Source organism: Dama dama, chromosome 3, assembly GCF_033118175.1.
Source record: "Dama dama isolate Ldn47 chromosome 3, ASM3311817v1, whole genome shotgun sequence".
NCBI classification, from domain to species: Eukaryota; Metazoa; Chordata; class Mammalia; order Artiodactyla; family Cervidae; genus Dama; species Dama dama.
In genome coordinates this window covers 31795376-31939554 of record NC_083683.1, presented here as the reverse complement: position 1 = coordinate 31939554, position 144179 = coordinate 31795376, and the positions used below count along the sequence as shown (strand labels likewise).

At 37.3% G+C, this 144179-nt stretch overlaps 1 protein-coding gene across 3 annotated transcripts; it reads left to right on the top strand.

The window, feature by feature from the left end:
* Positions 1-60007: 60007 nt before the first annotated feature.
* Positions 60008-111417, top strand: SLC6A15 (solute carrier family 6 member 15). 3 transcript variants are annotated; one of them, XM_061125372.1, is made up of 12 exons: positions 60008-60260; positions 79891-80385; positions 84719-84876; positions 85240-85366; positions 86625-86806; positions 94194-94304; positions 97970-98211; positions 98315-98507; positions 99381-99573; positions 102383-102542; positions 108565-108727; positions 110019-111417. In XM_061125372.1, exons 2-12 carry the CDS (start codon positions 80097-80099, stop codon positions 110388-110390), a joined length of 2190 nt encoding a protein of 729 aa, XP_060981355.1. In that variant the 5' UTR covers positions 60008-60260; positions 79891-80096; the 3' UTR covers positions 110391-111417. The 3 variants fall into 3 exon arrangements, with proteins under 3 accessions (XP_060981355.1, XP_060981375.1, XP_060981366.1); XM_061125383.1 differs by lacking the exon at positions 60008-60260 and adding an exon at positions 60545-60687; XM_061125392.1 differs by lacking the exons at positions 94194-94304; positions 97970-98211; positions 98315-98507; ... (2 more) ...; positions 108565-108727; positions 110019-111417 and having other exon boundaries at positions 86625-87177.
* The last annotated feature ends 32762 nt before the right edge of the window (positions 111418-144179 follow it).

Below are 144179 nucleotides of genomic sequence, written 5' to 3'. Positions count from 1 at the left end.
CGAGTTCCGCTCTTCCCTGTGCCCACATGTTCTACTGGGAGGAGGAAGCCCATTGTCTCTGCAGCATGCGATGTTACCTCCTCAGAACCCAAGGGGAAGATGCGTTTGAGAGCAGCCACACAGAGGCTCATTCTTCAGATAGTGCAGCCAGAGCTTAGACTGAATGCAGAGGCTGTCAGGCACTAAATGTTTGTTTTTTTTTTTGAATCAAAGTTTAAGAAATTAAAATGTTTTAAAAAGAAATTAAAATTAAGAGCAACTACACAATTATTTATAACATCTTAATCCTAAACAAACATGATACCTTTTGGAAAAAAAGTACTAGACTTTCAAAAGCTTAACCGTATTTTGTTTTGTTCTATCAAGTATGAGAGCCTCAGGGTCTGGACTAATGCTAGAATCTCTGTTCATCAAGTCACATACTTTTGAAAATCACCACAGACTTTTTTTTTCTAAGTAGAAAAAAATATGGCTTGCATTTTCCTCAACAGAACAAAAAAAATCACAATTTATCTACTTATTCTTAACTGTCCATATTCTTTTGTACCTTATTATTTGTTTTAGTTTTTGCTATGTTTAACTTTGGGGTGTTGTCTTATTAAAGGAAAGAGAGCAAGAGGTCATAAACAACACATCCTTTGTAGCTTCTTATCAATACTGAAAAGACATTGAGTATTATTTCCTACGTCCTCTTCCTGAAGCCCACAGTAACATTTTGCTGTCCCTACCCAGGGAACTTCCCACCCTGCACCCCCAAATGGAGCTCTGGGGTTGGTGGTTTATTCTCTAAATCATGTCTGACTCTTGTAACGGATGGACTGCAACATGCCAGGCCTCCCTGTCCATCACCAATTACGGAATTTACACTCACGTCCATTGAATCGGTGATGCCATTCAACCATCTCATCCTCTGTCATCCCCTTCTCCTCCTGCCCTCAATCCCTCCCAGCATCAGGGTCTTTTCCAACGAGTCAGCTCTTTGCATGAGGTGGCCAAAGTATTGGAGTTCCAGCTTCAACATCAGTCCTTCCAATGAACACCCAGGACTAATCTCCTTTAGGATGGACTTTAGTTGGATCTCCTTGCAGTCCAAGGGACTCTCAAGAGTCTTCTCCAACACCACAGTTTAAAAGCATCAATTCTTCAGTGCTCAGCTTTCTTTATAGTCCAACTCTCACATCCATACATGACCACTGGAAAAACCATAGCCTTAACTAGACAAACTTTTGTTGGCAAAGTAATGTCTCTGCTTTTTAATATGCTATCTAGGTTGGTCATAACTTTCCTTCCAAGGAGTAAGTGTCTTTAATTTCATGGCTGCAGTTACCATCTGCAGTAATTTGGGAGCCCCAAAAAACAAAATCAGCCACTGTTTCCCCATCTGTTTGCCATGAAGTGATGGGGCAGATGCCATGATCTCAGTTTTCTGAACATTGAGCTTTAAGCCAACTTTTCCACTCTCCTCTTTCACTTTCATCAAGAGGTTCTTTAGTTCTTCTTCGCTTTCTGCCATAAGAGTGGTATCATCTGCATATCTGAGGTTTTTGATATTTCTCCCAGCAATCTTGATTCCAGCTTGTGCTTCTTCCAGCCCAGCGTTTCTCATGATGGACTCTGCATATAAGTCAAATAAGCAGGGTGACAATATACAGCCTTGATGTACTCCTTTCCCGATTTGGAACCAGTTTGTTGTTCCAGTGTCCAGTTCTAACTGTTGCTTCCTGACCTGCATACGGGTTTCTCAAGAGGCAGGTCAGGTGGTCTGGTATTCCCATCTCTTTCAGAATTTTCCACAGTTTATTGTGATCCACACAGTCAAAGGCTTTGGCATAGTCAATAAGGCAGAAATATATGTTTTTCTGGAACTCTCTTGCTTTTTTGATAATTCAGCAGATGTTGGCAATTTGATCTCTGGTTCCTCTGTCTTTTCTAAATCCAGTTCATGGTTCATGTACTGTTGAAGTCTGGCTTGGAGAATTTTGAGCATTACTTTCTAGCATGTGAGATGAGTGCAACTGTGCAGTAGTTTGAGCATTCTTTGGCATTGCCTTTCTTAAGGATTGGAATGAAAACTGACCTTTTCCAGTCCTGTGGCCACTACTGAGTTTTCCAAATTTGCTGGCATATTGAGTGCAGCACTTTCACAGCATCAGCTTTTAGGATTTGAAATAGCTCAACTGGAACTCCATCACCTCCACTAGCTTTGTTTGCAGTGATGCTTTCTAAGGCCCACTTGACTTCGCATTCCAGGATGTCTGGCTCTAGGTGAGTGATCATACCATCGTTATCATCTGGGTCATGAAAATCTTTTTTGAATAGTTTGTCTGTGTATTGTTGCCACGTCTCTTTAATATCTTCTGCTTCTGTTAGGTCCATACCATTTCTGTCCTTTATTGAGCCTATCTTTGCATGAAATCTTCCCTTGGTATCTCTAATTTTCTTTGAGATAGAATTCTCTGAAGAGATCTCTAGTTTTTCCCATTCTATTGTTTTCCTCTATTTCTTTGCATTGATCGCTGAGGAAGGCTTTCTTATCTCTCCTTGCATTCTTTGGAACTCTGCATTCAAATGGGAATATCTTTCCTTTTCTCCTTTGCTTTTCACTTCTCTTTTTCACAGCTATTTGTAAGGCTCCTCAGACAGCCATTTTGCCTTTTTGCATTTCTTTTTCTTGGGGATGGTCTTGATCCCTGTCTCCTGTACAAAGTCACAAACCTCAGTCTATAGTTCATGAGGCACTCTGTCTATCAGATATCCACTTCTATATAAGTCTTAACTGGACTCACTCATGTCTACCCAGCTAAGATTAGATTTCTTCATCTCTCTTGCAGCTAAGGTGATGATATAACTAGTTTCTGGTCAATGAAAATGAGTGGAAGTGACATTTCCAACAACTAGGCAGTTCTTAGAAAGCTGAAAAGTTCATGCCTTCACAATCTCTCGTTTCCCCTTTCCAGGGATGGAATGTAGATGAAGGGGTGAACTACCTTTTGCTCTGTGTATGTGTGTGCATGCTAAGTCGCGTCAGTCCTGTCCAACTCTTGGCGACCCTATGGACTGTAGCCCAGTGGGTTCCTCTGTCCCCAGGATTCTCCAGGCAAGAATATTGGACTGGGTTGCCACGCCCTCCTCCAGGGGCTCTTCCTGGCCCAGGGATCAAACCTGCATCTCTTATGTCTCCTGCATTGGCAGGCAGGCTCTTTACCCCCAGTGCCACCTAGGAAGCCCTTTTCTCTGCAGATAAGGGCGCTGTTCCAGCAGCGGGAGAGCAACAAGATGGAAAACATCTGTGTCTCTGACACAGTGGAGATGGCACAGCAGCTCTGGAACAGAAACAGACTACCAATTCAAAGAGAAGTAAAGAACTTTTTAAAGATACTCTGGTTTTTAGTCCCTTGTTACAGAGTTTAGTCTTTATTCTAACCATCACCCATAACTTACCCCCAAATTTGAATTAAAATTCTAATTTCATGCATACTCTGTGTGTGTGCATGTTTATCAGCATATGTGCATGTGTATTTATAATTCCTAGAATTATTATTTTAAAAGTTCAAGCTAAGAGGAAGATAAATATAGCTCTAAAGTTTAGTATAGAAATATAATTTTATATGTGAGTTTTCAACTTTGTACAGATTTTAAAATCAGTTCCTAGGACTTTAGGAATGTATTCCACATTTACAAATGTGTCTTTAACAGTGCTTCCTAATTTGAAAATTTTGCTAATAATCGTGTAGTGTGAGTTAATACTTGTTCTTAAGGGAAACATAAATGTCTAGATTGAATAATGACTGTGTGAGAATAAGGTTCAAAAAGTTCTGGGTATTTTACCATTCTATATCCTGAATATTCTTCAACTGTAATTACATACATTATCTCCTTTAGCCTTCACAACAAATTTTATTTTAGCAAAAACTAAAATAAATAATAAGAGGCAAAGGAATATGGACAGATAAGAATATAGTAGATAACTTGTGATTTTTTTGTTCTGTTGAGGAAAATGCAAGCCATTTTTTTTCTACTTAGGAAAAAAAAAAATCTGTGGTGCTTTTCAAAAGCATGTGACTTTTGATTAATAGAGTTTCTAGTGTTAATCCAGACCCTGAGGCTCTGATACTTGATACCTAATACCTCTAATACTTGGTACCCTGTAAACAGATGAGAAAATTGAGGCAGAGGGCCATGAAATAACTTGCAAAACAACCTGAATTTAGGAAATAAAATGATCTGGGATTTAAACAACCAATCTTGCTACAGAGTAAGCTTTGCTTCTTCTACCATCTGAAGGTTGCATCCAACAAGCCATTTGTCATGGAACTTTTCGCCAAATAAGATTTGAGGAACACGAGAGTGAACCATCAAATGTATGAAATATCCTCTTCTTATAAACAAAGCAAATTATGAAAGGCTAAATCTAAATTTTATATGCTTATATATAAATGTATACCTACATTTTATATTCTTATAATGCCATAGCAACACTGTACTGGTAAATGTTAGTGCCACTTCCTGGGGACAGGTAGAGGTGAACACAGTTTTGTTCTGAAAAACCTGTTCAAATCTAGGAAAGTCTGCAAGTTGGAGAAGTTTGTATCAGGAGACATAATCAGGACCCTCTGATTATGTATATTAAATATTTGAGTTGGATAGATATTTAAGTAGATATATATTTAAATTAGTATTACAATGATTTAATCAAGATAGTAATAAAATGTGCAAAGAATTAGGAATTGGACACTTTATCTTTGGATCTCAAATAAGTCACTTAATAGGTGTAAGAAGGGACAAAAATAAAGACCTTTTCCTCTCTCTGCTTCTAAAAACTTGATTTAATAATACCTACCCTTTAGGATCATTATCAATATTAAATGAGATAAAATTATGTAAAAGTGATATAGATAGAGTATAGTTACACAGGTAGTTTTAGAAATTTCACTAGGGGATTATAAATGGAGAGGGAGCTTTAGGGAAATTTGGGAGATCACTATAAGTTAATGATTACTCAGGAAAACTATCAGAACTTCAAGAAATGAAGCAGGCTTGCCTAACAATAAAACCATAAATAAAAGCACTAGATTTGCTCCAAGCCATTAAGTGAAAAAAATGAGGCTTGCATCCTGGTGGTGATCACAATGTAATGATCCTTTGGTCATGCACTTCTACATGTATCAAGGATAGGAATATAAGGAAAAGTCACCTTTTCAAAGTAGAAAGTAATCCGTCAGTCATGTCCAACTCTGTGATTCCATGGACTGTAGCCTACTGGGCTCTCTATCCATGGGATTTTCCAGGCAAGAATACTGGAGTGGGTAGCCATTCCGTTCTTCAGGGGATCTTTCTGACCCAGGGATGGAACACTTCTTTATCTTCTGAGACATCAGGGAAGCCTTTCCAAAGTAGAAGATCCACATAAAATGGAAACCTGAGATGACTAATTAACATATTTGAGTAAATGTTCCCACCCTTCTACTGATTTGAAAAGCTCTGTGACAGTCCTGGTTTGCCCATATAGGGTCAAGCACTCTTTCACCTAATGTGAAGGAGAAGCTCATGATGTGAGCCTGATGTCTACTCAGAAAAAGAGGAAGAAGGTGGTGTTCTCTCCCTATGCACTTTTCCTTTGATTATGAAAATATAGCCCAATTAGTTCTCAGGGCAGAGCCTTCTTGCTTGCCCACTTGTGTTCTTCACAAGCATTCCTGTATTAATAATACTTCCTCTATTAATAAATCTACTTGTAATTGTTGTTCAGTTACCCAGTTGTGTCTGACTCGTTGCGAACCCATGGAATGCAACACGCCAGGCCTCCCTGTCCTTCACCATCTCCAGAAGTTTGCCCCAGTTCATGTCCATTGCATTGTCAATGCCATCCAGCCATCTCATCCTCTGGCGTCCCCTTCTCCTTCTACCCTCAATCTTTCCCAGCATCAGGGACTTTTCCAATGAGTCAGCTGTTTGCATCAGATGACCGAAATACTGGAGCTTCAGCTTCAGCCTCAGTTCTTCCGATGAGTATTCAGGGTAGATTTCCCTTAAGAGTGACTGGTTTGAACTCCTTGCTGTTCAAGGGACCTTCAGGAGTCTTCTCCAGCACCACAGTTCAAAGGCATCAATTCTTTGGTGTTCTGCTTTCTTCATACCCCAGCTCTCACAACAGTATGTGACCTCTGGGAAGACCAGAGCCTTGACTATATGGCCCTTTGTCGGCAGAGTGATGTCTCTGCTTTTCAACACACTGTCTCAGTTTCTCACAGCTTTCCTGCCAAGAAGCAATCATCTTCTGATTTCATGGGTGCAGTCACCATCCACATTGATTTTAGAGCCCAGGAAGAGGAAATCCGTTCCTACTTCCACCTTTTCCCCTTCTATTTTCCTTGAAGTAATGGGGCTGGATGCCATGATCTTAGGTTTTTTTTAATATTTAGTTTCAAGCTGGCTCTTTCATCCTCCCCCTTATCGTCATCAAGAGGCTCTTTAGTTCCTCTTCGACATCTTGCCTATCACTTTACCTCTCACTAAATTCCTTCTGTGAGGAGACATCAAGAACCTGAACTTTATTAAATCTTTAGACAAGTTGTGCAATTTCAATTGAAGACTGTGGGTTCAAGTTCCATGTGAGGTGCGGTTTCAAAAGCACCTCGTACTGTGTGAGATCCATAATAATACTTAAGAAATCTTTACCCTCGCAACCTCCTGCATTATCTTTTTGGTTGATTACATATACATATATTCTTAATTCTAAATTCTTAATTCCTACAGCTTCTAATGAATCTTACCTATTTCTTTTTACTGTGGTAAATTTGAATATTATCTGGTCAGTGTAAAATTCATGTATTTCTTCTTTTCTGTGATAGTAAACATAAAATAGTAAAAGTGAAGATATTTTTCCTTTTGAGATTTGTTCTCTTCATAATAGACTATCAAATGCATCATGATTTACATGGAACAATGATATGACCCAGAAGCATATTTGTCTACATGGTACAGTTCTAACACTGGTTCTTACGTTGTCACATCTGCATTTTTTTCTTTCTGATTGAAGATACATGGATAGCCAGAGTCCTTAATGTGTTTTTTTTTTTTTCTGCGTGTCTGCTCAGTCATGTCCCCCCATGGGCTGTAGCCCACCAGACTCATTTGTTCATGGAATTTTTCAGGCAAGAACACTGGAGTGGGTTGCCATTCCCTGCTCCAGGGGATCTTCCTGACCCAGGGATCAAACCTGCGTCTTCTTCGTATCCTGCATGGGCAGGTGACTCTTTACCCCTGTGCTACCCGGGAAGCCCAGAGCTCCTAATACAGTGAGTAAACTGGGTTTGCTTCTAATAGCAATCACAGAATTTTCACTCTCCTAGTTTTATTGTTTCCCAAACTCAAATAAAAACATTATACATAAAAATATATATATATATATATATATATATATATATATATATATGGTTTATAGCAGACATGATTACGTCATGTTGTTTCATACAAGCCCAATGGTTAAGAATGCACCTTCGCATGCAGGGGATACGGATGCGCTTCCTGGGCAGGGAAGGTCCCACACGCTATGGAGCAACTAAGCTCGCGCGCCGCGGCTCCCGAGCCCAGCGGGCTACAGCCCGTGCTCCGCAACTATGAAGAGCTCCTGCTCACCGCGGCTAGAGAAAGCCACGCACAACAACAACCCCAGCACAGCCGAAAATAAATAAATACAAATGTAAAGAAAAGAATCTCTGAAAATGCATTATTTAAGCTGTCTTTAAATGAACTCGGTGATACCTAACTCAATTCTCAATCTTGTTCTTAACTGTGATGGTGACAGAGGAAGGTGTTTGTGATTCTAGAATTACCCCATTTCACATAACAAGGCAGAGCAGGATTTAGCCATAAACTATAAAATGACAGAGACAAAGGAACAGAATGATCATATCTGTTCTACACGTGCGTTTTAAAATTCAGTTTCACAACAACCTCTGGAAAACACACTCCTCTGTGATACCACATACCCCTCCGTGTTAGTCTCACTCGAGTTTTCTCTGTTAGTTTTCTTTGCTTCTTTCTATTCTTCCCTTAACAATCTGCAGGATCATTACAATACACTTGAAAACTCCAGTTGCCTGGATCAATATTTCTGTCTGTTTCATTTTGCTTAAATCCTTCTACACACTGTTGCAGGCCAGCAGAGTCACATACGCACGGTCACATGTTTTTCTGTTGCTAAGGGCAACACTACAGATGGCAAAAACTGGTTATTGTGCATCACATGTTACAGACACAGACGCATGATGGTTTGAAACAGCTTAAACCATTCAAGGGCAGTTTGCCTCTAATAAGTGCTAGGATTTTATATTCCATGTGATCACACGACCTTTAAATACTATGTGGAATCCAGTTAACTAAAATGACTTTCTCTCTGTTATTGTGACAGCAATTAATTGCATTTGTGACTCGGTTAAACTTCATTTCAAAGACAATAAGAAACATATAGAATATGTAATATACAAGATCATGTGTAAAAAGTTTATATTGTCAAGTTTCTATTACATTTGAATTTCTAATGTCCGTATCTCTGCTAAGTCCATTGTATTGTGTATGTTGTCTTAGATTTGAGGATCCCATATTCTTCTAAAAATACTTACTACTGGAGATCCATATGTGTGTGTGTGTGTGTGTGTGTGTGTGTGTGTGTGTGTGTGTGTATAAGCAGAGGACATTTATTATATAAATATATACATATATAAAATCACATAAACATTATTAAATTATAAACTTTTTTTTGACAAAGTGAAAAACTATTCCTGCATGGATCAGAGTTTCTCAGTGCTTGGCTTTATCTAGATTTTATTCTTTCTGAACAGTGGTCAATCATTTTGGTGAACAAAATTGAACAGGTTTTCTTGGAAAAATTTGAATGTGATTTTCATGCAATGAAAGTTGAATCTCAAGTTAAGTCTCTATGGATAAAGACAATTGCAAAGCAGAAGCAATTATTCAGCTAATTCAAAAGAGAAAATGAAGCACATCACCTAATCTAACTCACAGAGACATTACTTGGTTTCACATCACTACTGCAGATATGAATTCTTAATATTACTAAAGAACAGAATCATCTGAAACCTCTGATTACCTGGGAACACAAAATTATTTTGGCTAGGGTACCATTTATCTCTATCTGTATCATGTCTGTGTTCTCCATTTTTTTGTGTGTGTGTGAAGTCAAAAGAAGATGGATTTAAATCAGAAATCCAGGTTTGAATTTCTCCTCTCCCACTGACTGCAACTCTAAAATGATATTGGAGTTTGTTTAACTGCTCTGACTCTCAGTTTCCTCGTATGCTGACAACATAAAACAATAACAGAGGGGTTTGGAACATTTACATGTAAATATAATTTTAAATTATACATTTTTATATAAATATGTTATTGTTAGGTGCTAGTTTATTGTTTTAGGACTTCACCAGACATAGTATCCATTTTAAAAAAATCAGATCAGAGCAAAACAGAAAAAAAAACAAAGAAAAAGCCACAACTTAACAACATTTGAGTTTTGAAATGAAAATGTTGCCTAACAGCATAATTTGAAATTTTATCTAAAAGATAAATATTCACATTTGTTTTTACACATAGTTGAAGAATCTATCTCATAATGTAACAAATAATGGTATATAAAATAAAGACAATAAATTTTTCAATTATTGATTTATGGGGAATAATAATATCATTCAGAACTCAGAGCCCATACTTTTATTTTAGCTTGCCTACTCATATATCATTTTCCATAAGAGTCCTTAATTAAAATTTGGAAAATTGAACTATTTAATAACATTCATTTTGCTAATCAGTATATGCTTGTTTTAGCTAATTGAATTGCAAATAATGGGAATGAATTATATATTTAAATATTTGATTCAGTTATTCAGAGAATCATAATTTTGAGAGATAATCATCTCAGGAGATCATCCACCCCTGTCATATACTGCAAATATTATCAGTCACATTTATAAATGAGATTGGTTGAATAAGATTGTGAAATGACTTGGAAGAAATAGGATTATAATTCATAATTCTGCAATTTTCATATTTTTTCAATGGAACATGAACATACTTTATAGAAAAATTTCTCTTGAAAATAATTTAGATGATTCTATTTTGCTTCTCTTATATAGCCCCTTTGTAAATGCTCTAACTTTCTCTCAGACGAGATGAGACACAGATTTTAGTTGGGGATGTTAATTTTAGATACCTGATCCCTGTGCAGCCACCTAAACTTAGTGTAAAGTTCAGAAGTTCAAAGATCTTACAACACTATTCTTTGGGAAGCGCTCTTTAGAGTCTTACTTCTAGCAGGGATCCTGTCTCTTTTGCCTTCCCTGTCTGATCTCAGGTTACTTTAGACATGAGTCTTGGCCCCTTAAATAGTTTGCACAAGCAGTCCACTAGGTCTGCAGATTTTATGGGCTGCAGGACATTCAACTGGAGACTTGTGAGAAATAGTTATCGTTGGAACAGGTGACAATCTTCCAAGCTGCTCCATCAAACCCCACTCTCTTTCCTCTCTTTCTAGCTTGCTCTACCTCTTATCCCTAAAGTTACCTCCTAAAACGTGTGATTCCTTTTCAACCGCAGAAAGCGAATTTGGTTCCCTTTGGCCCTAAACTCAAATTTGCATTTCAAATCTCACCAAGGAACTCAGTGCCCCATGCAGGTGTACAACTACATTGTTTCAAAAGAATTTGCACTGTATCCATATATTAATAATATAAAATAAAGACTTTTGCTGATGCCTGGATGAACGATGAGCTACAATCTGAGACACAGAAGACCCTGGGAGAAGCGCATCTCCAGAGACACTGAATAATCCGTCTGGGGTTAACTGATGCTGATGGCTCCCCTCATGGTCTGAGAAAAGGAGGCTAGCCCCTGGCGTTTCTGCTCTAGATGAAGCTTACGCTCCACATCTCGGGATTCCTCTCACTAGTCACATTTCCACCTGATTCCCAAAGGGAGATGTTACTCTCCAGTCTGGGTTGTTCAGTGTTATCCATCAACACTCCTCAGCTGTTGCCTATTCTTAATTATGGCAGTGAGATGGTTCTTGATCTCCCCTGTGTCCTAACTGGGCTTAGCTGCCACTAAATAATTAAGATTTAACTAATCTTTGTTTTTAAATTTGATTTCTTTAAACTGAGGTACAACTGACATATATTTGTTTAGGTATACATCATAATGTTTCCCTGGTGGCTCAGACGGTAAAGAATCTGCCCAAACTGCAGGAGACTTGGGTTCCATCCCTGCATTGGGAAGATTCCCTGGAGAAGGGAATGATAACCCACTTCAGTATTCTTGCCTGGAGAATTCCATGGACAGAGGAGTCTGACTGGCTATAGTCCATGGGGTCACTAAGAGTCAGACACAACTGAATGACTAACACTTTCATAGCATAATGATTGAATAGTCATAAACACTGAAATGATCACCATAATCAGTCTAGTTATCATCCATTACCATACAAAGTCATCAGTTCTTTTTCTCGTCAAGAGAACTTTTAAGATTTATTCTCTTAGCAAGTTTCAAACATGCAATACAATATTATTATTTCTTTGACCTTATCACCCACTGCTTAATGGATTTGAGTGAACTGATCTACCAGACTGAATTGATCCTGAAAAGAATCATCTGATAGGATAATACTGTAAAAAAGAAAAAGCTACTAATACTTATTATTATGTAGAAGAAAAAGGCAATTTTTAAAATGGATTCAATCTCTCATTTGAATTGCATTCAAGAAAATTTAATTTTTTTGTATTAATAGATTTCCTCGTGTCAGTGAAGAGTAAAACAGCCATATGATAATTTGAGAAATAAGAACATCCTCAATTTAATAATTTGATTATTAATCAATCTTCAGTGATGATGTTTTATCCCCCTCTTCTGTTTTCTCTCAGTACCAAATTTTGTTTTGACCATCTATCCCTCAATTTCTTTTCAAAAGGTCAGTATTGTAACTATTCAACTGCACATTTACCTCAACTTGTGTATATTTAATGTCTGCTATTTTCCAGACCTATTCTTTGCTATTGGAATCACAGAGAAGTATACAGCAGACTTTTCACTTGAAACAGATAAAATATGCTTAGGGAAATAAAATTTAACCACAAGAACAATTTGGGGGACTTCCCTTGTGGTCCAGTAGTTAAGACTCTGAGCTCCCCATGTGGGAGGAGGATATGGGTTCAATCCCTGGTTGGGGAAATAAGATCTCACATGCTTCAGCCAAAAAAAAAAAAAAAAAATCCTAAAATACAAACAAACAAACGAAAAGGAACAGTATGGAGAACAACAAATAAGTACTGTACGCATAAGATCAATCAGACTTTCTTTTTTTTTTTTTTTCCAGGCCACCAAACATTGAGTCTCTTGTTTTTGCAAGGCATTGTGCTTGATGCTTGGGATACAGTGCTGGAACATACAGACATGGTACTCGCCCTTGTGAAAAGGAACACATATTAAACAAATAACTGCAAGAATTAGGCAGTGATTAAAATTATCATAAGTGCTGGAAAGTGCCATATGCTGTGAGCCTCAGCAATAAAGCAACCTAGTTTGGAGAAGTTGAGAAAGTTACATATAAGTTGGTAGTTAACAGAGAAGACGGTAAGTAAATGTGAGGAAGAAGAACATGGGAAAGCGCTAAGAAGATTAGGGGGCTTCCCTGGTAGTGCAGATGGTAAAGCATCTGCCTGCAATGCGGGAGACCTGGGTTTGATCACTGGGTTGGGAAGATCCCCTAGAGAGGGGAATGGCAACCCACTCCAGTATTCTTGCCTGGAGAATCCCATAGACAGAGGAGCCTGGTAGGCTACAGTCCATGGGGTTGCAGAGTCGGACACAGCTGAGCAAGTTCACTCACTAAAAGATTAGGGCATTGGAGGAAGTTAGTGATCCCGGGTGAGGGTGCAGGAGGAGCAGGAGATGATAATGAAGCGTGGCCAGATTCCACAGGACACTGTAGGCCACAAGCGTTTTGGATTCTAGCCTATGTGCAGTAAAATGTACTGACAGAGCTCTCCCCAGGGGAGTAAGTACTGTGGTCAGATTTGCCTTTGAAATGCCATTTTGATAGGTAGTGAAGGAGGAAATTCATACTCTGTAGTACAGAAATAAGATATGGTCAAGAATAGTGGCAGTGTCAGCAGGGATAAGTAAGGGAATTTAAATAGAAGTAAGAGTCCATGGTTATGGACAGCATAAGTGAGGTAAAGAGGAGGAAAGTATGAGGAAAGGCCCCCAGATTTCTGGCAGGAGCACAATGGAAGAGTAAACTAGAAAAGGAAAGATTCCTGTGAATAGGTTTATATAGGATATGATTCAGGAGAGAGAGGGTTCAGGTGGAGAGCTATTAGGGAAGAGCAACAGTGAACCTGTCCTTGTTGTTGGACACATTATTGGTGATACTTATGTATAGGCTGAGTATTCAGAGAAACTAGAATTCTTGAATGTTAAAGTCTTGATCCTGTAGGAAATGGAGAGCAATTCACCATCTGGATAAACAAATGACATACTAGCTATATATATATATATATATATATATATTTTTTTTTTTTTTTTTTTAAATAAAGCACGTAGTATTTAGAATTTTGAGACAGTGAAGACAAACATACAGATTGTAAAACTATTGTGAAATGAATAGGCCAAAGGCAAAGTGTCTAATAAGAAATGGACTAAATAGTATGGTAAAATAACTATACTTCCATATAAAAAGAGAGGAAAAGAAAGAAAATGGACTAACAACATGAATCAGTAATGACAAGGAGAAGTATCAATAGCCAGTAAATATTAAAAAATGATTATCAGTATTCAAATGGCTGAGAATTAAAATAAGCGTTGAGAAAATGTAAGGTGGGTAAATTCACAGAAGAATATAGAGAAAGAAGAGAGGACTGAAGACTGAACTTAAGGCCCTACTGGTCCAAAATTGGCTTTGAGCATTTTCTATAATAGAGATAATAGGATTTGTATTTAAAGTCAGTAACTAGAAAGCTAATGTTTTTTAACAGCTGCATATACACTCACTAGATGAGATTATAAATTAACTTGCTTAAAGCTATTTACTTGAGTTATTTCTGGGCATTGTGCCTTTAGTAAGGAGACATGCCAGATATAATTTATATTATGTAGGTATTAAGGACAAATCTTGTGATGTTGTTGGCCTCTGTTTCAAAAAAATTTTTTTTATTTTTTAAAAAAATTTCCTAAATTATGCTTCTTAATGACTACTTGGTCAACTGGGTTTTACTTTGGATTAATTAATTTCAAAACCTAGTATCTTATGACTCTACACGCAGACTATTAAATTGGAGATAATTTGCTAACTTTTGGTTCAGTAGGGGAGGTTCCATAAAACCTATTCTAGAACTTGTCTTCTAGGAATTTATAATTCTTTTTTGAAAATATTTCAAATAAAAATACATAATCAATGTTTGGAATTTTAAAGGAAAAGTATTTTGCTTAAAATTATAGTTACCAATGTAAATGACATATTATTTGTTAGCATAAAACTTATAAATAGCTTACCTTCCTCCATTAGACTATAAGAGTGGGAACAGACTATTGTGCCTGATTTTACCAAAGACTAACAATGAGTTGCTTATTAAGCAATAATTGAGTGTATGAATGCATATTTTATCATTTCTGTTATCTCAGAAAGAGGTCCATAACAAATATATGTGATACTAATTTTTTTTAATTTACAGTATGTAAACCATGATAATAACAGATCATAGTTCCATCTCAAACTAGGCTGCTTTCCCTAAAACTTTATTTTGAAAATTATCAAACTTACAGAAAAGTATTGTATAGTAAATAAACATGTACCCACCACCCAGATTAACTTTTTACTGTTCTTGCTTGATAACATAATTATCTAACCATCCAACTATCCATCTCTTCAGCATCTTATTTTTTGATGGTTTTTCAAACAAATTGCAGGCATCAGTATGTTTCCCAAATATTTAAGCATGCATGGTTCAGATGGTAAAGAATCTGCCTGCAATGCAGGAGACCTGGGTTCGATCCCTGGATTGGGAAGATCCCCTGGAGGAAGGCATGGCAATCCACTCCAATATTCTTGTTTGGAAAATCCCTATGGACAGAGGAGCCTGGCGGGCTAGAGTCCGTGGAGTTGCAAAGAGTTGGACATGACCAAGCAACTAAGCACATCACAGCATTAAATAAAGTTTTACAGAGTAATTTTTTTGAGGTAAAATTTATATAAAATGAAGTTAAATGTACAGTTCAGTAAACTCATGTACCATTCACAGTACATACTCCTGTGTAATCCCAAGTTCCTCTCAAAATACAGAAGATGACCACAACCTCAGAAAGGGTTCACATTTTCCTCAGGCAATCCTTGCTCCCACCATCCCAGAAACAATCATTATTCCTTCATTGCCCATAGATTAGTTTTTCTTCTTCCAGAACTTCATACAGATCATATAGTATGGAATTTGTGTATGATTTCTTTCACTTGGCAGTACGTGTTTGAGAGTCCTTCATGTTGCTCATGCATTTTTTACTGCTGAGTAGTATTCCACTCATAAATAAGCCCCAGTTTACTTATTTATTGTACTATTGGTGAGCATTTAGGCTGCTTCTAGTTCTGTGCTATTACAAAGAAGTTGTTGTAAACATTCTTATATACTTTTCTGTGTGTGCACATATGTTTTCATTTCTCTTGAGTAAATTCAGGGCCACAGGGTAGGTATAAACTTAGTTTTATAAATATTACCAGAGCTTTTTGAACGTGATTGTACCACTCTCCACTCCCACCAATAAATGTATGAGGGCTGAGTTCAGTCTATATTCTCACCAGTACTTGATTTTGTCAGCCTTTTTAAAAAAATAAATGTTAGACATTCTGATAGTTGTAATATATTAAAAATGACTCCTGTATTCCTAAATTATTCTTTTACAGGTCACAGAAAGTGTTTCATTCTAGTTAAAATAAAATTCCAAGACACAAATAATCCTATGAAACCAATGATTCTTTTTCCTTTTCTTTTATGTCCCCTTCTGCAGGATACCACAGTCTTAGAGGTTTTTTGCACTAAAAATAACAAAGGGACAAGGAGATAAAGAATTTTAAGTAAGACTGCCCCCCCTCAGCCTCTAGACTCCATCAGAATTCAAGAGGGAGCTCAGAAGAACATGTGCTCCCTGTGGGACCACCCCTTGCTGATCTCAGCGAACTTTTTAGCCAACCCAATATTATGCATACTTCTTTCACAACAAGGAGGTAAAGCCATCTTGTCTATTCTCCTCCTCTCATCTCACATCCCCCTGTGATTGTAAGGGCATTGGGACAACTCTAAAATATAACACATATTTTGAACTTTTGTTTTGGATCTTGCCACTAGTATACAACCTCTATGACAGCTGAGAATTTTTTTTTTTTTTAGTTTTTGTTCACTGCTGTATCCTCAGTGCCTAAAGTATCTAGCACATAGTGTATGTTTAATAAGTAAGTATTTGTTGGATGAATAAATAGCCCTTGACAAAGAAGTCTCATGTCCTAAAATGGGAAAAATTCTTACACACTGATGAGAAAAGCAAACATACAGATTACTTAAGGATTTGCTATGGCTCATACTAGTTACTGGGCTTTCCTGTGACTCAGAGGACAAAGAATCTGCCTGCAATGTGGGAGAGCCACGTTTGATCCTGTGTCGGAAAGATCCTCTGGAGAAGGGCATGGCAACCCACTCCAGTATTCTTGCCTGGAGAATCCCATGGACAGAGAAGCTTGGTGGCTACAGTCCATAGGGTTGCAAAGAGTTGGACACAACTAAGCAACTAATACCTTTTCACATACATACTAGCTACTCAGTGGAAGTGTTAAACCGTTGATCAGGTGTCCTGGCTAATTGAACCTTGGGTCAAAGTTGGCTTATCCTTAGTATCCACCCTCCTCCAGCATCCTTGACTGGAGAATCCGATGGATAGAGGGTCCTGGCAGGCTACAGTCCACGGGGTTGCAAAGAGTCGGACACAGCTGAGTGACTGAGCACACACCTTCTGTAGATAAATTCTCTTATGTTTTTGATATTCTAGTTTTTAACTGACATTTCCAAGAATAATGAGAATGTTAACAGGATGTTAAAACAAGATTCTTCTTGTCTGGGCTTCTGGGCCCCTCTTTTCAGTGTCCTATACTATTAAACTAATTAATCATCACAATGAACTTACAAAGCAGGCAGCGTTAATACCAGTTGGGAAAGAACATTTTATAGAAGAGGAAACCAAGCTAGTAAATTTAAGTAAGTTGGAACTTCAAGGTGAAGAATCCAGCTTCAGAGTCTGGGCAGGGAGAGGCTCTGATGAGTCTCTCAGAAAATATGAACTCTGTCTCCTGAGGTTAGGAAGTATATTAGATTTGTTCTAACCTCTCAGCTGTGGATCTAAATGGAAGAGATGGGCTGAAGGGCTGCTGCTCAGGCAAGGTTTGACTTTCGCCCTCAGAGCAAAGGATGTCTCAGTGTTTCTTGAGGGCCACGTGTGGATCACATGTAAAAGAGAGCTAACATGCAGATAATATTAGGTCTTGGCCAGAGGCATAATTTTAGAAGAGCAAAAGCACGTCAGCATTAAGTGATAGATAGCACTATATTCTTCGGGCTTGCAAGATTAAGCAAGAAGCTACAAAAGAGAGAAGCAATTGCTCAGACTGAGGGAACTACATATGAAGAAGGAAGCCTCTGAAGAATGCAAACACACAGCTAAATAGGACATGGTCAGTTCTAGATACCCAGTACGTGCATAAAGAATGAATCTGGAAACCAAGAATACCAGCCAAGGAAGACCTGGCTTGCTCCTCTCACTCTCTATTTCAACCCTGAGCTATCACAGCTATAATTAAAAGGAGAGCTGAGAGAGATTGGCTATAACCTCAAATGAAACCAACAGCTTTTACTACTACATAGAAACAGATGTTATAAACATTGAATCGATGCTCTTTTGTGATTTAAATAGGCCGAGGCAATTTTAATGACCTACAGATAAGATGTAAAATTACCAGATTGCCCATGTTTTCACCTAGAGGCAAGAAAGTTCTCCCCCCAGAGGCAAACACAAAAGCCACTTTCTGATTCTTTTTCACGACACCCACTTGTTCGACCTTATAGGAAGGACTAGGAACATCCAGGGATTACCAAGGTTACGATCCAGTTCTTTAATCCTCATTATGTGTTGGAGATCTAGTTATTCATGTTGTTATCAAACAAGGCCATATACAAAGCCAGTGGCCAGATGAGAGAGCCGAGACAGCCTTATCCCACTTGCTTGGAAACTCTGTCCCAGAATTACACTGCCAAGGCTGTGTGGCTGCATTCTGCGCAGATCTGAATCCTACAAATTTGAACTCTTGTGATAGGAAATATCAAGTCTCACTTTCTGATACAAATCCCACAAATAAAAAGGACTCTTAAGTTATGAATCACATAATTTCAGAGTATTATTTCTAAACTGAGTTTATATCATTGCCACATGATGGGGCTACAAAGATCTACTATCATCAGAAAAAAATAATCTAAAATTTTCTGGGTTTTCAATTAAGCAGGCTATGAGGAGCAAGATTTCTTATGTATAAATTTACTACCCTGAGTATTTTAAGTTATGTTGTCTAAAATGGGAAAATGGAGGTGAGTGCTGAGAAGCAAGAGGCAGTTTTCAACCCATTTTGTGACAACTTAAGAGCTCTCTGTCTACAGAATCACGGTGTGTCGGTTGTGTCTGACTCTCTTGTGACCCTATGGAGCTATAACACATCGGGCTCCTCCATCCCTGGGATTCTCCAGGCAGGAATTCTCCAGGGTTGCCATGCCCTCCTCCAGTGGATCTTCCCGACCCAGGTATTGAACACACATCTTTTACACCTCCTGCATTGGCAGGTGGGTTCTTTATCCCTAGAACCACTTGGGAAGTGCTACAGAACCAGAGTCCAAATTTTTAAAGGCCTCTCTTGGGACTCAGGAGATATGCATAAATTCTACAGCTAGTTCTGCTTCTTAACAAGTAAGTGGATCAGGTTCATTACTTGCTTCTCTGTAACTACGGACATGAATAAATGGGATTCATTCATTCTATTCCATTCATTTATTCACTCATTCACTAGTGAACATTTTTGAGTGTCTACAGTGAGTCAGTGCAATAAGAATGCAAACATGAATTTATCCTGATTACTGGTAAAACAGGACTCATAACACCTTATAGGGAATAGAAATGTGTGTAATAATATCTAGAATCTCCTTTATGCTAAACCTTTGTAATTTTGATTCCTCATGATGTCCCAATACAAACTGAAATTCAAGATGAAAAAGACAAGCTGCATATTGATTTCATTTTTGTCATAACCTTGAAGTTATTTAGAGATCAGCACCCTTTCAAAATTGACTGCTTGCTTTGATAGTGGGATAGCATCCCTGTATAGTTTTGTAATATTCAATGGAATGCTCCCTAAGTGACAATACAATCACTGTGCAGAGGCAGTTTTCACTTGCAATGCTCTGCTGACTTGTAGAACGGCCTCTCCATAGGTTTTAATACCCCCACATGGGTGTTAAAAAATTGAACGATGAGTTGGAATACTTTAATGATGACAAAATTCTATTTCACTTTTGTAAGCCAGAAAATCAGTTTTCATTCTTTCTATGGAATCTAAAAGAAATGATATTTTGGGGGGGAGTTGATGAGAGGAGAGAAGAAGCTTAAAGAGAAATTTTCGTCATGTTCAGATGTCACAGTGGGGTCTGAAGACAACCTGCTCCAAAATTCTTGAAGAGCTTGTTTTAAAAAAAAGCAAATTCAAAGCTTTACCCAGACTGAGAGAATGAGAGTTTTTGAGGCAGGTCTGGGGACTCCTTAGCATGCTTTCTATTGTAGTTCTTATTTACCCCAACCTTTGTGGATCACATGTTCTAATCTTGCTCCCTTATTTTGGAGATGATAAACTTAAGGCACTGAGAGGTTAAGTGATCTGTTCTTTCTAAAAACCAAAGGAGAAAAGCAAGAATGGTATTTCTGAATAGATTTCGAAGTGGAAGAGGGACTTTCAGCAGTCCAGCAGAAGACTTTGTCTACCAGCGCAGGTTCCATCCCAGGTCAGGAACCTAAGACCCCACATGCCTTGTGGCCAAAACAAAGCAAGACACAAAACAAGAGCAATGTTGTAACAAATCCAGTAAAGATTTTACAAAATGGTCCACACACACACACACACACACACACACAAACATTTAAAATGGAAAAGAAAAAGAAAAAGGTATGAGGAAGATAGGGACATTTTTCATAGCCCATTTTTTCCCCCCTGTGGATCTAGGATGACTATGTTCATTTCTTTCCATCCTTTTTGAAAAATTCCTTCAGTTGTTCACAATTCATTTGGAATTTTTAATGCTGCTAACCTAAATTCAGCCTCAAACCATTTGACAAGTAAGACAAATAAAGTCACAATAACTCTATTTTCTCAGCATGTGTCATCTTAAGCTGAATCACAATCAAAGCAGAAACAGAAGAGGGAAAAACTTTGGTACAAACAACTGAATATATTTAAAATCTCCTTTCTCGTGGATATCTGGTATGCACTTATTAAACAGTATGCACTTAGTAAACTAAAACAGTATGCACTTATAAACTAAAACATAGTTTAGTTCATAATTACCCATCTTAAAATAGCTATTATATTTTTTTGGAATTAACCATAAAAAATGAGCAAAATATCTTAGTCTCTAAAACCTTAATCTATAAAATTATCATCTTTAACAAACACACTACGTCCTGTTTTAATCCATCCTCTCCTTATTTTTGATAAATAAGAAAGCAACATGCACGTCACATAATAGGTACACAGCTGATGTTTAATAATTGTGTAAGCCATAAGCTATGCTTTGTTAAAGGAGATATTGAATCATCACTGAATTAGTATAAATAAAAATATTTTTAATATTACTAGTGCAAAAAAGATCTTCATGACCCAGGTAATCATGATGGTGTGATCACTCATCTAGAGCCAGACATACTGGAATGTGAAGTCAAGTGGGCCTTAGGAAGCATCACTATGAACAAAGCTAGTGGAGGTGACGGAATTCCAGTTGAGCTATTTCAGATCCTAAAGGATGATGCTGTGAAAGTGCTGCACTCAATATGCCAATAAATTTGGAAAACATCGCAGTGGCCACAGGACTGGGAAAGGTCCGTTTTCATTCCAATCTCAAAGACAGGCAATGCCAAAGAAGGCTCAAACTACCACACAATTGCACTCATCTCACATGCTAGTAAAGTAATGCTTAAAATTCTCCAAGTCAGGCTTCAGCAATACGTGAACCGCGAACTTCCAGATGTTCAAGCTGGTTTTAGAAAAGGCAGAGGAACCAGAGATCAAATTGCCAATATCCACTGGATCATCGAAAAGGCAAGAGAGTTCCAGAAAAACATCTATTTCTGCTTTATTGACTATGTCAAAGCCTTCGACTGTGTGGGTCACAATAAACTGTGGAAACTTCTGAAAGAGATGGGAATACCAGACCACCTGACCTGCCTCTTGAGAAACCTATATGCAGGTCAGGAAGCAACAGTTAGAACTGCACATGGAACAACAGACTGGTTCCAATAGGAAAAAGAGTACGTCAAGGCTGTATATTGTCACCCTGCTTATTTAACTTATACGCAAAGTATATCATGAGAAATGCTGGGCTGGAAGAAGCACAAGCTGGAATCAAGATTGCCAGGAGAATTATTAATAACCTCAGATATGCAGATGACACCACCCTTATGGCAGAAAGTGAAAAAGAACTAAGGAGCCTCTTGATGAAAGTGTAAGAGGAGAGTGAAAAAGTTGGCTTAAAGCTCAACATTCAGAAAACTAAGATCATGGCATCTGGTCCCATCATGGCAAACAGATAGGGAAACAGTGGAAACAGTGGAAGACTTCATTTTTTTGGGCTCCAAAATCACTGCAGATGGTGATTGCTGCCATGAAATTAAAAGACACTTATTCCTTGGAAGGAAAGTTATGACCAACCTAGATAGCATGTTAAAAAGCAGAGACATTACTTTGCCAACAAAGGTCCATCTAGTCAAGGCTATGGTTTTTCCAGTGGTCATGTATGGATGTGAGAGTTGGACTATAAACAAAGCTGAGCGCCAAAAAATTGATGCTTTTGAACTGTGGTATTGGAGAAGACTCTTGAGAGTCCCTTGGACTGCAAGGAGATCCAGCCAGTCCATCCTAAAGGAGATCAGTCCTGGGTGTTCATTGGAAGGACCGATGCCGAAGCTGAAACTCCAGTACTTTGGCCACCTCATGCAAAGAGTTGACTCATTGGAAAAGACCCTGATGCTGGGAGGAGGAGAAGGGACAACAGAGGATGAGATAGTTGGGTGGCATCACTGACTCAATGGACATGGGTTTGGGTAAACCCTGGGAGTTGGTGATGGACAGGGAGGCCTGGCGTGCTGCGATTCATGGGGTCACAAAGAGTTGGACACGACTGAGTGACTGAGCTGAACTGAACTGAATATACTTTTATTCCTGTTGCTGTTTAGTCACTAAGTTTTGGCCAACTCTTTGTAGCCCCATGGATTGTAACCCTTCAGACTCCTCTGTTCATGGAATTCTCCAGGAAAGAATGCTGGAGTGGGTTGCCATCTTTTTCTCCAGGGGATCTTTCAGACCAAGGGATTGAACCTCTGTCTCCTGTGTTGGCAGGCAGATTCTTTACCACTGAGCCTTGAGGAAAGTCCCTTACATTCCTACTGCTAATTTATGAGATGCTAAGAATATTTTGCTGAAGCTGAAACTCTAATACTTTGGCCACCTCATGCGAAGAGTTGACCCATTGGAAAAGACCCTGAATCTGGGAGGGATTGGGGGCAGGAGGAGAAGGGGATGACAGAGGATGAGATGGCTGGATGGCATCACCGACTCGATGAACTTGAGTAAACCCTGGGAGTTGGTGATGGACAGGGAGGCCTGGTGTGCTGCGATTCGTGGGGTCACAAAGAGTAGGACATGACTGAGCGACTGAACTGAACCGAACTGAAGAATATTTTGCAGCTATGTATTTATGTTTTACTATTTTAGATTAAGATAAGTTTCTTTCCAGGGAATAGAATTTTAAAAGTCTTATCCTTTGGGAAACAATGTCTTGAGAATGTCATGCCAGTTATTTATGACACTTCCTTGAGGAAGAAAGAAGAAAACAGAAACACGTTTTAAAATTCACTTAGGGCAACTGTGAAGCAATGTAGATGTTAGTATTATCATCCTATCCGGATTAGGGTTTCATGCAAACACTGCTGGTAGAAATTAATTTTTATTTGATGTTGAATTCTTGATGAAGGTTTAACTTGTTAAGAGTTGTAAGCTTATAAATGTGTGTATATGGTGAAATTTTATTCAATTAAGCCTCATAATGCTCTAGGTATTTTATTGCCCTGAAAAGGAGATCTCTTGAACATGTTGTTTCCTGTACCCACAGACTAATCCTCAAAGTGTACATTCATAACAGAATATTAGTCTATAATTTTGAAGTAAATCCTGTGGCATTTATTAGTTAAACATGTCTTATTTCCAGTACAACACAGATTTTTTTTGTTGACATTTTTTGGAGTATAAAATGGAATTAAGGCCTTTTGATGCCCTTTTTCTTAATTTAAAAATATGTAGAAATGTGACATTAAATAACATTACCAATGGAAATTAAACCAGACATGCACTGTTGATGCATATGTACTTTCAAGGAGCCAGTGCAATGATACTCAAGGAGCCAGCCCAGTATACTCAATATTACGTATTCATGTAAACATTTCATATCTAAAGACAAACTTACTTGGGGATCTTTTATTCATCTTCCTTGAAATAAAAATGTACCACTCCCATTAAATAATAGAGCAGTAGGTAATCCTATTATGCTACCCATTTATTTAACCATGAAATTTAATGATAGACTACTCAGAATACTGAACCATAAAACTTAACTAAAAACAGGAAGATAACTGCAGAAAGAATTACTATGTTATAATCCTTATGGGAATGGATATTCTATCGTTCTGAGGAATACTTCCCCTACCATCTATTGCAAAACCAAAACCTACTGATGATATTCTAAAGAACTATTATTACTAACATTTGTTGAAAGGCTGCTATACTTTTAGCACTGTGCTAGTATTTTAAAACATTTTTGTTTGTCTTATTCAACATCACAGCAGCCCTACAAACTAGCTATGTCATAGATACAAAACTTGAGCTATAAGTAGTAAAAATCAGTAACTTATTGAAAAGGGCATGTTTGCTATGAGGCGCATCTAAAATTTGCCCGAAATCAAATTTCATATTGTATATTAAGGCATATATGTGGAATCTAGAAAAATGTTGATCTTTTTTCTAGATGCAAAAACAGATGACCTTCTTTGTAAAGAAGAGAAATAGAACACTCACAAAAAATAATAGAGCTGACTGTGGTGTTCATATTTAATCTAGCAAAAGTTAATTTATTCAATAAGCATTTACAGAATGAGTTTTGCTTGGTAGGCATTATGTTAGATGTAAGAAACTTTAGAGCAAAAAGAAAGAGGAACGATCCCTAGAAAATGGGAAAATCTTGCCATATGAAACAGTATGCGTGGACCTGGAAGACATTATAAGTAAGTGAAATAAGCCAGACGCAGAAGGCTAAATCTGGCGTGACTCCACTTATGGTATGTATCTAGAATAGTTAGATTCACAGAAGCAAAATGTAACATGGTGGTTGCCAGGGGCTGGGGAGAGGGGGAAGCTGGGAATTGTTCAAATTCTCATGTCTACAAGATGAGTGACATTTTTATACATAGCTAACGATACTGTCTTGTGTACTCGTCTTTGTTAAAAATGTAAATCTCATGTTGCATTCTTACCATGATTGAAAGAAAAAAAAAACTGAAATGAGGTACTATCATTGCCCTTTCAAGGCTTACAGTTCAGTTTTGTATCAGTACTAAAACTAGACTCAATACATAACACCTTTCTTTTTTTAGGCCACCCTGCACAGCTTGCAGGACACGACTGAGTACACACACACAGAACTTACTTTCCATAAACTTTTCTTATAGAGTAAAACTGGACATGGATTTCTGATCATTGCCATTACATATATATACATATATATATATATATATATATATATATATACACACACACACACACATACATACACACACACACACACATATATATGTAAAGAACAAGCTAAATTAAGTAGACATTTTTAAACTTTTAGTAGTCCCTAACTGAGAGGAGAAAGCTTCCAGAAACTGCCCCTAACTACTAGAAATGACATGGTGGAAGTTGGAACTATCAAACTAGATCAGGAACACAATAGAAGACTTCCTTTCACAGTTGGTTTTTCTTTGGCTTTTAGGTTGTAACAGTCTAGGAGAGATTGCTAGCATTCATCAGACACCCAAGCGTTCCCTTATACTTCAGAGACCTCATATGTCTAACTGGGTAAAGGTGGTGATTTATCACCAATTTACTGGAAGAAGAAGAGAAGTGATGAGTCACTCTGGTTTAAGGCAGCCAAAGATGAGTAGATCTCTTCATTCTCTTTTCTCCTCTTGGAGCTGGAAACAATTTGAAGAAGGTAGAGTTGTAAGATGGAATCAATCTGGGTTCTTCAGTCATTAGTTAGAACAGAGTTCTTTTTTAAAATTTTTATTTCATATTGGAGTAGAGTTGATCAACAATGTGTGTTTCAGTGTACAGCAAAGTGATTCAGTTTATACATATACACGATCCACTCCTTTCCAAACTCTTTCCCCATATTGAGCAGAGTTCCTTGTGCTCTACAGAAGGTCCTTCTTGGTTATTTATTTTAAATATAGCAGTGTGAACATATCATGTAGATGCATCACCTGAGTCCCACTGGATGTGATGTGAATGAGAAATATACTTTTTATGGTAAGCCTGGAAAACTGGAGGGCTGTCTGTTGCAGAAACTGGCATTATTATTCTGTTAATATATATGGCTATTATTTACGTTAGTCCAAATCTCAGGATTGATTTCCAGGTGGCACTAGTGGTAAGGAATCTGAGTGCCAATGCAGGTAGACATAAAAGATGCAGGTTTGATTCCTGGGTTGAGAAGACTCCCTGGAAGGGGGCATGGCACCCCACTCCAGTGTTCTTGCCTGGAGGATCCCATGGACAGAGGAGCCTGGCAGGCTGCAGTCCATAGGGCTGCACAGAGTCGGACCAACTGAAGCGACTTAGCAAAGCACACCCTGGGGAAAGCTTTTATTAGTTTCTTATTATAACTGCCTTCCTAGCCTGTATGTTATTTCAGCTTATGATTTCCTTATGTCGTTTGTGTTAACTAGTAGGTAGACTCTGACTATCTATTGTAGATGATGGATATAGAATGGCTCTCTTCCTTCACAATTTTTTTTCTGCTTATCTTCATTAAGATTGGAAGAAATGGAGCTCTGATGACATCAAGTGAGGTTTTATTTTACTCTTTAGCATTTGAGTTCAGCATCCTGTCATTTAGAATTCCTGATTTATGTACGTTCTCTGACAAATAACATTTCCCTTTTATATCAGTTCCTTCTTCTCCCAAAATATCAGGAGACAAGAAATGACTTCTCTGCCAATGCAATCTTCAATAATATATAGTCTATCACATTTAATGCCATAATCTTTAATATATTCTTTGTAACTGACCCCAGCAGTTATATAAAGTTCTTTCATCTTGACCCCGTTATGACCACAGGACAGGCTCCAACCACTTAAGAGTAAGGGGATAGCATCTGTGTTAATATAAAATTTCCATTGGAGGCAAAGTCAATAAAAAGAATAGAAACCAGGCCTTCAAATGGGTGGAACATAGTATTTCTGGAATGATGCACGAAGGACAATAGAAATCCATTTCTCTATAAGAGCTGTGAGAAAAGTACTGATTGTTCAAAATCACCTTGTCAGAATTTGGGAAATTATCCAAAGAATTGCAAGACTTCAATAAAAAAATGGCAGAATATCAATTAAAGATAGTATGTTTTGATACACCACATTAACAAATTGAAGAATAAAAACAATTTGATCATCTCAATAAGGCAGAATGTTTTTGCCAAAATTCAACATCCATTATACTTGACTTAAAAAAAATAGATAGTAATTTTTATAACTTGCCCTCTTCTACTCCAATAATAGAATAATGCTAATTTCTACTGTAGTGAATATCATTTTTATCTTGCCAAAATTTCCAGTTTAAACCTGAAAAAACTGCTTTACTCATGTCTAAACTGAGAATGTAAAGTGGGATTAATATCTGTTAAAATAATATTGTGCAAATTCTGTTAAGTAAAATGAATAATTGCAAAGTTTTCATTTTACTATCCTAATTTAATTTAGGTAATTTAATTAATTAGGCTAATATATAGAGAAACTTTATTTTTCAATTTTAATAGAGACAAAAAATATGAAATGCTTATTTTAAGGGTAGAGCTTATAATAGTAGAAAAATACTTTTGGCCACAGCCCAACATTAAGTTGTTAAAACAACAAAGTAAAAGACATTGAACAGAAAAAACCTTGAATCTCAAATCTTAATGCTAGCCTCCATTTTGTCTTACTGTTATTAAACTAACATTTTTAATTATCTGTCAGCAGTTTTTCTGGCTATAAAATGTAAGCGGTTCCAAAGGTGGCAATATTAAAAAAAAATTACACTGTTTTGAAGAAGTTTTGTTTTAAAAAATAAATTTAATTTCTCAGAATCATTCAAACTAGTTGAAATTGAAATTTTGTCACATTAAGGTGAAATAGTCCTTTTAACAAGTAAGAACACTTTTCCTGTGTGTTTTTATGTGCATGTATAAGTTTTAAATTTATTTATACATTATCCTTCTGTCCCTAAAAAAATATTATTTATTTTTTGGGAACAGAATGCCTTTTTATTTGATTTTGTACTCACAAATTTTGTTTGATAATTACGAGCTATATGGAAAATAATCAGCAGCAGAGTTTTTTAATAAGGTTCTAAAACCATTATTATCAAGATGCATATCATATAACATAGCAGTGGAATCAGACAGTATTTATTAATTGTATCATACAGTTACAAACAAATTTACATATTTCCTGTGAAAAGCAACTTATTTTTCTTCTACTTTTTATCTAAGTTATTATGTTCAAATAAAGTCAGGGAAATTTATAATTTATGCTCTCGACATATTTCAAGGATTTAAAACCACCTTCTATAAAGTGTATTGTTTTAAAAACATATATATTTCTAGAATTGCTTTATTATCTGAATTATTAAAAGGACAGAAAAATGTTGGGTTTTTTTGTAAAAATAATTTTCACTTCCATAAAACAAATGTAAACATATCACATTCTGACCCTCTGGTCCTAGAGGATAGGGAGTCTTCCTCTTTATTCTCAATATCCATTATAGTATATAGTTGTTTCCAAAATGCGTAATGTAGGAGGAAAGGGAGAGAGAAAGGAAGAGAATGGAGAAAGGAAAGGAAAAAGAAGAGAGAGAAAGAAGGAAAGGAGGGAAGGAAGAGAGAAATGTAGGAAGGAAGGAAAAAGGTGGCTTAAAACTCAACATTCAAAAAACTAAGTGCCATCCGGTCCCATCACTTCATAGAAAATAGACAGGGAAAAAATGTAAACAGTGACAGACTTTTTTTTCTTGGGCTCCAAAATCACTGCAGATGGTGGCTATAGCCATGAAATTAAAAGACGCTTGCTCCTTGTAAGGAAAACTATGACCAACCTAGACAGCATATTAAAAAGCAGAGATATTACTTTGCCAACAAAGGTCTGTATAGTCAAAATTATGGTTTTCCAGTGGTCATGTACAGATGTGAAATGGACCACAAAGAAGGCCGAGCACCGAAGAATTGATGCTTTTGAACTCTGGTGTTGGATAAGACTTTTGAGGGCCCCTTGGACAGCAAGGAGATCACACTAGTCAATCCTAAAGGAAATCAGTCTTGAATATTCATTGGAAGGATTGATGCTGAAGCTGAAGCTTCAGTACTCTGAGCACTTGATGCGAAGAGCTGACTCACTGGAAAAAGACCCTGATGCTGGGAAAGATTGAGGGCAGGAGGAGAAGGGGACGACAGAGGATGAGATGGTTGGATGGCATCACCGACTCAATGGACATGAATTTGAACAAACTTTAGGAGCTAATGAAGGACAGTGAACCCTGGTGTGATGCAGTGCATGGGATTGCAAAGAGTCAGACATGACTGAGCAACAGAGCAACAAGAGGCCTGAAATGTAATTCTCGTTCATCTATAGCTATTGATATTCCATTTTTGCTCAAGATCAGGTTCAGATTTGACTAAATTCTATATATTGTCTGATTTCCAGTGGCTGTAACTGCTTTGCGCACATCTTGTCTAAAGTTGCCCCTGTGTAGGTAGACTTCAACCTGAAGCAGGCTTTCTTAGTTATTAAAGACAGCAATTTCAGGTTTACAACGTCTATGAAGAAAGAGAGAGTAAAGGGTAGAGGGGAGGGAGGAGAAGAGAGAGAGAGATGTACTCAGCACTCCCTCAGACTCTGTATCAAACCTTAAAAACAGAGTCATCTAGTTAAAGGAATGAAGTATCTTTGTTGTTGTTGACCTGATCTTGCACTCAAACTCTGTGGTATCAGAAACACATAAGATAAGAAACGGTCATTTTTCTCAAAGAAATTTATATTTTCTAGAATAAAAGAGCCAGATACTTACTATATATCATATTCCTAAAAACAATTCAGTGTAGGGCAAAAGAAGGCAATGAATAAATATGAGCTTAATAGATGAATAAATAAAGGAATGGATTTCTATTACTATAAATAATTGCTTCATAATATCAAAATAGATGAATAAATTAAGGAGAGGATTTCTATTACTATAAATAAATGTTTCATAATATCAAGCATATATTAAGCTGAAAAGGACATATCTTAGAATTATGCCAACCATGCCATAAGAATGTTTGAACATTTCAAACCATTTAGAAATTTTGTCTCATACAAATGCCAAATAATAGGATATGAATATTAAGCTATTTTTACTCACCTATGGCTTTCTTAATCCTTTGTAAAATTTGGTTGAACTTTTTGAACTTATACTAATTTGCCTGGAAGCATGACTTGTATTTTAAAATAAATGTGTATCAGATTATTTAGGTTGGGTTTATGCCTTAATTAGAAAAAATTAAAGATATTTCTAAACTGAAAAAAAGTATCAGCACAATCTGACAAACAAAATATCACTCCATTGTAAGTCTATGTTATGTATATTGCAGTAATATTTTTCACTTCCTCATGTGGTCAATAATTTCAAATGTAACATACAATATAAATTGTATAAACATGGAAAGTTACTGTATGGATAGATTATTTTATTTGGTTTTAAGGTGTGCTCATTTGATCAGTTTGCATTTTTGATTATACAAAGTATTCTATAAACCCTGACATTCTTAGCAATGGATTTTGAGACATAATTTAAGAGTGGCATGATTTTCAAAATTAAAATTAAAACTGCCTTTGTCAATTTTTTGATGTTGTATCAGGAAGGATATCATACTTTCACTATGTTTATAAATGCTTTCCATATTTCCAGCATCGGTGTATAGATAACACATTTGACTGCTTTAGTACAATACCGGATTAAGGCACCAACAGTAGGTCATGTAAATATGTTTGGAGATCTTCCCTACAAATAACCATGGCAAAAGGCAATAGGGTAGTATTGTTAATAAATCTATCTTTTAATTCATACCAGACTTGACAACAAATTTATAACAATGTTTCTCCGCATCCCTTATCCCTGGGTAGTTATTAATCACCTAATTTGTTTTCATCAAATATCATTCACAAAGTCAGTGGCTCAACTGGTGAAGAAGCCTTCTGCCAATGTAGGAGACACAAGAGACTTGGGTTTGATTCCTAGAGAATCAAGGAGACACAAGAGACTTGGGTTTGATTCCTGGACTTGGGTTTGATTCTAGAGAAGGGAATGACTACCCACTCTGCTATTCTTGCTTGGAAAATTCCATGGACAGAGGAGACTGGTGAGCTTCAGTCCACCGGGTCACAAAGAGTCAGACATGACTGAGCTCACATGCACGCATGCATACGTTTCTAATGGACAATGCGTATTCCAACCAGAGTGACTCTGATGTATTTGCAGCAATGGATATGGAGACCTGCATTGGTATATAAGAAGACGTGTATTTTCTAATACTGACTTAAAAGCTGATAACAAGGTTGGGTTTTATATCACTCTTTTACTGTTGTGTTTTCCAGATAAATAATATCTCCATGTTGTACCATCTATAAACATCTGTGTATAAAACTGTCCAGTGTCCAGATTTAGGCAGTAACAGTGTTGAGGATGGGATCATAAAATCACTCTAGCTTGGGGTTTAGAACATGAGGTTAGGAACACGGAGCATGCAAGAAGTCCTCCTGGAATTGAGTGATAAAGGATGACAATTGAAGATGCAAATGAAGGAAGCTTTAGAGGTCATGATATTAAGACAGCACAGAATCACAGGATCCAGATGGTACTTAGTACTATTATGTTGATTAGTGAAACTGGCTTTTTAACACAGTCCTCTGTTTTCATTTCCAACCACATGTTCACTGTCACAAAACATTGCTTTCAATTCCAAGAACATAGGTGACTACTTTTATGGTAAAAGATGTCCTAATATTTGCTATTCCTTTATCATAGAACCATGTGTGTCCTTTGGTGAATTAAAAGTATATTAAAAGTGATAATTTCTACCAACTTTATAAATAAGTTTCCAAACTAAACTAGTGTAGAATAAATCACCTCCAAGTTTATTCTAGAGCTGACTCCTCTCTCTTTATGATTTGGTGCTGGTGACACTGCTATTCAACCATAGATTTTGTATGTTACTAGTATCCTAATCTTATTTATTTGTATTTAAAAAAATTAGCCTGTGACTTAGGAACATTAGGAATTCTTTTTCCAAAATTTAAAATATGTGGACATTAAGGACATAATTCTTCCTTAAAATTTATTCTCCCCATTCCCACACAGACAAATCATTGCAATGACTAGAGAAGCTTTCTGGCATAGAAATAATTATTCTAATTTAATTATTATTTTTATTTTTTTGCCAGGATGACCTAATTAGAATAAAAATATTTCTCAATGACAGGTAAATTACCCAAATATTAATAAATAATTCAAATAATATCCATCAATCAATATGGGACTATTTCGCAAACGTTAGATACACAAACCTGGACCAATATGTTATTTCAGTGAGGCAGAAATGTGATACAGTAAGATACGCCAATAGACAGGGAACGCTAGTATGAATTTTCATTGCAATATTACTGAATTCCTTACATTTCCCTCTCCATCTGAAATAATTGGTATCTGACCTGAAATGGCATTTAAAGTATCCATATCACTTTATAATAAATAGAAATGTTTCCCTTTTAAAAAAACAGGTTTTCTTTGTCAGATTGAGTCTCCACCATTTGAAAAATGCATATGGTTCATATAGTTATCTAGTAATTACTCTATTGGGAAAAAAGATACATAGTTCCCCGACCTGGAGGTGTGAATGAAAGTTAGATAAATGTTGATAGTTTTAAAAAGTGGTTCCAAGTGAAAATATAATAAAAGAGTCAGCTGTCTATAACATATTTCAAGGTCAAGGTTGTGAGCTTAAAAAATAAGTTAGCTATACTGAGATCATATTCTTTGAGGTGTGCTTCCTGTTTTGAAGAGTAATCTTAATGTATTAATGTAGTTTTAACATAAATCTCATATAACATCATGGACTAGTTTGGGCTAGGAAAATCTGACCAATTAGTTCTTATTGAGAGGCAAATGGTAGATTCCTAAAAAACATTTCCATTTGGCACAAACCAAAAAAAAAAAAAAGTACTTTTAAAATGGCCAAATTAAACCCATTTTAATTAATTAATATTTATTGAACAACTACTATCACCAATACTGTGAGAGATAAAATGGAAATATAAATGAATGTTATGTTTCATTTCAAAGTGCTCCAGTAGAGACAGAATGAAATCAGCAAACATTTAACATGTAATACCAAAGGAAATACAAAAAGAACTTTTTAAAGTTTTATTTTGTATTGAGGAAACATTTTCTTGAAATATTATGTAAGTTTCACATGTACAATATTCTATTTCTACTTCTTTATACACTAGAGTGCCTGCCACCAAAAAAGTAACAAATGAAAACTTAAACGCAATTCTGAGGGTACAATTAGGAGTGAGTAATGGGCCTCAGGGAAGGCTTCCCAGAACGTGGATATAAGAAAGTTTTAAAGGACGTGTAGAGTTTAACAGAGGGAAATGTGATGGTATTCGAGGCATGGAAAACAGCGCAAAAAAAAATTCCAAAGCATAAAAAAAATCATAGTTTGATTTTGAGGACGATATAAGAGGCTCCACATTGTTGAATCAAACAGTAGTGTAGTGCAAGGAAAAATGAGAAGGCTCATTTTAGAAAAGCAAAATGTGGAGGCAGAACATGAGAGGTAAAGGCTGGGCTTGAGTTATGAAAGGCTCTGTCGTCAGCGGCAGGGGGAGAGGGTACTGGAGGGCTTTAAGCACAGAGAAACATAATTAGTTGTATATTCCAGAAATGCCATGTTGGTATCACCATGGGGATTTCATTTATAAATGCACATGCACATGCATGCTTAAGTCGCTCAGTCATAACCAACTCCGTGACCCCATGCACATTCTTGTGTAATTTTAAAGCAAAAAAAGATATTACACAATCAAAATCAAAGAATGCTCAAAATAGGGAACTGATTAAATTAGTTTTACTGAATATAAGGCTTCCCTGGTAGCTCAGTTGGGAAAGAATCTGCCTGCAATGCAGGAGACCCAGGTTTGATCCCTGGGTCAGGAAGATCCCCTGGAGAAGGAAATGGTAAACCACTCCAGTATCCTTGCCTGGAAAATCTCATGGACAGAGGAGCCTGGTAGGCTGCAGTTCATGAATTGCAGAGTGGGGCATGACTGAGAGACTCACTTCAGTTCAGTTCAGTCGCTCAGTCGTGTCCGACTCTTTGTGACCCCATGAACCGCAGCCCACCAGGCCTCCCTGTCCATTACCAACTCCCGGAGTTTACCCAAACTCATGTCCATTGAGTCGGTGATGCCATCGATGCTTGGTTGGACTGAGAGACTAACACAAGTGAATATTGGCTACTTAGTTTCAGAAAGAAGAAATTTTCATTCTATTTATTCTATGGAAGTTTTGCATATGCTTGCGTGTTCAGGGAAATTCATACATTGCATCCTATTTTTAAAAAAAAAAATCTTTCCATCTCTCACTAGCTGATAATTGCATTCCACTTTTTAAGCAAAGACCAGGTCTTACCTTTGAACCCAGTTATACGATACACTGTCTGGGGCATGGAGTTAGTAACTGTTGAACAAATGAATGAATGAATGAATGAATAAATCAAGTTCAAGTCAGTTGCCAGTATGTAGCAATCGAATCCAACACCCTCCTGTGTTCTTCGCTGCTGCTGCTGCTGCTCCCAAGTCGCTTCAGTCATGTCCGACTCTGTGCGACCCCATAGACGGCAGCCCACCAGGCTCCCCCGTCCCTGGGATTCTCCAGGCAAGAACACTGGAGTGGGTTGCCATTTCCTTCTCCAATGCATGAAAGTGAAAAGTGAAAGTGAAGTCACTCAGTCGTGTCCGACTCTTAGCGACCCCATGGACTGCAGCCTACCAAGCTCCTCCGTCCATGGGATTTTCCAGGCAAGAGTACTGGAGTGAGGTGCCATTGCCTTCTCCGATGTTCTTCGTTAGGAAATATTTATTCCATATCAAAACTGAGTTCTGCTGTTTCATCTACTCTATATCACTTATCACTACCTTGTAGTGACAGGTAGGCAAAGAACCAGAGTTTGTGAATTTTAAAACAGTTGTATGAAAACCAAGGAGATTAGATATAAAATTATTTACCACATTAGCATTCCACTATATTCTTTCTTTCTGTAGAAGATAAGTAGAGCTTTACTTAACATAAAGATGAATTTCACATAATTCTGTGTATACCTTTAAGCACACATCTATATATTTTGGCAGGGAAAAGAGTGTCAGCACCAGCGAAAGGGGCATGGGAATAAAGCAAGTGTGCAGAGGTCTGATTTCATCAAAGGGGAGAACCTATTTAATCTTTTTTGTCCCCCTAAACCTACATATGGTATCCCCTTTCTGAAAGTGGCCCAAAGCTCAGACTTTGATCTGCTTGTTGAAATATCTGACTAATAATTTAGCATGACAAGGGATATATCCCTTTGAATGGCAAGTGTCCCAAATAATTAGATTTTAACTTTGAACTACATTTGATCAATAACAGTAAAGAGAAGATTCTTGATAATTTTTCTATTATTATTATTTTTTGCTTATTCTACTTGCATCGGTGACGGTGCTTCAGTCTTTCCAGAAAAAGCTCATGATTGGCAATAAGATAATAAAAAATAAAAATCTAAATACAATATAACTAGCTTTCATTTTAATAGAAATGCACATTTAGGAAAAATAAGACCCTAGCACTTGCTATTTGTTCCCATGATCATTTATTTACATCACACACTTTTATTAAGTGCCCACTTTGAGTTCTGTCCTACTTTTCATGCTTGAGGTATACCAGGGGGCAATGCAAAGGACCTTTAGGTTCATGGGCACAAAAAGAAAAAAAAGATAAACATACGAAATAATGAAATAATTACGGTTTATTAGAATGCAATAACAATAACTAGAACAGAGTAAAGAGACTTGAGAGTGCCGGGGCTGAAGAGTAAGGTGAAATTTAAAAGAGATTGGTCAAGGACACTTGAGCAGAGGTGGTGAGAAGGTCATCTGACTTGCAGATATTTGAAGTTAAGAGTGTTCCAGACAGAGGGAACAGCTGCTGCAAAGTCCCTGTTAATGGTGGAGCATACCTAAGGTATTTGAGTCAAGTAGGAAGCCAACATGGCAGAATCTGAATGAGCAAAGGGCATAGACAAGGGAGAATTGTACATAAGCCTGTGCAGAGTGCTAAGGGGTGGACAGCAGATTCTGGAAGACTTTGTAGGCTATTACATGGAATTTGACTCTACCACTTATGAAATGGGGAGCCATCTCAGTTTTTTAAAGCATAGGAGGGACAGGATCTGACTTCCATTCTCAAAGTATTATTTCAACTGCTATTAGAAATGAAACATAGAGTAACAAGACTAGAATTAGGTCCACCAGTTAGGAGGCAATGGGAATAATACAGGTGAGAGATAGATGGTGGTTTATTAATACACCAGGGAGGTAAAAGGAGAGAAAATATGAGTTGTTAGTTTCTGTTAACAAAGCTTTAATTTGGTTTAATTTGTTCTTATAAGAACTCAGCTAGAGATGACAGTCAAAATAATCACATTATGCTAAAACATTTACTCAAAACATTACTGAAAAGAACATTACTGCTCTTTTCAGGCATATTTGCATTATCTTGCACATGGATGGTGAACTGCTTGAGTACAGAGAGCAAATTTCATATATTACTCTCCCTTAACTGTATAAAGTACTCAGTAAACATTCTTTGATTAGTTTTCTAAATGAAGATTTGCAGAAGCTTTCTACAGTTATCATGTTCATTAAGTCTTCTGTGATTAAAACTTATGAGATCTAACATGTTTTATGACAATAAATGCTCATGATTATTTTAATCAAACAGCATGATGACAAATATTAATTCACTTAAATGTTTTCATCAATTATTATTGTAGTAAACAAACAGCATTCTTTACATTCTTGATGCAAATATGCATTAAAAAGATACTAGTGGTGAAAAAGAAATTTGAAAAAAAGAATAAAAGACTGAAATATTAGTTTAAGCTTAAATGTGGCCCATGAAAGAGATGAATTTAAGTTAATGAGATATTTTTAGGAATAGTGAACAGTATGCTTTGATACAGTTTTGTTTTTCATAAAGACTTGAAAATTAGTACAATAAATATAGTTACCTTTGTCTTTACAGTTTTTAAAATTTATCAATCTTTAGTAGAAAATAATGTCTGACCTTCTATAATTTAAGCTATAATGAAATAAACCAATTATACAGCTTCTAAATCTGAAAACAAATTGAAAAAGATGTGCCCTGTTTTTACTTTCTGTTGAGGGTAATATACACTTCAACATTGATCTGGGGGAATACATATTGTCCTAAACTAAAAACAAAATATTCAATACAAACCATGATTTGTATTTAGAAAGTGAAAATTCATTTAATTGTGTTAAGCCTGATTTTTCTCTTTTGTTCAGTTCAGTTCAGTTGCTCAGTCATGTTCAACTCTTTGCGACCCCATGGACAGCAGCACGCCAGGCTTCCCTGTCCATCACCAACTCCTGGAGCTTACTCAAACTCATGTCCTTCGAGTCCATGATGCCATCCAACCATCTCATCCTCTGTCATGCCTGTCTCCTCCTGCATTCACTCTTTCTGAGCATCAGGATCTTTTCAAATGAGTCTGTTCCCTACATCAGGTGGTCAAAGTATTGGAGTTTCAGCTTCAACATCAGTCCTTCCAATGAATATTTAGGACTGATTTCTGTTAGGATGGACTGGTTGAATCTCCTTGCAGTCCAAGGGACTCTCAAGAGTCTTCTCCAACACCACAGTTCAAAAGCATCAATTCTTCAGCACTCAGCTTTCTTTATAGGCCAACTCTCACATCCATACATGACTACTGGAAAAACCATAGCTTTGACTAGATGGACCTCTGTTGGTAAAGTAATGTCTCTGCTTTTTAATATGCTGTCTAGGTTGTTCATAGCTTTTCTTCCAAGGAGCAAGCATCTAATTTCATGGCTGCAGTCACCACCTCCAGTGATTTGAAGCACCCCAAAAATAAAGTCTGTCACTGATTCCACTGTTTCCCCATCTGTTTGCCATGAAGTGACAGGACCAGATGCCATGATCTTAGTTTTCTGAATGTTGAGCTTTAAGCCAACTTTTTCACTCTCCTCTTTCATCAAGAGTCTCTTTAGTTCTTCACTTTCTGCCGCAAGGGTGGTATCATCTGCATATCTGAGGATATTGATATTTCTCCCGGCAATCTTGATTCCAGCTTGTGCTTCATCCAGCCTGGTTTTTCACATGCTGTACTCTGCATATAAGTTAAATCAGCAGGGTGACAATATACAGCCTTGACGTGCTCCTTTCCGGATTTGGAACCAGTTTGTTGTTCCATGTCCAGTTCTAACTGTTGCTTCCTGACCTGCATACGGATTTCTCAAGAGCAGATCAGGTGGTCTGGTATTCCCATTTCTGTAAGAATTTCCCACAGTTTGTTGTGATCCACACAGTTAAAGGCTTTGGCGTAGTCAACAAAGCAGTAGATGTTTTTTTCTGGAATTCTCTTGCATTTTCGATGGCCCAACATATATTGGCAATTTGATATCTGATTCCTCTGCCTTTTCTAAATCCAGCTTGAACATCTGGAAATTCATGGTTCACATACTGTTGAAGCCAGGCTTGGAGAATTTTGAACATTACTTTACTAGCATGTGAGATGATCTTTTATTATTTTATTTTTATCTAAAAATCTTTTATTATTTTGATCTAAAAGTTCATAATATTAGTGAAGGTACATAATTCAAGAAATCAAAAGGGGTAAGGAGTTATGGAGAACGTAATTTAACATATCTAATTGATATAAAAGAAAGAATCTTGCTTGCATTATTAAGATAACCATACTTTGACTATACAAAACTCAGATTATAAACACTTTTACATTAATATTTAAATTTCAATGTAATTTAAACCAGAGTTTTTCTAGTTCAATAAATAATCACAACATTAGCAACTATACATGATAAATTGGAGACATTTAGGACATAGGACAAAATAATTAGTAAGTTTTGTAGAACCTCATGTAACGTAAGTAGTCCTGTTTAAAAGTACATTTGAAGCATATGTTCTTCCGAACTCTGAGTTTGTTGGATAATTTTATAATATTTTCCTTAAAAAAAAATTACCTTTAGTATCTTCCACCAAACTGATAATAAGGTGCAATCATAAAAATATTTTAGCAGCATACTTGTGGGTTTTCTTATTTGTTTTTGGCCTACAAAAATTTTCAAGCAAAAATTAAAAAAAAAAATTGGGTTGGCCAAAATGTTTGTTCGGAGTTTTCTGTACGTTGGAATGGAAAAATTCGAGCAAATTTTTTTGCGAACCCAATAAATAATAATAAAAAATTAAAAAAACTGAGAAGTTTTGTAGATCAAGGTATTTTAATCTTTGGCTATTTCATTATGTAGTGGAAAATAATTCACGTGGAACCACATGGAGATTTCTCAAAATTCTGGACAATCTCAGAAATTAATAATATGAAGATATAGAAATAAATTCTGAAATACCCATTGATTTCAGTTTATTATGAAAACTGTTTAATGCAAATGTACATCTGAGAGCAAGCCAGCTCATTAAGCTTATATGATGCTGTACCCTTAATATTTTTATTTGAGAATAGGTCAGTTTAATTCCAGGATGTCCACCTTTGTCAGGCAACATTTCCTTATAACTTTTCATCTTCACTAAGAATGAAGATCATCCATAAAAGAAATCCTCAGAAATTTGGGTCTGTACTTCTCTTTAAATTGCATAGAACATCTTTCATGCCCACAGATATTTTTACATCTAAGACAGCCTGCAGTTCTGCTTGCCAACATGAAACTTGTTTCACAAATTTTTCAGCAGCTGGTATGATAATGAGCCAGTTTTTATGCTAATTAGTGATCGTTCTAATCAATTTTTAACTACAAAATTAAAATTTAAAATTTTTTGAGTAAATTATTTTTAAACAGAGAAAAGCTTTATCAAATTTATTTATTTAGCTCATGTCCCATTATATTAAAAAAGTATGTTTAAGAACTATTTCTATGAAGCAGAGAAAAGTTTCTGCTGGAAGTGTAGTGTTTAATTATGTGCTATATTGAAAGGTACATTTTATTTTTTAAACTAATATTATTACAAAATGATAAATTTTCATTAATATAGTGAGGTTGCCACATTTTTGTATTACCACTTTAAATGCAATATATTTAATCATTTCTTTAGAAAGACAAAGAAGTACCACAAAATAAACTTGCTACTTTTGATGCTGAAGCTAATTATTCCTTCTAATTGACTGAGCCAACCTTTTGCAAACCACAAAGTAACCAACTTAAATGTATCCAGTTATTTACAGCATACAAGTTACTTTATTTTTGTTCCATGAATGACTGTTCTTTTGAAAGTAAAGGATAGTTCTTATTATTGACGAGCTTATTGGTCTATAGCTGTATTCATATTGTAAGGACCTACTTTCTGAATTTTATGCCCTGGAATATAGTAACATATCCTTTAAGGTGAAGATAAAATGGATTCAACATTGGCATAAGGTTTAAAACAGGGAATAAAGTATATTGTTATATTTACTTTTTATCTGATCAGCATACATTTTTCTGTAAAATATGGACTATACAGTTCATGGACTTCTCTAGGCCAGAATACTGGAGTGGGTAGCCTTTCCCTTCTCCGGCAGATCTTCCCGACCCAGGAACTGAACTGGGGTCTCCTGCATTGCAGGTCGATTCTTTACCAGCTGAGCTATCAGGGAAGCCTGTAAAATATCAGTATCATACAACTGGCTGTACCTTTGTATTCAGTCATTTCTAAAGCAATCAGAGATAAATTTTGAATTTAAAAATGGATAGATAAAGCAAAATTTACCTATGATTTAATATCACAGACATTTCAAACATGCATTTAGTATACTGTAAAACACCAATATTCTAAGTATATAGGAACTTTTTATCCTAATAAATTTAAATAATTAAATAAATTATCAATATTCAAAGATGAACAGAATTTAATATTTTTGATAGATTTTATTTAAACCTGCACTTTGACACTGTAGACTTGGATATGGACTTGCTGCAGAGCAGATATGTTAGAACTGAAAAATAAAAATGTAATTATTTTATTACTGACATTATCATTTGTTTTTCCTTCTGTTCCCAGATTCAAAGTCAACTTATTGTCCAAATGCTTTCTCCTCAGTCCTCTGAAATCTAGAATTTAGAATGGTGCCTAGCACAAGTTAGAATCTCAATATATATTTATTGCTTAAGTAAATGATAATGAGAATGGTTTCTTATACTAACAATACATCTTTATGTTTCACTGACTTTTAATTTCATTTATGCTGTTCAGTGGTATAGAAATGTATATACATTTTTTTTCCGTTTTCTTGAGACACTAATGAGCATAGTTGCAAAGATTCTCAACAAAATACTAGCAAAATGAATCCTACCATACATTTAAAAAAACCATACATCATAATTAAGACTGACTTATCCCTGAGGAGCAATGATGTTTCAAAATACACAAATCAAAAAAATGGGATACACTACATTGACAGAATGAAGAATAAAAATCATGATTATCTTAATAGATGCTCAAAAAGCATTTGACAAAATTCCACATCTATTCATGATAAAATTCTCAATAAATCAGGTATATGAGAAATATACCACAACATAATAGAGGCCATACATGACAAACCAACAGCTAACATGTGCTTGCTCGGTCACTTCAGCCAAGTCTGGCTGCCCTCTGAACTGCAGCCCCCAGGTCCCTCTGTCCAGGGGATTCTCCAGGCAAGAAAGCGAGGGGGTTGCCATGCTCTCCTCCAGGGGATCTTCCTGACTTAGGGATCGAACCCACATCTCCTGCATCTCCAGCACTGCAGGCAGATTGTTTACTGCTGAGCCATCAGGGAAGCCCCAGCTAACAGCATATTCAATGGTAAAAAGAAGAAATATTTTTCTCTAAGATTAGAAACAAAGCAATGATGCCTTTGTTTACCACTCCTATTCAACAAGGTACAGGAAGTCCAGATCAAAACAGTCAGGCAAGAAAAAGAAATAACAAACATCCAAATAAGAAAGGAAGAAGCTCAATTATCTCTGTTTGTAGATGACATGATCTCATATAGAAAACCCTAAAGATTCCAGTAAAGATACTGGAAAAAACACATAGAAATTCATAAGTCAATTTAGTAAAACTGTAGGATGCAAAATCAGTTGCATTTATACATACTATCAATAAACTTTCCAGAAAAGAAATTAAAAAAAAATCCCATTTACAAGAGCATCGAAAAGAATAAAATACTTAAGAATAAATGCCATCAAGGAAGTGAAGAAGAAGAAGAAAAAAAAAGGAAGTGAAGATCCACACACTGAAAACTATGAGACAGTGATGAAACAAACTGAAGAAGGCATAAACAAATGAACAGGTATTCTAAGTTCATGGCTTGGAATTCATCTTGTTAAAATGTCCATAGTATACAACGCATTCTTTATAATAAAATGTAATGTTGTCTCTTTTGCAAAAGAACTTAGCAACTTAGGAGAACTGATGCAGAATCCTTGCTTAAAAGCTACCCATCTCCTGAAACATGTTTTGGAGAAAAAAAAAGTCAATGCTCAGCAAGTCTATAGGTCCCAGCCCAGGCACAGTGATGTTTACTTTCTATAGCAAGACTTAACATAAACGGAATGACGAATAAATTGCCTTCATTATTGATGAGTCAGAGGCTGGGTGAGTGTGTGCCTGCAAATAAAAGATACTTAAAACATACCACTGGGCAAGACTGGAATTGTCAAAGACTGAAAAGTTGAGACACCTGGGAACAACTAGGTATGGATATATATAAGGCAGGTATGGAACTGAAAAAAGAGAAGTCTAGTTACAGAAAGTATTTTAGATTGCTTAAATGCTTGGACTGTATTAGATTACTGTTCATGATATTTAGTCCTTTCCCCAATCTTAAGCAGAAATAAATGTCCCTGCTTCATTATATGGGGCTTGGCCAAGTGTCTTGCTTTGATACAATGTGGGCAGTTGTGATAGTGTTGCGGTTCTAATTCTGTACTTAAGAGACACCAAGTTTCTATCGGCCCTTTTGCCATGAAAAGAACATGCCTCAGAAGATAATGGTCCCAGGTAGGTTAAGAGACATGTAGAACAGACCTGAATGAAGCTTAGAACTGATAGAACCAGGCCAGTTTAGATAAGTGATGAGGATGGTAATTGTTCTAAGCCATTGGGCTTGGGAATGATTTGGGTTTACAGCATTGTGACAATAACTGGCTTCTTCAGTGCTCCTCACTTTATTTTTAAATTAGCACTATATTTTAAAATTAGCACTATCTTCCAGTCCAATCTCCTCAGGACCTAACATTTACTTCTGCCTTGCTATAATTTCAAATTGTGACTTTTATCATACTTTTCATAATCAGGAATTGACAGAGCTGTGCAGACAGGTGGAGAGGGACCATTAAATGGTGGTCCCTAGTGTTATCAAATATAAAGAGAATCTAAATGATAAAAAAAAAGCCACAGAATTTAACATGAGAATCTACTTAGATGGATTGGAAATATAATGCTCAAGTTTAATAAAAAAAAGTATATGCAAATAACTAAGAGGTTACAATGTGACAATTAGACTCAGGGTAAGGTTGTATGAAGATGATGGAAGAGAAAGATTGCTGGTAGAGTGGTTCTAAGACTACAGATTCTCTTCTGACTCACTCTGAATTCTCATGTTTTACATACAACCTTAAATGCTTCATTGGCATAACATTAAAGTAACTTATATCATTAAATATGATTGTACACTGCTTTTCTGTGAAAGATATGCTATTATCTCTCTCTCTCCCTTTAAATTAGTTTGGCTTAAATAAAAAAAAAAGCACCAATATTTATACATTATTAAATTTAAAAAGCCCTGAAATCAGTGTTAAAATCATTAATTTTCATTAGTATCAAAGGAAATATAAACTTCTTGGCTATACTTCCTACAACAAACAAAGCTATGGTAAGAAATTATTTGACAGAATTTATAAAAATAATTGGAATATGGTATACCAACTTAGAATTAAAATAGTCCTATGCTTATTACAGAGCAGTTTAAGTAAGTTTTTTTTCCTACTTAAAAGTCAAGAACACTTAAATTCTGTTACATTTAGAATGCTATACTTGGTATTATGAATATAACAGAAGTTCTGTGTTCCCTAAAAGGTGTGGCTTTCAGCTTTGTAGCACTAACTTGATTGTCTTTTAACTTCTCTATTGTGGTTAAAAGCAACAGAAATTTTCCAATCATTCAGGCTTTGACTGCTGTTAAGCTCTTACTCTCTTTCAGGAAGCTAAGTTCAGTTAACTAAGAAGTCCGTTGGAATTGTCTTTTCAGTGTTTTTGGAAGATGTTCTTCCCTTTCCTGACATTGTGCTGTCTAAAACCTTTAGCACATCTTCTTAGATCACGGCAAAGACCACTGAAGTGCCTGTGCATGCTTAGTATCAGCAAACGTTTATTGTGGAGAATGAATCAGTGAATGAATGAATGATTACTCCCCCCCCCCCCAAAAAAAAACTCCTATGAGTTTCCATCTTTTATGGCATTAATTCATAAATCCTTATTATTATGATCAAGCAGATCTCTAGGACATGACTTAATTACCTTTCCAAGTTCATCTCTTAATATATCAAACACATACATCAATTCCTTCTCATGAGTAAAATTCACTTCACAGGTGTTTGGTTTGCTCTCTTAATCAGAAATATCTTCCCTCCATTTCCTATTTGGAAAAATCCTATTTTTCCAGCAAGGCCCATTTCAACACTTCAGCATAGTAGATAAGAACACAGACTTTGATGTCAGATCACTTTAGAAATTTTTATTCAGTTTCCTATAAAACTAAGCATATGCCTACTCTGTGGCACAGGAATTCTATTCCTAAAACTTTACCCAAGAGAAACGGAAAGAAATGTCAATAAAAATCAGTGTGAAAAATGATTATAGCAAATGTATTCATAATAGTCAAAACTAGAAACAGTCCAAGTATTCATCAATAGGAGTATGGATAATCATTATACAATATTCATATAATAGAAAGAATACTATTCAGTAATAAAAAGAAATAAACTACTCCAATAACATGGATTAATTTTAAGAGTATTATTCTGAGTGAAAAAAGATTTAGTAAAAAAAGTACTAAGGTATGATTTGGGCTTCCCAGGTGACTTAGTTGTAAAGAATCTGCATGCCAGTGCAGGAGACTGAGGAGATAGGGGTTTGATTCCTGACTCTGGAAGATCCCCTGCAGGTGGAAATGGCAACCCACTCCAGTATTCTTGCCTGGACAATCCCACGGACAGAGAAGCCTGCAGGCCCCCGTCATGGGGTCACAAAGAATTGGACACAACTGAGCACACATGCACAATATGGTTTAATTTATATAAAGTTTTAGAGAAGTAAAAATTGATGTATGTTGGAAAAAATAAGAACAACTATTGCTTGGAGGGGTGATGTAGATATTACCTGAGAAGATGCAATTTTCTGGAGTGATGTTTTCTGCAGTGTTTTATGTCTTAGCAAGTGGTTGTGTTACAACTCATCAAATGATATATCTAATTCTTGATAATTTTCCTTTATGTAAGTTTTATCCAAAAAGAACAAAAAAGAACTATAAATGTATATTGAATCCCAATGAATTACATCTATGCTGAAGTGCTTAGGGGAAAAATGTACTGATGTATACAATTTATCTTGAAATGCTTCAATAAAATAAGACAGATTTATGGACAAGTAGAATGGTGGAAATATCTGTGATAAAACAACTACAGTAAAATGTTAATGGTTGAATCTAAATGGTGAGTATATAAACATTTACTAGAAGTTTCCTCAGACTTTTTGTATATTTGCAAGTTTTCATAGCAAGTACTAGAAAAAGTTTAACTACTATTTTTAGCAATCATCTTATTCTAATTAATTATTACTCTCCTATTTGCAGGATGGTAGTTTTCCAAGTCCCTATTCCATGTGCCTTCAGTATTTGGCTTTTTCCTGTAAGAAAGAACTGTTTCTTCTTTCATAGTATTGCTTTATTTATTATGAGTATGGATTTATGTGTTCTTATTCTATTTACTGTTACATTACATGACTGTCATTATTAATTTTCAAGTTTGAAATTCCTCATATTTCAACAAGTTCATAGTCTTTTAAGATTGTTATTTCCTTTTGCTAGGTCCCTATCTCTTTTTGATCACTTATGACACAAGATACTTCCAAACTCATCTTGTATTTTCTTTGTCTCAGGCTTAGATTTAGCCATTTCAGAAACACTGATTCTTTTCAGTGCAGAATGATATTTAGAAGCTGAGACCTTATTTCTAGACGTGTCCATTGCTACACGTGTCTTTGCTTCTAGGCCCTTTCAGTAGAATTTCATGAATTTAACATATTTAAATTACATATTTAAAGATGAGTTAATTCTGATACTACCAATTTCACGGCAACATTAGGGTGCTCTCTTTGCACTTTTTGGTCTTCTTTGACTTCCAGCACTGCAAATTTGTATCACGTTCCTCCACCAGTGAAGACTCTGCCTCTAAAAAACATTAATATATTACACATAGCTCACACCTGCCACATACTATACATGTATAGCATCTTCAAGGAAGGATTCCTGGGTAGACAATGATGTTGTCAACGAGAAATTGGCACTTGCCTGTCAACTATAAATTGGTGCTTGCCTGTCAACTACTAATTGGTGCTTGCCTGTCAACTGCTAAGTGGCACTTGCCAAGAGCATCTGCCGGGGCCTGAACAACAACAAGGGCATCTGCCACCTGCTTCTGCTGCTGCAGCTGCTGGCCTTCAACACTCCCTGAAGGGAATTCGGGGTGGACAGTGAGGCGCTCTGTGCCCCAGGGAAACTGGTAGAATAGGTCTTTAGATAGTTAGGTATTTTCAGAAACTGATTTCAAGATCCTAATCCTTGTGTCTCCTCATATCTAGAAAAGCACTAAATCCCTTCCTGGTGACATCAGCTCCTAGGGACTGGCAAAAAAAACTTTTGTAAAATGAGTGCTTGATGGCATTGAACTCTCCATTCACCAAAGTCTTATATATTGACCTTGCATAACTGACTCTTTGGAGCAGTCTCTCAGAGCTACCTGAGGGGCTGTCTCCCAGGCTGCAGTCCTCATTTTACCCCATATAAAACTTCACTCGCAACTCTCACGTTGCGCATCTTTTCGGTCAACAATGTGAACACAGGTAACTATTCCTTTTTGAATCCCACTGCAATTATCAAAGGGAATCTCAAAGAGGGAGTTTCTGAATATGACTTGAGAACTAAAGAAAGACACTTTTAAAAAACTCAAGAATTTTAACTGGGTATAATGAAAGAAGATACAAATGATACTCTTTTTCTCCTTAAAAATGTTGCATCACTTCACAATAATAAAGCTACATCTTTTAGAACTTCCTAAATACACTCTCATTTGCAGAGCAAGGAGTGAAGTCCTCAATGAACAGGGATAGAGCTTATCACTTTCTTTTTTTTAACACTTTGAAACAGTATAAATGTGAAAACAGCTGGACTGGAAGTCACACAGAAAATAGCAACTTCAGAAAGTGGAAGAGCAACTGGGGAAAATCTCCAACACTGAGGAACAACACTGAGAAAGAGGCTGAAGACAGCATTATTTTGTAATTAGTGAGATCCTTTTCTTATTCAAAAAAGGGAGGAAGGTTAATACAGCATTAATTTTAAAATGAGAAATAGAAAAACAAAACAGATCAATAAGTACAGGAGAATATAACATAAGTATTAAAGGCAAAGTTAGCCAATTAAGGAAAAAAAAAGAACCTATCAATGAAAAACAAAACAAAACATCACCACCAACAAAAAGCTAACATATACCTACATATATAGATATATATACCTATATATGTATAGAGGTAACACCACCAACAAAGCTAACACCACCAACATATACAGCATAGGTTTGGTTGGGATCAGATGGTGGATGAACAGTAGAACATTAGTAGAGATTGGAAAATGGTAACTGACAGTCTACAGTGGTGAAAAATTTGACAAAACTGTCACATGCCATCATTTAATAAAGAAATAATATGATGAACCTGGGTTCCAGGAGAGGGTTTCTAAAAATATGTTATTGGTATGAGTTTGTTGGTTTAGCTGCATTTTATAAGGTGTCTGGCAAAGAAGAGCTGAGTTAGGAGAGAACTGGCTCATTTTCAAGAAGAGACCAAAAAAAAAAAAAAAAGCTCAGGAATTTCAGAACCTGCAGGGCTGAGAGATATAGCACAATAGCACTTTCCCTTCTCTAATTGGTAAATGAAATAGCAAAACAAAAAAGTGTTTTGAGCAACTTCAGTGAACAAAATGAGAAAATGATCACCATACCTTTTGTTTTAAACTAGTGCGTGTTTAGTTGCTCAGTCGTGTCCGATTCTTTGTGACCCTTTGGACTGTAGCCTGCCAGGCTGCTCTGTCCATGGGATTTTTTTAGGTAAGAATACTGGAGAGGGTTGCCATTTTCCTCCTCCAGGGGATCTTCCCAACCCAGGGATTGAACCCATGTCTCCTGTGTCTCCCACACTACAGGTGGATTCTTTACATGCTGAGCCAACTCAGATATAATTAATTTGCCTTTCACCCATCAGATCCACTAAGTTGGACAAAATATCTCTGGAAGAAGAGACCAAAGGCTTAATCCAACAGGTATCTGATAAACTCAAAGTACCTATGATTAAATCTAAAGAGAAAGGGTATGTCTTGAAAAGAACTGTGTGTTTGACTATTAATACACAGACTGGCTTAGAAGCAAATAATTTTTAAACTCTTCTGAGAACTATACTTCTAGAAGTACCACAAGTCTGATTAGGTTGACAGACTTTTTTAGGCACCAAAATTTCCATTTCTTATGTGACCAAGGATGATACTGAAAAAGGAAACATTAATTAAAGAGTGGGGCACTCAGAAGCCATGGAGAAACAACGACAAGGACATTACTTTTAAGGAGGAGGACCATGATCGCTAACTAACATTTCCTCAGTGAGCCCAGGAACACTTTACAAAGTTATCCCAGTGAGACTTCAGAATTTCTCTGGACTACTGACTACTCTGAATGGCAGTGTTTATCATAGTCGTCTTGTTCCTGTTCCACCATTATATGTTGGGCTTGTGTTGAGTCACACGGGGAAGCCTGATTACCACTTCCCCTCCTCCACATCTCCAGAGCAAGAAGAGCCACACCTGATTTGTTTCGGACAATGAAAAGTAAGTGATGTGACACACACCACATCTAAACAGAAGTTCTGTTTGCAATTGCATTGGCCTCTTGTCTTCCCTTTTGCTAAGAGAATAGGTGTATTCCATATAAGGTTTGCTTCTTCGGGCAAGGTCCTAAAATGAAAAGACACGTGGAGCAAATCTGAACAGAGTCAAGTAGACTGGAGCAAATTGCAATTGCTGAAGTATAATATGAGTGAGAAATAAACACGAGTTGTGTCATTACTGAATGAGTAACTGTGCAGCAGACTCTTTATTACAAACATAGCTAGAAAACAGATTTTAAAATACTCCATAAATACTGCTTTAGTATGCACAACTCTCGTTTAAAATTTAGTTAAAATAAAGAAGTCTCTATTTTTTTCCCCCAAAGTAAATAAAGATGAAGAAGAAAACCTACAAAGGAAGATTATTTTAGAAGCTCTAGGAAATAATGTGAAAGAATTACCTCTGAAAGATAATTGGGCCCAGATGGCTTTACAAGCTGATTCATTTCAACCTTTCAAAGAAGAGATACATTCAAGGAGATATATTCATACTAGTCAACAATTTAGCAAAACATAAAATCTTCCCAATTCATTTTGTAAAATCAGCATAGCCATAATAATAACACCTAACAAAAATATCACACATAGAGAAAGAAACTCATAAAAAATTCAATTTGGATAAGAATGCTATATGCTGGATTGGCTGTTTTCAACATGATACCACTATTACTTCCACAAAAGGGTGAGGACTGCATTTCTAAGAATCACCTTCCTTGTACTGATAGATTCTTATGGTTTGCCAATCATACAGAGTAAGGTGAAGTCACCACACTCAGTTCACACAGTCAATGCAGTGGCTTCTTGAAATTCTCTGTGAATTTGGGAATCTGCATGTGCTATACTGCTTGAGACGCAAATTGTTAGTAGCTTGCAACTAAAGCTGTACTTACAGAGTAAATCATAATCTTGAGGCAATTTACAAACTAAAATATAACCACAGTTGTTGAAATCCAAAAGCAAGAAAGAGACACACGTAAGAAATATGTCAATAATGTGGGAAAAGAAAAATCACAAAAAAGCAGCAGCAAAAAAATTACATTGCCAACAATATCAAAAGTTGACTCTTTGAAAGGGCTAGCAGACAAATGTTTAGAAAAATTGATTAGAAAAAAGAAAAGCTTGAAATAAACAATAATAAGGAGAAGTATATATATCTACAAGTATAATCTAGAATTTAAAATTCAAAAATACTAACAAACTTATCACAAAACACGAAAATTAAAAAAAAAAGAAAGAACAACTTAAAAGAAATGAGTCACCAAAATGTACTCAGTAAGAAATAGGTAACTTAGGAGAGTGATGAAAATGAGATGGCAATATAAGTCATTCCTGACCTCATTCACCCTAAGAACAGCTAACATCTATTCAAGAATAAGACACCAATGAGACAATCCTAGAACAAGAGGCTGAGGCAGAAGTAAGCAATTATAGACAATTACTCACAGAAAATTAAATATTTTAATATCACCATTATTTAAGTCAAAGATGAAAGAAAATGTAGGCGAGTGAAATCATCCAGGGAGACCATGAAAAGAAAAAAAAGATATAAGGACCAAGGACAGAGCCCTAACTATTAACATTTATAAAGAAAAAAGAATAAAGAAAATGGGTAAGGGGTTGCTAAAAAGAAGACTGTAAGCATTTGCTTTTATAAAAGAGAACCACTGATTTCAGCATAGGTCACCTAAGTACTTAAGTGTCATCTTGCTAAGTCGTTTCAGCCGTGTCCAACTCTTTGCAACCCTATGGACTGTAGCCCACCAGACTCCTCTGTGCATTGGATTCTCCAGGCAAGAATACTGGAGTGGGTTGCCATGCCTTTCTCCAGGGGATCTTCCCAACCCAGGGATCGAACCCATGTCTCTTGTCTCTTGCATTGGTAGGTTCTTTCCCACTAGTGTCACCTGGGAAGCCCTAACTGTCATCATAATTTAATAGAATTCCAGCACTCACCTAGTCTTCCTGAGTTGTTCTGGCTATGTTTCAATGAGAAAAGCAGTCATTTGTCATATTTTATAAAACAACAACACTAATAAAAATAAACAAAACTATATATTTGCATGTCATAAGTATATATAGACATGTGTATAGACAGAGAGAAAGAGAGGAAGAGATGGGAGAGAAGGAAAGGAAGTTTTGTAAGAACACATATCAAATAGTTAACAATATTTACTACTAGCTTGTAGAATTGACAGAAAGGAAAAGAAACTAACACAGGGGCTTTAACTTTTTAACTTCTTACCATTTATGTGTTCATATTTTGACACTTATTCAATGAGCAGGTATCATTATTGTATTAAAATAATAATATAGAATTTAGATGATGAGGTTTGAATAAATCTGTAGTGAGATTTTGAAATGAATCAAAGAAAAAGCAGAAAAGACATGACATGCAAAATGAAAACTATAAAACATTTTGTTTTTAGATAATTACATAGTTGTAAACCCAAATTAAGGCCTGGGCACAGTACCTGACATATATGTCAACTGAAGAAAAATGGACAACCTAAATTGTCAGTTATGTTTTTCCAGGAACTTCACAGAGCACTATAGCCTGGGAGACAACCTTTCAGATATTCTGAAGAACTGTTTCAAAAGGATAAAAAGCCACCATATTTAGGAATTTTTGCTAAAAAAAATCTTATAGTCAAACATCTAATCACAAAAAGACAGATTTCTCAAGTTACTGATTTTTAGTGCTTTTCCATGTATGGGAAAGGGAGCTTCCTGGTGGTTCAGAGGGTAAAGAATCTCCCTGCAATGCAGGAGACCTGGATTTGATCCCTGGGTCAGGAAGATTCCCTGGAAAACGGAATGGTCTTTCCAGTAGTCATGTACATGGGCCATAAAGAAGGTTGAGTGCCAAAGAATCGATGATTTTGAATTGTGATGCAGGAGAAGACTCTTGAGAGTCCCTTAGGACAACAAGGAGATCAAACGAGTCAATCCTAAAGGATAAATCAATCTTGAATATTCATTGGAAGAACTGATGCTGAAGCTGAAGCTCCAATACTTTGGCCACCTGATGTGACAAGCTGACTCATTGGAAAAGACCCTAACACTGGGAAAGATTGAGGGCAGGAGGAGAAGGGGACAACAGAGGATGAGATGGTTGGACAGCATCACCAACTCAATGGACATGAGTTTGAGAAAACTCTGAGAGATAGTGAAGGATGGGAAAGCCTTGTGTGCTGCAGTCCATGGAGCTGCAAGAAGTCAAGCAGGACCTATCAACTGAAAAACAACAATGTATAGGAAGACACAAGAGTCCGGGGTCATTGGAATTATTCCTTAGATATGGATCTTAACTATACAGAGCCACTATCCAGCACAGAATGTTTCCTGATTTTCCTCCATCCTGCATTGCCCAGACGTTCCAGAAAAACATCTATTTCTGCTTTATTGACTATGCCAAAGCCTTTGACTGTGTGGATAACAATAAACTGTGAAAAATTCTGAAAGAGATGGGACTACCAGACCACCTGACCTGCCTCTTGAGAGATCTGTATGCAGGTCAGGAAGCAACAGTTAGAACTGGACATGGAACAACAGACTGGTTCCAAATAGGAAAAGGAGTATGTCAAGGCTGTATATTGTCACCCTGTTTATTTAACTTATATGCAGAGTACATCATGAGAAACTCTGGGCTGGAAGAAGCACAAGATGGAATCAAGATTGCTGGGAGAAATATCAATAACCGGAGACATGCAGATGACACCACCCTTATGGCAGAAAGTGAATAGGAACTAAAGAGCCTCTTGATGAAAGTGAAAGAGGAGACTGAAAAAGTTGGCTTAAAGCTCAACATTCAGAAAACTAGGATCATGGCATCTGGTCCCATCACTTCACGGAAAATAGATGGGGAACAGTGGAAACAGTGTCAGACTTTATTTTTTTTGGGCTCCAAAATCACTGCAGATGGTGATTGCAGCCATGAAATTAAAAGACACTTACTCTTTGGAAGGAAAGTTATGACCAACCTAGATAGCATATTAAGAAGCAAAGATATTACTTGGCCAACAAAGGTCCATCTAGTCAAGGCTATGGTTTTTCCAGTGGTCATGTATGGATGTGAGAGTTGGACTGCTGAGCGCCAAAAAATTGATGCTTTTGAACTGTGGTGTTGGAGAAAACTCTTGAGTCCCTTGGACTGTAAGGAGATCCAACCAGTCCACCCTAAAGGAGATTAGTCCTGGGTGTTCATTGGAAGGACTGATGCTGAAGAAGCTGAAACTCCAATACTTTGGCCACCTCATGCGAAGAGTTGACTCATTGGAAAAGATCCTGATGCTGGGGAAGATTGAGGGCAGGAGGAGAAGGGGACGACAGAGGATGAGATGACTGGATGGCATCACCGACTCGATGGGCATGGATTTGAATAAACTCTGGGAGTTGGTGATGGACAGGGAGGCCTGGTGTGCTGGGATTCATGGTGTCGCAAAGAGTCAGACATGACTGAGCAGCTCAACTGAACTGAACTGAACTGAACTGAACTGAGGTGGCATAGTAGTAGAGAATCCATCTGCCAAGCAGGAGATGTGGGTTTGATTCCTGGGTTGGGAAGATCCCCTGAAGAAGAAAATGGCAACCCACTTCAATATTCTTGCCTGGAGAATCCCTTGGATTCTTAGGAGCCTGGTGGGTTAGAGTCCACGGGGTCGCAAAGAATCAGACACGATTTATTGCTTGAGCAGGCACACATTCTTTGTTTACTAAAATGGCAGGTGACATTGTCTCTCTCTCTCTCTCTCTCTCTCTCTATATATATATATATATATATATATATATATGTATAGTATTTTAGAAGTATAATATTATGTAAAAGAAATTCATGATTAAAAAGTAACTCAAGGGACTTCCCTGGCAGTCTAGTGGTTAAGGCTCCATACTTCCACTGATGTGGGATAAATACCTGGTGGGGGAACTAAGATTCACATTCCATAGAGTACGGAAAAAAAAATTTTTTAAGTGATAACGTTTGTTGGTATTTTCAGGTGTCCAAGTCATTATGGCTTTATCTACAAAATGTAGAAATGTTGGCAATTTGATCCTTGTTTACTGTTTTGAATGTTTCACTACCTCAAGCTATTGTTTAAAAAATTTGATTTGATTGCTTTGACATTTATGAATTCAGTTAATCCCTCCTCTACTCACAGAGATCAGATCACCTGGTTAACTGCCTTGCTCTTTATCTCTCAGTCCTTCATTAGTCATGAATACTTTGGATCAACAGCATTTTCAACAGACATTTTTGGATTGTGCAGACTTTATTTTATAAACATTTTGAGACTATAGACTATATATCAAATAACATTTGGCATGGAGGGTAAAGAATACAATTTTTAATAGAATGAAAAGTAGAATTTCCACAAAATGCTAAAGAACCTAGAAGTGTAGAAAAATGTCTTCCTCCCCAATAACAGGAGATGGATTAATATAATCTCATGATGTGAATTAATTTCAATATTTTCCCTTGAATTGTTGTTTCCTCTTATAAAGTGAAAATCTCTAATTTCTCAGACTATCCTTGGGAATGAATGGATGAATCTTGTGAGAACTGCATCCTTTGCACTGTCTTGTGGGACACCATTTACATCCTTAGTTAAGCCATTAAAAGGTTTATTGGTTTGAGTTGCTATTAAGATGCTACTCTTCAAAAAAAAAAGATTCTACTCTTCAATGGCCAGACGGTGCCTGGATCTTTGAATTATAAAGAATTCTAAATTATGAAAAATTTAAATAAACAATTAATTAAACAATTGTTCCTATGTTCACTGGCATTGTGTCATGCCAAACAGCAGAATTTTGAAAATGAATATACTTTCATGATGTGAAATGATTTCAATATTTTCCTTTAGTATTGAGCTTTTAAAACTTCTAAAAATAATCTTTGTTTTTCTGAACTCTTGGGAGTTTTTGCATAATATTGTCATTTTGAGAGATTTGGTTTTAAAAATAGTATGGTAGAAAGTTATGGCAAGTCAAGATTCCTCTCCCCACATATACTCCACACATGCTTAACAGAATACGCAGACCTTTCTCTTTCAGATCTTTTATTACTTTTTAAAGTGAGAAGTATCATATTAATTGCTTAAAAGTAGGTGTCAAATTCAGAAGGTGATTTGGATACAGGCAGGTATTTATTTACTCTATCTAGCAGATGCCTCCAGACTATGTGAATTTAGACAACTTAAGTCTCAGGTTTTTCTTCTGCAGTGTATCTACATCATAAGGCTGGTGTAAGTGTTTAAAAAAATAGGCATATTAATTATTCCACACATTCCAAAGGCACATACTCAACATCAAATCAATACTTACTAATATATAAGAATACCGCACGATGGGCTTCGGTGGTGGCTCAGTGGTAAAGAATCCGCCTGCCAATGCGGTGGTACGAGTTTGATCCCCAATCTGGGAAGATCCCACATGCCTGGGAGCAAGTTAGCCTGTGCACCACAATCCCTGAGTCGGTGCTCTAGAGCCTGGGAACCAAAACTCCTGGGCCCACGTGCTGCATCTGCAGAAGCCTGCGTTCCCTAGAGCCTGTGCTCCATAGCAAGAGAATCCACGGCCATGAGAAGCCCAGGCTCCACGGCTAGAGAGGAGCCCCTGCTTGCTGCAACTAGAGAAAAGCCATGGCAGCAACAAGGACCCAGGACAGCCAGCAACAAAGAAATAAATAAAATCATTAAAAGCACACAGTGTGGCCATAAAAATGGGTCTCCCTTTACCTGTAGGTTGAAATCTTCTTCCATGTTCTGCTCGTCCCCTTTGGCATGCTGCCTCTTCCTCGCACACCCATCCCATGGGGTAGTCATATTCCTACTGTATGACCAGAGAAACCACTCAGTAACCGTTAGTTAAAAGATATTAGCAATCGAACAGCAAATATTTGAAGGATTTTGTTGTTAAAAGTTTTTTAATGATACAGTTCACCTCCATGACTGGAGTTCCCAGGACCTCCTTCTGGAATCTTTACACTCCTGCTGCACTTGTTCTTTCTAAGGTGCCTAACCCTGTCATAATTCTACACTTTCTTTCTCTTAAAATATGTACATTCACTAAAGGCTTACATAAATGAATGGAAAAAATAAAAAAAGCCACCTCAGTTCAGTTCAGTCGCTCAGTCGTGTCCCACTCTTTGCCACCCCATGACTGCAGAATGCCAGGCCTCCCTGTCCATCACCAACTCCCAGAGTTTACCCAAACTCATGTCCATTAGTCAGTGATGCTATCCAGCCATCTCTGTTGCCTCTTCTCCTCCTGCCTTCAATCTTTCCCAGCATCAGGGTCTTTTCAAATCAGTCAGCTCTTCACAGTATTGGAGTTTCAGCTTCAACATCAGTCCTTCCAATGAATATTCAGGACTGATTCCCTTTAGGATGGACTGGTTGGATCTCCTTGCAGTCCAAGGGACTCTCAAGAGTCCTCTCTAACACCACAGTTCAAAAGCATCAATTCTTCAGTGCTCAGCTTTGTTTATAGTCCCATTCTCACATCCATACATGACCACTGGAAAAACCATAGCCTTGACTAGATGGACCTTTGTTGGTAAAGTAATATCTCTGCTTTTTAATACGCTGCCTAGGTTGGTCATAGTTTTTCTTCCAAGGAGTAAGCGTCTTTTAATTTCATGGCTGCAATCACCATCTGCAGTGATTTTGGAGCCCCCAAAAATAAAGTCAGCCACTGTTTCCACTGTTTCCCCATCTATTTCCCATGAAGTCATGGGACCAGTTGCCATGATCTTAGTTTTCTTAATGTTGAGCTTTAAGCCAACTTTTTCACTCTCCTCTTTCACTTTCATCAAGAGGCTCTTTAGTTCCTATTCACTTTCTGCCATAAGGGTGGTGTCATCTGCATATCTGAGGTTATTGATATTTCTCCTGGCAATCTTAATTCCGGCTTGTGCTTCCTCCAGCCCAGCATTTCTCATGATGTACTCTGCATATAAGTTAAATAAGCAGGGTGACAATATACAGCCTTGATGTTCTCCTTTTCCTTTTGGAACCATTCTGCTGTTCCATGTCCAGTTCTAACTCTGCTTCCTGACCTGCATACAGATTTCTCAGGAGGCAGGTCAGGTGGTCTGGTATTCCTATCTCTTTCAGAATGTTCCACAGTTTATTGTGATCCACACAGTCAAAGGACTTAGCCTAGTCAATAAAGCAGAAATAGATATCTTTCTGGAACTCATGATCCAGCAGATATTGGTAATTTGATCTCTGGTCCTTCTGCCTTTTCTAAAACCAGCTTGAACATCTGGAAGTTCACGGTTCATGTGCTATTAACTCTGGCTTGGAGAATTTTGAGCATTACTTTATTAGCATGTGAGATGAGTGCAATTGTGCGGTAGTTTGAGCATTCTTTGGCATTGCCTTTCTTTGGGATTGGAATGAAAATTGACCTTTTCCGGTCCTGTGGCCACTGCTGAGTTTTCCAAATTTGCTGGCATATTGAGTGCAGCAATTTCACAGCGTCATCTTTTAGGATTTGAAATAGCTCAACTGGAATTCCATCACCTCCACTAGCTTTGTTCATAGTGATGCTTCCTAAAGCCCACTTGACTTCACATTCCAGGTTGTCTGGCCCTAGGTGAGTGTTCATACCATTGTGATTATCTGGGTTATGATGATCTTTTTCGTACAGTTCTTCTGTGTATTCTTGTCACCTCTTCTTAATATCTTCTGCTTCTGTTTGGTCCATACCATTTCTGTCCTTTATTGAGCTCACCTTTGCAAGAAATGTTCCTTTGGTATCTCTAATTTTCTTGAAGAATTCTCCCATCTTTCCCATTCTATTGTTCGGGGGAAAAAAAGCCAGGCAGATCTGGGTTTAAATATCTATTCTGCCATTGAACTGTGTGACTTTTTCTAATACATTTTTTCCTTTGGGCATCACGTGTGTCTAATCAATAAATGAGGAAAATCACCTTATTAATTGAGAAGATTATATAAGCTATTTTAAAGCCCCCCAGTGCTTAGTGGGAAACTCAATAGCAACTTTCTCTTCTTTCTCATTGACTTCAAGACATAAATTAGTATCAATCATTTTTGAGGAGATTATTTCACAAATAATTTGTGACTTGTAACTGTACATGCATTTGTGATAGGTGTCACACATCAGTGTAAACGTGTGCAGAGGGGAATACTGGTAGGATAAAAAAGTCTTCCTGGTACTACTATAAACTATCCCTGGAAGCATACAGAAAGCTTTGTTTCCTGTAGATATGCCTGATCCTGATTATGGAGAACATAGCTCTACTTAACTTTTTAAAATTCTTCTCAGTTATTATTGGTATTATTTGTACTACAGTTCAATTTATATATATATATATGATATATATCAACATAAATATTTGCCTGTCACCAACATGTGAAGTAAAAGCAAATTTTGCAAAATGTTTTGTAAGACTTATTGTAACTCTTTTTAGCTTTTCCTTTGAGGCATCTATCAGAGTGTTCCTTTATCCATGTCAGAGGAAGGGCATCCAGAAAATAAAATCTAATTTAATTTTTTCTTAAAAAAAAATAAAGGTAGGTTTGGAAGAGACTGAGAAACAGCTGTCTTGGCTGCACTAAAAGCTGAGGATTAGTAGCAATGTTCTGACTTGAAATTTAGGTCTTGTGATTTCTTTCCAGATATTTAATTGCCTGAGAAACCTGTCTGCAATGGACTTATTATTTAATTCAATCTTAATTGGATATAAACCGTCAAAATCTGAGGGATTGTTGGAAGGCCTAAAAGTGCACAAAGTTTCCTTTTCCTTTTTTTTATGGTAATATCAATCACCTACAAGAGGGAAATGTCCTTCGCCAAGACACTAAACCTTTGCAGCATATTTTACGTTCATTTTGCATTTCTTTCAAACTTTATAAAGTTTTAGGGACATAAAATGTAATCTCTAGGGTATATGCCCTGCCTCGGGGAAGATTCAGCCATTTTTAAAAGCAGGCTAGGCTTTTGTGCTCAGTGATGTATATTTTAGGAATTCTCCACGTGGATTAGTATGTCTTCTTTGCTACGAGAGATGATTCAGGCTTCATCTCATAATAAGACCCCTTGGAGACAAATAGGATGCTAAGGAACCTACATACGGTGAACACCGGCTCTCTTGAAGAGCCGTAATTTGGCCAGAATCCCTGAGCGCTCTCAAGCCACCGTCTGATGGAGAAGGAAATGCCCCGAGTGTTTTCCTGTGCGAAAGATGTAAATGACCGGCTTGGAGAGAAAGCTAGGGAAAAGGGTTCTTTGGGTCACTGACTGCCTCTAGTCCGGTCGCCGTCGTTCGGAGAACACTCAAAGGGTAGGACCATTTCTATTGTTATCCGGGCTGAGACAAAGGCGGGGTAGGAGGGAGGGGGGCGGGCGTGGTGCCCACCCTCTCGGTTGCGTGGGTTGGGCAAGGAGGGGAGGGATGGCAGGGCGGGATTTGTTTTGTTTTGCTTCACAGCCGGCTTTCCCCGAGTCCATCCCGCCCCCGCCGGGAGCGCAGCGAGGACGCGGCGAGGCAGCCGCAGCGGCCTCTGCGTCGGGAGGCTGCGCGGCGGGGAGGTGCGGCGCCCGGCCGGGCGACCTGGCTCGTGTCCCCTGGCGCCCGCAGCCTCGCCCTCCCCCGCAGCCTGTCGGCGGCCGCAGCTCGGGCGGGCCGGGCACGTGGGCGCCTCCGTCACACCCACACACACACACACACACACACACACCCGCGCGCACGCACCCGCGCGCCTGCATCCCGTGCTCTCTCCCTGGCCGACACACAGGCGCTCACGAGTCGCTCCTGGCCCCGGCCCGCAGGCAGCGACCCCCCCTCCACCCAGACTCCGGCCCGCCCTCGGCCAGCAGCGCCTGCTCTCCAGACGGCTCCTCGCGCCCGCGGGTCGCAGCCACCTGGCCCGACTCTGGCCACTGCTGCTACTGTCGGCACTTGGAAACAGCCCAGAGGCGCCCGGCCAAGGCACCCTGAGGGTGAGGACACGCTCCTAGCGCTGAGGGCAAGGTTTAGGTAGGGTGGGGCTCACCACTTGGCACCCTGGAGCCCGGGACCCGGGAAGGGAGCGGAATTGATGCCTGGATGCCGGGAAGGACTCGGGATGTGTCCGGGGGGGGTGCGGGGAGGCAGGGCGGCTCCAAAGCCCCGGGAGGGCGAAGCTGGGCTCTGCGTCCTGCACCTGTGCAGAGTCAGCGTGGGGAGCGGGGGCTAGGAGCGACGCGTAACCGGGAAGCACATGGGTCGAAACGTGCCGCCATCCTTCCTTCCTTCTTGTGACCGCAGCATCCCCGAAGGACTAGTTGTTTCCAAGTCAAAGTAGAGCTGGCCGCAGGGTGGGGTCCGAGTGGGCCAGTCAGAAAGTTGCGAGGGTCGGGCCGGAACAGGGCGCTTCCAAGGTTCTAGGTGAGTCGGATGCCGATCCTCGGGCGGGTGGGCGGTGGGGCGGGGAGAGGAACCAACCTCATTCTCATTCGCTTCTGGGGGCTTTTGCAACTGCTGAAGGCGACTACCTAAGGCGGGGTGGTTTCACGTGACCCCGGTTCCCTTTTCCCCGAGGTATCCTGCGTTAAATGGTCCCACAGTGGGGCCTTTCTCCCGCACCAGGCACGCGGCTCCCCCAAGAAAAGCACAGCTTGTGGGTTTCTGCGCCTCCAGGAATTGGAGAGGGTGTTGGTGAGGGTGTCGGTGCTGGGATTTAAAGGCGAGGATGGGAGAGATTGGAAACCCAGACCACGAACTCGGCGGGTTTGTGCGTGTCCTGGGCAAGAGGTCCGTTTTGACTTTCCGTCGGAACGCGCCTTGTAACTATAAATGGATCAAAAACGTCCGACCTGTCCTGGGGACAGGTGTGACCCACCCGCTCTCAGAGGCCCCAGCGGCGGGAATCCTTTGCCGTTGAGCCGAGGAGCGGCGTGCGTGGCGCGTTCACAGCGAGCGGGGAAGCCGGGCTCGCGCTCTCCGGCGCCCAGCCCTCCCGGTTCCCTTCTCCCACCTCGGGGAGAAACAGTGGAGTAGGACGGGGCGGGGTCCGCACTCGGCGCGGTGACGTCAGCAGTGTTTGGGTGCTTATGCAAATGAGGCTGCGACCGTTCTCCGCGGACCCGCCGTTTCCCCTCCAGGTCTTAAAGGTACACCCACGCTGCGCCGTTTGTTTGGTTCACTGCCCAGCAACACGAGAGGACCAGAGGGGCTGCGTTCTGTGCTACGTTTGGGCTGTTTGTCTCCCAGTTTTTAAAGCAGTATTATTATGCCTGTCATTGCCTGGTTGTCGTCCCGGAACACAGGGAACAATGTGTTTGCTTTAAGAAATATCATTTTCTGACGAATAACCCAATGGTTAGTCTCAGTTCTGCAAGAACCACACTCCGGCTTAAGTCTTCAACGCCTAGTATTGGGTTGGACTTGTAGTAGGTGTTTAATAAATACTTGTTGATGGACTCGAGGGTTGTGGATTTCTCTTATTAAATTTGGAATATTCAACCATCAAAATATTCTATTTTTTTTTTTTTTTTTTTTTGCGTCTTACCTGATCAATGATCCATCTATACTGGTTAGCATAAAATATATTATCAGTATACTACTGAATTCTTTGACTTTGCCAACAAGTGAAAAGAACAGTGTTCTTTTTTTTTCCCCCCAGAAAGACAGGACTTAAGTGTTTTAAAAGGAAGACAACCTCATCGTTTGTTGGCAACCTTTCTTTTTCTGATTGCACTTATATACTTGATTAGAGAATTACTTTGGTGACTCAACTGGTAAAGAATCTGTCTACAATGCAGGAGACCCGAGTTCAATCCCTGGGTTGGAAGAGCCCTTGGAGAAGGGAGTGAAAACACACTCCAGTATTCTTGCCTGGAGGATTCCATGGACAGAGGAGCCAGGCGGCTACAGTCGATGGCGTGGCAAACAGTATAACACGACTGAGCGACTTTCACTTTATATTTCAATATATGTAACTCGATACTGTATTTTAATGGTATTAAGAAAGGTATTTATGTTTTTAGGAAATAAGTGCTATGTCATCCAGTAAATAAAGTAAATCAGAAATACTGTCAGTCTAGTTCAAGTTGCTATAACAAATTACCATAAACTGGATGGCTTATAGATAAAAGAAATTTATTTATCACAGTTCCAGAGGCTGGTTCAAGATCAAGGTGTATCAGATTCCATGTCTGGTGGGAGCCTGCTTCCTGGTACCTGCTTTTGCTGCTGCTAAGTCACTTCAGTCGTGTCCGACTCTGTGCCACCCCATAGACGGCAGCCCACCAGGCTCCCCCGTCCCTGGGATTCTCCAGGCAAGAACACTGGAGTGGGTTGCCATTTCCTTCTCCAATGCTTGAAAGTGAAAAGGGAAAGTGAAGTCGCTCAGTCGTGTCCTACTCTCTGCGACCCCACGGACTGCAGCCTACCAGGCTCCTCCATCCATGGGATTTTCCAGGCAAGAGGACTGGAGTGGGGTGCCATTGCCTGCTCCTGGTGCCTAGAGGATGCTTTCTAACTGTATTCTCACATGGTGGAAGGGGCTAGTTAGTTCTCTAGAGGCTGATATTCACCCCTAAAGGCTTCACCTCTTAATACCATCACACTGGGGTTAGAATTTCAACATATATGGGATGGGGGGAGGATACAAACATTCAAACCATAGCAAACAGTAAAGAATTTTTAAATTGGATGATAGCTATTTCTGATACCCGTAATCAGGTGAGATGCCTTAGTTGTTATTGAAATTTTAAATCAAGTTAAAATAATTATTAAAACGTAAACTTCACAAGCATTAGTTTACCCAGTGATCACAGTTTAAATTTTACTGTGAACATGTTAGAAAATAGGTTTCCCCTGTCATAACATAAGACTTTTGTTTGAGACGACATAAATTTGCATTCCTTTGAACTCTGGGGTTATCATACAGGGTAATTAAAAAATCATTGACTTAGAATGATAGACCTGAGACTTGGTGATGAAAAGCACCACAAACTTTCACTTCTTAATTTACTTCTCAACTTCTTTTGAAGAGTTCATTAACCCCTTTATTACTGCATACATATGCATGATGGACTGTGTTAATATATTCCTATGCAAAGTCGATTTTAAAATAGTTTCTGAGCAGATGGCATTATTAACAAAATCTATGAGCATAGTCTCATGTGTGCAAACATTCGAGGTTACATAGCAGGAATGCTTAAGATTTATTTCCAGTTTTGCCTGTAACTTAAAACAAGTCCTAACTACTCTTGTGGGTATATTGAGTAAATGATTTTTAATAAACAAATTTATCTGCTTATATGTTAACTTTGACCAATAATAATTGTCTCATATTTCTTGATGAACAGCAAGCCCTAGAGACTGTGGTACATGGTAGTTTTAAATGCACAGTACCACTTGATATACTGGGCTTTCCAAGTGGCTCAGTGGTAAAGAATCCACCTGTCATTACAGGAGACACAGGAGACGGAGGTTCAATCCCTGGGTTGGGAAGATCCCCTGGAGGAGGGCATGACAACCCACTTCAGTATTCTTGCCTGGAAAATCCCGTGGATAGAGGAGCCTGTCAGTCTAAAGTCCATGGGGTAACAAAGAATTGGACACAACTTAGCGACTGAGCACCCACACGAGCATACTACTTGATATAGGATAGAACTGTTCTCAGTTTTGAAGGTCAGTTTATTTACTTGTGGATAATGTGCTAATATATCCTTTCACATAAGATTAATTGATGGCCATCTTTGTATAGAATGTTTAACTTGGAAGCTTTTTCACCTATCAGATTGGCAAAGATCAAAAAGATTACTCACTCTACTGAAGAAGACAGGGAACCAGGCACTATGATACTTTGCTTATGGTAGTGCAAATTGAGACAGCTTCTATAAAGGGTAGATTGTCAGTTTTTACTAAAATGGTAAAAGCACATACCTTTTGATCAAGCAGTTCCACTTCTGGGAATTTATTCTACAGATATGTAAGTATTAGATACATAAAGTGAGTTTCTTGACCATTTGAAGCCAACTTTCAGAAGTAACCTGTATATGACATTCTCATCCCATGATCTGTCATATAATCATTAAAACACACACACAATAAGCTAGTGTATTGAGAGCAAAAATTTTAAAAGATCTTTAAAGTGAAAAATCAAGATGCAGAATAATACATACAGTATACAGTAATAGTGATGTAAAAAGAAAAACATGGGTAGATGGAACAAAAACACATAGTAGCTTGAATATTTATATTAACTTGATTATATACCAAATATCTGTGGAGGAATTTGGTGACATAGGAAGATAGGGGTGGGGCTAGATGTGCTGGGAAAAAAGAGTGGGAAGACGTTTTTCATTCTATGCCAGCCATTTTACTGTGTTCAGTCAGTTCAGTTCAGTTCAGTCGCTCAGTCTGTTCAATTCTTTTAAACCCCATGGACTGCAGCACACCAGGCTTCCCTGTCCATCACCAACTCCTGGGGATTGCTCAAACTCATGTCCATTGAGTCGGTGATGCCATCCAGCCACTCATCCTCTGTCGTCCCCTTCTCCTGCCAAGTTCCATCATTCCCAGCATCAGGGTCTTTTCCAATGAGTCGGCTCTTCACATCAGGTGGTCAAAGTATTCGAGTTTCAGCTTCAACATCTGTCCTTCCAAAGAATATTCAGGACTGATCTCCTTTAAGATGGACTGGTTGGACCTCCTTGTAGTCCAAGGGACTCTCAAGAGTCTTCTCCAACACCACAGTTCAAAAGCATCAGTTCTTCGGTGCTCAGCTTTCTTTATAGTCCAACTCTCACATTCATACATGACTACTGGAAAAACCATGGCTTTGACTAGATGGGCCTTTGTTGGCAATATAATGTCTCTTCTTTTTAATATGCTGTCTAGGTTGGTCATAACTTTTCTTCCAAGAAGCAAGCGTCTTTTAATTTCATGGCTGCAAACACCATCTGTGGTCATTTTCGAGCTGCCCCCAAAATAAAGTCTCTCACTGTTTCCATTGTTTCCTCTTCTATTTGCCATGAAGTGATGGGACCAGATGCCATGATCTTAGCTTTCTGAATGTTGAGCTTTAAGCCAACTTTTTCAGTCTCCTTTTTCACTTTCATCAAGAGGCTCCTTAGTTCCTATTCACTTTCTGCCATAAGGGTGGTGTCATCTGCATATTGAGATTATTGATATTTCTCCCAGCAATCTTGATTCCAGCTTGCGCTTCATCTAGCCCAGCATTTCTTATGATAAATTCTGCATATAAGTTAAATAAGCAGGGTGACAATATACAGCCTTGATGTATTCCTTTCCCAAATTTGAACCAGTCTGTTGTTCCATGTCCAGTTCTAACTGTTGCTTCCTGACCTGCATACAGATTTCTCAGGAGGCAGGTCAGGTGGTCTGTTATTCCCATCTCTTTAAGGATTTTTCATTTTGTTGTGATCCACACAGTCAGGCTTTGACATAGTCAATAGGATTATACATTGGAAGTGACAAATAGATTCAAGGGATTAGATCTGATAGATAGAGTGCCTGTAGAAGTATGGACAGAGGTTTGTGACATTGTATAGGAGGCAGTGATCAAGACCATCCTCAAGAGAAAGAAATGCAAAAGGCAAAATGGTTTACTGTGCTACTTATTCTAAATATAGATTTTAAAATATTCTTAAGTGAAGCCAGTAGCAAATAAAAGATACTCTTGGGAAAAGAATATCTAGGCATCAGATGCTATCAAATGAGTAAGGTATAAAAGTCAATGGGAAAAAAAAAAGTCAATGGGTATTTTGACTCTGATTTTTGTAGTTTCTAAATTTAAAGAAGTTTCCTATATTCAGTATCCCTAGTAATAAAATTGTATTAGGACAGCGCATGGGATTTAATGGATTCACTAAAATTAACCAGTTATATCAGCATAAAAATGCATATTTTAGTGAATTGACAGATATTTTTAAGGAAAAAGTTGAGATGGTTATAGATTCAAATGTAGTTGTTAAGAAATACTTATATGATAATATATGATTTTAAGAAATAATACGGAGAGTTCTTGTGTGCCCTTTACACAGTTTTATGCAAGTGTAACATTTTGCAAAGCTATACTACAACATCATAATTAGAATATTGACATTGATAAAGCAGCGTGCAGAATAGTTCCATCACTGTAAGGATCCCTGTGTGGCCCTTTCATAAGCACAAGCACTTCTTTGCTGTCCCCAACCTCTCCTTAAATTGTGGTAATCACTAATCTATTATTCATGTTTGTTGTCTTGTCTTTTCAAGAATGTTGTGTAAGTAGAATCATATAGTATGCAACCTTTTGGGATTGGCTTCTTCCACTCATCATAATTGTCTGTAGATTCATCTAAGCTGTTGTGCGTGTTGGTAGTTTGTTTGTTTTTTTCTTTTTCTGAGTAGTATTCCATGGTATGGATTTACCAGAGTTTCTTTAATCATTCACTCTTTGAATGACGTCTGAGTTGTTGCAGTTTAGGGCTGTTATGAATAAAGCTGCTGTAGACAGTTGTTTATAGATTTTATGGAACCTAACTTTTCCTTTCTGCAGGATAAGTGCCCAGGAGGGCATTGGGTTATATGGTAGTTGCATACATTGTTTCCTGGAGAGCTGCAGCATATTACATTCTCACTCCCCAGGTAGGAATGATCCATTTGCTCTGTATCCTTGTCAGAATTTGGTTATCACTCTATTTTAGCCATCCCGATCTGTGCAGTGACATTGCATTGTGGTTTTAGTTACCATTTCCTAATGGTAACTGATGATGGCAAACCACATTTCACATGCTCATTTGCCATCCATACATCATATTCAGTGAAATGTTCCTTCATGTCCCGTGTCCGTTTTCTGAATAATTTTTAATTGATGTGTTTTATGAGTTCTTATAGATCCTAAATACTGGTTTTTCTTTTCCCCTTGGGGTCATGATTTGCAAATATTTTAGCTTTGCAAAATAAGTCTTTAGCTTATTTTTTCATCCAATTAATGGTTTCTTTAACTGAGCAGATTAAAAAATTTTGAAGTCCATTTTACTAAAATTTTTGCTTTGATGGAGTCTGCTTTTGGTGTCATGTCTGAGAACTCTTTGCTTAGCTCTATACTTCAAACATTTTCTCTGATGATATTTTTTTAAAAGTTTTATAGTTTGATGTTTTACATTTAAGTCCATGATTCCCTTTGAGCTAGTTTTTGTATTAGGGTAACTAAAATGTGTCTTTCAAGGCTAATATTTAAATTGTGTTTAAAAGAAAATCACTGCATGGGTTTAAAAACCTAAACCACACCCTTTTTACACAGGTGTAACCCTGTTGTGAATAGTCCCTTGGAAAATATTTTAAATTTAGTTAAGTATTTTTACTTTCAGTTAAATTCAATGACTATTCAGTTTGTCTCCCCCATTTGGCAGTTATCAATTGCTACATATGCTACATAGCTAACTATCCTTATTTTTTTTTTTTAAGTAGGTTTGATACTATATTTTATCAAAGCTTTCACCTTCTGGATTGTAGTGACTTGAAACAATAATGATTTATCTTTTCTCATTATTCTCTGTGTTGGTTGGGCTCAGCTAGCTGCTTCATCTGTTCTAGTTGATATTAACTAGCAATTTAACTTTGACTAGAATGTCAAAATCTTTGTTCTTGTGCCTGTGGGTTTAGCTCAGATGGCTGATACAATCGGTTGACTGATTGAATTTATCTTTCTCTCTCTCTCCATGTGGGATTTCTAACAGGGCAGATGGACTTTTTAGTATTGAGCCTGGCTTCCAAGAAGTCAAAGCAGAAATTGCCAGATTTCTTTAGGCCTAGCTTTGTAACTTGTATAGGGTCACTTCCGCATTCTAATGGTCAAAGTTTAAGCCCAGCCCAGAATTAAAAGAAGGAAATAGACTCCATCTTTTAACAAAATGAGTAACAGGGATAATACTGCATTGGGAGGAATTGTTAATGTTTGTTTTTGTTTTCTACTATAGGAAATAGCTAAGATCATACTTGACATTCTAGGATGATGACAATAAAATATGTTAAATGCTTTCACATTCATTTTTTCCATAAAGCACAAAAATACAAATATATAAATAAATGTAGTACAATAATATATGCCTATTGTTTATGTTCAATTGCTAAGTCATGTCCGACTCTTTGCAACCCCTCTTTACAGCATGCCAATTTCCCCTGTCCTTCACTATTTCCCAGAGTTTGTTCAGATTCATGTCCATTGAGTCAGTGATGCTATTTAACAATCTCATCCTCTCCTGCCCCTTTCTCCCATTGCCTTTAATCTTTCCCAGCATCAGGGTCTTCCAGTGAGTCAGCTCTTTGCATCAGGTGGTCAAAGTATTGGAGCTTCAGCTTCAGCATCAGTCCTTCCAGTGAATATGCAGGGTTGATTTCCTTTAGGATGGACTGTATGAATGTAGTCCAGTCATGTCCAACTTTTCACAACCCCATGGACTGTAGCCCGCCAGGCTCTGCTGTCCCTGGGATTCTCCAGGCAAGAATACTGGAGTGGGTTGCCATTTCCTTCTCCAGTTAGGGTTGACTGGTATATGCCTATAATAGGCTACTGCTGCTGCTGCTGCTGCTGCTAAGTCACTTCAGTCGTGTCCGACTCTGTGCGACCCCGTAGACGGCAGCCCACCAGGCTCCCCCGTCCCTGGGATTCTCCAGGCAAGAACACTGGAGTGGGTTGCCATTTCCTTCTCCAATGCATGAAAGTGAAAAGTGAAAATGAAGTCGCTCAGTCGTGTCTGACTCTTCATGACCCCATGGACTGCAGCCTACCAGGCTCCTCTGTCCATGGGATTTTCCAGGCAAGAGTACTGGAGTGGGTTGCCATTTCCTTCTCCAATAATAGGCTGCTAATAACTCCTAAAAGTGTGTCTACCTCTTAATTCCTGGCACTTGTGAATGTTACCATAACTGGAAAAAGAGTCATTGCAGAAATTATCTTCAGATCAAAAGATTATCCCCAAATCTCTAGATGGGCCCTGCCTGCCTTGCCATTACAAATGTCCTTATATGAAAGAAGCAGAAGGAGATTAGACACAAAAAGAAGAGGAGGAGACACTGTGAACATGAAGGTATAGATTGGAGTGGTGTGGCGGTGAGTGAAGTACCACGGGCAGCCCCAGAAGTTAGAAGAGGCCAGGCAGAGATTTCCCCCCAGAGCCTCCTGAGGGAGCACAGACCTGCCCACACTTGATTTTGGTTCACTCGAGCTGATTTTGAATCTCTGGCTTCCAGAGCTTTGAAAAATTAGATTTCTGTTGTTTCAAGCCACGAAATTTTGAATATGTTACAGAAGCCTCAGGAAATGAATACAGTGTCTAAATCTGAGGTGTCCTGAATATATTAATAAAAGTTTACATGTTCAAAAGACTTTTGTATGTTTTTAAAATGTTTAAAAGACTTTTTGAAAGAGTTAAGTAAGATATACGATCTGTGCTTGGTTCACGGAAGTCAACAGAAATACATTTCAGTTTCTAGAAATTACTTTACAATTAACTCTGAAATAATTGTAGGCTCACAGGAATGTGTGAAGGGAAGTCCTGTGTATCCTTCTCCTGGCCTCCCCACTTGATAATCTTATATAAAAGTAGAATAGAATATCAAAACAGCATATTGATACTGTATTATTCACAAAGCTTTTCCAGACTACACAATAATTTTTTTTCTATATGTGTGTGTATGTATGTGTAGTTCTTTGCAATTTTATCACATGTATATCCTCATGTAACCCTTATCACAATGAACACACTAAATGGTACCATCTTACAAGATTCCCTTGTGCTACTCATTTATAGCACACCCACCTGTCCTTCCGTACCTAGGAACCACTGTGGTTCATCTCTGTCATTATCTAATTTTACAAATACTTTGTAAATTGAATCATGAAATATGCGTCATTTTCAGATTGGCTCCCCGCACCATTTTACCCACTCCAGGACTCTTGCCTGGAGAATTCCATGGACAGAGGAGCCTGGCAGGCTATAGTCCATGGGGTTGCAAAGAGTTGGACATGACTAAGAGAATAATACTTTCACCACCCCCCTCATTGAGCATCATTTGCTGGAAGTTCATCCAGGGTTTTGCATGTATCAATAGTTCCTTCCTTTTTATGGCTGATATTTCATGATGTGATGTACTCTGGTTTGTTTAACCACTCACCCATTGAAGGAAACTGGGGTAGTTTTCAGTTTGGGGCCACTATGAGTAAAGATTTTTATGAACATTTATGTACAAGTTTCTGCTTGAAAATAAATTTTTATTTTCTGAGATATACGCCTAAGAATACAAAATGGTAGTCACCCTGGTAATGCTATTATTAGTGCTAAAAGAAACTGGCAAAAAAAAAAAAAAAAGAAACTGGCAACTATTTTTTAGAGTAGCTATACTATTTTACATTTCTATTAGCAACATATGATTGATCTAGTTTCTTTACATCCTCACCAATTGTTGGTGTCATTATGTATTTATTTATTTATGCCATTCTGATAGATATGTTATAGCTTTTTGGGTAAAACATATATTAACAAGTTTAAGTTGTTACTTTGTATTTCACTTGTAAAAATATTCTCCTCCTTTTGATTGGTTCTGTGATTTTTTTGGTCATCTTTTTGTTTAATGCATATCTCAGATGCAAGTGCCTTCCTCCTACTTTAGGATTTTGCGTATTTTCACTGGAAATATTAATTAGTGTCTACTATAATTTCAAAAGATTTTGTAACAACAGTAGTTAAAAAGTCTTAAAAGGTGAAGCAAGAATTGTGTTGATTGTATAGTGAATTATATCTATTTTGAGTTAATTCTACAGTGAAATTTTTAGCAAGACTAATAAAGACAAAGGCAGAGAAAATACCTATTACCGACAACAGGGATGCAAATGATATGACTACAAAGCCTATAGACATTAAATAGTTCTAGGGAATATTTTGAATCACTCTGCCGCCAATAAATTTGACAATTTAGATAATATAGATTCTTTGAAAAACACAACTAACTGAAATTAAAAGAGTGAAAAAAGAAAAGAAAACCTAAGTAGCTGTATATCAATAAAATACATTGAATTTTTCATTTAAAATATTGCAAAAAAGAAAACTCCAGGCCTAGATGGTTTTATTGGTGAGTGCTACAAACATTTTAGGAAGAAGTAAAACTAATCCTACATATATTCTCTCAGAAAATAAAAACTTTATTTCAAAACTCTTATTTAGGGGTCCACAAAAACCAGAGAAGGAAAATATATTGCATAAGAAAAAAAATTTTTACAGATCCACTTTCCCATGAATATAGTTGAAAAACATCCTTACCAAAATATTAGCAATTTAATTCAATAATATATTAAAAAGGGTAATAAATATAGACCAAGTGTGGTTTATCCCATAATGAAAGATATTAAATCAATCAGTATAATACTTTACATGAAGAAATTAAGAAGTTGTGTGATTATCTTAATAAAAGCAGGAAATTATATAATGAAAGTCAACAGTTATGCATGATTCAAAAAAAAAATTCACTGAATTATGAATAAAAGAAACTTCTAAACAGGTAAAAGGATCCAATGGAGAAAAAAATCCATCACTAACAGAGTACCTAACAGTAAAATATTGAGTACTTCCCCCTAACATCAGGGCATAGATAAAGAAGTCTGGTCTTAACACTTCTGTTCAAAATTGTGGTAGATGTCCTAGCCAGAAAATAAGTCAAGACAAAGCAATTAAGATAAGCAATGAGAGAAAAACTCTCTTTATTTACCAATGATGTATATAAAAATCCTAAATGATCTTTAAAAAATAACAACTTGATTAGCATTATTGCAGGAAAGAAAGGGCTTCCCCGGTGACTCAGCAGCAAAGAATTTGCCTGCAGTGCAGGAGCTTCAGGAAATGTGGGTTCTCTCCCTGGGTGGGAAGATCCCCTGGAGGAGGAAATGGCAACCCACTCCAGTATTCTTGCCTAGACAATCCCATGGACAGAGGAGCCTGGTGGGCTACAGTCCATAGGGTTGCAGAGTCAGACACGACTGAAGTGACTTGGCAGCAGCAGCAGCGGGATAGAAACCTTGTATTAAAAAATCTTATTTTTTTTCTGGATAGAAATTAAATCAGATACAAATAAATGCCATGATATACTACGTTCATAAATCTGAAAACTCAATTTTCTGAGATGTCACCGTTCCCCAAATGGATCTACAGACTCAGTCAATGTAAACCCATTCAAAATTCCAGCAGACTGTTTTTGGGGTAGAAATTGACAAGCTGATTTCAGAATTTGTATGGATGGGCAATGAAACAATCTTAAAAAAGGGAAAACATATTAAAAATGGTTAGGGTTGAGAACCACAAATATTTATTATGTTGATTTTAAAAGGTTTTGAATCTTGTTTTGAGTGTTTAAAATAGATTTTTTTTCCTGAAAAGTTACACATGAAGATATTAAACAATACAGAAACAGGAGAATGAGAAAAATGTAAAGATAAGTCCAAATTAAATACTGTAACATTTCAAACATTTTAATGTATAAGTCTTTACATAGAATAGATAAATGGTAATAACATGCCCGTTACATTTATAATGGGTGTATTATTTTAATAGGTATATTATTTACATTTATAATACGTTTATAATAGGTGATTTATAACAGTGTCTAATGAGGTTTTTTTGTTTGCAAGCTGCAGAAACTGATGCTGGCTAAGAAAGGAAAAAAGAAACATTAACAGGGTCACAGGGGCTCAAAGAAACAATGGGGTGCTTGGCAATAAGAAGGGGAAGAGCAAGAATGAAAATTGTTCTGAAAACCAGGAAGCAGGTCCATGACTACTGTAGAAGTTACAGCCTGGGCATAATGCCTTTGGAGTTAAGTGAGATGCCAACGTTTTGATCTCTTTGTTCCTGTCCTTGAGATTCAAAATCCAGGGAAGGGAAATCTAAGTGGATAAATGCAGATTATTTTCCAAGTAATAGCAGTACTTCTGTCTTCCCTATACTCACACCTACTTTAGCGAATTCACTTTATTGCTCCTTTCATCAAAACTCGGAGTTTATTTACTCTCAAGTCATCCAGACTTAGCTGTGTAACTTGCTTTGGGCAGTGAGACATTAGCAATTATGACTCAAATGGGCTTTACTAGTGTTTGTGTGTTGAGCTTACCCCTTTTGGCTAGAGTTGGGACTCTGAGCTTGTCATGGGAACAGGTTGAAGCTCCACACACTGGAGAGACTGTGTGTAGGAGGACCAAAGTGCTCTGAACTATAGGCTGTGCTTAATGGCTCAGTCATGTCTGACCCTTTGTGAGCCCATGGACTGTAGCCCGCCAGGCTCCTCTGTCTATGGGGATTCTCCAGGCAAGAATGCTGGAGTGGGTTGCCATGCCCTTCTCCAGGGGATCTTGCCAACCTAGGGATCAAACCCAGGTCTCACATTGCAGGCGGAGTCTTTACCATCTGAGTCACCAGGGAAGCTGGACTTCTAGGCTACCTCTTGCCTCCTGCCAGAATGTGATTTCGACCCTCTTAGACCATCCTCCTCCACTTGAGTTGAGAGGTGACTACAGTGCGGAAGTGACCCAAGTCAAGTGAAGCAAAGCAACTGATCATCTAAGCCTAGAGTAAATTGCTAACCCACAAAATCATGAGCAAATACAGTTTTTGTTTGTTAAGCTATTAAATTTTGAGGTAATTTACTATGCTAAGATCATGGCATCTGGTTCCATCACTTCATGGGAAATAGATGGGGAAACAGTGGAAACAGTGTCAGACTTTATTTTTTTGGGCTCCAAAATCACTGCGGATGGTGACTGCAGCCATGAAATTAAAAGACACTTACTCCTTGGAAGGAAAGTTATGACCAACCTAGATAGCATATTAAAAAGCAGAGACGTTATTTTGCCAACAAAGGTCTGTCTGGTCAAGGCTATGGGGTTTTTCCAATGGTCATGTATGAATGTGAGAGTTGGACTGTGAAGAAAGCTGAGCACTGAAAAATTGATGCTTTTGAACTGTGGTGTTGGAGAAGACTCTTGAGAGTCCCTTGGACTGCAAGGAGATCCAACCAGTCCATCCTAAAGGAGATCAGTCCTGGGTGTTCATTGGAAGGACAGATGCTGGAGCTGAAACTCCAATCCTTTGGCCACCTCATGCGAAGAGTTGACTCATTGGAAAAGACCCTGATGCTGGGAGGGATTGGGGGCAGGAGGAGAAGGGGACGACAGAGGATGAGATGGCTGGATGGCATCACCGACTCGATGGGCATGAGTTTGAGTAAACTCCGGGAGTTGGTGATGGACAGAGAGGCCTGGCGTGCTGCGATTCATGGGGTCGCAAAGAGTCAGACACGACTGAGCAACTGAACTGAACTGTACTGAACTATGCAGAGAGAGAAGAATGTTTTTTTTTCTTTTTAAAGTGGTGTAAAAATACCCGAAACATGTTGCATTTGCTTTGAACTCACATTAGCCTTAATAGAATAAACTTGTAATATAATACAAATATAAGAGGGACTATTATCATAGTAATAAAAGAAAACATATACTGAGTACTCTCAATGTGTTGGCGTTTATCCAAGCTCTTTATTATTAGCTAACTCAGCATTTCAGCCAAGGTCATAAAACCATTAGTGATAGAGTTTGGATTTAAACTCAGTCTATTTCTATAGATGTTAATGTTTGGCACCAATACATGTCTTCATACCAGTAAAAATTAATTCCTGCAAGATCCCATTAAAAGTAGTAAATAAGAAGGATTATATGAAACATGAAGAGGTGCAGTCATTATCCAGTTTTGGACCATGAGTTTCATATTTACATTTTCTTTTTTTCTGGCCATGCCACACAGCATATGGGATCTTAGTTCCCCAACCAGGGATGGAACCGGTGTCCCCTGCATTGGAAGTGCAGAATCTTAACCACTGGACTACCAGTGAAGTCCCTCATATTTAGACAGTATCCTAACTTGCTTTCTGCCATGAAAGATGAAGACGTTTCCATACCTTTCTTTCTCTCTCCCATTTAAATTCCTGATTTTGTTAGATTATTTTTGGATATTAATTTTTATTATATTTATATTTTTCTCCCTACATATTCTCCCTACATATGTACATATATATATTTTTCTCCAAACATAATTCCTATGTTTGAGCCTTATTTCCCTGTTTAAATTAATGTTTACTCCTATTATTTAACATGGGTCTCTGTCCTAATTGGCTAAGTTTCACGATCGTGTAGCCTGTTCCTCTCCCTCCCCGTAGGGCTCATCAGATCTCTCATGGATTGGACGATGTGCCTGTGACATTTATAATTAAAAGATAAAATACTTGAGTATGAAAACTGGAGATCAAGTACTTTCTTCTCTTCACTTTTATAGAAGTGACTGAATATCCTGAGAAGTCTTTTATTTCTCCTTTCTACTTCTGCTTGAAATCCCTAGGAGTTTTTATCTCAGTACTATCTCAGTGTTGACACTTCTGCATTACTTTTTGAAATTGTTATTATCTAAACGTCTGTTATTTCATCTTTATTTTGTGTTTCATTAATTTTGTTTCCTGATATACTACATTTATGTTTTGCTTTTGTTTCCTTCTCAACTATTACCCCTGTACCCTCAACTACATCACCCTGTTTCTCTGTAAAACTCATTCATTCTTAGCAACTAATTTCATAATTACTTAGTAAACAATCTTACCTTTGAATAGGGTAGGATAGGGTAGAATAAGATTTCTATCTTGTCATACTATGTGATAAAAAGCTTAGTGTCATGAAAATGGAGCATATATGGTGTGACTTGGAGCACTCTGCACCTTCAATTCAGATTTAATCTCTGGAAGACGGGTTGTCAGGCTTCCCAGGTGGCGCTAGTGGTAAAGAGCCAATGCAGGAGATGCCAGGGACTTGGGTTCCATCCTTGGGTTGGGAAGATCCCCTGGAGGAGGATATGGGAACCCACTCCACTAATATTGCCTGGAAATTTCCATGGACAGAGGAGCCTGGTGGGCTACAGTCCATGGGGCTGCAAAGAATCGGACATGACTGAGCGTACACAGTGGTTGGTTGTTAAATTTTTTCTATAGTGAATATTTCAAGCTTTGCAATGCATTCAAAGTGATTCAGCTCTTGTAGCAAAACATTAGCCATAGGAGATATGTACATTTGTGGGCATGACTCTGTGCCAATACAATTCTCTTTACGAAATCAGACAGTGGGCTGTATTGGACCCACAGGCAGTATTTCTGACCCAACTCTTGACTATCTGTTGCTCCATTGTAGACAGGAGGCTTTTCCCAGGTAATGATGACAGCTAATGCACTTCCTTGGTACAGACAAAGAACAGTCATGACAGCTTGCTGCCCAGTTGACTCTGACAGGAGTGGATGATGCTAACTTGGTAGAGACTGTGCAGTTACTTGATTCTGATTATCCTACTGCTCATGTGACCTGTAGAACACCAGTACTTTATCACTCACTGCTTCATGTCCTTCCTGGGTATTCCTGTTTTGAAGCAACAGTAATACACTTTTGGATATAGTCAATTATATTTTCAAATCTTCATCTGTGCCATACTTTTATGGACTAAGTTCTTCAGGCAAGCTTTTGGCATCCATAAACATTTTCTCTTTCAAAAAAGTTGGGTCTTAAAATTTTGAAATTTATTTGACTTACAAATTGTTGTCTCATATACTAAGTTTTTATAACTCCACTCAGAAACTCTTTCTATTTTTTGGCTATATGCAGTCTCTATATAAGAAAGGAATGCCTCTGACTCAGTAAATATAGGACCTTGGGACAAAAGGCAAAAGGCAAAAAAAAAAACCACAAAACAAAACCAAAAAACGAAACCAAATGTGTAATAATGCAAAATACTTGTAGTTATTATACAATGTAATTCGCCATACTTTCAGTTCATATAGTTGACAGAGTTAAACACTGAGAATGTGAGATTGGTAAGATAAAGTCATTCTCCAAGGAGAGATTATGGCCTATTGAAGAAGAGATATTTTTTCCCCCCAGACAACTCACTTGTTATTGTGGAAGTTTCAGTGTTAACTGCAGCCCCACCCTATGTTATCCTATAGTGATCCCCATCCCATATTATCCTGCAGCAATCCCTAAGAGGAGGAGGTGGGTAAGAAACAGTGAGAAAAGAGAGTATAAATTATTTTACTTGTGACATTTTTAATGTACTATCACTTTTGTTTTTGCTTATAATAGAAAAGGAACTGTAAATGCATGCAAATAGATATATAATATTCCTTTTTAACTTTTACATTTTATAAAATTTGCCTAAGATTATTGCATTATAAATCTGTATATGTAATTAAGTATATTTTAGGAATTTAAAATATAAAATTGCATTTAAATTTTGTTTCTGTTAGACATTGATTTTTTTCATAGAAAATAAGAACTTTGGATTGTTGTATAGGAATTTTCAAGTTAAACTTTGCCAAAAGATATACTATGTAAGCTGGTATGATTATCTGTTGGATATGTAAAAAACATGCAACAGTGTCTAAATATGTTATTTTTCTTTTTTTTTTCCTGCAAAGATGAGAAATATATAGAAGAAATACAATTCTGAGATAGCTAATTTGGGGGAGACTCATGAATAACACTGTTTTTTAATTTTTTCTTTATGAAGAAGAGTTTTAGTGTAATAGTACTTTAAACTTCAATACATTCCTTTCTATTTTATGGAAAAAAGCAAAAGGAGTAATAGATAAATATTTATTGAGGAAACTAAGTTGAGTCATATAACTGCGAGAAGTTATACAACTAAGTAAAAAGGCTAGGACACAACTCCAAACTTGTCAAATTAAAACAAATGCCTTATCCTTGTATCAGTAAAGTTATTATGCCAACAGTTTATCATTAGATGATCCAAAGAATGTAGACCTTAGATGATTTATGTCTCACAAATCTCACTTTCTTATATGTCAGGTCGTTTTCTCCCTGCAAAAATTATTTGGAAACAGCTTTTTTCAGCTTTTCAATGATTGTATGTTTTCATTTATTGAACTAATTCTTACTGAGCTTTAGGGGTAGATAATGCAAATTAAACAGATATACTCCCTAACTTCATGAAACTATTTCCTTATTCAAACCTTGTTGGCCTCTTTAAAATAGTTACCTTTAGAAGTTTTTCACTTATTCTAGAGATGTTTCTATTCTTGAGAATATTTTGGGAATGCTTCTTCTTCAAGAATTTTCTTCACAGCCTTTCTTTTAACCTTCACCAAATCCTAAATTAGTGTTTTTCCTTGGGGTACACATTTTAATTTTGTAATCAATGAAACACCATCCAAATCTTAAAATGACAAATAGATGATCAAGTTAAAGAATTTTTTTTCCCATTGGTTACCCAGTACTGTTTTTATTAAGGTTATAAGATAAAGTATGACAGAGGGTTTCTCTGACTTTTTAAATGTAAACCTAACAGCAGTTCCGTTAAAGAATTCCATTCTTTTTCTAGCAGTGAATGGCAGAATTCTTTTGGATATCATTTTTCAAGCTTCCTGATCTAGTTTTGAGGAGAAACTCTCATACATTTAGTTACTTTTGAAAACAGATAATTTCACACTGGTCAGAATGGCTACCATCAAAAAGTCTATAAAAAAGTTCTGGGGAGGGTGTGGAAAAATGGGAACCTTTATACACTGTTGGTGGGAATGTAAATTGGTATAGCCATTATGGAAAACATTCCTTTAAAAAACTAAAAAAGAGAACTACCATATGATCCAGCAATTCCGCTTGTAGGTATATATTTGGAAAAATGGAAAACTACTTCAAAAGGATGCATAAACCCCACTGTTCAATGCAGTACTGTCTGCAATAGCTAAGACATGGAGGCAGTCCAAGTGCCCATCAGCAGGCAGTTGGTTTATGAGGATGTGGTGTATACACGCACACACACTGGAATATTACTCAGCCATAAAAAGAATGAAATATTGCCATTTGTAGCAAGATGGATGGACCTAGAGAATTTTATGCTTAGTGAAGTAAGACAAAGACAAATACCAAATGACGTCACTTATATGTGGAATCTGAAAAATAACACAAATGAATCCAAAACAGAAACAGGCTCACAAACATAGAAAACAAATGTATTCGCTACCAAAGGGTGTAAGAGAGGAAAGGAGAAATTTCCCTTCCTGCAATATATCCCTTAACGACTTTTCCCTTAATAGCAAATGAATGAGTAGATGAATATGCTAACAGAAGAAATTCTATATAAGACAAATTTACAGGGATGGCATGCAATTGTTTATGTAATTATATAAGTGATAAAATTAGAATGTACTTTAGTCAGAGAGGGAAGAAGGAAGAATTAGGAAAAGGTTTCAAAATTCTACTTACAAATGAACTGAGTATACATTATGCAATGGGGTATATCTGAGGCTGAAGTAGATTTTTGCAAGAAGGAAGAAGTTAGCAAAAAGAAAACGTGTGTGAAGCTCTTGTGTACTTTACAATTCTTATACTTCTGTGAATATTAAGCTCTGAAAGGTCAAGGACAAGCATATATTTTATGCTATGCAGAAAGAACTTGTGTCGCAAAAATTAAGAAGACGAGTCTTTGGTATTTTAAATATTTTTCCTCATTAAATATTATTGTTTTTCAACTTAAAATTTTACAGATACCTACAGAATATTGAACAAACAGATCCAGAATCCATAAGACTTTATCACCTTGAATCAAGGATTTCTTTGGTATCCTCCTCCATCTTTTATTCATATCAACTAACACATTTTTAAAAAGAATTAAGAAGTTTGCCAAAAGGAAAGTAAACAAACAAACAAAAAAAAACCCCCAAAAAACTACTACTACTACCCACACTTTCCAATGCCGAAGAATAGCAAGGTGGTAAAAAGAGAATTAGATGATGAGGTTATTGAGTCTGTCAAAGACCTTCTTTCTAATGAAGACTCAGCTGATGATGCTTTTAAGAAGAGTGAACTAATTGTTGATGTCCAAGAAGAGAAAGACACAGATGTTGAAGAAAGATCTGAAGTCAAAGATGAAAGACCAGCTTGGAACAGCAAGCTACAATACATCCTGGCCCAGGTTGGATTTTCTGTAGGATTAGGGAACGTGTGGCGGTTCCCATATCTCTGTCAGAAGAACGGGGGCGGTAAGTTTCTGTTTTCTGCCCTTTTTGTTTTTCTTTTTTTGAGTGATACACTGCTGAGTAAATTGCAGTTGATTATGTCAAATAGCAATCATTGTTGCTGCAGTCTCAGTATTTTAGAAACTATGAATTCCATTGTAAAACCAGGGAGACGCCTTTGTTGAAAGTCTGAGTTGAGCTCTGTTTTCAGATTAGGTTTCCATAGGAGCCGATGACTTGCTATGAACACACAAGGATTGCTTAAGGACGTAGTCTCAAATTCTTTCTGTGGATCCTGTTAACATCTCTAAATTACTGCCTTTTCTAACCAATGTTCCATTCCTTGTTCCTGTCAGTTATTCACTTTGGAGAAAATCCTCAAGTTTCTGATAAAAAAATATATTGGTGAACAAGAGAGAGAATGTTCTATCCACAGTGTATTAACTCTGAATTTTGAGTTGTTTCATTCTTCAGTGAAACAAAGTTACATATAATTTAGAATGATTATAGTCTTCAGTTGCCAACCAGAACTTTGTAGATCCCAGTAAAAGTAATTTAACCTATATAATTAATATAATACCAGATAGTCTTCATCCTTGGATATCAGCACTGTTAAGATGCTGTAAAGAAATTAGCATTTTTTATTTCAAACAGATTATCCCCATCAGCATATTTAGCTATTTGTATTTGTGCATATAATTGCAAGGGTTATTTAGTGGAAATTGTCTTAAAATCAAGAAAATAAAAACATATACAAAAGAATAGATAGTTCCTATAGGATACAGGCTCAATAGTACACCCGATTAAACTGAACATTACCTAACATTAGGGTTATTAAATTAAAATAACTTTAATATTTGCTTTACTTTCTTTACCTTTAGTATCTTTATTATATACATATATGGAAGCTGTTAAAACAAGTGTGTTTAAATACTAAATGTTCTGTATGTGGCATTTCAGCACATAAAGGAAAGAATTACTCTTTTGGTATTTGATTCCAATTTGTGATAGGTTTGGTGACAGGACAAAAACATGGTCTTATTTTATTTTGATTTAATTACCAACCTGTAAATCAGTTGAAGTAATAAAACCATTCACATGTGAAATGGTTTCTTTTAGTCACTAAGATAAAAAGCTAAGGTGTCAGATGACAAAATACATTTAATGTCTTGCTTAGTTAATTCAACCAGGGGAAGACCAACAGGTTTGGGGGAAAGTAGCATGTGTGATCGACTGAGCGACTACACTTTCACTTTTCACTTTCACGCATTGGAGAAAGAAATGGCAACCCACTCCAGTGTTCTTGCCTGGAGAATCCCAGGGACGGGGGAGCCTGGAGGGCTGACGTCTATGGTGTCACACAGAGTCGGACACGACTGAAGTGACTTAGCAGCAGCAGCTTGTGTGATGGGCTTTCCAGGTGGTACTAGTGGTAAAGAACCTGCCTGCCAATGCAGGAGACATAAGAGATGTGAGTTCAATCCCTGGCTTGGGAAGATCCCTGGAGAAGGAAATGGTAACCTACTCTAGTATTTTTGCTTGGAGAATCCCATGGACAGGAGTCTGGCCGGTGATAGTCCATGGGATTGCTAAGAGTAGGACATGACTGAAGTGACTTAGCCTAGCACACACCGCCTGTGTGATAAATCTGCCTGAGAGGTAAGAATCAATACATGGAGTTGGTGGTCCACTACCCATCACTCCACAGAACCTGCAAGCTCCTTAGCTAGTCTTTAACATCACAGATGAATTATTTATCAAATCAGCCACAAGCAGCTAAGTACTACCCTGCTTTATATTTCACAACAAATTATCCCATTTGCAAGATGGGCAGAAGATGAATTCTGATTTTCAGACCTTTTGCCTTATGCATTTTATTGACTGTACTATTAAGGAAGAGGTTATCTTGGCTGAAAACTCAGGTTGCTTGCTGCTTAATATAATATTAGTCTTGGTGGAAAACTCTAAAGGAGTTGGTTATCAGTTAGCAAAAATGGCTCTTGCTCCTTACTTTTATATGTAAAGAAAATCAAGATGCCTTTCCAAGAACTGTCCCCTGTCTTCTAATTACACGTGCTAGAGAGTGATATTATGAAACACGAATGGACTTCATCATTTTGAGATGGCTGTTGGAGTTCAAAAGGGTATTTGACTAGTTAACCAGTCTCAACTTGGGTAAATCTTATTCATCATTTGAGGTACTTTATGAATAATAGAATAAAAAGTAATAGACCAATATAAGTTGATCTGTCTGAAGATATTACTTAAAGCATGATGATTAAGCTCGAGAGTGAAAGGGAAAATGTTATTTGCTCAGTCATGTCTGACTCTTTGCTGCCCAATGGACTGTAGCCTGCCAGGCTCCTCTGTCCATGGGATTTCCCAGGCAAGAATACTGGAGTGGGTAGCCATTCCCTTCTCCAGAGGATCTTCCCGACCCAGGGATCGGACCCAGGTCTCCCACATTGCAGGCAGATTCTTTACCATCTGAGTGACCAGGGTAGCCCTGATTAAGTTTAGTAAGTGTTATAGTGTAGAAACTACCAGCTCAGGTTTTGAAGCCAATTTGACTAGGAAGCCTGGCTCTTTCCCTCACTATACAGGTGACCTTTCACAAGTTAACTTAGTATTTCTGGCTTCATTTCCACCATTGTTAAATGAGGATAATAATTGTGCTTACCACACTGGATTCTTGTAAGGAATAAATGAGTGACTACATACAACATGGATAGAAGTATGCCCGGCAAATAGTAAATGCTCAGTTGTGTTTTAACTAGGACTATTTGTATTTCCGGGACTGTAGAGTGTTTGAGTCAGAAGAAATGGCTAGGTATCTAATCCCATGTCATGTCCACATAACTGAGAAAATGTTCCCAGTGAGTCCTGTCTTTGTTCATTCTCTTTTTTTTCTCCTAGTCGATCACACACACATAAACCTATTCACACCCCAGTATTTCATGCAGGTGTGAAAGTGTGTTTTCAGTACTTCAGGAAACATTCTCAGGTCATTAGTGCCTGAATGCTACTAGTCATCTTAGCGTTTCAATTTTGATAATTCTGTTTTATAATCTCATGCATCGATGTTTTATATTACATACTCCTCTGTAGAATCAACTCATGTCTCAAAGTCTGAAAATCAGCTGTAAGAGAGTAGAGATTTTCTACCAACCACCATATTAAAGGAAATTCTTATACATGGAAATTATTTAAGATGTGTATAGACACTGAGATAAATGACTTGAAAAAAAATCATTAATATTTACTTCTTCAGCAGAAAAGGTACCAGAACAATTTGAACAGCTTCCAAAATCTATTCAATACCATTAAACATTTTCTTTTTAATGAGAGAAATATAATGAATGGCCTCCCCTTTAAAAAGGGCATTAGTCCCCACTTGGTAGTATCTGGTTGGAAAAAACTCCAGATATGAAATTTGAATGTACCAAGTCCATTTTAAAGGTTATCTAATGAATAATTTGAATATGTACTGTCACTTAGAAATGAGTACAGGTTTCATATTTGACTTTATCAATCATAGAGTCTAATATTAACATTGTCAATCGATTTAGTACATTTTTAAGTCACTGGGCATATATCTTAAGTTGAGATTTAGCTGTAAAATAATATGTATATATATTTAAGTATGAAAACTTTATTATGAAAAATAGCACATATATTTTATAATAGATATTAATTATCTTTTTAAAAAAAATTAGTGTTACCTACCCCTTAACAAAATTTTGGAAAAGAAAAAATTACTTATTTCCCGAAGTGAACTTTTTCTATAACATATATATGGGAAAAAAATGCCATTTTTCTGTGGTAGACGTTCTTTTTCTTTTTTCTTCTCTTTCAGTCTAAGCAGGCATTTCTCCTTCCCTGTTGTTACTTAGGGAAAAAGTTAGTTTAATATCATAACATTCATTTTGATTTATCAGATTTGAAATGTGTGATTTAGATGAGTTTGAGTAAAATTTAATAAATGACTTCATTAACATTTTGTGAATAAGACTTCCAGGAGCTTTTAAAACCTATTTGAGAAAATATTTTAAGGAATCAATTATTTTTACAAAAAGTAAAGTTGTTTTACCTTTTCAATAAAATGAAACTAAAGCTATTCATTGATATCCTTACTTTTTTTCATAATTATTTTTTATCAGAAACTCTTGGTAGCAGTCAAATTCAGGTTTCAAATACCAGAAAGCTTAAAGTAATGAAATTGGATTTTCTTTAAAGTCTTTTATGATTATACTTATGGAAGTTTAAATGTCATCTTTCATGCGATAATCAGAATTAGTGTATTCTCTACTGTGGCTGTTGAAAATATAATCTATTTTATTTGTTCTTCTCTCTATAGGTGCCTATCTTTTGCCATATTTAATACTACTTCTGGTAATAGGTATTCCCCTTTTTTTCCTGGAACTTTCCGTGGGTCAGAGAATTCGGCGAGGAAGCATTGGTGTGTGGAATTATATAAGCCCTCAACTGGGAGGGATTGGATTTGCAAGTTGTGTTGTAAGTTTCCTGGTATGGTGTATGCCATATAATTTTTTACAGGGTTTGTAATTATATAACCTGAAGTTAAATGCAACCTTGGAGTGTGTATTTCTACTCAACTCTTTAATCATGTGTTAAAAAAACCACTACTGGAGCTTGCACTAATACCCAAAATATGCTGTAACGTGCATGTGGTACAATCTTGTTAATGGATTTTCTCAAGGCCTATGAGAGACATCATGTTAGAAAAGCTAATGTGTTTCAAGTGAAAATAAAAAAAGTTTCTTTTTTAAGTATTAAGTGGGCTTTGATGCATTTAATCTCATTGTTTCAAAGGTAGGGGCAGGAGAATTTTAATGTAATCACTATTTTATTTTGCAGGTATGCTTTTTTGTGGCTCTCTACTACAATGTCATCATTGGCTGGAGTCTGTTTTATTTTTCTCAATCTTTTCAGCAGCCTCTGCCTTGGGATCAGTGTCCTTTGGTGAAAAATGCTTCACACACTTGTAAGATATCTACAATGTAGAGTTTTTGTATCTAAAGATCATAAAGTTGGTAAAGCCGGGAGCTTTCAAGATATTTTTTCTAAAATCTTTCGAAGTTATTATAACAAACTTTCCTTGACATACTCAGGAAGATAGATGTTTGGCATCATTTATCTAGCTCTTTATTTTATTGTGTTATTTTATAAGTTCTTTTATTGTGCCCCAAGATGTTAGGATAAAAAATTATCAGCCTTCGGTTACAAACTTAGACAATATTTTATTTTGTTCGTCTTTATTGATGTCTTACATTTGCATTAAAATAAAAAAAGAGGAGAAAAAGAATAGATTAAAGAAATTGTTTTTATGTCTTGGGTTCTGTTGCTCTATGTTTTTCTTAACTTTTAATTTTATATCCTAGAATATAAAGAATAATTCTGTAGCACTGTCTGGTAAATATCAAATGTAACATACATATGTAGTCTAAAATGTCCTAGTAGCCATATTTACAAAAAGTAAAAAGGGACAGGTGAAATACTTTATTTAATCCAATATATCCAATATATTAACATTCTAACATAGAATTAACATAAAATGGGAATGTAATAATTTACGTTGTTTTTCTCATACTAAGTCTCCAAAATCCCCTTTGTATTTTATGTTTATAGCACAAGTCTCTTGAGACTAGCTCCATTTCTAAGGGCACATATGCCAAGCAGCTAGCATTTTTGTTGGCTCTGGCCCCTGGAAGTCAGTCAGACAATTTTTGGGGGCAAAGGGGCTATAAAACTGATATGTTTTAATCAGCTTGATAAAAGCTTGTGCTTTGATGCTCAGTCTTGTCTGACTCTTTGTGACACTTTGGACTCTATAGCCTGCCAGGCTCCTCTGTCCATAGGATCTTCCAGGCAAGAATACTGGGGTGGGTTGCCATTTCCTCCTCCAGGGGATCTAACCCAGGGATGGAACCCCAATCTCCTGTGTCTCCTGCATTGAAGGCAGATTCTTTACCTGCTGAACCATCAGGAAAGCCCCTGATAAAAACCTCACACATTCCTATTTTAGAAGTGTGTAACAAGATAATCATCAAAGAGGATTCGTGTTTGTTGATTTTTTTTTCATATTTTTGCACGGGAGATTTCATTGTGGATTTAAATGCTTCTGTAGAATAGCAGTACTTTTCTAGGAAATGTTAAGAATTGATTTACAGGCTTACTGGGGGAAAAAATAGCCTCGTTACTCTTTCTAGTCTGAAATGATTGTGTTACCTTTCTTTCTACAGTTGTAGAGCCAGAATGTGAAAAAAGTTCAGCCACTACCTATTATTGGTACAGAGAAGCACTGAATATTTCCAGTTCCATTTCTGAAAGCGGTGGCTTAAACTGGAAGATGACCATCTGCCTGCTGGCTGCCTGGGTTGTGGTGTGCTTGGCCATGATCAAAGGCATTCAGTCTTCTGGAAAAGTTAGTATGTCAGAGCCCCTCCTGCTTCTGCTAAACATCTAATCTCCATTCCTGGGAACTATTCCCACCCCCGGCCCCTCTCAACCCCATGTAAATAAATCTGTCTGAGCAAGCTGCAAGTAACACTTCAATCTAGGCAGTTAATTAAAGACTGGTAAAAAGTGGTGTTTTTTTTTTTTTAAAAAAAGTGTTTAGACCAAAGAAAGGACACAAATAAAGATGTACATTTTTTTTATAGTGAAATCTAAAGTCGTTTATAATCTTTCCCTATTCTATCAAGATCTGTTTTGAATTTTTTTGTCAACACTTAACAGTCCTTTCTTTTTGCTGGTATTCAGCTGAACCTAATGTTTTAGTTGTCTGATTAGTTCCAATCATGGAAATTGGGAAATGTAGTAGAATAAAGAATTTGTTTATGTTATTTGTGTTATATCATTTTTTTCTCTGCTATAGGTGCTCTAAGGAATAGTTGCTTACAAGATTTTAAAAGTCCATTGTGGAGTGTTTCTTAACATGAGGTAGTTATAATAATCCCAACAAGAAACTTAGAGTAATATAAAAGACTAAAGGGCATGTGACCAGGACAAATGGAAAATTTTATGAGACTGTGGTTGAGAAAGACATTAAGTAAATTTTAGATACCCTAGGAAGTCAATCAGATAATTTTTTAAAAGGGTGTATTAGGAAAGTAATTGTTATTCACTATTTTGCTTTCATAGTGCATTTCCCCCTCCCCATTGCCATTGTTTTAAAGCTCTCTATTTCTTTTGTCTGTATCACAGCAGGAATTAATTTTGGTTCTTCTCTCTGCCCTGTAACAATCCATCTCTGTTGTTTTTTCTTTCCCAAGTATAGATCTGATCATATACCTTTCCAGGTTAATATATTGCCACTTACCATCATATACTGACTAATAAGAGTGGGAATAATTGTATTAAAATAGCAGCAGTAGTAATAGTGGTAATAAATGATGATGAAGATGATTCTGACAGTGATCATAGCAGGAACAATAACAGAAGCCAGTATATATTACGTATTTACTTTGCAGTAGGCATTGTGAAAAGTGCTTCATATAATTTATCCCATTAAAAAAAAAAAAAAAAGAACAAAAACCTCTAAGAAGTAATTGCTACTCTCAGACCTGCTTTACAGATTAAAAGAACAAGTTTGTGGAAACAGGTAACTAGCCCAAAGAATAAAGGTTAGTAAATGTTGGTACCTAGAGTCAAACCTAGCTCTGTCTGAAGCTAACGCCCACGTTACTGAACTGCAATGCTATAACCTCTCTCTCTGTGACAACTTTCCCCCACTAAATAGTGAACTCTTTTGGGCAAAATGTGTGTACTTTATCTTTGCTTCCTGTTGGTTCATATTTAATTAGAAATGTTTGACAGTTTTTACAGCTTGTAAATCACAGCTGATTTTACATTTAGCTTCCTAATGAAACTTCTTTACTATTTTCCTTTGCAGAAATGAATATGGTAGATAACACACCTGAGTGTTTTTTGGTCTTTTATAAATGTTAGTGTAGTCTGTGATTAAATAAGTTCAATTAGTTGGTTCCACTTGGTGTGTCTTCTATAGTGTCACAGCCCCAATATAGTCAGGTTTTAAATAAAGGAATAGATTCCTAAGCCAAATCTAACCACATTTATAGGCTTCCTAAGATAATGTCATTTGATACAATAAGAACCAACTGTGGCCAGCCAGGGAAGTCCAAACATCTCTCTGCTCAAGTCTTAATACCACATTTTGTTTTTTCTTTATCTGAGTATGTGTCTTATCATTTAAAGAAAATGCTCATACTTTTCTTATCACACATTTGGGATGTTTTTCTTATGTAAAATAGCTTTTCTAGAAAATCTAATACAATTTCTAGACTCTGTGTGATTTATTATTTCAATGAGAAGGCTTAGGGAGAGGCTAGCTTTTCAGGAGATTTTGAAGAAAAACTTTTAGTAAGCACAAATAAGAGAGAAAGCTGTAAGTAATATGAACAAAGTTATGAAAGTCTCAATGTATATTTGCTCATTCTGAACCAATCAGCTGAATACAATAAGAAATTTATGAGGAATATATGTAAAGCTCTATTTGTCTGCGAAACAAAAAAGCCTCTGAATAAACCCACCAATGCAGTATAGAGAAATATGGTTTAAGGATAATGAAGTTTAAGATTAGTACATGGGAAAAAAAAAACAACTAAGAGTATTTAGCAGCTAAAAGTCTTCGCCAACACACACACACACACAAACAGAATGCTAATTTGAAACTGCATGAATTAAGACAGGAATATGACAGTCTCATCCTCCTTTAGGTCAGGTGGGCACAAGTCAATTGAATTACACCTGTAATACTGGATTTTTACCAAAATCCTTATTTTCTCCTTTGTTATGGAGAAGAGCTATCTTAGCTTTGTAATGACAATCTTCAACTAGTTGAGAGGAATAAGCCCTCCTTATCCTGTGTGGTCACAGAGAGTAGAACCATGGTCAAATACTGGGGATTATGGAGAGTGGTGGGGTGGTGGTGATTCTTCAAGGAAAGGAAGATCTTTCGGGAATCAAGCCGGCTAACAATGAAATTAGTTGTCTGCAGTGGTAGAGACTCAGCACTAGCGGAGGTGGTCCAGTGGAGGTTGTATGGCCGCATGTCCTTTGTTGGATCCTCTGTGAAGGGGATGCCTACCTCCAGGGAGATGGATAGAAATGAGAAGCTCCAGGCTTTCTTTAAAGGTAATATTTTCTGCTGGTACTGATTTGCTATCAGTACTACTACTGTGCCAAGTAAACACTCTGCATACATTAGCTTGTTTAATCTTTCTGTCAACCAGATGATTTACATGTTCATATCCCCATTTTACTGCAAAGTTAAGCTTAGGAAGAATAAATAGAATTAAACAACTGGTAAGTAGCAGAGCTAGAACTAGGCTATGAAATCCTCAGAGAGAATGACTGTCTGAAGGTATGTTTAAACATTTTAATATAGAAAAAGAGAAAAACACCTAAATGATTTCATATGTTTACTGTTTTTCGATAGTTGAGTAGAATGAAAGTATTTTCATATAACATTTTGATTTGTAAACTTATCTCTTTTATTGAATGTCCTTGCTGTGAAAGGCTGTTCAGTTTTGGAATTCTCCAGGTTAGAACACTGGAGTGGGTAGCCTTTCCTTTCTCCAGGGGATCTTCCCAACCTAGGGATCAAACCCCGGTCTCCCACATTACAGGCGGATTCTTTACTAGCTGAACCACAAGGGAAACACTTTTAAGGCCCAGGGAGTGTTAAAACCAGCCAAATTGTTTTAGTTCCCAGTTCTTAAGGAAATTACTTAAGAGTCATTCATGTACTCACTGAACACATTTATTGAGCACCTACTATGTGCTGGACACTGATCTAACTCAGCGGTGAACAAGGCAGACAAAATAGCTGTCCTCGTGGACTCTCCATTTTAGTGGAAGAGGCAGGTAATAAATCATAAAATATTAACAGGTAACAATGCAAAAAATAAGGAGAAAGTGCTTGAGGGGTAGCATTTTACATATAGTCAATTAGATAGAATTTAAACTATTTTTAATAATATTATGCAACTGACAATTTTAGTATTCTGAGACTCACTAAATGAGAAGAATTTGGGTTTAGAAACACAAAATGGATACCTCTGTAAGATACTGACGTAAGACACATCTTTAAATCTCAGAATTAATAAGTAAATATTTAATAAGTATTTTAATAAGTAAATATTAATAGATATTTAATAATAAGTAACAAGAAAATATGTAATGAGTAAATATTTAATAAGTATTTTATTTAATAAAATAAAGTAAATATAATAAGTAAATAGTTTAATAAGTAAATCTTTTATTTAATAAAATAATAATTTACTAGTAAATAATGTCATATGTAAATATTTAATAAGTAAATATTTTACTTATAAATAGTAATAAGTAAATATTTTTTATTCTTTTGCCTGCTCACAGAAGAATAAAATTCAGGTGTGACCTACCTAATACTGCTTAAATGTTTTTATGTTTAAAATCTTGACTGTCACTTTTCTTTATGTTATATCCAACATGAAAGCTTTGTGTTCATTTTTGGACGAAACTAAGCTAGAATCTTATCCCTGAAGCCAAATGAGTGTTTTTAAGAATTCAAATACTTGCTGAATTAATAGAAGCTTGAATTGTCCAATCATATAATTAGTACATCATTTTTTTAAGTACTATAGGATAAAGGTGAGGGTTTTCTTTTTTTAAGAGAATATGTACAGAAAGGAAAAGTTCCTATGAATTGGCTCTTAATGTACAATATTTTTGAGTATCAAAGAATGTGCAAAGGATAATAGGCCACCCCACCTTTATTCACATTAGAACCTATAACTTAATGGGTGAGACAGATAATTACAGCAGAATACATGTGGGAAAGAGTTGCAAATAATAAGTGCATGATAGCATAGAGGCAGCCACTGAAATTAACCTGGATTTGGGGGAGGGCTTCACAGAGGAGGTAAATTTGGGGCCAGAGTTTGATGGTTGAAGAAGAGTTCAGCAGAAAGTTCAGAGAGAAGACACTGGAGGCATGGAAAACAGCATGTGCAAAGCCCAAAGACTGCTCAGTAACCCTGTGTAACTTTTACATACACTTTGTGCAGCTTATGGGAGGTGAGGCTTGAAAGGTTAAGTTGACTGCAGGTATTCAAGTATTTATGGACACTGGTAAAATGACTGGCTGTTGCTTAACACACAGTGTGAAGTATTTGAGGGTTTTTTAGCAGTTCATTAACACCATCAGATCTTTAGAAAGATCATTCTGGTAGTAGTGTGGGTGATGAATTTCCGAGATGGAGAGGAGAGCTGGCAGGGAAAATCTAGAGGCAAAGTGAGCAGGAAGCTAATAAAGTGACAGGTCATTGAGGATGAAAGCAAACGGGCTTGCATGAAATTTGGAGTCAGTTTGGGATCAGTTGGTTATGGGATGTGGAAAGAGAACCATATTCTGATGATTTAGAGTTGTTTAGCATGGACAAATATAGCTCCAGGAAGAATCATTTACTCTGTTAGCTTCTAATTTGAAATTATGTTAAAAATATACTGAGGTATATCATATCGATTGGAAAAAATCATTCCCAAACTATCCAGATTATTTTAGTGTGCAGCCTCCATTTTCACTTTTAAAATAAATGGCTTAACAGAAGTCCTGTTGTCACTTTGTTTAGTCACTCATCCAGGTCCGACTCTTTTGTGACCCCATGGACTACATGTAGCCCACCAGACTCCTCTGTCCATGGGATTTCCCAGGCAAGAATACTGGAGTGGGTTGCCAAAGGCACCAAATTTGAGTTCTGTTAAAGAAAAAAGACAACAACAAAAAGATGAACTATTATGCAGAAGTGAATCCACCCTTCTAGTTACCTTCAAGATTTGAAAGAAAAATCGTAAAAGGAATAGCTGCAATTCAAGTGAGACCAAGGCTACTTGAATAGATATTGTAGACCCACAAGTTTAAGGGATGCTAAAAGTAAGCAGAAAGAATGAAAAGTACTCCATCTGAAAGCATTCTGATTTTTAAAAAATCAAGAAGTGTGGATGAATGGATGCAATTTGAAACTCAGACCATTCTGAATTGATTGAAAAATTATATTTCTTTATAATTAAATTAGAATATAATTACTTTTACAGAAATATAGGTTCCTAATTATGCAGAGTTTTATCTGTAATATTTTTAATAATATTGAAATACAGTTACAAAGTATACAGAATAGAAGTGCAAATTATTGTGCTGACTTCTCTGTTGTCTGTCTGCAATTATTACAGGATTCAGTATCTCTGACCTGCCTGAGTCATCCTCTGCCCTGGCAGTTTTTCAGTTTTTTCCTCCATTCTTCTCACCTTCCCTCTATTCCTTCCCCCACAGATACATATCATATACCTAATATGTGTTAACAACTCTGTTAGATGTTTGAAATTTGGTAGTGAGCAAGGGAGAAAAGGTCCTTGCCTTCACAGAGCTTATATTTCAGTAAGGGAGACTGGAAATTAACAAGTAAACACAGACAATTTCAGCAGTGTTAAGTGCTGTCAAACCAAATCAAAACAATGTCACTGAAGGTTCATGGGACATAGGGAAGGGCATTTGGGGGCCTATTGGATGGGGAAAAAAGGCATAGTCTTGTTCTGAGTGTTCTATGAAGATTTGAAAAGATGAAGATGAGAAATAATAAAGAGGAGCAAGTCACAGGCAGGAGAGGAAAGACAATGCCTCAGACTGGAGGCACGGTCTGCTCAGACCCTGAAGCTGAAGAGCCTGGTTTCCCTTGGGGCTGGAGCTCAGGGAGGGCGGGGGGCGGGCAGGTAGGCAGCCCAGTGTCAGGCTCGGCAGGACAGCCGTCTGCATTTTGTTCCTACTGTGTTGGAGATTCCTGGAGAGCATGTACGCAGGGAATGAAATAGCCCGGGTGATGGTCTGGAAGCCAGGAAATTATAAACTGTGCAGAGCTACTTCTGGATGTTTGACTTTGACAACTGTTGGGTGGTGGGAGATAAAGATCGGTGGGGACAGCTTTGGGGGAAATCCAGGAATTTTAGAAACCACATGGAGATGTCAAGGAGGCAGTACATGTCTGGTTAGGACAGTTGCTTTTCTATGATAAACATTTGTTTAATGATGAAGACTTGTGAGGTAGAAAGTAAAACCTTTACTCTATTATTCAAGTTCTATAGGAGCCTTAACAGGGACCACTGTCTAGATGGTTTACAGAATTATAATGGAATTTTGCTTAATTTTTTTTTTAAAGAACTTTTGCTATCTAAAACTCTAAAGTAGGCACTTGTTAAGGAGTTAGTGTCCTTTTGTTTCCCTTAAATACTGCTTGTTTGTGAACTGTGAGGAATCAACAGTATTCAAGTTACATCACACCTATGGACTATTTTAAAGGAGATTAAATAAGGAAGATTTCCAATTTTTCATTATATCCCAAATAGATCTTAATGAATCACACCAATCAAGACTAATAAGCCATTCTACTAAACAATGTATTAATAGTATTAATTATTATATTATAAAAGGGTCATTTTCACAGTATGAAGATATGAAGTGAAAGTGTTAAGTCATTCAGTTGTGTTGAACTTTTTGCAACTCCATGGACTGCAGCCTGCCAGACTCCTGTCCATGGAATTTTCCAGGCAAGAATACTGGAGTGGGTAGCCATTCCCTTCTCCAGGGAATCTTCCTGACCCAGGGATCAAACCCAGGTCTCCTGCATTGCAGGCAGATTTGTTACCATCTGAGCACCAGGAAAGTCCAGTATAGAGCAGCACAAATAATCTTTAAGTATGAGAAAGAATATGGTTGTTTGTGTGTCTCACCTATTTTCATCTTTCTTTCTTTGCAGATCATGTATTTTAGTTCTCTGTTCCCATATGTGGTACTTGTATGCTTCCTAATCAGAGCGCTCCTTTTAAATGGTTCAGTTGATGGCATCCGTCATATGTTTACCCCTGAGGTATGTACTGTATTTCCAGCTAAGGCTTATGATCACAAAAGCTTTATGTTGTCAAAATATTCCCACAGTTAAATTTAAGGGATAATTGTTCGAACCTACGTACAACAATGTACGCTAAACTATTAAATTATAACTGTTATGTTAACCAGCCTAGTAAAACCAAGGCTTTTAGATATCTATAATTATATCCAACTCTCTCCAATTTTAAATGTCGCACTTCATCTAGAGTAAGTTTCACTATTTAAACTTCAGAAGTTCCTCTTTTACAATAAATTAACTTCCCATTTTTACACCGGTACAGTTTAGAACTTATCAATCTTTACTCTTCCTCTTCTATTTCAGTGGTTTTTAACCTTTTGTGACATGGACTCCTTTGGGAAAAAAAAGAAAAAACTGATAATAGGATCTTCTTACCAGAAAAAATAATGAACATATTAATTTGCTTAGCATCTTAAGAGGATGACAGAATTCCTAAAATCCATGGACCCAGACTAGGAATGCTATTGCATTCGAAATCCTGTCTTAGAAAAAATTCAAGATTTCTTGTTCTGTTTTTTTATTTTTTTCCTTTTCTTTTTTTTTTTTTTTATTTTTATTAGTTGGAGGCTAATTACTTCACAACATTTCAGTGGGTTTTGTCATACATTGATATGAATCAGCCATAGATTTACACGTATTCCCCATCCCGATCCCCCCTCCCACCTCCCTCTCCACCCGATTCCTCTGGGTCTTCCCAGTGCACCAGGCCCGAGCACTTGTCTCATGCATCCCACCTGGGCTGGTGATCTGTTTCACCATAGATAGTATACATGCTGTTCTTTTGAAACATCCCACCCTCACCTTCTCCCACAGAGTTCAAAAGTCTGTTCTATATTTCTGTGTCTCTTTTTCTGTTTTGCATATAGGGTTGTCGTTACCATCTTTCTAAATTCCATATATATGTGTTAGTATGCTGTAATGTTCTTTATCTTTCTGGCTTACTTCACTCTGTATAATGGGCTCCAGCTTCATCCATCTCATTAGGACTGGTTCAAATGAATTCTTTTTAACGGCTGAGTAATATTCGATGGTGTATATGTACCATAGCTTCCTTATCCATTCATCTGCTGCTGGGCATCTAGGTTGCTTCCATGTCCTGGCTATTATAAACAGTGCTGCGATGAACATTGGGGTGCACGTGTCTCTTTCAGATCTGGTTTCCTCAGTGTGTATGCCCAGAAGTGGGATTGCTGGGTCATATTTGTTCTGTTTTGAGGTTTTGTATTTTCAAGAATAGTATTTATATTAGTGTGTTTGGGAAGTTCTGTAATTTTTATAAATGCATATGCATTTCAAGAAAATTCCATTAGGTTTCCTAAAAGGTTCAGAACTTAAACTCTGTCATTCAACTTAGAGCTGACCTCAATGTAGGGCTCATTGAACCTGATTAATCAATCCTTGTGGACTTGTCATATTGGTTTGATAGGAAAAAATCAAAAACGTATTTGAGGTGCATATAGATTTTGGATATACACTGAAATGAAATCATACTTCGATTAGTGTGCTAACACTATCATAATCAGACAATGAGTTATAAAAACACAATCTCAATTTAGTTCAGAAATTGGAAGTTGTCTGAGGATGACTGCACCAAGCATCGTGCTGAGAGTCTCAAGTAGGAGATCTTAGCCTCCCTGGAATTGTCACTGCTGGCAGCCGCCGTGGTACTGTGAAAAAGAGGCTGTGTTTTTGAGTATCTGGTTCCAGGTTGGGTTCTGCTCATTCTCAAGTAGCAAAAATGTTGACATTGTGATCTGCTTCTCTTCTATTGTTCAAAAGTCCTGTAGAGTTGTTAGAATTCCTCAGTGAATAATTAGTTCACATTTATGAATTTCAGCTATATTATCATTTAAATTAGCCACAAATGGGCCATACTTAGTGACCACAAATATTTCCTTTTTACAATATAGGCAAAAAAAAGTTTTCTGAGTTGAAAACAACTAGCTTTGGTGTGAATTCCTGGAATATCACCTTTCTCTAAGTTGGTAATTGTTTGTGACATGATTCCAAATATTTGATGTAAATAGATATTTTAGAATATAGATACTTGAATATGACACTTTTACATGGCCCCCATGTTTAAAACTGCAATACTTGGTTAACATTTTAAATCAGAACTGGAAATAACTATTAAAATATAGTGAATTACTTCCTCAGCTCACTTTGGACTATTGATAAGATTGTTATTAGGCCATTGTAGGATGTGATAGTTAATATAATAACAATAAAAAGTTGTTAGTTTCCTTTAAATTTAAGTTGTTTATGTAAGGGAGAAAGTATCTAAGTACACAAAATATTCTCAGTGAATGCAGATTTAGTTTCTGAGTTGAAAGTAATCAGAAGGTCTTTAGTAAATAGGTATTGTCTGCCATCTAGTGAGAAAAGTAGAGAAAGACAGTTGAATGAGTTCGGTTTTCATTTGCTGATTGTGTCCAACTCTTTGAGACCTCATGGACGGCAGTATGCCAGGCCAGGCTTCCCTGTCCTTCACTATCTCCTGGAGTTTGCTCATGACCGTTGAGTCAGTGATGCCATTCAACCATTTCATCCTCTGTCACCCTCTTCTCCTCCTGCCCTCAGTCTTTCCCAGCATCAGGGTCTTTTCCAATGCTGATCAGCGTAGCTGTTACTATGGTCCACATGTTAGCAGCTATTGAGGACTCAGTGTGATTGGCAATGTGATGAGGAGTATTTACAAGCTTTGTTACTTTCATCTTTCAGTTGAGAAAAATTAAACTCAGAGTGGACAGGCCACTTACCCTAGGATGCACTATTTTTAGATTATTAAATGACTGTCTATGGGAGTCATGCTTTTAACCACATCTGGCTTTGTTCCCAATAAAGGCAATTTTATTGCAAAGGTGAAAAGAGATAAAATACCGATTTAAGTACTACTATTACTGAAATCAAAGTTAACTGTTTATTGAGGTCTTGGCCCAATATGGCTAATATTAATTGTTCCATTTAGAAGTTTTAGCTACATACAGTGATAATTGTTTAAGAAGTAAAGCAGAGTTACTTGAAAAATATGTTCAGCACAGATTCCAAACTTTAGAACTTTGAATTACTTCAATTTTCAAAGGAAAAGCTTTCAGGAAACTACTAAATGAAAGGTTAATACCTATGTGAATATGCAAAGTACAAATAGTTCAACTCTACCCAGCTTATAATTATTACCTGCTTTGGCTGTTAGATGTCACCTGAAAACACAAAACTTATGGCATTACTTAAATAAAATTTATAACTTTTATGGCTAACTGGTTTATTTTGCTTTGGAAAGAAAACAAAGACATAAATAGAAATAAGCGAAGATAGTTCATTTCTCTCTCAAATAGTCCTTTGATTTGTCCTAAAGATATTTAAAATTTCCCATATGATTTTTTTCTCCATGTAAGTAACATCTCCATCTAAAGTTTCGATAGTCTATGGTCTTTCTTATTCATTTTCCTTGTATAATTCCTCAATGAAAAATTTGTTCTTTCTCCTTAAGAACAGATAATCCTCTGTTTTGAATTACCTTTGGGAGTGTGTCATTATGATATATGTAAACGACAGAATCAACTCCTTGTAGATTATTGAGGAATAATATTTTGTAGCTGACTTCTGTTCTGTTTAATTTTAAACAGCTTGAAATCATGCTGGAACCGAAGGTGTGGAGAGAAGCCGCAGCTCAGGTGTTCTTTGCCTTAGGTCTGGGATTCGGCGGCGTCATCGCCTTTTCAAGCTACAACAAGAGAGACAACAACTGCCACTTCGATGCCGTCCTGGTGTCCTTCATCAATTTTTTTACTTCCATCCTGGCAACACTGGTGGTGTTTGCAGTTCTGGGCTTCAAAGCAACTGTCATAAATGAGAAATGCATTGCAGAGTATGGTCATCAATTACCTTTAGATTTGATGGCATAATTGTATTTGAAAAAAATCTCCTTCCCATACCCACAAGTGTTTATTAATGACATTTTTGCTTTTCAGAAATTCGGAAATGATCATCAAACTTGTGAAAATGGGTAACATTAGTCAAGATATCATTCCCCATCATATCAACTTTTCAGCTATTACTGCCGAAGATTATGACTTAGTTTATGACATCATTCAAAAAGTGAAAGAAGAAGAGTTTCCCGCGCTTCATCTCAATGCATGTCGAATTGAAGATGAGCTCAATAAAGTTAGTAGTCTACGTTTAAGTACTAAAACAATTCTCATTAACTTAAAATATGCCTTACCCAGAAGACTTCTTTTAGGAAAAGGACCTTTAAAATGCCTGTGGAAGGGCATGCGGTTTCAAAATTCATCTTTATCTCAGAGAGCGTATTTTCTTAAGTCAGAAAGGTTTGCTTTAATTTAAAAAGTAGTTTCACTGATGAAGCCACAATAATTTAAAATATGAATATAAATAAGGTGATTTTCACATAGAAAATGAAATTAGATACATTTGCTGGTATAATACTTAACACAAAACTTGAATTATGATGACCATTTACATATTGCATAATTGTTTGGACACATGAATGATATTTCCCATCTTAATAGTTGTGTTTGTTAAGTCATGATTAAATCCTTTTTCTAGCCACTGTCATATATTTGAATAAACACGATATAGGGGAACGTGAATAAGGAGCTTTGCATAAATTGTCACCTCTCTTTACTTTGCCAAAAAGGAAAATATTATGAAGAAATTGGCCATTAATCACTTGCTTTAAGATAGCTTAATGTACCTGAGACTAAACATTAAGAATCGTGTGCAGGAAGTTACAAATGAAGCCAGTATTAACACAACAATCTTAAATTCCATAAGGAAAGATTTAAATACTAACTTACTCTTGAATTTTTAAATGTTGGCTCTATCTGTGGTCTTTATGGGATAACATGATCACCCTGAATTTTGTTTAGAGGCACATTTCTTAGGAGACAACATGATGGTATCAGTGTGATTATTTCCAGTAACTGCCGCACATTATTCAGTTTCCCTGCCTTTTCATACACATAGCCAGCACTGCACGTGGCTCTGACTAACGTGGCTATTCTATATATCTTACAGGCTGTTCAGGGGACTGGTTTAGCTTTTATTGCCTTTACAGAAGCGATGACACATTTCCCCGCATCTCCCTTCTGGTCGGTGATGTTCTTCCTCATGCTGGTAAATCTAGGGCTTGGCAGCATGTTTGGAACCATTGAAGGGATCATCACACCCGTTGTGGACACTTTCAAAGTGAGGAAAGAAATCCTCACCGGTGAGCTTTTATGTATTTGACTTTCCATTGAACTGATAGCAGGTCATTTTACTCTTGGTGACTGATCAGAGATGGAAATAGGAAAAGTGTTTATATTTTTAAAATCTACTTATTAATATGTTTCAGAAGTATTTGTTATTTAGGGATTCATTTATAGTATTTATACATTGCATATTTATAATATGCAAATGAAACTGAATGTAGATAATATTATTATTAATTACTTATTAGTTATCACTTATTATATTGCTCTTTATTAGTAGTAAGGTCATTATGAAGTGCTGTTACTAGAACAAAGTCAAAGAATACAAATAATTTTGTATTCAAGTCAAATAATTATTTAAAAAAAGTTCAGATCATTGGATTTTTCAAAAGTGGATAGCTGACATTGACAAACCTAAATTTAGTTTTCATATGAAATGGCAATTGTAGCCTGATAGAAGCTAATACATCTAGGAAGTAAAGATAATAACATGATTTATCAATATTGATGGTTGTTAAGAAGTCCAATCTGCAAGCAGTTATTAAAGTACTGGCTGTGGATTGCATCGTCCTTGCATTTGAGGGATACCAAGGATGTAAGAGAAATTACAACAGAGATGCAGACATATAGGAGAACCTCTCCTCTAAGCAGAATAGAACTGATAATTAAAATCAACATGGGTAGATAAAACTTATATCATGTAATATACTGACAGCATGATAAAGACTTTACATGTTCTGCGAATTAAGAAGCAGCAAAGATCATCTAAACATATGAGGGAACTATCAGCAGAAGGCATGGAAATTGAATGAGAAAGGGCAAGGGTCTTCTCAGGGGTCAGAGGATAGTTTTAGTTAGTAAGCACACCCAAACAGAGACAAAGGAAGCAGCGAGGAAGCTGCCAGACCAGAGTGCAGCGACAGTGTTGGTAAGTGATGCAAAAACTAATTGGGAAAAAAACATACAGATGATCTTGACTGCGCTCTGTGTTTCGTTCTGAAAGATTCAGTAGTCACTGGGGTGGCAATCACTCTCCAGTGCATATATGCCCTGATCACTCATTGCTCTGTATAGTGTGTGTCCAAACAATTTCAGCAGCTTGTCGCATACATACATCTAGATTTCTTTAATTCAGTTGGATACAAAGGAGAAATGTCTCTTCCTTTTCCTGAAAGGCACGCTCTGCTTCTGCAGTTTCTATTTATTTTAAGGCTATCAATATCCTCTGACATGCAGACTAAATAGCTGTCATCTTTGCTGCTTTCCTCATCATGCCCTCTATCTCAACCCCCCTGATATAAGAGGGCTTGCAAAATGAAGGGAACAGCAACAGTGTGGGGGGAAAAACACACATGGGAGTATTTGCCAACCCCCAGTGGAAGGCTTAGTAGACCAGAGTAAAGAGGAATATACTCTCCACTCCCTCTACCTGTATTTTGGGATCACACTTTTACTTCAAGTCATTTACCTTGAGGAAATGTTCCCCCATCACCTTTGTCAAATGTTTTTGTCTCCTTTGGTATGACAGTAGGACTTAGATCTAAGTTACTTATTATCTGTTCCTCTCAGCGTGTCAGCGAAGCTCTCCAGGTCTGTCCCACCTAGAGTACACCTTCTTCCTACTTACACTATGATGCAATTAGGCGAGAGTGAGTGTGATACAGACCATGGTTCAAATCTAAGCTCTGCTACTTCCATCCTGAGACTTTGAGTATGATTTGCTATGACAAGCATTTAAATATTTTAATATGTGTTAGAATGCTCTTAATGCTTTTCCTTCTCTACCTGATGTGTTTATATATAATATTCACTTATGGACGATGTAACTCATACCACTAGCCTAGCACTCACAAGATGAAGGAAATGGCTTAATTTAACCCATACTTATTGAGATTGCTAGGGAGCCTCCATTGGGTGGAACCCAGGGATGCCTGTTTTCTCTCCTTCTCAACTGCCTCCACCTGCCCCACTTCTGTTACTTTTACTCACTTCTGCTAATAGGGAGTTGAGAAAGACAGCCCAGTCATCTCTTATTTTTGAGGGCTTCTCTGCTAACATGCATGAGAGAATAAAGAGTCTAACAAAAATATGTGAGTAGTGTACGGATTCCAGAATTCTCTCTCAATTTCTACAGTAATGGTATCTGGTTGGAAGTTTCTGCATCTTTCTGCAGTACTCCTCCAGAAACTCCCTTTAGACTCTTCTTCTTAGTTAACTGGAGAATCTGGTTGCCCATCCCTGTCATAACTGTGTTTCCAACTCATCTGCCCAGACAATATCAAGGTAGAGAGTGGGTTACTGCTAAGGGGTCAAACTTTTATTTTTTGTTATGCTTTAACAATAATCATATTTCAATCAAATATCAAAATGTATGTTATCATAGTCTTATAAGGCACATTCATCTCATGATTAATTTGAAATTTCAATATTGCTTCCAATTAAAAGTAGGAATTACCTGTGAATATTTGTTGCCTGAAAAGGTCACTTTTCTATTAATAATGAGACATGGGTATGGAGATTTATACTATTATTATCTTCTCTGTTTTGCCTCGTTTGTTATTTGGGCTTGGTACATACATTTCCACAGACTCAAGGAGATTAATTGAGTTACTGTCTAACAATGAATTCATATTAAATCCAGGGCTAAATTCAGGTAACTAATTGCCAATATATTCCATGGTATCAGGAAAAGTATCCTATTCATAATACTGACAACTTATAAAAAGGAAAAAAAACAAAGTGCATGTAATAATTTATAATACAGTTTAAAAGAGTTGATTCTGACAAGGTCTTATATATTTTTTAAAATTTATTCCTTTTATTCAGTTATCTGCTGTCTTCTGGCATTTTGTATTGGCCTCATATTTGTGCAGCGCTCTGGAAACTACTTTGTTACAATGTTTGATGACTATTCTGCAACTCTGCCTCTGCTAATTGTCGTCATTTTGGAGAATATTGCTGTATCCTTTGTTTATGGCATAGATAAGTAAGTATATTCTCTTATGCATCCATTTTACATCTCTGCTTTGGAAAGACTAATTGTTAATATGTATCTCACTTAGAAGAGGAGAGAAATGACTGGAGAAAAAATTTCCTTGCTACAAAAATCAAATCTGCAGGCTTTTCTCCATTCAACAGTTTTAACAAAGCAGATCTCCTTATTAGGTGATGAGATAGAACGGTGTAGATGGTAATGAGGTTTAGGATTCTGGAGCTTTGATTTAATTCTGGTTATCAAATAGGAACTTTCAAGAACTTGTGTATATTGGCTAAGTTCCAAGAATCTTGTTAAGTCGTTTTGAGCCATTGTTATCTCCGTTTCACACATAAGAAAATGCAGGCTTAGTGAGACAGCGAGTGACTTGCTCATCACACACCTGCAGAGAGGCAGAGCTGGGACTCATGGCCGTTTCTGCGCTGGGCTGCGTTTAGTCACTCAGTCGTGTCCGACTCTTTGTAACCCCATGGACTGTGGTCCACCAGGCTCCTCTGTCCATGGGGATTCTCTAAGCAAGAAACTGGAGTGGGTTGCCATGCCCTCCTCCAGAGGATCTTCCCAACCCAGGGATTGAACCCAGGTCTCCTGCATTGCAGGCAGATTCTTTACCATCTGAGCCACCACAGAAGCCCATTTTTACTTAACTCTAAAGTCTGTACTTCTAATTATGTTGCCAACCTGTTTTATTAGACGGATTTTATTTTGTTATGCTATAAAATGCCTTATTTTATCATGTTACACAATGTTTTGTGTAGCAGAATCATTTTGGGAAGATATATATATATATATATATGTGTATATATATATATATATATGTGTGTGTATATATATATATGTAGTGAATGCTATATATATCTTGAAGCAGTGATATATATATATATATACACACATACGTCTATGTATATATATGTCTTGAAGCAGTATATATATATACATATATGTACATATATATATATCACTGCTTCAAGATATATATAGCATTCACTATACGTAACGTATTTATGGAGTCATGACTTGAATTCACTAGGTGCCTAAATCTTTAAATTATATACCTGCTTGGTCTGAAAAGTATATAAACTTGTGTGAAATGAAGCATTTGAGTAACTCAGAATAAAAACATTTCTGGAGGCCTTGTCCAATATTGTTTAAATTTGTTGTCTTCAGGTAGCATGTGTGGATTAAGGCAATAAGATCATCAAGCTTATTAGAGGTTTCTCTGATGCAGGAATAAGTTCACTGAATGAGGACCAGAGTAGAGTCCTCTTCAACAACGTAAAGAACTTTATTGTACTAAGTGAGCTTTGTGACAAAACTTAGAGAATATTTTATTACTGTTAAAAGCTCCAGGCAAGCAAAGGTAGGGAAACTTACATTTAATGATCATGTACTAAATAGCAATAGTAGTAATAGTTGTATATTGTTTAGTTGCTAAGCTGTGTACAACTCTTGCAACTCCATGGAGTATTACTACATCAAAATAAAATGGCTACACAGCCAAAGAAATGATCAAGAAAATAAAAAAGTAACCTATTGAATGAGAAAAATATTTGCAAATCAAATATCCAATAAGGGGTTAATATTCACAATGTATAAGGGCTTATAACTCAGTAGCAAAAAAATAAATAAATAAATAAATAAACAAATCAATTAAACAATGGACAAAGGATCTGAATTTTTCCAAAGAATATATACAGATGATCAACAGATACATGAAAAGTTGTCAACATCACTAATCATCAGGGGAATGCTGTATGCATTGTCTTAATCCTCATAACAGTATTCTGTGGTGACTAATATTACTCATATCACAGATGTAAAATTGGCCTGCCTTGTATAGGAGGACACAGTATCTTAGTTGTAGAGCCAGGACTTTTAACTTTAATTTCAAAACCAGATGTTTCTATAGTCTACTGAGCTACCCCCAACTCCTCACCTGCACTGTGTTGGAATTTGATATTGTTATTGGACTGATCTATGGATCAGTAGGATCATAATTTAGTTTTCCATTTAGACTTTTCATCATTTACAACAGGCATAATGGTGAATATTTCTTTTTAGTAGTTCCTAAATAGTAATTATAACATCAAGATGAATAATATTACTAATACTTGCATCTATAAATTTCTGCTGTTTGTAAGATAGTGTGCTTTGCATATATTGTCTATGTGCCTAAAAGTAACTCTCCAAGATGGGTATTATCTTTCTTGAGAATGCCAAAAATGAAGTTCAGAAGGACTAAGATATACATTTAGAAATTATGGAGGTATGATTTGAAACCAGATCTGTTGGTCTCTAAAGCTCATATCTTGTCCAAGGAGCACAATTAGAATTCTCCCGTTTAAAATGCTCTTATTTAATTACTTTTCCCTCCTTTAAATGCCTGCAGGAATCTTATGCTCTTCCTGTTCACCTTCAGTAATGTCATGAACTCAGTTCTGCTCTGTCATCTGCCATGTTTACCTAAATTTCCAGAGACAGGGTTGAGAGAAAGAAGCCTTCCAAAACGTAAATGTTTGAGATAGCAAATTCAAATGCAGAAAAAGAAATATTGTATGGGCTTCCGTGTAGCTCAGTCGGTAAAGAATCTGCCTGCGCTACAGAAGACCTGGGTTTGATCCCTGGGTTAAGAGATTAGGCAGAAAAATAATTGAGAGAAAATGAGAAGGAAGATCCTGTGATGCTGAAAGTGATGGCTGCATAGATTGCATTTCCCCAAGTTTCCTTTTTAAAATGAAGGAGAAAAAGAATGACTAGAAAGCAAAACCAAATACCCATGGACACCGGAAAGAAGATATTCCCGTGAACCCTCAAATATGAAAGGTTGGGACAAACCACTGGCAGCCACAGAACCTGTGTGGTATCACACCTGTGTGGGTGATGGTAGCGGATACACAGCTGGGCCTCTGACACCTCTCTACTCACCCCCAGGTCCTCCCTGCAATGTGTGGTAGGCTGATTAACATGAAGATAGTGAGCAAAACTGGGAGAAATAGTATCTTTGCCCTCATTTAGCAGAATGCAGAGGGATCTCAACACAACAAGATCATCAGTGCTGGAACAATCTGGTCTCTAAAAACTTGAAATGAACAACCCAAAGTTCTCTTCCAAGATAAAGCTTTGCACTGAGGGCAAAGTGGTGGGAGCAAAACCTGAGCTGAGCAGGAGATAGGTAGTGGAGGCTTTGGAAAAGGAAGTCCAAGTGAATATGAGAACGAGAGCAGAGGTTTAAAAAAAACAGCTAAGAAATTATGAGGCCACCTTCTTTGAGCTTCCCTGGTGGCTCAGATGGTAAAGTGTCTGCCTACAATATGGGAGACCCAGGCTCGATCCCTGGGCCGGGAAGATCCCCTGGAGAAGGAAATAGCAACCCACTCCAGTGTTCATGCCTGGAAAATCCCATGGACCAAGGAGCCTGCCGGGCTACAGCCCATGGGGTTGCAAAGAGTCAGACATGACTGAGCGACTTCACTTTCACTTTCCAAAAATAGAGAGGAGGGGCTTCCCTGGTGGTCCAGTGCTTGAGAGCCTGCCTGCCAATGCAGGGGACACAGGTTCAGTCCCTGGTCCAGGAAGACCCCACATGCCGAGGGGCAGCTAAGCCTGTATGCCACAGCTACTGAGCTCACATGCTACAGAGTCTGTGCTCCACAAAGGGATGAGAAGCCCACACACTGCAACTAGTAGTCTCTGCTCGCCGCAACTAGAGAAAGTCCGTGCAGCACCGGAGACCCCAATGCAGCCAAAAATAAGTAAATAATTTTTTTAAAAAAATAAAGAAGAAATGCCCATCTATCCTTCCCTCTCCAAAATTCAGGAAATGTGATTTCACTTAAATGTGGTTAAATCATAAAAAAAGTCATTAAACAAAGCAGAAAGGAGCAGAATAATATCCCTTCAGATAAGAAATCCACACAAGCAAAACAGATGGAAAACTAGTAATATTTCCAAATGAAGTTGAAATAAATGTTGAAAAATGACAGAAGCCACAAAAGAAGAGCATATATCAGTTATTTTAAAATTGAGAAATATAATAATTAGAGACAAGGGAGATTTGAAAACAGAGGTGATAAGACTCAGGAAATAATTGTGGATAACAGAAAAATCGCTTAATAAATGAAGTCAAATTAAAACAAAAACAATAAGTACAATATATATCTCCTCAAGAATTAAAAGCTAGAAAGGAGGAATACTTTTTAAAATCAAAAAGAAATAAGTAAGGATAAGAAAATGAATAGAAACAGCAGTTAAGCAAATATGATTCAACATTTGTACAATGAGGACCTCTAAATGCAGGGGTTGGGAAATAACTCTAAAAACTATAATTAAAGAAACATACCTCTGTGGGAGAAGGCGAGGGTGGGATGTTTCAAGAGAACAGCACTGAAACATGTATAATATCTATGGTGAAACAGATCACCAGCCCAGGCTGGATGCATGAGACAAGTGCTCGGGCTGGTGCACTGGGAAGACCCAGAGGGATGGGGTGGGGAGGGAGGTGGGAGGGGGGATCGGGATAGGGAACACATGTAAATCCATGGCTGATTCATGTCAATGTATGGCAAAAACCACTACAACATTGTAAAGTAATTAGCCTCCAACTAATAAAAATAAATGAAAAAAAAAAAGAAACATACCGAAGCAAATAACTTGAGTGTTGAAAGGGCAGATAATACAGTTGGAAAAAACAGACATAAAGGCTGACAGCAGGACAAAGCCTAGGATGTTACTTGGAGACAAAAAAAAAAAAAAAAAAAAAACAGAAAGCATGCAGGTAAAAACAGTACAAATTATTTACAAGGGAAAAATCTGATGGTCAACAAAATTTTTGTAACAATCTTACATAGACATATTTATGATTTTCAAAGAAAGAAAATGTAAACTAAGATTTTAAATTCAGCTGACCTGACATTCAAATATAGTGACCACAGATAATTTTAAACATGCAAGAAATTAGGGAATATAGTTACTGTGATCCCTTTTTGAAGAATCTACTGGAGAACTAGCTAAGCTAGACAACCAAAAAGTCTACAGAAACATTAGTACAAGACTGGTGGATGGGCAGTACTATTTTATCTCGAGTTAAACATTAAGGGATATAAGCTAGTAAGTAATGGCGACATGCTCCTGACAGTGTTAACATCACATAGCTCTAAAGTGTGAATTTGGGGAACTCCTTGGTGGTTCGGTGGTTAGGACTTGGTGCTCTCACTTCTGGAGCCCTGGGTTTGATCCCTGTTCTGCGAACTAAGATCCCACAAGCCATGCAGCCAAAAAAGAAAAAAAAAAGCAAGTCTTATTTCAGGTATGTATCAATAACTTGACTTTAAAAAACAAATGCATAAGTCTAATCATTACTCAGTCTAAGTGCTAATTCACAGGAAATAGGAGGATCCGATGCACTTGTGAAGCCAACAGTGTGGGGATGCAATTATTAACAGCAAAATCTAAATTGTGGGAAACTACGGGACAGAGTGCCCGGCTCATTTAAAAAAAGAATGATAGAAATGACACAGAGATGTAGGAGGCACTTAGCAGAGATGAAAGGACTTAAGAAAAAAAAAGACTCATAATGTATGGACCCTCTTTCAATTAAATGACACTGGACTGAAAGAAATGAGAGTTCGGATCAGTTGGATTGGATGATGTGAGTTAATTATCTCCAAATTAAAAAAAAGAGAGAGAGAAACAGGGAAATTTTAATGTATTGCAAATATTGTGTTCATAGCATGGAAGGTCATCAGTTGGAGGAGACTTTCCAATAATTGGCTTAAGGGGACTTCCTCCAAGTGAAAAGTACAGTACACTGGTTCCATTTTACATTATAAATATTCTTAATTGATAAGTCATCTTCAGTATGACTTTTAGATTCAGTATAAAGTGTCATGGGGTATCATGTTTAACCCTGGTCAAAACATTGATATAATGCACATTTTAAAGGACATTTAGTTTAGCATATTTTAATATAGCCACCTTAACTTGAGGAATAATTAAATTCTTTCTTTCTATTTAGGTTTATGGAAGACCTAAAGGATATGCTGGGCTTTGCTCCCAATAGATATTACTACTATATGTGGAAATATATATCTCCTCTAATGCTGTTATCACTGCTAATCGCTAGCATTGTGAATATGGGATTAAGTCCTCCTGGCTATAATGCATGGATGGAAGATAAGGTAAAATAAAAAGAAGAAAGTCAGATAAAAGAATACACAAAATATCATTTTAGAGGTTTTTGGCTTTCACTTTTTTCAGTATAGTTTGCTGTTTAATGGGTGGTACTGCTTTTATGCAGGGATCTTAAGATTTATATTTTGTTTGGCCCCAAATATGTATGTTTTTTTATTTGTAGTGAATATTTTTAGTACATAAGAAACATTGACTTGGACCTCATTAAAGTAATTTTATCCATGTTACTGTAGATGGACCAATAATTATTTAGGCTTTTGATGCTAGAGAACATATTGATCAAACCACCAGAAATTTTTCCTGCATAAATTTATGAAATGATATTTGAGACACTCTATACCAATGAAAATATGCATCAACCATGTAGACATAATTTAAATAAATATTGAAGTAGAGTTTTGCTGTAACTGTCTTCTATTAGCCATGAATATTCAGTTTCTGCTCTCAAGTTGCATTTCTGTTCTCAAGTTCTCAAGTTGCAAGCTACATCGTAATGCAGTCACAAGATAGATATTATCTATTAGAAAATCAGAATGCTTATTTTTTAGAGCTACCTCTGACCTTTATTCTATGGTCACTAATTCTATATAACAACAACTCAATTCATGACTATTCTAAAAAAATAAGTCTTCTATCCTTTATCAAAACCCTTGGGGACAAATGTAGTTCAAAATTTAATTTCAGATTCTAGAAAGGTAATGTGGAGAAGGAAATGGCAACCCACTCCAGTATTCTTGCCTAGAGAATCCTGTGGACGGAGGAGCCTGGTGGGCTGCCGTCCATGGGGTCGCAGAGTCGGACACGACTGAAGTGACTTAGCATCCAGCAGCAGCAGCAGCAGAAAAGTAATGTGGCACATACAACAGGTGTCTGTTGCTTAGTAACAGTGACCCACAATATAATGACTGAAAGCAGTGCTGACTTATTATTTCTTAGGGTTTTGTGGATAAGGTGGATGATTCTTCTCTGGGTCTTGCTTGAGTCAACACATGCAGTTGACTAAACTTGGAGAGCTGGGCTCTCTCTATGTGAGCTTTCGTTCTTGACTTCTTCCAGGCATTATGGGCTCAGGGCAGCGTCTAAGGCACAGAGGCAGAAATCATCAGGCTTTTAAGGCTTTTCTTTGGAAGTTGCTTACTCTCGCTTCCACAGCGACTTACTAATCAGTCACAAGACTAGCCCAGATTCTTTGCTTATAAACCTGAGATAAATATAATTTTTTTTCATGTCCCTGCAGAGAACGCTAGAAGATTAATAATTATTTTTTGACTTTAATAGGCATCTGAGAAATTTCTGAGCTACCCAACGTGGGGGATGGTCATCTGTATCTCTCTGATGGTCCTGGCAATACTGCCCGTCCCGGTTGTCTTCATCATCCGCCGCTGCAACCTAATAGATGATAGTTCTGGTAATTTAGCATCTGTCACCTATAAGAGAGGAAGGGTCCTGAAGGAGCCTCTAAACTTAGAGGGAGATGATGCAAGCCTCATTCATGGCAAGATATCAAGCGAGTTGTCCTCTCCAAATTTCGGTAAAAATATTTATCGAAAACAGAGTGGATCACCAACTCTGGATACAGCTCCCAACGGACGCTATGGGATAGGGTACTTGATGGCAGACATGCCAGACATGCCGGAATCTGACTTGTAGCTGGAGGTGGGGGGTGGGGGGTGCAGAAATCAGTGAGTGTTATTTGGTTCATTTTTTATTAATGAACATTGGCTCTACTAAGAGAAGTGTCAGACTTCGCTTATCAGAGGGCGATCTCAGGTGTTCCGTGGCTGTGATCTTTAATCCTAATGGTAAGGGTAAATTCAGCTTGACCATTCCTTTGGATTCTTCGGTTTACATTTGAGCAGAAAGAGTCACAGACAAAGCGTACAATAACTGACTGAGGTCCACATTGGTCGGAAGTTTTAAAAATACTCCTGGCATTTTTCTTTTCCAGGGATTCCTATCTCTAAAAAAAAAAAAAAAAAACAGGTGTTACCTCAGTTGCTAACAATTTCTGGATGTCATGCTATGGGCAACTCAAAAATGGTGTACTTCAAAATTGATTAAGTTTGCCTTCAGGGTAACCCCCAGGATTAAAATGAACAGTTCTGTAAGCTGGTGCCGCTCAGCACACTTCCATGAACATATCGTGTAGATAGGCTGCACTTACTTTGGTAGCATTGATACCTTCTTAGGCTATTAGTTGAAGAAAACTGCAAAGTATTTTCTTATGTAATAGCTGTCTAGAGCAATAGTATCACAGAATAAGAAGGCACTGATGCTGGGATGAAAGGTGAAATTCGGAAGTGACTGGGGATCATGTGTGTGAAGGCTGTATATTTTGTGTAAAATCCATGTGTGTGAAAATGAATTAAGAATGAGTCACTCAGCACTCTCAAGAATTATGCTGATTCCGCATTTTTCTATGCCGTGTGCCTAAAAACCTACTTGATATTTATTGTGGTTTCAAGATTACTCATAGTATATTTCTATAATATACTCGCAATGTATATAGCTGTATATTAGTACTCTAAGTACTGATTTGAAAACTTGAAGCAAGATGGCATTTTATTTCATATCTTTCTGTTTTGCTTCTGTTTTATGCAAATATAAATCCTTTTTTAAGTGATTGTTAAAATTGTATGGCATTACATTTTAAGCAACAAATAAAGTTCAAAAATGATGTTTGTTTCCCTCATTGATTTTTCTTGTGCTACCTGAATGGGATTGTCTTGCATCTCTGTCAGCACTTAGGCATTTCATAATAATTAATCATCACATTCCGAGTGGGATTAATAGATTGACTAACAGAATTACCACTTTAGGGACAAGAGAAAAGGAGAGTATTATGGCTAACTGGTGTTCTAATGTAGTCTCACGGGCTTCCCAGGAGGCTCAGTGGTAAAGAATTCACCTGCAATTCGGGAGATGTAGTTCAGTCCCTGGGTTGGGAAGATCCCCTGGAGTAGGAAATGGCAATGCACTCCAGTATTCACGTCTGGGAAATCCCATGCACAGAGGAGTCTGGTGGGCTACAGTCCATGAGATCACGAAAGAGCTGGATGAGACTGAGCAACTGAACAACAGTAATAACTATACAGTCTCACAGTTCTTGGAAAAATACTTATAGGCTCCCAGGAAATCACATGCAGAGGTGACTGCCTGCTCGATCGGTATTGTCTCTGAAGTGTAAAAAAGTTATGATGATTTCTATGAAACTGTTGTATATATGAGGTTGGATGAGGCAGAACTCCGTTGAGTGTCATCTAGTTAAAAAGATTTTATTTAACTGTCCTACCACTATATTGGTCATATTTTAAAAATAATGATGGATAAAGCAGCAAAAGAGGAGAGAGAGTGTATACACTGAATCCATTGATTTATTTTGACCAAATAGTCTTCATCTGCTATGGAATATACTAACAGACTGCATCACTGCATTTTATAATTTCACTGGTGAATAAAACTTAATTTTTTTTTGCATCTTCACTAATACAGTATTTTGTTTCACTTCAATATTTTATAGATAGGCAGTATATGCACATTATATGGACTCAAAAATTGTCATAATTCAGTGTAAATTAAATTCCCCCTTCAAAATTTCTCCTTGTCACCCATTTCCCATCCTTGAAGGCAACCTCCATTACCAGTTTCTTCGGTGTCTTTGTGGAGATGCTCAACATATACTCTTTATATAATGACAGCATTCTGCATTCTTCCCTATGAATCTTACTTATTTCAAGAAATAATTTATTTTCTACAGTGTTTCATGTGAAGGCACATAAATCTGCCTCTTTATTTCAGAAGTTGAGGTAATATAAATTATGTTTGTTTTCATCTTGAAACAGTGTTTTCTTCCATAAGCTATCCCAATGTTAGAACTGCTGTAGCAAATGCCTACTTTACCTGCCAACTTTTAGCTTAACATGATAGTATACAGCCACGTAGCACACATCCCTCTACACTCCCTCTCTTGGCAAGAGGGCTGCTGATCTATAATTTGCGTACATGCCTTGCACTTGGGAATAGTGACTTCTCTTCTCAGAGTAATAGGAAGAATTGCAGGAATCCTTTCAGGTGAAAGAATCTGAATGGCTTTTAATGCCTTCATATGACAGATGAGGAAACTAAGGCCATGGAAACAAAAGTAAAATGAATTCTGCTTATTTCATTCAGTTAATTCTTCAGCTGTTCATTCATTTCTTCACCCTTTCTTTCATCATCTACTCACTAAGAATCTGCCTTATTCTTAGTACTAAGCTGAGAAACCATTGTAATTAAGGTGTAAGCAATTTATCTTTTCCAACTTTCTCACTTTTACCTGGGACCTCCCTTATCTGCTTTTTTTTTTCTCAGCCAGTGTAGTATTTAATCAATAAATAGTAGTAGGAAGTGTCCCAAAATTTGCCTTTGCATTACTTTCCACTCTTTCTGTAAACTCTGGCCTTAAACTCACACCTAGATGTGACAGAGCCAAAGGTTATTCAAATGGAAAGCAGTCTGGGGAGTTTGACAGGAGGGATAGGATAGTAGAGTGTTCAGAGTGGATTAAAGGAGATGGAGAAAATGTATTCACTATTAGGTGTTAGAGTCATAATAAGGAAGCCTAATACCTTGGTGAAAGGACATCTTGTGGTATAATTTTATGAAAGTATGTTTGCATTTTACATGTGTTTCTGTTTATGTGCATTGTTTTAGGTAGGTGTTATTTTTTAAATTGAATCTTCAGATGGGTGTGTGATTCCAGAATATTTCAAATAAGACATAGTCCTTCTTAACTATAATTTTGATTTTGAGTCACTTGTGACCTTTCTAAAGACATAGTTCTAACTTACTGAATTTGCATCCTTTTGGGATTGGATACAGGACATGAGTATTTTTTTAAATGTATTCTAATATTCATTCTTATTTAGGAATCATAGGTATGAAAAAGATGAAAAAGAAAATCAAGTAGGATATGAATTCTGTCTTCATAAAAATGAAGATACAGTAACTGTAATATTTGGGAAGAACAATAATTCAGGTAGATAGAATTTGGAATTTGTAATTAAAAAGTACTTGAAAAGTGAAACATCTTTCTCCTTTTGCTTTTTTTCCTGGTCACTGTATTTTCTGGTTACTCCTCAAAGATATACATGTCTATGCCAACTGAATATGAATAAAATCACTATTAATTATAGCAATTACATAAATTTTCCCATAACTTTTAGTTGTAGATTTTTTGAGTCAAAAGGGGAAAAGACATGAAACTCTAGGCAACTACTAGAACTATTGAAGTTGACATTTCGTATAAGCTACCCATTGATGCTCTGGTTATAGCAAACACCCTCTTCCAACAACATACAGTGACTACACATGGACATCACCAGATGGTCAATATCGAAATCATATTGGTTAAATATTTTGCAGCTGAAGATGGAGAAGCTGTATACAGTCAGCAAAAACAAGACATAGTGCTGATAGTGGCTCAAATCCTTAAAATTCAGGCTTAAATTGTAGGCAGTAGGGGAACCATTAGACCATTTAGGTATGATCAAATCACTTATGATTACACAGTGGAGGTGACCAATGGATTCAAGGGATTAGACCTGGTAGACAGAGTGCCTGAAGAAATATGGAAGGAGGTTCATAACATTGCACAGGACGTGGTTATCAAAACCATCCCCCAAAAATGGAAGTGTGAAAAGCAAAAGGGAGGAGGCCTTACAAATAGCTGAGAAAAGAAGAGAAGCGAAAGGCAAAGGAGAAAGGGAAATATATACACAACTGAATGCAGAGTTCCAGAGAATATCAAGGAGAGATAAGAAAACCTTCTTAAGGTATCAATGCAGAGAAATAGAAGTAAACAGTAGAATGGGAAAGATTAGTCAGTTCAGTCACTCAGTTGTGTCTGACTCTTTGTGATCCCATGGACTATAGCATGCCAGGCTTCCCCGTCCATCACCAACTCCCGAAGCTTGCTCAAACTCGTGTCCATAGAGTCGGTGATGCCATTCAACCATCTCATCCTCTGTTGTCCCCTTCTCCTCCAGCCTTCAATCTTTCCCAGTAGCAAGGTCTTTTCCAATGAGTCAGTTCTTTGCATCAGGTGGCCAAATATTGGAGTTTCAGCTTCAGCATCAGTACTTCCAATGAATATTCAGGACTGATTTACTTTAGGGTGAACTGGTTGGATCTCCTTGCAGTCCAAGGGACTCTCAAGAGTCTTCTCCAACACCACAGTTCAAAAGCATAAATTTTTCAGTGCTCAGCTTTCTTTATAGTCCAACTCTCACATCCATACATGACTCCTGGGGAAACCATAGCTTTGACTAGATGGCCCTTTGTTGGCAAAGTAATGTCTCTGCTTTTTAATATTCTATCTAGGTTGGTCATAACTTTCCTTCCAAGGACCTAGTGTCTTTTAATTTCATGGCTGCAGTCACCATCTGCAGTGATTTTGGAGCCCCAAAACATAAAGTCTCTCACTGTTTCCATTGTTTCCCCATCTATTTGCCTTGAAGTGAAGGCAAACCATTCAATATCATGGTAATCCAAGTCAATGCCCTGACCAGTAACACTGAAGAAGCTGAAGTTGAACAGTTCTATCAAGACCTACAAGACCTTCTAGAACTAACATCCCAAAAAGATGTCCTTTTCATTATAGGGGACTTGAATGCAAATGTAGAAAGTCAAGAAACATCTGGAGTAACAGGCAAATTTGGCCTTGGAGAACAGAATGAAGCAGGGCAAAGGCTAACAGAGTTCTGCCAAGAGAATGCACTGGTCATAGCAAACACCCTCTTCCAACAACACAAGAGAAGACTCTACACATGGATCACCAGATGGTCAACACTGAAATCAGATTGATTATATTCTTTGCAGCCAAAGATGGAGAAGCTCTATACAGTCAGCAAAAACAAGACCAGGAGCTGACTGTGGCTCAGATTATGAACTCCTTATTGTCAAATTCAGACTTCAGTTGAAGAAAGTGGGGAAAACCACTAGACCATTCAGGTATGACCTAAATCAAATCCCTATGACTATACAGTGCAAGTGATAAATAGATTTAAGGGACTAGATCTGACAGACAGTGTGCCTGATGAACAATGGATGGAGGTTCATGACATTGTACAGGAGACAGGAATCAAGACCATCCCCAAGAAAAAGAAATGAAAAAAAGCAAAATGGCTATCTGAGGAGGCCTTACAAAAAGCTGTGAAAAGAAGAGAAGTGAAAAGCAAAGGAGAAAAGGAAAGATATTCCCATTTGAATGCAGAGTTCCAAAGAATAGCCAGGAAAGATAAGAAAGGCTTTCTCAGCGATGAATGCAAAGAAATAGAGGAGAGCAATAGAATGGGAAAGACTAGAGATGTCTTCAAGAAAATTAGAGATACCAAGGGAACATTTCATGCAAAGATGGGCTCAATAAAGGACAGAAATTGTATGGCTCTAAGAGAAGCAGAAGATATTAAGAAGTGGCAAGAATACACAGAAGAACTGTTCAAAAAAGATCTTCACAACCCAGATAATCACAATGGTGTGATCCCTCACACTCACATAAAACCAGACATCGTGGAATGTGAAGTCAAGTGGGCCTTAAGGAGCATCACTACGAACAAAGCTAGTGGAGGTGATGGAATTCCAGTTGAGCTATTCAAACCTAAACGATGATGCTGTGAAAGTGCTGCACTCAATATGCCAGCAAATTTGGAAAACTCAGCAGTGGCCACAGGACTGGAAAAGGTCAGTTTTCTTTTCAATCCCAAAGAAAGGTAATGCCAAGGAATGCTCAAACTACCGCACAATTGCACTCATCTCACACACTAGTAAAGTAATGCTCAGAATTCTCCAAGCCAGGCTTCAGCAATACATGAACCGTGAATGTCCAGATGTTCAAACTTGTTTTAGAAAAGGCAGAGGGACCAGAGATCCAATTGCCAACATCCAGTGGATCATTGAAAAAGCAAGAGAGTTTTAGAAAAACATCTATTTCTGCTTTATTGACTATGCCAAAGCCTTTTACTGTGTGGATCACAATAAACTGTGGAAAATTCTGAAAGAGATGGGAATACCAGACCACCTGACCTGCCTCTTGAGAAACCTATATGCAGGTCAGGAAGCAACAGTTAGAACTGGACATGGAACATCAGACTGATTCCAAATAGGAAAAGGAGTACATCAAGGCTGTATATTGTCACTCTGCTTATTTAACTTATATGCAGAGTACATCATGAGAAAGGCTGGGCTGGAAGAAGCACAAGCTGGAATCAAGATTGCTGGGAGAAATATCAATAACCTCAGATATGCAGATGACACCACCCTTATTACAGAAAGTGAAGAAAAACTAAAGAGCCTCTTGATGAAATTGAAACAGGAGAGTGAAAAAGTTGGCTTAAAGCTCAACATTCAGAAAACTAAGACAGTGGCATCTGCTCCCATCACTTCATGGCAAATAGATGGGGAAACAGTGGAACCAGTGTCAGACTTTATTTTGGGGGGCTCCGAAATCACTGCAGATGGTGACTGCAGCCATGAAATTAAAAGACGCTTACTTCTTTGAAGGAAAGTTGTGACCAACCTAGACAGCATATTAAAAAGCAGAGACATTACTTTGTCAACAAAGATCTTTCTAGTCTAGGCTATGGTTTTTTCAGTAGTCACGTATGGATGTGAGAGTTGGACTATAAAGAGAGCTGAGCACCAAAGATCTGATACTTTTGAACTGTGGTGTTGGAGAAGATTCTTGAGAGTCCCTTCGACTGCAAGGAGATCCAAGTAGTCCATTCTAAAGGAGATCAGTCCTGGGTGTTCATTGGAAGGACAGTCATTGAAGCTGAAACTCCAATATTTTGGCCACTGATGCAAACAGCTGACTCCTTTGAAAATACCCTGATGCTAGGAAAGTTTGAGGGAAGGGGGAGAAGGGGACGACAGAGGATGAGATGGTTGGATGGCATCACCGACTCAATGGACATGAGTTTGGGTGGACTCCAGCATTTGGTGATGGACAGAGAGGCCTGGTGTCCTGTGGTTCATGGGGTCGCAAAGAGTCGGACACAACTGAGCGACTGAACTGAACTGAACTGATGGGAATGGATGCCATGATCTTAGTTTTCTGAATGTTGAGTTTTTAAGCCAAGTTTTTCACTCTCCTCTTTCACTTTCATCAAGAGGTTCTTTAGTTCTTCTTCACTTTCTGCCATAGGGGTGGTGTCATGCATATCTGAGGTTATAGATATTTGTCTGAGCAATCTTGATTCTAGAAGTAGATGTCAATAAAGTTGATGTAGGGCAAGACTAGAGATCTCTTCAAGAAAATCAGAGATACCAAGGGAATATTTAATGCAAATTGAACACAAAAAAGGACAGAAACAGTAAGGACCTAACAGAAGCATAATATATTAAGAAGTGGTGGTGAGAATATATAATTGTACAGAAAAGATCTTAATGATCCAGATAATCATGATGGTGTCATCACTCACCTAGAGCCAGACATCTGGAGCGTGAAGTCAAGTGGGCCTTAGGAATTATCACTACAAACAAAGCTAGTGGAGGTGATGGAATTCCAGCTGAGTTATTTCATATCCTCAAAGATGATGCTGTTAGAGTGCTGCACTCAATATGCCAACAAATTTGGAAAATGCAGCAGTGGCCAAAGGACTATAAAAGGTCAGTTTTCATTCCAATGCCAAGAAGGGCAATGCCAAAGAATATTCAAACTACCTCACAGTTGCTTTCTTTTCACCCGCTGGCTAGGTAATGCTCAAAATCTATCAAGCTAGGCTTCAAGAATATGTGAACTGAGAACTTCTAAATGTAAAAGCTGGATTTAGAAAAGGCAGGGAACCAGAGATCACATTGCCAACATCCGTTGGATCACAGAAAAAAAAGAAGTGAATTACAAATAATATACGCTTCATTGACTATGCTAAAGCCATTGACTGTGTGGATCACAACAAACTGTGGAAAATTCTTAAAGAGATGGGAATACCAGACTACCTTACCTGTCTCCTGAGCAACCTGTATGGAGGAAAAGAAGCACCAGTTAGACCTGCACATGGAACAATAGGCTGGTGCAAAACTGGGAAAGGAATACAACAAGGCTCTATGCTGTCACCCTGCTTATTTAACTTATATGCAGAGTGTGCAGCATGTGAAATGCTGGACTGGATGAATCACAAGCTGGAATCAAGATTGCTGGGAGGAATATCAAGAACCTCAGATATGCAGATGATACCAATCTAATGGTGCAAAGTGAAGAGGAACTAAAGAGCCTTTTGATGAAAGTGAAAGAGGAGACTGAAAAACCTGGCTTAAATCTCAACATTCAAAAAACAAAGATCATGGCATCTGGTCTCATCACTTTATTGAAAATAGATGGGGAAAAATTGGAAGCAGTGACAAATTTTATTTTCTTGGACTCCAAAATCACTGTGGACAGTGGCTGCCCCAGGAAATTAAAAGACACTTGCTCCTTAGAAGAAAAGTTATGACAAACCTAGACAGGATATTAAAAGGCAGAGACATCACTTTGCCAACAAAGGTCCATATAGCGAAAGCTATGGTTTTTCTTATAGTCATGTATGGATGTGAGAGCTGGCCCATAAAGAAAACTGAGCACTGAAGAACTGATGTTTTCACACTGTGGTGCTGGAGAAGACTCCTGAAAGTCCCTTGGACTGCAAGGAGATCCAACCAATCAATCCTAAAGGAAATCAAACCTGATTCATTGGAAGGACTGATGCTGAAGCTGAAGCTCCAATACTACGGCCACCTGATGGCAAAGAACTGACTCATTGGAAAAGACCCTGATGTTGAGAAGATTGAGGGCAAGAGGAGGAGGTGACAGAGGATGAGATGGCTGGATGGCATCACCGACTCAATGGACATGAGCTTGAGCAAACTCCAGGAGATAGTGATTGACAGGAAACCCTGGCATCCTGCAGTTCATGGGGTTGCAAATGGTCAGACATGACATAGTGACTGAACAACAACAAACTATCCATTACTGAGTATAACATATTATTTCCTTCATAACTTAGGATTGATGTAAAATGTTTCACATGTTGATTTACCTCAAAAGACTAACTCCAAAACTGACTGATCTGGTTATCCTACTATAATTCTCGTCTAAATCATTAAGAAGGACCATCAAAAGAGGTTAAAATAGAAAAGGAACCAGGACAGTACCCTGTCCTAAATTCAAAGCCTTTTGTATTCTACTGTTACTTCAACATATCACAGTCCTCCCAGCACCACCATCAAAACACACAGATACAGACATACACACCACCGCCACCAAGAAAACACCTGATCTATATGAACAACAAAGAAAAGCCCTGTGGTGTCTAGGTAATCCGATATTTGGCTTCATGTAAAAAGAAGAAACCATGCCTTGTAGACTAATGATATCTCAGCTGCTATTCCTTTTCTAATTTATTAACTGTTCACTGGATAATCAGCTGTATAGAGGCTATTTAGAAGAGATGGACATTTATATTTCTTAAAATACAATTTTCTCAGGAAAAAGCCATTAAAAGAGTTGCAACAATTTATCATTTCACTGTTCTTTAAAGAAATGTTTACAAAAAGCAAAAAAGAAGAACATTATACAGCATTGTACCCCAATCTGAAAACTGGTAAAACTTAAGTTCTACCAACTTAAGTTTTTGGTAAAAATTAAAATTTGCAAACATGGTAGCCAAGTGACATTCATTTGATCTACTCATCACTGCTGCTGCTGCTGCTAAGTCGCTTCAGTCGTGTCTGACTCTGTGCGACCCCATAGATGGCAGCCCACCAGGCTTCCCCGTCCCAGGGATTTTCCAGGCAAGAACACTGGAGTGGGTTGCTATTTCCTTCTCCAATGCATGAAAGTGAAAAGTGAAAGTGAAGCTGCTCAGTCGTGTTCAACTCTTAGCGACCCCATGGACTGCAGCCTACCAGGCTCCTCCATCCATGGGATTTTCCAGGCAAGAGTGCTGGAGTGCGGTGCCATTGCCTTCTCCTGTTATTAATGAGGTCAGCAGAATTCACAGATGCAGATGCCCGGCTTATATTCACTCCTCTAGAACACTCTATATCTCATGTCTTTTTCCCTTTCATTTTGAAGCTTTGCTTTAATTTGAGTAAATATTGAAAGGATCAATATGGGATCATTTGAGATCAGTTATATCATTAACTGGTAGGATTGAATGAACAAGATATCTTCTCTGAGGAAGAGGGGGTCTGGATGGCCCAATCTCTCTGCCAAACAGAACAAATAGAAGTTTATTTTCTATAAACTTTCTTAATACACTTTTGAGTAGAACTATTTCCATTCAGTCCTTTTGTAAAAAATTTTATGAGATTTAATATATCAATACTTTTTTTCCTAGTTACTCTATGAAGTAATACAAGGTCGATGAAAACACCTAAATGACCAACCAACCAGACATTCTAAATAGAAATATCAACCCCTCATTTCTTCAGCCAAGTGAGGTCACTGATAAACTGATTCGAGGACTTAGCTTCAGTGGAATATACCTAATTATTTACATAGTATGCATTTTAGTATCATGATATAAAATGCATTACCTATTTTATTTTTACTTTTTCAACTCATACTCAGACCTCATATCCATTAAACAGAGATCATTTTTTCATTCAAAGCTTCCTTCACTTTCATTTTTTTTGCCACCTCTTCATAAAATATTTATATACAAACAAATCCCAATCCAAACAAGGAAATTGAGCTACATTTCCTGTTGAAGGTTACAGATGAATTTCAACAGAAAAAGCAATATGCATTTTTTGTTATCTCTTTTGTGGTACTCTTTTAGAATATCTTTCTTTGTTCTTTAAAAATACCATAGTTCATATCCTAACCTTGAATTTTTCAAAGTGTAAAATTTTTCACATTTTCAACTTTTTCAACCAAGACTTTTACAGGGACTTCCCTGGCGGATCAGCAGTTAAGAATCTGCTTTGCAACTCAAGGAATATGGCTCGATTCCTGGTCAGGGAATTAAGATCCCACATGCTGCAGAGCTACTAAGGCCACATGTCACAACCTCTGAGCATGAGAGCCACAGCCATAGAGTCTGTGTACCACAAGGAAAGACCCTGCATGATGCAGCGAAGATCCCACATGCTGCAACAGAGACCCTAAGCAGCAAAAAAAAAAAAAAAAAAAAAAAAATGTGCACAGAGGCACATTTCTTGTCAAAAACAAACTAACAAACTCCCAACAAATTAGGCTTTTAAAACTGGCTCTCTATTTCAGGCAGGTGAGTGAACGTAACATCTCTAGAATGGGGGAGATCAATGGAAGCATCACTTTTTTGGTATTCTTACTACAAAACTAAACTTTATAATGCACATAGTGATGGCAAGCACTAGTTCAGACATTACTTTGCTTTTGTCATGATTAAATGGAAAAGCACCTGAAATTTCACAAGTAGATTTTTTCATAGGAATTTAACAGTTGTATGTGATTAAGGCACACATGTTCCTTTACTATGGTCAAATAATTTTGGGTAATGTCAAGGCCATTAACAATGCTTTTGGGATAGAAAGAAGATATTTTTGTCATTGAATGATCCTATTTCTGGATAAAATAATGATGATAATTATTTGATAGTAATCTGAGGAAAATTAGAAATCTCTGTTCTTTACATCATTATCATAGTCATCAGAATGGGAAGTGATTTATATGTGAATATGTCTTTATCTTTTAATAGAAAAAAAAAAAAGCAGTGCCTGAGCAATATTACTGAAGAAACACAAAACTGTTCTGGTCTGTTCCAAAAAAAATACAAAGATGTTTCTGGCAAAAGCACTTACCAGTGTGTACTAGAGAGAGGAGTGGACGTGGGACCTTACGCTTCTTTGCCAGGGTGTGATATCCTTCACTGATCAGCCAGGTATGGCAGCCTCACCTGCTCTTACTGATTATCTCTCAAGGCTGGCCTGGAACATTGTGCTGTCCAGGTTTCAGAGTCGTCTAGTTGGTTTCACACAAAGGAAATACTAGGAGCTGTCACCTTGAATGCAGCCCTAAAAGCAGCCACATCTTAAAAAAAGCAAGAAGGAATAACTGGGAGAGGGTATTGCTTAGTGCAACCCATGCTAATTTTAGGAAAGTCAGCTTAAACACATTACTCCTGTTTTAAGAAACACTGTATACTTTAGATAATTTGGGGACTCGGCTATTGAAAATTAGACTTTATGTAAACTTTTGAAACAGTGAGATGTGATCATTTCTGTTAAGAGATGATCTTAATACTGAGGTCTGAGAGGCTAGATATAGAGGAGTTATCTGTTGCATCCCTACTCTTTATCAGTACCTTTTAAGCTGGGTGTATATAGGGTTTACCTGGGGATTCCTAAGCTTCATGTCAACCAGGTTTCTCTGGACTTTTCCTTCCTTCCTTGCCCATTTCTGGCTGCAGTGTTCTGCTGTTTTCCTTGCTCTTCTCCTTAATTCATGTCCATTAGTCAAGGAATGTGTGTTTGTGCGCCCTGGGAAGTCCCAGTCAAGGAAAAAATGACTGGTAAAAGTTTTAGGGTTTAGCATCACTCTCTGTGGCAGCTACTACTTAATACCGAGGACAGCCTTAAATGTATTTAATCCACAGAGCTCTACTGTTCAGGGAGGCAGTAGATGAGGTTTCTATACTGACTCCACCTTCCTTTATGTTCAACTAAAGCAGTATCACTTTTTTTCTGTTTTTCAGGTTGAGTAGCATTTCAGTAAAAAAAAAAAATTCTAAATTTATAAGAAACCATGTGCACAATTCACACACACACACACACACACACACACACACAGCCCTGTAATAAAACTTCGGTCCTGGGATGCAATTTAAGTTTTTCTTCATACGAGCTCTACCGTGTAATATTATGTGACTCTAGATAATTTACCAAGCTAATCTGAATCTCAGTTTTCAAATCTGTAAAGTGGGATTAATAACAGTATCTACCAGTTAGAGCTATTATGAGAATTAGAGAAGATAATGGGATAAAATGCTCAGCACAATTGCTGGCCCATATAAAGTGGCCATTATATTCAGGAATTTTCCAAAAGCTGAAGATGCTTCTTTACAAACTTGAGGCTTTCCAGATCCCATAAAATTCAAACCACATACAAGTACTTCCTATTTTTCATAAGTATATGACTAGTCTTGAGATGCCAAGATAAATTAGTCTCTTGATTTAGAAATGGCCAAGACATTATGTTTCTGTTCTATTTAAACAATATTTACTGACTCTATGCCCCATGCATATTCCAGTCAAATTAGTGAAGACAAATATAAGATCCATCCAATGAATGCAGGGCTGAAGATTAGACACTGTAGCCCCAAAGCCAAGAATCAGGAACCCAGGGAAGAAATGGGAACTAAGAAGCATAGGAAAGAATGAAGCCTGAGGGGCCAGGACTTTGACTGTGACTCAAATCTCCTTCATATGAGGGTAACAATAGTTTGTCCCATTGGCTTAGAGAAACCAGATCAGTGTAGACCCTCTCTGGACCTCTATAAGCATAATGTAGCCAAATGACAGGAACATATATTCAAAGCAAAGTGAACAGTGTGTAGTGCCAAACTCTGATCTTTCAAGTTAAATAAATGTGAAAATCAAAAGAGCTGGAGGGAAAGTTGGAAACTGGACTCCATATCTAAGTTCATTCAAAATGATTATTAAAAAAAATTAGGAAATACATATTGTGATGAAACAACACACTCAAGGGGCCAGATTCTGCCAACAGTTTACCACATTCATATGCAATATCTCACTTGTTCTTACTACCATCATGGCATTCATATAAAATTATGAGAATTACCTGGCTTGGAAGTAATTCTTCATGCACTATTATCTTGGTGAGCAAGAGAGAAGACACTAGACTTAACTTAGAAAACTTCTTGGGTACTTAGACTATTGCATTTACCTAAACACATATCCATATAGAAAATTCGGAGAGAGGAAAATATGGAAAAATGTCTTAGCAAATATAACGATGGCCTTTTCTCATGAGCCAACTAACTGCCTATCACTTGTTGAGTTCTGTAGTGATCTGTAGTGACCTGCTGTGAAGGCCTAAGGGCAGAACTAGGCAGGATGTTGTATTACTTTTCGAGGGCTGCCATGAGAGTGCATGACTCTGGGTGGATTAAAACATCAGAAATCTATTCTCTCACAGTTCTGAAGCTACAAGTCTGAAATCAAGACATGCTCTCTCTGAAGGCTCTAGAGGAGTGTCTTTTTCATGCCTTTTTTCTTAGTTCCAGTGGTATTGGGCAATCCATGTTGTTGACATAAAGATGCTTCACTCCACTCTCTACTTTTTCATCATCTGGTGTTCTCCCCTCGTCTATGTCTCTTTTTCTAAGGACAACTGTGTTATTGGACTGGGGCCCATCTTGATCCAATATGACCTCTTAGTGGCCTATTTGCAGCAGAGGTCACATTCGCAGGTACCGGGGGTTAGGACTTCAACATACCCTTTTGGAGCCCACAAATAGAGCAGACTGAAGCTGTGTTCGTTTTGATTTGTCTTCCCTGGTGATATAAATCTTATGCTGCTAAAAGCGGAAAAAAAAAAATACAGATTTCCCTATTATCCTTCATTTCTAGAGAAAAAAGCAGATAAGTGGAGCACTTAAAAGTGTACTTCCACTCTGATTCACCTCTTCAAAGTCCCTCAGGATAAAGTTCAAACTGCTTCTGATGGTAGACAGACTTGGCTGTTCTCAACAATCTCTGCATCACCTCGGGTTCATCTCTTTCCTAGCACATTCTCCATCCCAGCCACATGCTGTATCTTCACTTTGAATGTTCTGAATTCCTTCTAATCCATTTTTTCCACATGCTGTTCTTTGGGTCCAGATTGCTCTCCGGCCTTCCCATTTCCCCCTTAATCTTCGGCTAGAATCAACACATCTTTCTATTTAGAAGGTATTTTCCTTCGTGGAATTGTTTGCCCTGCTATGTACTCTTATCTTTGGAACTGCATAATCACACTATACTCAAATTCTCTGTTTTCTGCTTTAGCTTGTATACTTCCAAATGTTAGATGTTTTGTTTGATTCAGAAATGTATTTCCCAGGCCTTAAACACAGTGCTTGGCACAGCACAGACATGCAATTTTCCCTTTTTTCTCTCCTTTTTTTTTTTTAAATTTAAAGGAAGTGGGAATAGGTGAGAAGGAGATAATGAAGGTGGAAGAAGCATTAGAGAAGAATAAACAAGGCCATTTCTAAAACATCCACATTCTTGTTCTAGGCCAAACTAATCTACCCACCTGTTTACTAAAATGATCCAATTTATAATGAGCTGACAGTGTCTGGGATTTTTCAGGGGTTTTAGACAGATATATCAAATATTTTAAGAAATTATCTTGATCATATAGAACCAGCAGAATTTTGGAGTTAAAAACAGGAAATCAGTTTGCCTGTTTCAAATGCCAGCTCTGTTACTTTGTATCCAAGTGACTAATTCACATCATTCTCTATGCCTCAGTTGCCTCATCTGTAAATAAGGGATGGTAACAATACCTAACTCATAAGGTTGATGTGAGAATACAATGAGTTAATATATGTAGAATGTTTTGTACCTGGAATAATGCATATCAAAAACATTGTTACATAAAGTTAGATATTATTTTCAACATTTTTCTTATTTTATCCAGTTCTATCTAGATTAATCAGACATATTAACCACCAATGGTGTAATACTAAAATGAATATTCTTACCCACCCTCAATATTAAATGGTCAGTTATTATATTTCAGTTTTCCTTTAGATATATTACTGTCATTCTCACACAAATTCAAATGATACTATGTGAGAAGGGAATTTGTAGAAATTCTGTATTGATAAGATTAAGAGCAAAATTACACAAATAAAAAAATTTAAGTGTTGTTCTGTTGTTTTTAAAATCTAGTTAATATATCTTTCCACTTCTAAAGAGATATATAAAACCACCGAGTGTCATTAAAGTATTTTCCATAAGGGGGCACTATTACATTTTCATATCAATAGAAAGTTTTCAACTATTTTCATTCACATTATATCCAAGTAAATTGATAGTAATAATTGGTGCTTTGGAAGGTGTATATTTATGTTAAAATTTTGTTTTTATGGCTTAAAGCTTTCTTTTTTACATCTCTATTACCATGTAAATTTTAAAATTTTGATATAATTAAAACCTTTATAAAAATATAAAAAAACCCAACATAATTGATTCTTCAAAACAAAATACAGATAAACAACCACTAAAAATCTTGTTTTCCTAAATTAAAACAACTATCAAGAAAATTATAGTATATATTGATATGCAGTAACAATTTTGGACATTAGTAAAATATTTTTCTTTTACTAAAATAAAACTAGCTAAAATATATTAGTCAATTTTCCCATCATTGTTTAGGCATTTTTTATGTGTGTGTGTAGTAGCATGTGTAGAAATACATGAATGATTATATTTTACATGAATTATTAAAAAAATAAATAGAACCTTTCTGAAATAGTCTGGTAAAATAAATTTACTCACATTATCTTCTATAATATACTCACAAGTATGCAATACTTTTCATTGCTCTAAGTTTACAATGTCTTAAAAAGTTGTTAAAAGGTAATGAGGTATACACAAATTCTTTTTTTTACACAAATTCTTAAAAAACCATAAGTCTAAAAAAAAAAAAACAACCATAAGTCTGAAGAGTGCTAGAGATAATATTAACAGGAAGAGTGTTAAAGTATATTTCTACAGAATACTTCCATTATCACTAATAAGTGTGTTTAGTAGCTAACTCTGCAGTGAAGAAAGCTTGTACCACTTTAACCAAATGATGAAAGTCAGTATCACCAGTAACACAGCAACTGCCCATGGTGTACTTTCTAATACAGTGTATTGAGCAGAACACAATCAATGCAAAACATTCAATGAAGTAACTGTCCTCTATTCTTCAAACCTATTGAAGACAAGAAGAATCCGAGGGACTGTTTTAGATTAAAAAAAGACTAATGAAACATACCAGTTAAGTGCATCATAAAGTTCTGTATTGGATCTCAGCACGTTACAGGAAATTACTAGGTCAATCACTGAAATCTAATTGAGATTTATGGATTAGATAGTAATATTTAATCAGTATTTGATCAGTGGGAATTTCCTGACTGTGATCATTTTACTGTGGTCATGACAGCAAACATCCTAATTTGGAAAAAGGGTACATGGGAGCTCTTAATACTGTTCAACAACCTTTATGTATATTTGAAATTATTTTAAAATTAAAAGTTAAAAAAAAAAAAACAATGAAAGAATTAGGGGAGAGGGGTGAGGATACCAGGGAGAAAAAAACAGCAAAGGCTGAGGCACTAAAACAGAGAAGGCAGGTAGAGAGAAAAGGCCTAGGCAGCTGAGCACAGAGGGAAAAGGGGTATGATACGCATCAGATGAGTTTTGAGAAGGATGCAGGAAATGTGTCTTGTAAGCATCAGTGTCCAAAGGCCTTTGAAAGTTGTACAACAGGTAATTGACATGACCTGATTTATGCTTTAAAACTACTCTGTGTATGCTGAGTGGAGACTGGATTGCGGTGTGGAGCAGAGGGGAGGAAATGAAGAAGCAGGAGTGAGGAGGCACTTTCCTGGAAGATCATAATTGCTTAGCCAGTGTGACTATCAGTTCAGTTCAGTTGCTCAGTCATATCCGACTCATTGCGACCCCATGAATTGCAGCACGCCAGACCTCCCTGTCCATCACCAACTCCCAGAGTTTACTCAAACCCATGTCCATCGAGTCGGTGATGCCATCCAGCCATCTCATCCTCTGTCGTCCCCTTCTCCTCCTGCCCTCAATCTTTCCCAGCATCAGGGTCTTTTCAAATGAGTCAGCTCTTCACATCAGGTGGCCAAAATATTGGAGTTTCAGCTTCAATATCAGTCCTTCCAATGAACACCCAGGACTGATCTCCTTTAGGATGGACTGGTTGGATCTTCTTGCAGTCCAAGGGGCTCTCAAGAGTCTTCTCCAACACCACAGTTCAAAAGCATCAATTCTTCATTGCTCAGCTTTCTTCACAGTCCAACTCTCACATCCATACATGACCACTGGGAAAACCATAGCCTTGACTAGACGGACCTTTGTTGGCAAAGTAATGTCTCTGCTTTTAAATATTCTATCTAGGTTGGTCATAACTTTCCTTCCAAGGACCTAGTGTCTTTTAACTTCATGGCTGCAATCACCATCTGCAGTGATTTTGGAGCCCAAAAAATAAAGTCTGACACTGGTTCCACTGTTTCCCCATCTATTTCCCATGAAGTGATGGGAGCAGATGCCACTGTCTTAGTTTTCTGAATGTTGAGCTTTAAGCCAACTTTTTCACTCTCCTCTTTCACTTTCATCAAGAGGCTTTTTAGTTCCTCTTCACTTTCTGCCATAAGGGTGGTGTCATCTGCATACCTGAGGTGATTGATATTTCTCCCGGCAATCTTGATTCCAGCTTGTGCTTCTTCCAGCCCAGCATTTCTCATGATGTACTCTGCATATAAGTTAAATAAGCAGAGTGACAATATACAGCCTTGACGTACTCCTTTCCCTATTTGGAACCAGTCTGTTGTTCCATGTCCAGTTCTAACTGTTGCTTCCTGACCTGCATACAAATTTCTCAAGAGGCAGGTCAGATGGTCTGGTACGTTGGATGTTGGCAATTTGATCTCTCGTTCCTCTGCCTTTTCTAAAACCAGCTTGAATATATCTGGAAGTTCACAGTTCACGTATTGCTGAAGTCTGGCTTGGAGAATTTTGAGCATTACTTTGTTAGCAATTGCAATGAGTGCAATTGTGTGGTAGTTTGAGCATTCTTTGGCATTGCCTTTCTTTGGGATTGGAATGAAAACTGACCTTTTCCAGTGCTGTGGCCACTGCTGAATTTTCCAAATTTGCTGGCATATTGAGTGCAGCACTTTCACAGCATCATCTTTCAGGATTTGAACTAGCTCAATGGGAATTCCATCACCGCCACTAGCTTTGTTGGTAGTGTGACTATAATACAGATGAAAAGGAATAGATAGAAGATGTGTTTTGTAGTTAGAACATACAGCTACAGGCTGATGGATTGAATGAAGGGATTAAGGATGATTCAGGCTCTCTGTGAAATCAGCAAGCATATAAATTATAACTTTGATATGTCCCAAGCTACATGCATAACATAAGATCTTGCATATAAGAAAGATGAAAAGGAATAGATAGATTTGAGATATATTTTGGAGTTAGAACATGCAGCTACAAGCAGATGGATTGAATGAAGGGATTAAGGATGACTCAGGTGCTCTGTAAAATCAGGAAGCACATAAATTGTAACTTTGATATGTACCAAAGTACTGCTCAGCATAAGGTCTTGCATATAAGAAATATTCACTGTATATATGTTTATTGATAAATTTAATATCAGTTGAAAATAATTATAAAGGTGGACATAATTTTAGAATAAAGAAGCTTCAATAGTGAATATTTTATGAGGAAATTATGCAGGTTTGTAACCTGAAGCATTTTTAAGTGATAACATCAGGTATCAATGTGATTACTGCTAATATTCTATCACATTTTAGATAATATGGTAACAATTCCATAATAATTCAGAACTCCCATTCCTTGGTTGCTACCTCATGGCTCATAGAATTAACAACATTGTAGCATTTAAAGTAATTTTAAAAGTGACTTCTAAAGCAATACTTTATTTCAGTGTTTTCTAACAAACATTCATCTAATCTGTCTCTAAGGATGCCTGGGCCTAGGAAATCTTTGTGTTAGTTTCAAAGACAAATCAACAAACGTTTATCTCTGTTGCCTTCTCTTTTGCGGCTTCTTTCTGCTTCGTCCATCTCCACCACGTCATTCGGAAAGGAAAAAGTATGGGATAGGACTGTATTATTCAGAAGTGATTCTACATTAGTGTGATAATAGGAAAGGCATTTACATGGGTAACTAGAGGCTTTCTAAACCATTGCAAGGGCAGAGGATGTGACCACCAGGAAAGACACTTTCAGGATATGGAAAAATGAAGGTAGAACAGGGAAATCAACACGAGTGAACTTAGCTGCCTGAAGTACCAGTGGGTTCTTTTCAGGATGGCTTGGGAAAGCCTTGGAAGCTTCCAGTATGATCTTAAAGGCATAGAGCACTGAAATGGCTACACTCAGGAGAAATTCCTGTGGCTGCCAACAATACCCTTCGTTTGCTGCTTACCCGCTCATGCGCACACACCTGTCTGCAGCTGCAGTAAGATAGGCATGCCTCCTCTCCTTCTTTACTTCCCAGCTGTGAAGGGGGCCTGGGGAAAATGGCTTTTCATTTTCTTCCCCTGCATTCTTTGAGAGAAGTCTGAAGGTCGGGGTGGTACTGAGAACCAGCAAATGATATTGATCACTGGTATGATGTTTTCCTTTCTTTGAGCTCAGTATCCAAGTTAATGGTGATTTCTCTGTACCTGCTACTAAAGCTGACTGAAGGAGCATATTTTGCCTTTACTTCTCCAGAATTTTTTTTTACGTCAATACAATGTAAAGCAAAGTGAGAAATCTGGGAATCTTTAATCGGGATGACCCAGAAGAATTTTATTAGGATGGCAAAGTTCATTTGGTCATATTTGTTATACTTTGGCACACATTTATGGGGAACAAGCAATAGAGTCATTAATATATTTGATAATTTAGTTAATAGCAGAAACGACACTTGGTTTAAAGACAATTTACATAATTAACCAGGTAACAGTGGTGGAGGTGGTTTAGTCATTAAGCCGTGTCTGACTCTTGGGATCCCATGGACTGTAGCCTGCCAGTTTCCTCTGTCCATGAGATTTTCCAGGCAAGAATACTGGAGTGGGTTAGTCATTTCTTTCTCTAGGGGATCTTCCCAAGCCAGGATCGAACTCAGGTCTCTTGCATTGCAGGCAGATTCTTTACCAACTGAGCCGTTAGATAAGCCCAACCAGGTATCAGAAGATAAGTTTTACTCAGTTGCCAAATATGGGTGGAGCACATAAATATGTCGGAAACCCTCTTAGGTTAGGAGGAATTAATAGCTAATGATCTTGATTGACTGCACATTCCATCTATCTGTCAAGACATGAGATGGCTGATGTTCTTCATCTGGTAGTGATCGAAAGGTTCATTGAGGGGTCTGAGTCATTAGTGAACCTACCTCATCTATCTGTTTGCTGACTTATTTGCTCATATGTTTGTTCTGCTCCTATTATCCGTTACTATTACTGCTTGGGAAGGAAGTGATGAGAAAAGCTCTAGGAGAATTCTAGACGTTCCTGACAGTTTTTCTTTCCTTGCCACAGTTTCTCCTTGTTTGTGAGGATCCATTCCCCCAGCCAGGATACTATATACTCTTTGCCTATATACTCTTTGAATGACATGAGGAATGCAAAATGGCCAAGTGCCAACTAGCAAGGTACAGTTTCAACTTCCGGTGCTATGAAAGGAGGAATGTGCAGGAGCAGGTACATATGGGCCCCTGAGAACTGACTATGAGCTACATTTTTCAGCTCCGCATCTGTAACATCACTTTGGAAGCTGGAAATCAGCCTTTGGAAGTAGGTACAGAACAAAAAGCAGCAAATGCTACAAGTCAGGTCCTGACACCAACTATGCTTCCTGACTTAAAGACACAAGTACTGTAGCAGTTACACATGCTTTCCTAAGCATGATGTGTGTGTGTGTGTGTGTGTGTGTGTGTGTGTGTATGTGAGTGTGTGTGTGTGGCTACTAGTTACTCTCCACCACTTCTAAAATAGACTCCAGGCTTCCCTGGTGGCTCAGCTGGTAAAGAACCCACCTGACAATGCAGGAGATACAAGAGATGTGAGTTTGATCCCTGGGTTGGGAGGAATCTCTGGAGAAGGAAAAATATTCCTGTCTAGAAAATCCCATGGACAGAGGAGCCTGGCTGAATACAGTCCAAAGGGTTGCAAAGAGTCAGACACAACTGAGCGAGCACGCACAACACTTACTGAAACTTCTGATTACAGCCTAAAGCGTCAGACCATTTCCTGTCCATGATAATGCTACAATATTTTCAACAGAAAAGTTGATATGCAAAAGGTCAAACTTTGCTGTATCTTTGTATTACATGTCAAAAGCTATAAGTTTATGAGGCTTTATTGAGAAATTGAGGTTAAATAGGGAATTTAACTCCAAAAGCATAGAAGAAAAATACAGAACTATACACTGAATATAGCCGATTCTAGTTGTGAAAAAATGTGGAAAAATTAGAGAGGGCACCATTCTCTGGGCTAAAACACAATTTTTATCATATAATTTTAAAACATACACAAAAAAGAGAGAAGGAGATAATAAATCCTGGTGCATTTCACTGACCCAACTTGAATAATTTTAAAGGATTGGCCAATCTTGTTTAATCTATTTCACAACTATTTTTTAAATGCAATATTTTAAAGCAAATCTCAGCATATAATTTTAATTTGGTCCTTTTAATGTAAGCAAAGTTTAAATGAAGGTAGAGACCAAGCCACTGTGCCTCTTATTCTTTAATATCAAATAGTATTAAACACATTTAGGTTCTATCCTCGTAGGTTTCATCCTTTAGTCCTGAATAAAACGAGTCCTTCTCTTCATACTCCTTTTCTAAAACTCTGAGCAGAGCTGAACTTCCCCAGAAGGTTTAGTTTACAATGAATCACTTGCAAAATGGAGAGGGATTTTGGCAATTTTTATTACTTCTTCTTGGGTATAAACAATGGGTTGTGATAAAAGGCAATTATAATTATATCACGTCATTGAGATGGAGTCAGTGAACAGGTAGTCCCTCTCTATCCTCTAAGAAGAACATTAAAATAGCAAGGAATCATTGTATGTTGCTTGCATTATGTTTAATTTGTCTTTTTGTTGAAGTTCATGCAGATATTAAAGTCAATTGTTAATTAGATGTTCCTAATCACATATCACATATCTAACCTGTGAGAATAAGGAAAAAAAATGTCTTTTTATGATGCATGTTAGGCGAACTTAAAAAAAAAAAACTCCATAAAATCTAGTATAGTTCGAGAATCAGTTCTACCTCTTCACTAGTGCAATCAAGAGAATTCAATACAAGGATCTGAGTAAATATCACAGGTCTGTTTTTCTATTTAAAACAAACTGCAGATAGGGAGTGTACAAGAAGCTTTAACAGAACTGTTATGGATGAGACATGGGGATTTAGGTGTAGCTCACAGGTCTGGCTCAGATTTGAGTACTCCAATTTTCAGTATCCTGAGGACTCATCACTAGGATGGAATGGAAATGGGTGGTTGTTAGTGGAAAATTTGTGTAAAATGTTTATATGCACATATACCATGACAAATGATAATTCAGGGTGACTGTGGTCCAGATTCATACTAAATATACTCTATTCTCTCGAGGCAAATTAGCCATGTAGATACCAGCAGTTTCAGTCACACCTGTGATCCTCCTCCCAATTCCTAAACCATATCCAGGGGGCTCTGGGCCAATGAGAAGGAATGTTCACTGCTGTGCATTTCCCAAGCATCTGTCTTTGTGGGTATCTTCTTCCACAAAAAGGCTTTTTGGAAGAAAAAATACGTTTACTTACCTTAGATTAGACAGAAGAAAATGGATGCCAGTGAACGTGGTAAAATAAGGACTTAATCACTTCCTGTCCATTGCAGTCAATGCTCTGATGGGTCAAGAATGTGGAAAGGGAGGAGAATGGTGTTTCAGCTAAATAGTCACTGCTTGATTCTCATGTCCCGTCTTGTTGTGGACCAAAGGAGACCTTCTGTTTGGGGAAAATATGAGCGATTTGTTCCCAGGGTTAAAATTAATATGTGTAATGACATGATAAATGTTGATTTCTAAATATAGAAGTCTTTAATAAATATTCATTTAAGCCTTTAAAATGATAGTATTCAAACTTTACTGTGATTAAAGTGACTGGGGAAGCTTATTTAAATGACTGCTTTCTACTCCTCAGAAATTCTGATTCAGTAAGTCTGGGAAGGACTCAGTGATTGACATTATCTTTAATGGATATTTTCGGGACCTGAATACAAAAGATATGTGTCATTTACTGTGAGAAATATTTTTCCACAGAGTGTAACTCCATGAAGCAAGCAGTTTGGTGAATATATGTCATATTCCACTCAGATGCACAAATTAGTCCAAACTTTACCAAATGCCCTTAGCTTTAGCCTACTGTGAAACACCTGTGTAAAGAATCAGGCTTCCTTGAATCCACCAGACAGCCTTTCTTTTACTCTCTCTCATTGCAAAGACATTTTCTTAGCCTCCTCCTTTCTCCCTCAAGCCCTCACTTGTATCAATACTCACTATAAACTAAAATTTTATGAGACGAGGGTAGGGCAGGAGGCCTCCAAAGAAGTTTTTCTTTGCTTCTGAGGAAAAGGAGCCCAAAGTCATAACTTAAAAAAAGGAAACTAACAAGAATGAAAAGGCACAAATTAGCAATACAATATATTATCATGCCACTGAGTAAATCTACTGGTAATGATATCCTTTTTTTTTCTTTTTTTTTTGGTACTACTATTATTCTTGATCATTGGGGCTTCCCATGTGGCACTAGGGTAAAGGACCCACTTGCCAATGCAGGAGGGGTCAGTAAGAGACACAGGTTCAATCCCTGGGTCGGGAGGATCTCTTGGAGAAGAACATGGCAACCCACTCCAGTATTCTTCCCTAGAGAATCTCATGGACAGAGGAGCCTGGTGGGCTATGGTCCATAGGGTTGCATAGTTGGACATGACTGAAATGACTTAGCATGCAGACATTCCTGATCATTATAATATTCATTCCACTTACAATACCCATTTGGTATATTTTTGAAATATTTTTCTTTTTAATTTTGAAAGTAATTCATATATACTTACAGAAACTTGGAAAATACTAAAAAAAATATACAAGTAAATAAAATCACCCATAATACCATAAACCAGAAAGTCATCTGGAAAAGTTTTTAATAAACTTTTTTAAACAGCCCTAAAATCTCTATAGCATTTACTTTGTTCCTTTATTTCTCAAACAATCACATAAGAAAGACAGTTAGAATAAATATGACATAATGAAGTGTGGGATGTAATAATAGCAGAGATATTTACTTGAGGTTTTCTTCTTGCCTGAGATCATTTTGCTTGCCACAGGACACTGGCAAGGATGCCCAGTTGCACTCAGTGGTCAGTATGGTTGATCTCTGAGATAATAAAAGGCTTAAAGTAAATTAGATTTAATAGTTTATAGAAAAAAAACAGTGTAATTTATCTAAATCTTTGACTAGTAACAGCACTTAAATAAAATATTGGTAAATTTTTAGCCAACCCTTACTTATTACCTGCTTTTGTTTTTATAACATAGCTAAATTTAAATATTGTACGTGAAATCTATGAATTGTTTTACAATAACACTTTTATCAACGTGGACCATGACTATAGCCATGAAATTAAAAGATACTTGCTCCTTGTAAGAAAAGTCATGACAAACCTAGACAGCATATTAAAAAGAAGAGACATATCTTTGCCAACAAAAAGTATAATCAAAGCTGTAGTTTTTTCAGTAGTCATGTACCGATGTGAGCATTGGGCCATAAAGAAGGCTATCAAAGAATTGATGCTTTTGAACTGTGGTGCTGGAAAAGACTCTTGACAGTCCCTTGGACAGCAAGGAGATCAAGCTAGTCAATCCTAAAGGAAATTAACCCTGAATATTGATTGGAAGGGACTTCCCAGGTGGCTCAGATGGTAAAGAATCCACCTTCAATGCAGGCGACCTGGGTTTGATATCTGGGTTGGGAAGATCCCCTGGAGAAGGGCATGACAACCTGCTCCAGTATTCTTGCCTGGAGAATCCTATGGACAGAGGAGCCTGGCAGGCTACGCTCCATGGGGTCGCAAAGAGTTGGACATGACTGAGGTGACTTAGCACAACACAGCAGAGCATGCATTGGAAGGACTGAAGCTGAAGCTCCAATACTTTGGCCACCTGATGAAAAGAGCCAACTCATTGGAAAAGACCTTGATGCTGGGAAAGACTGAGGGCAAGAGGAGAAGGGGTTGGAAGATGATGAGGTGGTTAGATAACGTCACTGACTCAACGGACATGAGTTCGAGCAAGCTCCAGGAGACAGTGAAGGACTGATGCCTGGTATACTGCAGTTCATGTGGTCCCAAAGAGTCAGATACAATTTAGCAACTGAACAGCAACACTTTTATAAGTGGTATATTTTATCTGACAAAGTTTTAGGTCAAGTTTAGCTTTAGAAGATACAAATCAGCTGTTAAAACTTGTGACAGGGTTTTGAGGTTCGTTGCAAAGTATTTTACTTACTTTGCTCTCCGGAATGACTTATTTTGCTGATCTGTGACTCAATTAGTGATCTTTCATCATTATGGTGACCCTACCAAAGAGTGATAGTCACACAGAATTGGATTAAATATCATTTAGCAAATCAGCCTTTTCCTTTTGCTTTTCTTTAAAAAAATATGTATTTATTTATTTATTCAGCTGTGCCAGGTCTTAGTTGGAGCATGCGGGATCTTCAGTCTTTAGTTGCAGCATGTGAACTCTTAATTGCAGAATGTGGACTCTTGATTGCAGAATGTGGAATCTAGTTCCCTGACCAGGGATCGAACCCGGGCTCTCTGCAATGGGAGCAGGGGGTCTTAGTACTGGACCACCAGGGAAGTCCAGACTTGCCTGTTTTCAAATGAATTTTTCCTATGTCATAAAGCATGGATTCTTAATGATGAAGCAACACCCCTAGCTTCAAAAGTAGATATTAAGTAGATTTACCAGTTTTTCGACTGGCTGCCAGAACAGGGAAAAAAGAAAAAACTATGAGTCATTGGGAATGGCTTTAATTCATTGTCAACCACAGCTAATATCACAGGCTCTATTTCTGCAATATATTCACTTTCAGCTGTGATGATTGAATCTGAATTATAAATCTTCTTTGTCATGAACCTAAAGAGAAAAATATCTTCTGATATATTTATTTGTTCTTTGTTGGTAGTTTTGGAGTTTGTGAGATGATTACTCTGGCAGCTGTGGAAATTATATGGACATAATTATATACGTTTTTGAAGTTTATTATTTCTGTTAGATATGTTACTGCATTTAACATATATATATATATATATGTATGCACATATATATGAAGAAGAGATCTTAAATATTTTCCTTTCCATTTTTTGATGAAAATATTTTATTTCAATTATAGGCTAGTATTTATTCTTAAAAACTTACATGAAGACATTCAGAGCCCATAACTGTAAATATTCATGTCTACTCATTAAAAACAAAGAGGGAAAAGAAAACAAAATGAAAAAAAAAAAAAAAAAGAAACTTATGTTGTTTGCCAGACCCTGAAAATGCACCCCCTAAATTTTTTTGTATGAATTTGATCATTTTTTTAAAATTTTAAACATTCAGAAGAGCCTACTCATCCTTTTAAGCTGAGAGAAAAAAGTTTTCAATTTCAAGAATGCTTCAGAAAAAAACTTCATAAAAACTGTTTCACCAATGAATTAATAAACAATTATATTATTATGATATCAAATAACATAGAATTAGCATGATGGATTTCTGACCACATACACTTTTTTTTACAAATTGTTTCCAGGTTATAAAAACACTGTGAGAAAGCAGAACAGATTTACACAGGAAGTGCCAGGAAGAATTTCTCTTGGGGGGAGAGATTATTTATTTCTTTGGCCTACACTTATTTCCCTCTAACAAATAGGTTTGAAGTGCTTGGGTATATCTACACAGAGTAAGTGTAAAAGAGTAGAGAAGTATGACAATGATGTAGAGATGTATATCTCAATCTTGAACATGCTATACACCTCTCTTGAGTTTGTTAGAACATGGAGTCTGATTCACAGTTCTCTGATAAGGTCTGAGATTCTATGTTACTAACAAACTCCCAGATAACACTGGCTCAGACCACACTAAGTAGATTCAGAGCAGTGGATTCTATAACTGACTTCCTATCAAAGCCAAAGAGATTCCTATCAAAATCAAAGAGATTTTAAACCAAAAGAGAGGCTTGTGTCATAATCCAGATCTGAATCCGCCTCACCAAGTGGGCGTCTGGCATGTATGTGGCTAAATAAACTGAGATGGTGTTGCTGAGTCTCAGGCAGGGTGGTGAACCATGGGCTTAGACTAGTATTTCTATCTACCAAGAATGCGCGCAGGTATAGGTGTGTAGATGGGGCTTGGGGGTCAAGATTTTTACAAATCGAGAAACAGAGTTTATTCTGAGCAGATTCACCTCCTAATCTCAAAGCGTCTTTCCTCTCAAAAAGAGAAACACCCGTTGGATGAGGTAAAGAACTGACTCATCGTTACAGCCTCATTATTCAGAACTAAACCCAGAAACCTCTGAAATCATCTCCTAATTCTCTTCTCCTTCCCAGCTCTGCTCTGGTTGTAGCTGGCTTTCTTGTTTTTTCTAAAAATCCCTAAGTAAACCACCGCCAAATTTTGAATAGATATTTCTTCAGCCTGGAATAATCTTACCCCAAATAATCCTTAGCAGGTATCCTCAAGTTTTCAAATATTTGATCAAACACTGCCTCCTCAACAAGCTTCCTGACCACCTAGTCAAATGACAACTTGCCACCAGGTCTTTCAAGCTTCCTTTCTCTGCATCATTTTTTCACTAAGCACATGCCATGTTCTATCACATTATTTATTATGTTTATTAATCAATTTTTGTTCTCACTCGCTCTTTACCATTGACTGGAAGGTAGTGATGTAGGCAATTTTTGTTCATAGATATTGCCAAGCTGATAGAAAATTCCTGTACCATAGCACATATTTTATAAATGAAAAGATATAAGCTCATGTCATTTCAGAGAGGTCCTCTATGACTGCCCCAGTAAAAGAAGAACGCATCTTCAAACTTCCTATCTTCATTTCTCTGTGTCACACTAGACTATTATACTAGCTTATTATATATTCCCTATGTTTTCTCCCCTCCCCTTTCTCTCTATCCACACATGCATAATTTTCATTTGTTTTTGAATTTATTATTAGAACATAAATTAAGGATAGTGGTAGTATTTCAGAGGTATGTACTAAGCAAACATAACACCTCCTCACACAAAGTATGTAGGTAATAAATATTTGTTGACTCTTTTTAAAAAAAGGGGTACTATAAAGATACATTGGCCTCTCTGCATTGCTATAAGGTAATGAATAACTACTGTTTTACATTTCTCTGGATAGAGAAACACTGTCTGGTATTGATGGCTGATTTAGTGCTCTATTATTCAAGCAAGCAAGGGCAGACAAATCAGTAGACATTTATTCCCAACATTTATTCTATGATCTTTTCATCTAGCAAAGTTTATATTATGATTGCATCCAGTTAGTTTGCTTGCCCCAAAGCACCCAGGTACTCAGATTCTCCCCCACTCCCACCACTGTCTCATTTTCTTGACTCCAAAAGGTGCATACCCAGAGTTTTCCTAATGAGGAATCAGCAAAACTTTGGTTCAGCCCAAGGCAAATTTACACAGCTGGCTAAAGTCATCGCATGGTGGGATGCTGTTTTTAAATACACCTGTGGTTATCAAGAGCTCCCTACTTCATAGTTGTTTACTTTTGATCCAACAGGGTCTGCACTTTCCATTACGCAGCACTTCAGCAACCTTGCTGCTGCAGAGGCTTCCTGCACTGACAGGGTGTACGAGGCATTGAACCCCTACATTGGCTAAACAGCCTTGAAGCTGGCGTCTGAGTGTTCTTTCCTGACCTAAGCCATCCGGTTGTGTCAATTTACTCATAGCTTGTGGCACAGGAGCATTCAAACGATGCAAAGATGGTTGTGCATTTGTCGCTCTCGGTATAACTGCAAACACATGTAGGTCTAGGAAAGAAAAAGAGGCTCTAATCTCAGCTGCAAAATCCAATAGTCATATTTTCTAAGATTACAAGAATGGTGAAAATTAAAGCAATCATTTTAGAGTTGACAAGATAGAAGCTGAATGCCGATCATCTGAGGTCTCTGGCTAAACCTCTTGCCTAACAATTAGCTATTCAGTCATTCACTTATTAATTCACTCAAGAAATTTTACTTAATCTTATAATGTACACAGTATTGTGCAAAGCACTTGGGGGCAACCTTAACAATTCTAATTATGCAAAATATTTTAAAAGAGACAGAGAAAGGGTGATGCATGTAGTGATTGTAATGAATTTAAATCCAATTCAACAAATACTTATTAAGGTACTTATTTTGTTCTCCAAAGATAACACCTGCACATACACACAGTTGGTTTGACCAATTATTAGCTGCACACTATAACATAAATTTGAAAGCTATAAACAATTGTCTAAAAATAAGGTTCTAGAGAACAGGAAGGAGTGAGATTTTCAAACACTTTCCCATCACTAAGAAAGATTTTCATTATATCTCGGACAGTGATGGTGTTGGGTACCTCTTTCTGAGGAAAATTCATCTTAAATGGGGTATTTTAAAATTCACATTAACTCCTGAGAGCCAAGTAGGATCGGAACTTTGTGGAGCAGGTTTTTGGTTGCCACTATCCTTTTGCACTGCAAGCGTTCAGGGCTCTTACTTACATCAGAGTACTAGAAATCACAGAATGTGGGGAGAGTCCCACATACAACATAATTTTACTGTGTCCTAAAGGCTTCCCTCGTGACTCAGAGGTTAAAGTGTCTGCCTGCAACGCGGGAGACCCAGGTTCGATCCGTGGGTCGGGAAGATCTCCTAGAGAAGGAAATGGCAACCCACTCCAGTATTCTTGCCTGGAGAATCCCATGGACGGAGGAGCCTGGTAGGCTGCAGTCCACCGGGTTACAAAGAGTCAGACACGACTGAGCGACTTCACTCAAAGACTTCTAAATATTTCAATCTTGCAAGTGGAAAAACTCCCTTGTGATTACTTGAGAATAGAAACTTCTTTCATTTTACATATAAACACAAAGGATATTTTTGCATAATTTTACTGGCACAATTTTGTAGGCATGTACTATTGAATAAATCAAGGGAATTATCCATTAATCTGTTTGAGAATTTACTAACAGTGTTTCATATTGTAGGAAATAAAATAAATAATAGTAATCCCAATGATAATATTTAAGATAACAAATGTATACAGTATGGATCAGTTTCTATGATTACGAACCTACTCTTATTCTACATAAAGCCATGATCCTCTGGCCACTTCATCTCAATTAGTGTAGACCTGCTTGATTGATTATTGACAGAGGAAAGGAAAGCTGTGATTTATCACAAATTATTTTATTTAATCTTGCAAATGCTAATTAGAGAAATTATTTTTAACTCTATCTTGGTAAGTAACTTTGTCTATGAACTTAATTTCAGGAAGTTAATAGGGAGTTTGAAAATTATAAAAAGTGAATGAAGATTTATATATCTGGAGAACTTGAAAACCACAGTATGATTTGACAAAAACATTTTTGGAAGTTCAGTCGCTCAGTCATGTTTGACTCTGCGAATTTATGGACTGCAGCACACCAGGCCTCCCTGTCCATCACCAACTCCCGGAGCTTACTCAAACTTATGTCCATCGAGTCGGTGATGCCATCCAATCATCTCATCCTCTGTCATCCCCTTCTCCTCCTGCCTTCCATCTTTCCCAGCATCAAGGTCTTTTCCAGGGAGTCTGTTCTTCACATCAGGTGGCCAAAGTATTGGAGTTTCAGCTTCAGCATCAGTCCTTTCAATGAACATTCAGAAATGATTTCCTTTAGGATTGATTGGTTGGATCTCCTTGCAGACCAAGGGACTCTCAAAAGTCTTCTCTAAAACCACAGTTTAAAAGCATCAATTCTTTGGCACTCAGCTTTCTTTATAGTCCAACTCTCACATCCATACATGACTACTGGAAAAACCATAGCTTTGACTAGATAGACCTTTGTTGGCAAAGTAATGTCTCTGCTTTTTAACATGCTGTCTAGGTTGGTCATAGCTTTTCTTCCAAGGAGCAAGCATCTTTTAATTTTATGACTGCTGTCACCATCTTCAGTGATTTTGGAGTTATTTTAATTTTTAAAAAATTTTAAATAAGTGATTTTAAAAGTTACATTTCTATTGAACTCATTTCAAGGCTCCTATTCTTCTAAACATAAAATCTGGTAGAGAATATATAAAAATGGACCAGGTAAAACTAAATTCTGACAAAATACAACATGAGGCATTATAAAGAAGGAACAAAGGGCTGGTGAGAGGACAGAGGAAGGAGAGACAGGCTTTTAAGGATGCATGGGGTCAACCTGTGGGCTGCCCTGGTGGCTGAGATGGTAAAGAATCCACCTTCAATGCAGGTGACCTGGGTTTGATATCTGGGTTGGGAAGATCCCCTGGCGAAGGGCATGGCAACCCACTCCATTATTCTTGCCTGGAGAATCCTCATGAACAGAGGAGCCTGGTGGGCTATAGTCCTTGGGGTTGCAAAGAGTCAGACATGACTGAGCAACTGAGCATAGGATACAGGGTTATCCTGTAGGGCTGGGGAGAAACGGAGAGAGAGCAAGATATGGCCACGCATTAGATCACACAGAGGAGGCGTTTAGAAAAATGGTAAATGGTTCCACTTTGGGAAGTAAATGAGCCCGGCAGGAATAGTATTTGAAGCTTCCAATGTAAAATGAGAATGAATGAATGCAGGGAAAAGATGGAGAAGAAGCTACCAGAAACATGTTAGACCAATGTTCACAGGATTATGAAGTAAGTGAAAAGTGAGCAAATTATTAGGATCTTTTAAATTAAGAATATTTGTGCATTTTACAGCATAGAGATAATGAAACATTTCTTTATCTCCCTCTTTACTCTGTTGAAATTCTGTTGACTGTTGCTTCTCAGATCTCCAAGAACCTTGGGAAACATTCTTTCACAATGTTGGGCTTTTGCTTCAGTGGCCTCTATTCATCTTAGATCTTAACCTGAAAGCCAGTTCCTAAGTAAGCCTTTAAGAAAGTGTAGCTGAAGAGTTGCCTTCTATTCTCCTTTGAAAGCTTAGACTTTCTTCCCAGTGAGTTTTAGGTTTTCTTCCCAGATTATTGGGAAGTTAGGAGCTGTACTTTCTTTTTTGTTTGTTTTGTCGGGTACATAATGGACTTACAGATTATTTTGTCAATTGAAAAATAACCACACAAATACAGAGAACCCAGAACATTCATCAACTTAACAAAAAAATTGGAATGAACCTTTCAGAAAGTATTATACATGCTTACAGGACAGTCTAATACTGTCATCAGTTCAGTTCAGTTCAGTTCAGTCTCTCAGTCGTGTCCGACTCTTTGCGACCCCATGAATCGCAGCACACCAGGCCTCCCTGTCCATCACCAACTCCCGGAGTTTACTCAAACTCATGCCCATCGAGTCGGTGATGCCATCCAGCCATCTCATCCTCTGTCGTCCCCTTCTCCTCCTGCCCCCAATCCCTCC

Coding starts and splice junctions, on each gene's coding strand:
- SLC6A15 (XM_061125372.1), top strand. CDS start 80,097: ATGCCGAAGAATAGCAAGGTGGTAAAAAGAGAATTAGATGATGAGGTT. Junction 98,212..98,314: donor AATGAGAAATGCATTGCAGA/GTATGGTCATCA, acceptor TTTGCTTTTCAG/AAATTCGGAAATGATCATCA. Junction 102,543..108,564: donor TTTGTTTATGGCATAGATAA/GTAAGTATATTC, acceptor CTTTCTATTTAG/GTTTATGGAAGACCTAAAGG.